This window comes from Eretmochelys imbricata, chromosome 9 (assembly GCF_965152235.1).
Source record: "Eretmochelys imbricata isolate rEreImb1 chromosome 9, rEreImb1.hap1, whole genome shotgun sequence".
NCBI classification, from domain to species: domain Eukaryota; kingdom Metazoa; phylum Chordata; order Testudines; family Cheloniidae; genus Eretmochelys; species Eretmochelys imbricata.
In genome coordinates, this window is record NC_135580.1 from 15128092 (window position 1) to 15261601 (window position 133510).

General features: G+C 40.9%; 1 protein-coding gene across 1 annotated transcript; it reads left to right on the forward strand.

Moving 5' to 3' along the window:
- The first annotated feature begins 2778 nt into the window (after positions 1–2778).
- On the forward strand, positions 2779–119894 carry SPATA16 (spermatogenesis associated 16). Its single transcript, XM_077827197.1, has 10 exons — positions 2779–3393; positions 26619–26764; positions 37538–37627; positions 55390–55474; positions 75037–75184; positions 80248–80394; positions 82306–82418; positions 91631–91795; positions 97981–98061; positions 119772–119894. The coding sequence occupies exons 1-10, from the start codon at positions 2779–2781 to the stop codon at positions 119892–119894; spliced, it is 1713 nt and encodes a 570-aa protein (XP_077683323.1).
- The last annotated feature ends 13616 nt before the right edge of the window (positions 119895–133510 follow it).

Here is a 133510-nt window from a genome sequence, read left to right on the forward strand (position 1 = left end):
ACGTCACGTTAATCAACTTGAACACATAAAAATACAATAGATGGGGAGGCTGGTGGTGTAGATCTATCTGATACATCAGGGTCATTTCAGACACCATTCAGAGTGGAAAAATCTCCCACCAGTGACTGCAAAAATATGAGTCTACATTTTACAGGAAAGGGGCATGGGCTGATTTTTTTTTGTTATGCTTAATTATTTTAAACTTTGCTCGTGAGGATGGTTCTTGATGGCATCTGTGGCCTGATCCTGCTCCCATCACAGCCACTATGAAAACTCCTATTGAACTTGGTTTTTTGAGTTTTTTGGGAATACGGCGGAGTAATTCAGTCATGTTCCATCATATCTCAGTACAGTACACACAATAAAATACTGGACACTTAAGGCAACATTTTCAAGAAAATTTGAGTGACTTAAGAGTCCTAAGTCCCATTTTCAAAAGTGACTTAGGTCTCATTGAAAGTCAGGGGCATGCACAGGAATAAAAATTTGAAGCTTCTGGAAGGGCACCTTCTGTGCTCCCTCCACTGCCCTGGGGCTGGAGGAGCTCATTCTCCATCCTCAGCCCCAAGGCCAGAGGAGCTCTGTGGTACCCCACAGCCCCGGGGCTGGAGGAGCTCACTGTCCCTGTTCTGTGGCCCCAGGGCCGGAGGAGCTTGCCTCCCCTTGTGCTTGCCCCTGTGAAAATCAATGGGACTCAAGCTCCTAAATCACTTAGAAGCTTTTGAGAATTTCACCCTTAATCTAAAATTGCAGGCAGCACTGAGCAATCACAAGTCCAGGTCATTATGCAGGTTTCTTTTTAAAAAATGGTGCATGTTATAAAACAGGCAAAATTGATGCCTATTTCAAGGGTAGCTTCCTTCAGCCGCTTGAAGCTGCCGTTCCAAAAGCTTGCTATAAATATGGTCACTTTGGCATCCAGCTGGGGTTGTGCTGAGTGTTTTCAACTCCAACTCAAGTCAATGGGAGTTGTGGGTGCTCAGTGCATCACAGCAGAGGGCCTTTGAAATCCCCTTAAATCAGGCTCTAACATATTGCTCTATAGTATTCGTAGAGGCCTGAAAATGCTTTTCTGGAGGCAGTTCTTCTAGAACAGATTTCTCAACCTGGAGGTTGGGAACCAATGTCTGCGGGTTGTGACTACCTTGCTATTCCAATACGGTGAAATGGGAGAGGGGTCCCAGTTAGATCCCAGCTAGATGAGAGGAGGCCTAGTGTGGTTAGGGGCGGGTCGCAACATGACAAAGGTTTGGAACCTCTGTTTTAGACTCTGACTGACAAAAAACATGGTCTCATGTGGCCTACAATGCCTCCACCTGTTTTCTCCGCTCTCTTCTCTCTTTTTCTTTTCCTCTCCCGCTGTCAAATGCCCATTGCCCTAAACAGTGAATCTGATGTATCACTGTGCAATGGTGTCCACAGACATACTTCCGGTGCCTGCAATAAGCCCCACAGTACTCGCTGGAGACCTTTACCAAAGGCGAAAAAATTTGCTATGTGTAATATTTTAAAATCTGGTTTTGCCAAAGAAATCATTGCATCGGTTTTGTAACTATCATTTGTGCAATCTGTACTTGTATTTAAGCACTTTAAATGTGTAGAAGATTGTTTAATGCAAGGTTAGAGGCCAAACCTTTCTGTTTAACAAGCCATTCTGAAAGACAGTCGCCATTAAACCTTTCACAATTAAGGTTCTCATAATAAATTGAAAAATGAAAAAAAAAACATTTCTTCTGTCTCCCACACTTCTAGACTGAGTTCAGAAGAGGCAGCTGTGAATGGGGGAAAAAATTGAATCTGAAGTCTATTATGCAAGCTAACAGTCAGCTTTGTAATATGGTTCAGGCCACCTGTCTCTTTCTGAGAAAAGTAATGCAGAGATGAAGATTGAGCCTGATTCTGCATTCTGTTACGCTAGGTTGATGCCTCTATAACTCCATCAAAATAGAGTAGAGAATTGGGCCCTTCAGCTTTTATGTTTTTTAACAGCAATACGTGCCTCAAAACTCAGGGTAACCTGTGGAGTCTCTATACATGAGATGGGCCTGAACCATCAGCCCAGATGTGAATGATCTCAGACTTGGCTCACATTAGGATTCATCTTGGAAATGTGCAGTTAGGACTCCCGCTTTAATGCCCTCTGCTGTCTGATTTTTGTCAAACATCCCACAGCTCTCATTACCTCAATGCCTGAAAATCAGTCAATGGTTTTCTCTTGAGATGACTTTGGGCAGTCTATGAAAGCGTGCATTGTGGGTCAATCAGCCACAGATTATTCTTTCTGAGATGAAGGGCCTGACTCTTCCATTCCTGTTGCACCAGTAGCTCCCACTGAAGGGGCTGAAGGTTAAGTCCTAGGACTCTGTATTTACTAATAACAGTTTAGGACTAGATTTTGTCATAAAGATACAGCCCTAACTGCACTCTAGTCCTTAGTATTTTTGTTTCTGTGAGCCCTAAATAAGTATCTATGAAAGCTGCAGTTTTTTGCATGTCATCTATGTAAGATACAGAGTCACTGATGTCACCATTAAAAAGATATCCTTTGCCAACAGCTACCAGACAGTATCTGACACCTTATTTATTGCCATTTGCACAGAATAACTATGCAGTCTATGATAAACTATGTGCTAACTGCTGGTGAATGTTGACTGGTAATGCTGCCAGGAGTAGATGTGCTGAATAAAACACTTACTTGCATTGTTTACTTTGCAGCAGTTTAGAATTATAAACCTTTCCACATTTTCTCATAGGACATTCTGCTTTCTTCAGTGAGTCATGGAGTCAACAAGCAACACAGGTTTTGGGAACATCATAAACAAGGGGTGCCAAAATGAAACCTCCCCAAAAGCAAACACTAGTAGGGAGCCAACCGTAGCAGCCAATAAACTGAATGATATTCCGGAAGCACTGCAAGAGGTGAAAAAAACCCCTGGGGAAACAGCAGTAGAAAATGTAATGGAGAGAATAAGAATGGCAAAGAATGGCAAAGAAAAACAAAGTAATGATTTAGACAGAGCAGGACTTAAACGGAAATTAGAAAGTGAAGAAAAGCCAGCTGTGAAAAAAGACGCAAGAATGTTAGAGCTTGATAATCAGTTAGCCACAATGCCTCGGCCTCATATTCCTCTGAAAAGTCTAATGGATGTGGAAATAAAGTTGGTCTACATTGATGAGGAGGATATTACATATGAGTTCGTTGGGTCCATGGCGTCTACCAGCACACAATCAATGTGTCGAGATGTTGAAATAGTAGACACTCTGAGTGCACCTAATTTCAGCTTTCTGCCACAGATTGACAAATGGCTTCAGGTAGCCTTAAAAGATGCCAGCACTTGCTATAGACAAAAGAAGTATGCAGTAGCAGCAGGGCAGTTCAGAACAGCACTTGAGGTATGGGATTAAAGTAGTATAGATTAATGGTAGAAAACTATGAAGTGCAAGTCTATGATTGCACTGAGTGGTTCTGACAACATCATAATGAGCAATGGTCACAAAACTCAAGTGTGTTTATGGTTTCATCAGAATCTTGAGATGTGATTTCAGGCCAAATCTGCAAACGAAGGGGTATACATAAATCCTGGGGTTTGTGAGGCATTATAATAAACGCAACAAAGCTCAAGTGATTTGTGGTGTTAACTGAACCCTAATGTACTGGAATATACTCTATGAGGGGAAAAATTCAACTGCTAGGATAAATGCATTGTTCCTCTATCATACTCCTGTATCCTACAGAGAGCAAGGATGGATTAGTGGTTAGGGCATGAGCCACTCCAAAGACTTGGGTTCAAGTCCCTACTTTGCCACAATGTGGCCTTGAGCAAGTCATTCTCTCTGTGCTTCCGTTCCCCAATTCTACAATGGGGATAATAGTACTTCCATTCTTCATAGTAGTGTTTGTGAGGACAAACACATTAAAGCTTGTAAGGTACTCAGATACTGCAGTAATAGGGATCCTATGAGTACCTAAGATTGATGTTTCTCCTTGTTTGTTGCTCTTACTACCCATCTTTAACCCCAACTTTTTCCTGTTGCCTTATGAACAGATCCGTGTTAGGCTTATCATTATTATTATGGCTATGTGAACAATAGTTATTTTGATTCAGTGGCCAAACCAAATTAAAAAATAATTATGGGTCAAACTAAACACTTTTTTCATTTTTGACTTTTTCAACTTAAAATTGAAGCAAAATTCAAAACAAAAAGTTGTTTAGAATCAAAACACTTTCTTTTGAGAATGTCAGCACAAAATGTTTTGATTTGAGGAGGAGGGAGGAGGGAATTTTTTCTTTGTTTTTCAAACAAAACAATTCAGTGAATTTGACACAAATCTGTGAAATGTTTCAGTTGACCCCAATCTGCATGTAAAGTTGTAGCTGAAAAAATTCACCCAGCTCTAACTGTTATGTCCTTCTTGTGGGGGAATGTGACATCAGAGGTAAATAAACCAATTATCATTCTCCGCTTTTTCCCTTGATGCATTTGCATCTTATTAGTTAAAAATGCATCATCATATTTTTAATGAAAAATCAAATCTTTGGATGCATATCTGAAAAAAAATATATTTTGATTCATATTCCACTCACTGTAACTGGATTAGAACTACAGAAGAAAAGTGAACCTGAATTATCTGAAATCCCCCACCTCTTATGCTCCCATTTACTGTATTCTAAAATTCTTATGTTCATCTAAATTACTTTCATGTACCCCATTGTGATATTAGATGATTCACTGTCATTTCTTGCAAATAGAAACGTGTACAGATAACAACTGAAGGCTGATGGACCACAGTGAGTGAGAAGAAAATAATTCTATATTCCCTTATACCATCCAGGACAATGGGTACAGATCTGCCTTCCAGTAGATGGAGACAGGAGTAAAGCAATATTTTTGTGATGACACTTGTCCCATAAAAGGAAAGGATCCTGCCCAGTTGTTTTCCCCTTCCAGCAGATATGCCTGTAAATAGCTCTTTCGGTGGCCAGGCAGCAGTAGACTTTATTTTTTTCACTAAAAAATTATTAAATTATTACTTTTAATCTGATGATTTCTATCCCATTCTTCCAGTCACTTATCTTCTGCTGGGATTAGACAGGCTGTAGAGTGCTTTGTAGGGAAGACTGAGTTTGTGTGAAGTTGTGTTTTGCTATTATGTTCCTTAGAGCACTCTATGAGAAGGTAACCCCTGGCTGCTATGTGTGGTCCTTTTTCTCCTCATTATCAGGGATCAATTTGCTAGACAGCAGTCCTCTGTGGATATAACCCAATTTTTCTCAGCCAGCTAAGAGACCAGAGCTTCAGATTCAGTGAGGATTGCAAAATCTCAGCTATTCCAGACACAAAAGAAGTAAGACCTTGGCTAAGATTTTCAAAATTGAGAGATGATTTTGAGTGACTAGTATTCCTAGTGGCCCAAGCACCTTAAAGGAATCTAATCTTAACAGAGGGTGGATGCTCTGCACTTTCTGAAAATCAGGCTCCCAAAATTAAAGTTTCCCAAATCCCTCATCACTTTTGAAAATCTTGGCCAAGTTTGTGAGTGAGGTACCATAGTTTCACCAATGCTATAATAATTTCCTAGATGAATGGAATAAAAGGAGGAATTCTCAGGGCTTTAATACGAATACAGTGAATTCTATTGGAAGAGAATCATAGAATATCAGGGTTGGAAGGGACGTCAGGAGATCATCTAGTCCAACCCCCTGCTCAAAACAGGACCAATCCCCAATTTTTGCCCTAGATCCCTAAATGGCCTCCTCAAGGATTGAACTCACAACCCTGGGTTTAGCAGGCCAATGCTCAAACGCTCAAACCACTGAGCTATCCCTCCCCCCAAGGAAGAGAAAAATTGTGAAATCTTTAGAAAGCCACAGCATTGCAAAGTTATGCCCAGATTTCTTTGGTGCTGCCAGTCTCAGTTAAATATATTGGAAATCCCTTGTATTATAACCATGTAATTCAAACTGTGACAGTAGAAGTCATGGTTCATAATAATCTCATAATGGGTAAGGAATTAGACGTAATCAGATTTTAGTTTCCCTGACGTGTTTCCATAATGCTGCTATAAAACCGACATAATCGCAAAAAAGCACCAGGTTTTTTTACATCTTTATCAGATTGATGTACAGTCTCTCTCTCTCTTGCTCTCTTTCTCTCTTTTAAACAATGAAAGATAACAGAAATTGGATTACAATTGCTGGGAACAGGCTATGATAAACTGTTTGCTTGTGTGCAGAATCAACCTTAATGATGTCATCAGTCTCTCTTAATCATTAGTGATTAGCCTGTTACACTTATATCATGCTGCAGCCAAAGGCTGCATCAAGAGAAGTGATATTATAGCATTTTGAAAGTAGTGTCTCCAGAAGTTCATATAGTTGCCCTATAAAGATTGAGTGATGGCCACTATCCTCACAGATAAGGCAACAGCCCAAGTTAGTCTTGCCTTTTTTTCCAATAAGTGATGCAAAATCTCACCCATAAAGGGCTATTAAGAATTTGTCAGCTAGAAGTCTTACCTAGCCTTAGGCTCCTAACTCATATTTAGACTCCGAAACAAGTGGCCTGATTTTTGAAAGTGCAAAGCATACAGCAGCCACTACCTCTCCCCACCAAACCCTTTAGCTTCACTGAGCTATCATCTTGGCCATGATCTTTTAGAATCATAGAATCATAGAATATCAGGGTTGGAAGGGACCTCAGGAAATAATCTAGTCCAACCCCCTGCTCAAAGCAGGACCAATCCCCAACTAAATCATCCCAGCCAGGGCTTTGTCAAGCCTGACCTTAAAAACTTCTAAGGAAGGAGATTCTACCACCTCCCTAGGTAACCCATTCCAGTGCTTCACCATCCTACTAGTGAAAAAAGTTTTTCCTAATATCCAACCTAAACCTCCCCCGCTGCAACTTGAGACCATTACTCCTTGTTCTGTCATCTGGTACCACTGAGAACAGTCTAGATCCATCCTCTTTGGAACCCCCTTTCAGGTAGTTGAAAGCAGCTATCAAATCCCCCCCTCATTCTTCTCTTCTTCAGACTAAATAATCTCAGTTCCCTCAGCCTCTTTATCAAAAAGTACATAGATTTCTACTATGGCTTCATGAAGGAGGACAGGAAAATGTTAATTCTACATAGAAGTCATTAAAAAAGCAAATTATTTTGAGGGTGATGCTTATTGACATCTGGCCTAGCTTTCCAGTTTCTAAGGACTAATCTCAGTGGACTGATATTTAGACCCTTATTTTAGGCACTTTACTGAGCAAATCAAGGTAATTGGAAGTTGTAGTTGTTTAACTCATCTCTTCCTGGAAATGTCCACAAAATTTCTCCATGCTTTATAATTATGTGCAAAAATATAAGTGTATCAGAATAGCCATACTGGGTCAGACCAATGGACCATCTAGCCCAGTATCCTGTCTTCAACAGTGACCAATGCCAGATGCTTCTGAGGAAATGAACAAAACAGGGCTATTATCACATGATCCATTCCCTGTTGTCCAGTCCTAGCATCTGGCAGTCAGAGGCAAAGGGAGACCAAAAGCATGGGGTTCCATCCCTGACGGTCTTGGCTAGTAGCTATTGAGAGACCTAACCTCCATAAACTTACATAATTCTTTTTTTGAACCCCATTATAGTTTTGGTCTTCATAACATCCTTTGGCAATGAGTTTCACAAGTTGACTGTGCATTGTGTGAAGAAAAGTACTTCTTTTTGTTTGTTTTAAACCTTCTCCCTATTAATTTAATTGGTTGAGCCCTGCTTCCGCTTGGAAGGACTAAATAACACTTCCTTATTTACTTTCTCCACACCATTCATGATTTTATCATATCATATCCCTCTATCATATGCCCCCTTAACTTTCTCTTTTCCAAGCTGAATGGTCCCAGTCTTTTTAAACATATGGAAGCTGTTTCATACCCTTAGTCATTTTTGTTGCCCTTCTCTGTACCTTTTCCATTTCTAATATGGCTTTTTTGAGATGGGGTTACAAGAACTACGTGCAATATTTAAGGTGTGGGTATACTATGGACTTATGTAGTGGCATTATGATATTTGCTATCTTATAATCTATACTTTTCATAATGGGTCCTAAAATTCTGTTAGCTTTTTTGACTGCTGCTGCACATTGAGTGGACGTTTTCAGATAACTATCCACATTGACTCTGTGATGGGGCACCTGCCCACACTGGGCTCTAAGTGGTTAATAGAGCTGAGGGAGGCTGCACAGGAGGCAGCCAATCAGAGAAGGGCTGAGGGGAGCAGCCAATTACGGCCCAGCAGGGCAGAGCAGCTTCAGTCACTCATAGAATCATAGAATATCAGTGTTGGAAGGGACCTCAGGAGATCATCTAGTCCAACCCCCTGCCCAGAGCAGGACCAATCCCCAACTAAATCATCCCAGCCAGGGCTTTGTCAAGCCTGACCTTAAAAACTTCTAAGGAAGGGGATTCCACCACCTCCCTAGATAACGCATTCCAGTGTTTCACCACCCTCCTAGTGAAAAAGTTTTTTCCCAATATCCGACCTAAATCTCCCCCACTGCAACTTGAGACCATTACTCCTTGTCCTGTCATCTGCCATCACTGAGAATAGTCTAGATCCATCCTCTTTGGATTCACCTTTCAGGTAGTTACAAACAGCTATCAAATCCCCCCTCATTCTTCTCTTCCGTAGACTAAACAATCCCAGTTCCCTCAGCCTCTCCTCATAAGTCATGTGTTCCAGACCCCTAATCATTTTTGTTGCCCTTCGCTGGACTCTCTCCAATTTTTCCACATCCACATCCTAGAGCTTGAAGAGGGAGATGGACTGGTTGCCTTTCAGGCTGAAGGCAGCAAGCACCCTGGATACAGGGTGCAGGCAGAGACTTGGGCAGATAAAGGCAGCTCCTGGTGGGCTGCAGGGATCTGCAGGCTGAGGCCCTGAGGTGAGGGGAAAGAGGGTGCTGGGACCACAGGGAAGTGGCCTAGGGAAATCTACCAAGGAGTTGGAGGGGGTGCAGCAAGCAGCAACCTTCTACAGAGTCTCCACCCCCCCTCGCCACTGGGAAATAGCAAGACAGACTGCAGTCGCAGCTGAGAGAAGTGGTTGGACAGGGATTGCAGAGACGGCCCCAGAAGGGGGGAGCACAGTGTGTGGCATAGCAGAGGGCTGTGTCACTGAAGAGGACACGGTGGTCCTTGGAGGGACCTCGGTCCAGGTGTAGAAGTGACAGGTGGAGCACCACCAGAGCAGGGCACACTGGCCCGTATCGGCCATGAGGAGGTGCTGGAGTGGTGAGTCGCACCCAGTTACAAACTCCAAGATCTCTTTCTTGAGTGGCAATAGGGTCTAAATTAGCTATCTCATTTTGTACGTATAGTTCAGATTATGTTTTCCAATCTGCATTACTTTGTATTTATCAACATTACATAAGAATGGCCATTCTGGGTCAAGAATGGCCATACTGGGTCAGACCAATGGTTCATCTAACCCTGTATCCTGTCTTCCAACAGTGGCCAATGCCAGGTGCTTCAGAGGGAATGAACGGAACAGGTAATCATCAAGTGATTCATCCCCTGTTGCCCATTCCCAGCTTCTGGCAACAGAGGCTAGGGACACTTCAGAGCATGATTTTGCATCCCTGCCCATCCTGGCTAATAGCCATTGATGGACCTATCCTCCATGAACTTATCCAGTTCTTTTCTGAACCCTATTTTAACCTTGGCCTAACAACATCCTCTGGCAAGGAGTTCTGCAGGTTGACTGTGCATTGTGTGAAGAAATACTTCCTTTTGTTTGTTTTAAACTTGCTGCCTATTAATTTCATTTGGTGCCCCTAGTTCTTGTGTTATGAGAAGGAATAAATTACACTTCCTTATTTACTTTCTCCATTATTTGATAGACCCTTGTCATATCTCCCCTTAGTCGTCTCTTTTACAATCTGAAAAGTCCCAGTCCTAATAATCTCTCCTCAGACGGAAGCAGTTCCATACCCCTAATCATTTTTGTTGCCCTTTGAATTCCATCTGCCATTTTTTGCTCAGGCACCCAGTCATTCAAGATCCCTTTGTAACTCTTTGCAATCTGTGTTGGACTTAACTATCTTGCATAAGTCTGTATCATCTATAAATTTGCCATATCACTGTTTACCCCTTTTTCCAGATCATTTAGCAATATGTTGAACAGCACTGACCCCAGTACAGACCCCTGGGGGACTCCACTACTTACCTCTCTCCATTCTGAAAACTGACCATACATTCCTACTCTTTGTTTCCTGTCTTTTAACCAGTTACCAATCCATGAGAGGACCTTCCCTCTTATCCCATGACAGCTTACTTTGAATAAGAGCCTTTCCTGAGGGACCTTGTCAAAAGCTTTCTGAAAGTCCAAGTACACTATATCCACTTATCACCCTTGTTCACAAGTTTGTTGACCGCCCCCTTAAAAAATTCTAATAGAGTTGTGAGGCATGATTTCCCTTTACAAAAGCCATGTGGACTCTTCCACAACAAATTGTGTTCATCTATGTGTCTGGTAATTCTGTTCTTCACTATAGTTTCAACCAGTTTGCCTCATACTGAAGGTAGACTTACTGGTCTCTAATTGCCAGAATCATATCTGGAGCCTTTTTTAAAAAATGGATGTCACATTAGCTATCCTCCAGTCATCTGGTACAGAAGCTGATTTAAGCAATAGGTTACATACCACAATTAGTAGGTCTGCAATTTCATATTTGAGTTCCTTCAGAACTCTTGGGTGAATACCATCTGGTCCCAGTGACTTATTACTATTTAATTTATCAATTTGTTCCAAAACCACCTCTATTGACACCTGAATCCGGGACACTTCCTCAGATTTGTCATCTAAAAAACTGACTCAGGTGTGGGAATCTCCCTCATATCCTCTGCAGTGAAGAATGTAAAGAATTCATTTAGCTTATCTACAATGGCCTTGTCTTCCTTGAGTGCTGCTTTAGCACCGCGATTGTCCCATGGCCCCACTGATTGTTTGGCAGGCTTCCTGCTTCTGATGTACTTTAAAAAAAATGCTGTTAGTTTCTGTGTCTTTTGCTCATTACTCTTCACATTCTTTTTTGGCCCGCCTAATTATAGTTTTATACTTGATTGCCGATAAGTTAATGAATATTATGGTTAAGAGTTTTCATGCACGTGGGCCAAGAAATTTAATCTTATGGTTCCCAAAGCAATTGTAAGTAAGACACTTGGCATCTCAAGTGAGTCTCCAACTTTGAAACAATCACAGATACTATTCAGATTTAAGGAAATAAATTATTGTTTTATCCTGACATTTGTTTATTTTGAGTCTGAGGCACTAATCCAGAAAAGTATACGCCAAGCTTTAAGTGCATGAGCAGTTCCATTGGAATCAAGTGCTACCATAACACAAACAATAAATAACAATAATAGCAGTTATTTTGTTTAAAATATCCTTTGCACACCTACCTATTTGTTTGTACAGCATCAACACTCTTCTGTCCCTGTTTTAGACGCGCCAGCACTATCCTGGTATTTCTCAGAGAATGTCCTATGTACTAACCTGATAATATATTTGCACATGTAAATGTTGATTTTGAAAATCTAAGATGTCACATTTCATCAATCAAGGAAAAATATTAGGAGAAGAGGAAAATTGAATTTCTTGTCTCATTCAGAGACTCTTGTATATTAGACAGCATGCTATTGATCACCACAGATGTAATAAAAGTGCTGTTATCAAGAGAAGAATAAGTTGCTTTTCACCATTTCTGTACTATTTATCAGCCATTAAAATAACCAGAAAGGATTTTTTGCTGCATTACACTTGATCTGGGGTAGGACAAAATAATGCTTCCATGGAGAACTCTCATCAATAGAGCTTAAGAATTAAGTGGTTTCTGCCACTAGCAAGGAGAACACCTGAAGAAATTGGGGCACTACTCCCTGTATCTTGGCAATATAGTATGTGGAGAGGAAAGTGCTGTAAATTCACTGAAGTTTTTAGAGTGGTAGCCGTGTTAGTCTGTATCACCAAAAACAACGAGGAGTCCTTGTGGCACTTTAGAACTAACAAATTTATTTGGGCATAAACTTTCGTGGGCTAAAACCCACTTCATCAGATGTATGAGTGGAACATACAATAAGGAGGTATAAATACACAGCATATGAAAAGATGGGAGTTGCCTTACCAAGTGGGGAGTCAGTGCTAAGGAGCCAATTCAATTTAAGTTAGAAGTAGGCAATTCTCAACAGTTGACGAGAAGGAGTGGAAGTCACTTTTGTAGTGTTAATGAGGCCAATGTAAACAAGGTGGCCCATTTCATACAGTTGACATGAAGGTGTGAGTATTTAGCAAGGGGAAATTAGTTTTTGTAAAAACAACGAGGACTACTTGTGGCACCTTAGAGACTAACAAATTGATTTATTTATACCTCCCTACTGTATGTTCCACTCCATGCACCTGATGAAGTGGGTTTTAGCCCACGAAAGCTTATGCCCAAATAAATTTGTTAGTCTCTAAAGTGCCACAAGGACTCCTTGTTGTTTTTACTTCAGTTTTTGGCGTCCATCTGTTGGAACAGAAGGAAACATCTGGATTGCTATGAGAAATAACTCTTCCGCTTCAGCAAGTGTAACACTGACAGATTCCGGTCATTGGCAGGCGGGATTGACCCTGAGATCTCTGGAGCTTAGTGCATGAGCCTCTACCGTATGAGCTAAAGGCCAACTGGCTCTTAGCACGCGCACACAGACTCTCTCTCTCTCTCTCTCTCTCTCTCTCTCTCTCTCTCTCTCTCTCTCCACCTCACCCCCCCGCCAGCCAGCCAGCCACTAGATGGTACAGAACACCACACCCAGGAGACATGTGGGTTACACAAGCTCTACAAAACCCAGACTTACATATGTCAAAAAATATTGTTGTAGACATTTGTTAATAACTTTGCAAGAAACATGGTACGGAGGCGGGGGGGCAGGAGGGGAAGGGGCGGGAAATGGGTCAAAAGATCTGATCTTAAATTAATCTTCCCAGCATCAGAAAGTGTAAAAATACTTCATAAACATCATGCTGTGTCATACATCTTTTAAAATTTTACACATTACACTCTGTTGTCCTGAAAATATTTTTCGCCTAGTCATTAAACCAAGAAATGAAAGAAGCTAAGAACGACTCCGTTACTTAATAGCATAGAAAGAATCCCACAGTATCACAGTACAGACAATATCCAGAGAAGCGTGTGTCTCTGGGATATGAAATTCATCCCACGAGTGAGGTGAAGACCTCAAATAAAGTGTGATTAATTCACAAGAGTGCGATAGTGGTCTTTTTCATGAGCTGGAATATTTCCATATTCCACAGATGGCCATTATGGGCTCTGCGTCTATGACACTGAAACAAGCATTAGTGTCTTTTTTTTTTTTTAAGTGAACTTTCTGATTTTAGATTAACCCTCTGTGTGACTTGCTGTTGCCTTGTGAAACAAGCGTTTGGCAGGGACACCCTTTCCACCTTCTCGACAACACCATCCTTGAAGGCCAGACATTTGGGGAGAGAAAATTAAGGTGGTAGGGTACAGTGGACATAATTACAATTAGGCAATAAGATCGAACATCGCCCTCCATCATGTGGCTTATTACATACCTTCTATGCAAAATGAGGCAGGAAGCAAAGATGAGTATTTCCTAAGCAGCTGCAACACCTACACAAAACAGAAGGTTAATCTGAAATAGCATGGTCAGAGAATGCCTGCTAGGCACATCTGGCCCTCATGGAGACCATGTAGACCCCCTCTGCTGCAGTGGGTACTTTGGGAGGCATTGAGCACAGTGTCTGCTAGAGCTCTTAGGGCGTGCAGCCACTGCACCATGCTTGGAGATATATTGGATATATTCTTTTCCTCAGACAGTAAACTTTTACTAGATGCTTTGGAGGGATAGGAGGCACCCATTTACTGCCTTCTCCATGTTCCTTCCTGTGCCTTTTGGCATGTCTTGTGTCCCAGGGAGTACGCAGGGGACTGCAATTGTAGCTGATTCATGCACAGGCATGAAAGAGAAGAGAGGGCATCTCCATGTTATTTCCCCCAACCCCTCCTCATTGTGCCCTTGAACAAGCCAGCCACAGTCTGACCCCTATGAATTGAAAAATCCCATGGGCTGAAGCTGGAAATTCAGCCTCTGTAATGTTTTGCTTTTCAGAGCTGAATCAGACCCCTAAGTTATTTTATTATCATCATCATTAAGGCAGCCAGTAGGAACCCCATCCAAGGATCAAGGCCACATTGTGCTAAGCGCTGCAGAGACAAAGATAGTCCTTGCCCCCAGAGTGCTTAGAATCAAGATGCTGAGCTTATACTCCAGTCGTAAAGTTTTCATCCTCCACTAACACAGCTATTCCTTAAATGTACACATTGAATTTAACTTTCTTGAAGAAAGGCCTCATAATCAGCAGTTTTTCTCTCCCTATAGTACAATCATTATATTTTTAGGCCTCAAAGCCAAGAAATTGATTTTTTTTTCACTGCCGCTTATTGTCTTTTATTGCTGTAGAAGATTTTGATCAGGGATGTGAAACTTACCGATGGATCAAATCTGGTTAGTGGAATGGAGTGGGATTCTGTGATAATGATCCATTTGGGCATACCCTTACCTTTTCATCACTGAATTTGAATCTTTCTGTCTTCCAGGCATTTCTAGAGTGGCTATCACCATGGTAGAGCTAAAATCTGCACAACTATTTGTCCACAAGGGATCTCACTCTGCCCTTCTCCTTGTTTGAGCTGATGTTACTTCTTTGGCTTACACAGTGCTTTTCCTCAAAGAATACTCTGTGTGAATCCATAAAAGAATGTGCTTCCCCAGCCAGACTTGTACAGAAGCAAAATCCCTATCACAGAAGGGACAGAGCATATTTTGCTATCATTTCAGGGCCAAAGCAGATCAGTCAATTTATAATTAGTTCTAACTGGCATCTTTACATGCTATTAAATTATTTACCTGGAGGTGTCAGGCATTCAAAAGCACAAACTATTTTCCTATTTCCTTGGAAACATTAATAAACAAAATAATAACAATTGTACAAAAAGTCACCCTTACCCGTCACTTACAGCTGAAACTTCCACTGCCCTGTATGACTGACGGGTAAATGTATCACTACCAGTGAGAAACTAAGATGTGGTACATATAGTGGACCCTCAGTAGGCATCATACAGAAAAGGAAGGATGGTCCAGTGCTTAGGGTACTAGCCAGAGATATGGGTTCAATTCCTTGTTGCCACAAGGTTCCTGTGTGACCTGGGGCAAGTCTCTTAAAGTTTCTGGCCTCCTGGAAATCAAAATGGGGTACTTGTACTTCCCTGTCTCACAGGAGTGTTGTGAGGATGAATATATTAAAGATTCTGAGGTGCTCAGATACTACAGTAATGGCAGACAGAGAAGTACCATATGCCAAGCTTATGATACGATAGCAGGTAGTTGAGTTTGAATAGACAGCTTAGAGATCTTGCATGTTGAGGAGCTTCTTTCCTACTTAGTAAGCTGGAACCACAGCTAAACTTTCCTGATTGTTGCACAGAAATGCAGTGGGTGGATCCAACAATAAGGAGGACCCAGATATGGCTTGTGACTAATCTATTTTAACTAATATTTTATTACCTGCATTTATAAGCCATGCAACCCACTTCTGAGCGTGTTTTCAATATGTTCAAAAACACCACTTAGTAGTGATTCACCAACAATTACGAACTGGCAGGCAATTGCTAGATTAGTCACAATCACCTCAGTAATGTGAAAGGAACCCCAAAACACCAACCCCACCTAATTCTATAGGCCTGAGTTACTGTCTGCCTAAGCCATTGCACAGAGGCCAGGGTCAGTGTGTGAGCCTTGCACTATGTTAAGTACTTTTATGGCTCTATCAATATATTATCTGAGCGCCTCACAGATACTAAGGCAAGTACCTTCACTATACCCCTATGAGACAGGGAAACGTAATTGTCCCTACAGTTACAGATGGGGATGTGAAGAGAGAGATTAAGTGACTTGCCCAGGTTCACACAGGAAGTCATTGACACAGCCAGGAGATGAAGCCAGCTCTGCTTTGGCTCAGTTCAGTGGCTCAAGCATGAGTCCATGCTTCTTCCTAGAATCAAGGTGCTTCCATAGAAAAGCTCCCCGTCACCAGTGTCTGGGAATTTACATGCTGGGACAATTAATTAGAGCACCTGGGCTGGTGGCTACTGTCTGGAAGGTGCATAATAGGATTACACAGGGCACGAGGATTATTGTTTAATTTGTGACTGTGGCATCTCATGACTGGAAGCAACACTGATTGAAAACATGGTGACATTCAGCTTAATTTGTAGGGAGAACTCCTATCTGGGCAAGTATGCAGAAAGTCCAGACATCAACAGCACAGATTAAATAGCACAGGCAGGTGGTGGTAATGGTAGGGATGTTATGTGAAAGCATTTTTTACCTGAAGAGTCTTTAAATCAAATCGCTGTATACTTATACAGGCTCCTCTGAGAAGAGAGCTGAAGATGCAGGCTGAAGTGGGCACTCTGAGTTGGCAAGTGTTCATGGACTGATTGGAAGGTAACTTTATCTGTGCGGACAGTTTGGAGAAAATGTGTTATTAAAGTACTTTATTTCCATTTAGAGATTCACACCAGCACACCCAGACAGCAGACAGTGACAGCTCTTACCAGACCCATTTGTTATTTTACACTCTCAAAGGCTGAACAGGAGTAGGATGAATATAAGAGCTGAAAAACTGTATACCCATGAAGCAGACAATGAAAGGCATAGGTGGGCGTAATCAGATTCTGGATGCTTTTGGGGAGGGCTTTGGTTTTGCTTGTTGATAATGAACGTGAGATTGCCAGGTTTCTAATACCTCATGCTGACTGCAGCATTCAGAGCAAGACTCTCTTTGGAGTTTACCCCACCACACGTTACTGGAATTGTGGAAGTAAGAGGCTGGCTGTGCAGCTAACTTTAGCTTGATATGCTGAATACTGCTTGAAAATAACTTCCGTAAATGGTTGCTTTTCACCAGTTCTGGCGAGTTGGCCATCCAAGTGAAACAATTACTTCTGTTTCTCACCGATGTTGCCTTAGGACTGGGTTTGGTGCACTGAGATGTGTGAACATTTGTGTATAGTGGTAGAGTTAAATGCCATTGTGTCTTTGGGTGGGATTTGAATGAAGAGAAGGTGGGGATTGGTGTAGTGAGAGTGGGATTTGGCTGAGGGCAAAATGGTCAGATTAACAGGAAAGGAGTATAAATTGAGGGGCTGCATTTGGCTGGACTGAAAGTGTGGGATTACGTATCCAGAGACCAGAAGAAAGGAGGCTGCAGGAATCAAGAGAGGAGAGAGAAAAGCTGAAGAGGACCCCTGGGTTACAAGCGTGGTTGACAGGATAATGATGTAGCCAGCAGTAACAGAGAACAGAGAAATTTGCATTTCCTTGCACTAGTAGGGTGAATCTGTCCCTTATCTGGACTAACATATTAACCTCTCATGCTGTGGATATGTGATACTAGATATGGTAGATCAGAAAGTGCCATGAGACATTTGCAAGACAAGATGCTCTATAAATGAGATTTGATTGTACTGCTCGGACCGCAGTAGCTCCTCTGGAACCATCATGGTATATTGATTCAATAATATATTTTTAATTGCAGAGCTTGTGGGTTTTTGCTTCCCTGACCACACCTTTCACCTTGGCAATATTCGCATCTGGAGCATATTGTGAAATAATTATTCCTAATGAGGGTCACAGTTTTATAGTACTGCACACAGGTTAATATGATGGGGGATTCATTTCTGTAAAATGGATGACGTTTTCTGAAAACTTAGTGTCCTGATTTAACACTTCTGATGTAAATAATTTATGGTGACAGCACCAGCTGTATGTTACAAGTAGGATAGAATTTTGGATTGAAATTAGGAGAATAGACAAGCATGACTAAGGGGTGGGACTGCTGCAGGAACTGTATGCTTAGCTATTGTAGATGAGAATGTTTCATGCCAAGTTTATATATATCTATAATATAGTGTAGCAAATGACCACTGTCTTTTAACAACCAACTTGAAATGAACACAACCTGAAATGTGAGATCTAAGCATCCCCTGTGTTTTGTGGGCATTTGAAATCTGAATTTTGAAATGGCCCCCATCTTCATAGGAGACTGAACCAAAGACCCACATTCACATACCCTCAAATTTTGGGGAGCTAGAAATCTGGAGCTGAATTTTTTACTTTCAGGCCCACCCCGTAATCAATCCATTCACATAGTGAGACACACTAAAAGTTGTTATACAGTCTAGCTGAGAAAAGCACTTACACATGTGCTTCAGGGCCCTTCCGGAATAGTGATGCTTTCCTGAATGAGGGCTGTAAGTATAATAGAGAATCTTCCAGAGTTTTGCATGTCACAGGTGCACCTAGCTCATGGCTAGCACTATCTAAATAATAGACAATCATATCTCCATCTATACACTATACAAAACATCCATGGCAGAACAGCTTGTGCAATGCCTGGTGAATTTAGCTCTTCTTGTGTGACAGCTGCATACAGGATTAATAATGAATTAAAATTATATGACCCTTTCAATTCATTGTGCAAAAAGTTTTTTACACAAATATCATTAACAACAAAGGCAGAATTTTTGCATAGAATTCCTGCTCAGTTGACTGAAGCGATAACCCAAGATGTTGATATATTGTTGACCCGAAGAAGGAAAGTTGGGTTTTGAGCAATGATATCACTAAGAGCCAATCCTTTCCACTTTTTTTTTCATCCACGCTGATTGTTACGGGTTATACTATGCCACTGTTAATTAGTTCTTTATTATACTGATTTCCTATCATTTTGCTTGGAAAGTGAGGCTGAACAGAATATACTAATAGGTTTAAGACACTGTATTTATTTATTTATTTAGACAAAGAAATCTTGTTTATATGAAGGTTGTGGTGGTCAAGCCATAAACAGCAGTGGGTGCTGCCAAGTTTTGAAAGCTATTCCTGGAAGTAGCCTTCCTTAAGAGGCAATTCTTGGGACAAAATTGCAGTGTTAGAAGTGTTGGCTGATGGACATGCAGTATGATTTGGTGTTGTTGTAGGCCTCTTGGTCCCAGGATATCAGAAAGACAAGGTGGGTACGGTAATATCTTTCATTGGACCAACTTCTGTTGGGGAGAAAGGCAAGGTTTTGAGCTTACACCGAGCTCTTCTCCAACCAGCGGACCAAATTCAGTGGTGAATCCTGGTCACATGCCACCTGAGGCATGTTGCACATACACTAAAAGAAGTAATTCTCATCCTCAAAGGAAACCTGCACCACACTTTCAAAAGACGAGCCTGGGAGCTTAAATCATAACCTTGCTGGATACTAAAAATCATGGACTAGTGGCTTTATTATGTCGGTGTAGCAAGAGAGTTAAATCAGCTGGAAGAGCATTGCAGTGTGCACACCTCCACTGTTTTGATGGCACTCTTGAACACAGTACTTAGTGATGATAGTCTTGTGGTTAAGGCATTGGATTAGGATTTAGGAGATATGAGTTTGATTTCTTCCTGTCACAAACTTCTTCTGTGACCTTAGCCAAATCTCTTTATTTGTATTCCTGTAGCACCTAGGGGCCTCAGTCAATATGTGCTAGCCTCTATACATCCAATACATACAGTAAGAAACAGTCTTTGCACTGAAGAGTATATAATATAATTAATCTCTGTCTGTTTCCCGGCTCTAAAATAGAGATACTTCTTTTCTCCCAGCCTTTGTCTTCTCCATTTACATAGTAAACTCTTTGGCACACACACTGTCTCTTATTATGTGTATGTATTGTTCTGCAGCTATTCAGACACGGAGCATTATTGCTGGAAGTACTCTCCCTTCAGTGTACCCTGGGTAAGTATTCTTAGGTAATCTGAGACTATCTCAGTTTAAAAGTAAACCTTCTGAAAGTAAAAATACTGTCTATCATATGTGAAGGACATAAAATGATATGTTTCAGCTTTTTATTTTTTAATCCCAGAACGGCTCTAAAACTTCAACTGTTTAAATTGTTTTCTTCAACTTTATAGCACCTATAAAAATTCTAGACACACAAAGATTTCCACAGACCCAAAATGGTACAAAAATCTTTTGTAAAGAATACCTCAAAATTTCCCAGTTCAGCATTAAAAACAAATTGTGCTCTGTAACATAACTGGAAAACAATCTATGCAAAAGCTAAGAACCTTTCCAAGACTTCCTCCATCTTTTGAATGGTTTTCAAAAGGCCACATGCTTGCTGCAGTGAGTTGGGGTGGATTACCCAACACAAGTTTCTTCCAGCCTTGTTTGTATTAACACAAAAAAGTCTTCCTTACAATGATGGTAATAGCTATTAGCTTATTTAATTTACTGTTCATCTCACTAATGTCAGGTACTCTAAACATTTCAAATATTCAAACCACTCTGTTGTGCATAGACTTTTACTTTTGAAAATAGAGAATATTCTAATTGCAACACTGTACTTGGGACATTACAGTAGCATGTAGAGGCCCAAATCAAGATCAGGATCCCATTGTGTTAGCCACTATATAAACGCTTAGGGGACAGTCCCTGCCTTGAAGAACTTACTACATAAATAGACAAGACAGACAAAGTATTGTTACTCGCATTTTGTAAATGGGGAACTGGGGACCAAACTGATTAAAGGAGAGATTGTCATTTACATCCTTGAAAAATCTCCCCCTAAGGATATATGGCAAGTATATGGTACAGGTAGGAATTGAACCCTTGTGTCCTAGCCCAGTGCCTTAATGACAAAGCCATCCTTCTTGTCTATGTCAAAGCTTGTCTGGCAAATCCTTGTCTTTTTTTAAAGTAGTTTGACAAGGCTCATGCCTTCAAAGACTTTAGAAGGATTATAACATTGAACATGGTTTTTCAAATCAGCAATAAAATGAAACCTTGAGAAAGACACTGAATTGAAGAATTTCAGTGTTTGGATCCTGAATGATTCCCTCCTTCTCACTATCCTTCAAGAACCTGCAGTCTAGGGAGTAGCCTCAATTCTCCAATTCCCATAAATTTAACAGAGGTCACAGGATGACCTATTCAGCTGAGAAGCATTACCACTGAGAACCCCTATGATACCTTTACACTCACTTATGTGTGAACATAATTCTCTGAATCTTTTATCCACACATAGTGTGTCTTACCCATAGAAAGACTTCAGCAGATGTATACGGCACCAGGAGTAAAGTTACAAGTGATGAATTCTCTGATTTATAACTCTTCCTGGTAGCAAGATAATAGAAAATTGTAAGCTTATGGGTGTTGCAGAGTACACAACTTCTTCCAGCAGAGGCAAGAAGGGAAAGAGAAGATATTCATCACCCCTAAACTAAGGGGACGCTTGGTTGTATGACCCCTGTTGTCTGTAAAAAATATGGAGCTGGTCTCAAAACAATCACAGAAAATGAATTTTAAAGACCGTGGTAGCCTTGTAAGTGTTAAATTTCAGTGATGGTACATGAACCTTCCTGTTTCTAGTGTGTGTAGGTGCAAAATAAGATGAGACTATGGAGACACTTGCTTACAGTGCCACCTTTGTTATTTAAAGAGATGTCTTGGCCTGTTAATGTGGCTTAGCACATTCTATAAACAATTGAGTATTGCATCTAAAACAGATATTAGCTGGTCACAAATTTTGGCGGGGAGGGGATGGACAGAGAAGAAACCGAAATATGCCCAGTCCCACATTCTAAGGTTCTTGATCACAGTAATGTGCACAGTAGGCAGTCCAGAGTTGTCAAATCTGAACTCAGGTGGGCAAGGCCTCGGTGTACCATGATCCAGGCAGAAGTTACTCTTCTGAGACAGAACTTGCTTGTGGGTTAGTGCTCTCTTCGGGTCCTATAGATCATTTTCAGTGAGATCTTAGAGTTTAAAGGCACATCTCTGGCAAATCCGAAACCCTAACTCAGTATTGCCAAGCTCATGAAATCAAAACTCGAGAGTTGGACCCTCAAGAAGCATGAGATTGGCCCAAAAAAATCATGAGAACCTTTTCGCATAAAGATGGGACTTCATTTTTTCAGTCTGCCTTTTGATTTTTTTTTATCTCCCCCTGCCCATCCCCTGTGCGTCTTTCTCTCTCACACACTGTTGCCCACTCTCCCAAATCTATTGGGCAAGGTGTTTTTGGCCTCTGCTTCAGGAGCTGTCCATCCTCTGTCCCCCAGCGCCCCAGTCAGTTCAACCTCCACCCCTCCTGTTCTGTTGCCCCAGCCTCACTTCTGCTTTTTCTAGGGCCCTTCACCACCCTCCCCCAGGCCTGATGGGCTGCAGTGGGTCCCCTATCCCCCCCTCCAAGGGCTCTTCACACCCACTACCCCTGCTCAGACCAGATGCTGCAGAGGTAAGAGGGAGGAGCAGAGGTGTCATCCTGCTCATATTTCTCACAGGAAGGGAGTGGGGATTAAGCAGCAGAGCCACATTGGGCTGTTGGATCTCTTAGGGCACATCTACACTGCAATTAAAAACCTGTGGAACGGAGTCTCTGAGCCTGGGTCAGCTAACTTGGGATCACGGGGCTTGGGCTGCAGGGCTGAAAATTGCCCGGAGGCAGGTCTCAGAGGCCGTGCTCCAGCCTGCCCCCAAACATCTACACTGCAATTTTCAGCCCTGCAGCCCAAGCCCTTTGAGCCTGAGTCAGCTGACCCAGGCCAGCCACAGCCATGCTACAGGTCTTTTATCACCCTGTAGATGTACCCTGTGTTCCCTCCTCCCCCTGTGAGAAGGATGAGTGGAGGGGAGAGACTGTCAGCTTCTGGCAGGGCTGAACTTCATGAGGGGGTGGAGTTTCTCGCATCATCGCCAGATGAGCTCCAGCACCCTCTGAAATACCATCACTCATGAAAACATCATGAGAGTTTAAAGCTCGGTTGCAGTGATGTTGCTAAGCTACCACGAAAGCCGTCATTTGTTGTCCTCCCCCCGCAATTGCTTGGGACCAGGGTCTGGTAGCTTCTCCCCTTAGGCTGAGGGGAGGGGGTCTTTAGCTGTGGGTGGGCTTGTGCCCACCAATCCCCAATTCCCAATAGGTACCACTAAAGCTATCCTCTTAAAGAGATCTGTTCTGGCCAAGAGGACTGGCATATTACAATTACACTTCTGTTAAATTATTTTCTCTAAAGACATTGTTTTTCTACTGGATCCACAGTGTGTTTGTGATTTAATTTCAGTGCTCCCGTCCTAGGAATGGTCAACTAATTTATCCTAATTTCCATTTCCCTTTTTATGTGACACTAGAAAGTTATTCCATTGTCATGGTAACACCCTGTTAAATAGGAGGACTTGATGACTCTACTCCCGTAGATTGTCTCTGTAAACAAAAGCTAACTTTTGTAACGATTGTTTTGTTTCTGATATTTACGTGGCAAGGATTTGTAAACTTGATAATTTTTCCTAAATAAATAAAAAAGAGAGTTTATTACATTGTCTGTAGCTAAGGCAGTTTAGTACCAGCCCATCAGAGAGCTTGAAACGCAGTTATATCCAAATCAACTTCTTGTTCTTAAATTCTACCCATGGGTCTGAGTACCCTTGCTAAGCACTATTCAGTCCTAGGGTATGTCTATCCTGCAGGCAGAAACTGGCAGGGGTAAGTCTAAGAGCAGGTGCCTACAGCCTCTGGCTTGCAGGACTCATGCTACAGCCCTAACAATAGCTGTGTAGATGTTCAGAGTTAGACTCCAGATCCCGAGGTCCAGCCTCGGGAGCATGGTGGGCTTCAGACACAGGCTCTGAGACTCGCTACCACAGGTTTCCTCTTGCAGTGCAGATGTGCCCTTAATGAGCCGGTAGGCAGACCTACACCTCAGCGGCAGCCTATAGCTGGAAACTGGAAACTCAATGTGACTTTGTGGTTAACAAGCAGAATTCACTAGTTCAGTAATGGTCAGATTCAAATCTTACTCTTTCCTCCCCCATCCCAGGCACTCTGAGTCTTACCATCTTAGCTATACTATTATTATTATTTGTATTACCGTAGTGCGTAGGAACCCTAGTCAGGGACCAGAACTCCACTGTGCTAGGTGCTATACAAACACAGAACAGAATGATGATCCCTGCTTACAATCTAAATACAGGACAAGGGACAACAGATGGATGCAGACAGATTGGGCAATACTAGGAAACAATGAGACAATATTGGTCAAATATGATAGCCTGTGGTCTCAGCACACCAGCAGCCTAATTGTCAAGTTTTTGTAGGTATCATGGAGAAGAAGGATTCTGAGGGAGGATAATGAGTTAGTTTTGTGGATGTTTATGGTGAACTCCTCCCAAGTGTGAGGGGCAGCCTAGGAGAAAGCACGATGGTGCTTGTTTGAAAATATAACAAGTGGACAATGGAGTCTGGCATCATGGGCTGACCAGAGGCGGGAGTCAACAGCTTGATAGTGAATGAGAAATTATAGGCCTTGAAAGCTACAGTTTTTCCTTTCTCTTCCCTTTCTCATGCTTTTCTCTGTAAGCCTTCCCCTCATATAAGGCTCTTGCTCTTTAGGGCAATTCCACTGAAATCAATTTAAAACTCCTTCATTCTGTAGAGCACTCACTATAAATGTTAATGCTTCTACAAACAACCTTACAGAAAAGGACCATTTATACACCGTGTATAAACTGCTAAAGGATGAACTAGTCTGGCAGAAAATCTAGATCCCTCAAATTATTTAGTCAGCTGGCCTTGAGGTTCCAAAGCATTAGAGACCTTGTCTGAGGATTCTTGGAGGATATGACAAGATAAATGTCATCTTTATCTCCAATAGGCTGCAGACGTATGAGCTTCAAGGCCAGGTGAAGAGCTATGAAATATCAGCTGTAAATCTTAACAGTTGGCAAAGAAAGCTCCCTCAATGGAAAAATGTGTATAACCTGCAATGGGGGATGGAGCAGGATAGCAGGAAACAGATCATAAAGGAAGACCAGGTTATCCTCATCCCCTAAAAGCATAAGGATCTTTATAAAACATTTTTACTTGCAAAGTAGGTATTGAGGTTATCTGTTAACAAGGGAAAGTTAGTGTTAGTGCGATATATTCCCACTTCTCTGCTATTCCTGGCTGTTCTTGTAAGGGGCAGGGAGAAATCTTGAGAGGAAGTTTTCTCTGTAAGCCAAATGACCTGTGTATCCTCAAGTATAGTATACAGTTGCAGGTATATTTCAACTTGAGGACTGTAACTTTCTGTGATGAACTATACCATGATTTTCCTAACACGTCTGAGGATGGCAGCTCTTTTTCATAGTCTATTTGCATGTCTGGTGAGATGTGAGACCCTTGAACCTTATTGACAAGTTATTTTACCGGTCTTACGGTCACCACATATCTAGCACTCTGGATTTTCATTAACAGATTCTACTGTTACCACAGCCTATCTATTTAACACAGCTGGACTCATCTCCCATAGGACCAGATTCTAACATCCTTATTAATGTCGAATAGCACCTTAATCCATTTATAAACCCATTAAAATGAATGGGGCTATATGCTGAGGAAGGTGCTATCCAAGTTGAACATGGGATCAGAATCAGGCATAGAGAGATTTCCTTGGCACACAAAGAACAGTCATCGTCTTGATCTCTGTTGGTTCAATAATCCTTCTGTGCTTCCCCTAAAGATCTCAAAGTGCTTTGGAAATATTAATAAATTAACCCTTACAGACCCCAGATAGGTAGGTACATCTCATTATCGCCATTTTACAAACAGGGAAAGTGAAGCACAGAGTGTCCATGAGTGAGTTGCCCAAGGTCAAAAAGTGAATCTGCTGGAAGCAGAACCAAGACCTGCAATTCCCAGTCCTACAGCCTAACCACTACCCTTATAGAAAGGTCCTTTAAACTTTATTATAAAATGATTCCCTTTCATAGGCCTTTAAAAAAGCTCATATAATTGAATAGAGAAATATATTTGTGCTTCAGAATTCTGCATAGGAGATTACTCACTATTAAATTCTATACAATTTTAGAGTAATAGAATAAAACCAAGACTAATGGCTTCATCCCTATTATATTCTATGCGACTTTTCCATTAAGGCAAATAATCCTGCCCATTACCTGGGAACCGGGAGAGACAATTGCCTCCTTATTTCCCTTTGGTTTCCTTCTATTATGTCCTGGGATTTCTTAACTGTAAGACTGACTAAGACAGCCTAGTAGTCTAACATCTCCTCTCTTTTGGTACGTAGACATTCATAAATGCTTTCTGAAATTACCCTTGCTTAGGTGCCTGATCCAGAGACTCCCAGTGAATTCAAAGAGCTTGGGAGCAGGTTCTTACTTTGTGAATGGGGGAAACATGGTTATCTTTTCTAATAGTGCTTGGTTAGCTTTTAATTTATTATATGTTGTCTGGAATATCCCTTCTATAGAGTACTGCACAATGAAAGGTGACAGTATATTTTATACTAAATTCATAGATAAAGTGTGTATTGATTGTTATTATATTAATATGAATATTTAAGGTCAGAGTATGTTTCACTTAGAAGTCAACTTTATTCATTCTTCAGCTAACAAATGCATTTCTGCGTAACAGAAGTATATTGCAAATGAGTAAACAATGTTTTTATTTCTTGGATAGCTCTGCAGTAAAGGTGCAGCTTTAGGGAAACCCTTTGATGCATCCCCCGAGGATATTTCAAGTATTGCCAGTTTTATTGAAATGAAGCTTGTAACTTGCTACCTAAGGATGAGGAAGCCTGACCTGGCTCTGAATCATTCTCACAGGTAAAAATGAATATTGATTAATGTGTTACTAGGGCTTGAAGCAGGGAAAAGAAAAACAAGTATACATTTTGGACTGGAAGGATTTGCAGCAGTTAATTATCCAATCCTATGACAAGAAAAGGGGAATCAATAATTCACCTTCAAAAAAATCCCGCTTGGAATAGGCTAAGAGGAATGCTGGGAATTTGGTTATTAAGGCAGAGTGATGCTAGAAGGCTCAAATAATTGGAAATGAGATATAATCCCTTTCTGCTCGTTATCAGTTCAATGTCAGGCCAGAGGTGATTTACAATTCTTTCCATCAGATGGTTCTTTGGTGGTTGCAGCCACTATCCACATTTCAGAGAGCAGCACCACAGTTGCAGTCTCGGCAGAGAAACCAGAAATCAAAAAGGCATGAAAATCAAATGCTCCCTTTGACTCTTTGGAGTCAAGATTTTGCCTGGATTCTCCAATCAGTGTTCAGGCACATTAGCAGAAGCTTACACTGCCATTCTCCATCCTGCACCTGTTCTGTAAACAAAGGATTTCACTCTGTGGCCTGCCAGTCCACCACTTTTCATTATCATTAAGTATATCTGAATAAATATTACAGTTAACACAAGTTGGGTTTTTCTTACAATTGTTTTAAGTGAATGTAAATGAAGGAAAACTATTGTGAAAGAGACAACTTGATTATATCTAAAAAGAAAGGTATGTTTGTGCCTAATACACTAGAGAAATTGGTGACAGACAATTCATCAGTATAAAAATATGATCCCTGTCATGGTGCTAAGCTAGTAATTTGCTACATTAAGGGCAAGTGATGTCAGGGGGAGTTCTGCATGCAGATCTACAGTGATTTATGGCACTAGGTGTTTGTGCCCCCTGAACAACTCTGCTCTGTAAATGACACACCACCTTTCTTAAAAGATTGTGCAAAGAAAAATACCTAAAGTTTGCTTATTTGCCTACTTTTGAAAACATGATAATGGAGCTCCCTGCCTCATTCTAACCACCATCCCCAAGATGCACACCATAGTAAAATGGGAGGCTGACAAATGTATATAAAATGAATGGGCAAACCTTTTTTTGCATGTTTTAAAAATACTAGGATTGCAAAATATGGCCCTGATTCTGTAGTGAGCTCCATGCTGGGGAACCCCAGTGCCTGTTGCACAGACAGATGGTGGGGCCTTTCTGTATTCTGTGGAACTCTGCCCATACGGAGTCATAGCAGGAGATAGGGGCCACAGACAGAATAAATGAAGTTGGATTAGGATCTCTGGGTTACTGAAGGAATAAAAGATCTGGTGTCGGGTTGGGGTGTTTTCTGTTCCTTTTTTTCTTGCATCTGATTTTAACAAACATTCTAACTTGCTTTCCTTTTAATTAGTATAAAGGAGAAATGAAAATCAATAATGACTGAATCCTCAATTTAATTCAATTAATAATGCAGATTATGAAATAAATCTACACACTGTGCTTGTCAGACTGTGGAGCTGCAGGAGCAGATACAGACAGTACTCCAATATGAAAATATTCTGAGATACTATTAACATAAATACCAAAAATGAAGCATAATCAATATCTGTTTCTCAAAAAGAATAAATAAATAAATTACTCTGAGTACGCATACTATAAATAGCTCTTAGCCATCAGTTATCCAGTGCATGCAGAATTTTGCTTCCTACTGAGTTTTTATGTCATCATTGTGTTGCAATGGTTAGGTTGTAATCATGAATCAAAATTAAAATATTCATTTCTGCATTTATTTGCATGTGCTAGACTATCTTTATTTAATTTCATGTAAATCTCACAGTTCCTGCATACACTTTAGAAGCCTTATTAACTAAAAATCCTCACGCATCTTTGTGTGTGTACGCTTTCACTCTGACCCAAAGATGCAAAGCTGTTCTTCAAATGTCTGCTCTTGCATGCTGTTCTTAACTAGGGTCTGGTCTACACTACAGACATATATTGGTATCACTGTGTTGCTCAGGAGTGATGTAGTTATGGCGACCTTAATCCCCTGTGTATGTCAGTAAGAGAGCTTCTCCTGCCAACATAGCAAATGCCTCTTGAGGAGGTGGATTAACTACACCAACAGGAGAGCTCTCTCCTGTTAGGTTAGAGTGTCTTCATTAAAGTGCTACACCAGTGCAGCTGCACCAATGCAGCGTTTTAAGTGTAGACATGCCCCTAAATATACGAGTTTTGTCAGTTGTGACACTTCCTTCCAAGCATGTTATATAATAAGTATATAATATGCTTAAAAGAAGCTTGCACAATGTTACAACTGACCAAACTCCAGTGTCTAGGTTAAGAGGAGTATGCTGGTTCGGAGAACAGCTTCCCCACTAACTGAATGAAAGAGAGACATTTCCATTGTCCTTGGCTTTTGAGCATGTATCGGAGGTAAAGATGGGCTCTTCCTTACAACGGGAAATAAATCGGCTGGTTATTATTCTCAGGACTTGAGGCTGCCTTTCTGCACTGTTGGTAACATGAGAGAGAGGACATCCATTGGATTTTGACCATTTGGCAGGCTGACATAAAAGATGCACGCTGGGTGATAAAAGGCTATTAGAAACACTCCTAATTCATCACCAGTGTGAATAAATGCATCTGAGTTGACCTAGCCAAACAGTCACCACAGTAACTTATTTGACCACTAGCCTAATCATTAGGTAGCTAACACCCAGTCTAAACTGGTAAAAATACACTATTCCAATAAATACTGAATCATACAGCGTTTACATCCCCTGCAGTCCTCTTGGCCCAGGCGTTATGGCATATACCAGGGTTTAATTATCCTAATAACCCCATATGGCTTGCCGAGAAATTAGATTTTTCCCCTTTGTTGCAGAAGGCAATTTTCAATTACACCAGATGGCAAAACAGTGAAGGTCTAAATTTTACGTCAAGAAACTGACTGGAACCTCAGAATTGTGTTGAGACCTTATGTTGCTCAACCTGATCTCCAAGGTTGATTTTTATTTTATTTATTTATTTATTTAGGCTCCAACTGAAAGCCATTTTGAAACAGAACACAATGTTTCAGTTCATCAGTCTACTCTATTGAGCCTGTCCTTTTGCTTAAAGAGTCTGGCCCAACAGAGAAATACAGGAAGCTGCATTCATGTGAGGAAACACAAGCAGCCGTGCAATGGCATGCATGACTATGTAACCAAGAGGAGCTACTATGATTTGGTTTTCTCTGTGCACCTTTAACATTGAAGAGGGTGGAGATGCGCTGTGATTCAAGGTGGAGGATCTGGCAAAGTGAGACAGAAATTCTGCTTTTTCAAGGAGACTTCAGATTTGTGCCTAGCTTTGCTGGTATTTCCCCCCGCTCCCCCCACTCCAATGAAAACTAACTGACCCCTGACCCCACTGACTCCACACTGACCCCACGTGCTTCACAGCTGGTGTGTGGGGGAAAATAGCACAGTATCTTTGTATTTTCAAGAAGGCACACCCTCCCCACCCCCTGCACACACATTTTCTCAGAGATGCTGGTTCCTGAGAATTCTCATCAACCTGGAAGATTGCAGGAGTACAGAATGAGAAATTCCAGGGCAGATATGTTGTTGGAATTCTTGTAAATGGAATTTTCCTCAAGTGCTGGAGGGGTGCAAGTGTTAGGAAACAAAAAGGAGCTTTGGCCTCATCCTCACATCTCAGATAACTACACAAAGGCCAACAGAAGTTGTTTTGTTCCCTGCGCTGTTTTGTCTTATGACTGTAATCTATCCAGCACCACTATGGTTGTGGAGTCCATAAAAGTGCAGATTAGAAATCCAGGACATTGCCTGACTCCTTCAGAAGTTCAGGTAGGATAATTTAGCGATAAAATGTAACTATCCAACCTGGTCAACTAGCAGGACTTCACACCCAATGTTATTTCAATGAAAAGATAGTAAGTTTTCTGATGTTGTAGCAGAGGTACAGAGATGGCCAATCCTTTGGCAAGCAATGGGCATATGCTCCCCTCCATTGAGCATTGGAAAATAAAAAGCACAGAAATGCTGGGTGGAAAAATTAGGTATGTTATGGAGGACCATCTGGAATGAAAAGTTTACTATGCTCTTCTTACCAAAAAACCGCTGGCATCCCCTCAACATATGTCCTTCAAGAAAAGGAATGTGTCAAGCAGGAGACAATGAAGAGTCAGGGGAAAACCACCCTTTGTGGCATGTTTCCCTCTCTGAATGGTGTAAATTATGCCTGACAAAGCCAGAATTACTTCTGACTTGATGAGGGTTGCTGTGGACGGTCTGAGAACTGTGGGGTTTAACCCAGGTTTCTCTTCAAACCTCACACTTTCTGCAGGTATTGCCACCTGCTAATTCTGCATCTCCCTTCCAAAAATGGAATGCATGGAGGACTTCACCCTCAGCAAACTCATGTCCCTTTTCTACTAAGGCTGCTTCTTCTGTGCCTTTTTATGTGTTCAGTGGAGGATATGGCCCTTTGTAACACCACTTGCACAATGTATGGAGAGGCATATTGCTAATGTAATTGTTATGTGATAACTAATTGATAATAAATAGCCTGGTGACAGCTTAAGGTAATGCAGTTAGTGGAATCAAAGGGAGGAAAAAATAACTATAGATGGGAAGAGAGGTTTGCTGATAAAACTGGAAAAGGGAGAGGAATTGAGACCAATGCTGATGATTTTTGGAAGGGAAAGGCCCTAAGATATCGTATACATCCCTCCAACCCCATGCCCTCACTAACACCCCCTCCCTGCCCAAAAGAAAAGAATATACAAACTTTCTGGAGAATCCAAATGAGTGGCTTCTAATAACCTTTAGCAAATATACGGGGTACATTGCAATTTACATAATTGATAAGCAATTATTTAATACAAGGCTATTCACTTGAGATGTTCTGAGACATCATAAGCTAGATGAGCTTTAAAAAAAACCTAGCATCCCACAATAGAATTCCCTTCTCTTATGCTGCATTTTGAATATTTCTTTGTAATACAACTGCTTTATGAAAAACATTTTCAGTTAACATTCCCCACCTTTGAACTACATTTTATTTCCAGGGCCAATTACGTATTTGTTATCCAATAGGGTTGATCCTGCCCCACACACTCCCATTGACTTTGAGGGTGACTAATGCCCATAGTGTGTACTATTTTGTAGGATTCATTCAAAAAGAAGCACCTAAAACAGCTTTTTTTTCTCCTTAGGAGAAACACAGTTCATGACAGAAAAGATTAAAGCAAAGTCCAACAGGTTTTATGCAGGCTGAGATAAATATCCTCATCCTAAAAATGACAGCAGTTGTAAAGATGTTAGTGAAATTTGGTAGTCAAGAAATTAGTACGTGTACAGTTGGGAAATCAGTCAGCAGCGGATTACATGAATAAGACAGGAGAAAGCAGAATCTGTCCACCCGTATTAGAAATAGCTCAGGCTCCTAAACTGGATGCTTTGAAACAAGGCCTTTCCAAATATCCTTTCATTTAGCAAGTAAGGAGAATGTTCTCCTTGTTCTTCTCCTTCATAGCTAATGAATTGAGAGCTGGCGGGCAGATTTATCTCTTGGTTTGCAATTCAAAGTGATTCACCACTGAATCCTATGTGCAAGAAGAGAAATGTTTAGCATGGAAGATGCATTCTCCTTTCCTGTCAGAAAAAAAGATACTATGTATATGAGAAAGCCTTGGTGTAAAAACCCCTTCATTATGTTTAGACATGAAAGCAGCTTCATGATATTTTTTGGTCTGTGTGCTAAAAATGTCCTCAGCTGTCACAGACACTATATTCATAGCTAATTCTGTTAGGCTGTACTAAAAAAATCTGATTACACAAAACCAAGTTGTGTCTCACACAGGGAGAGGGAGAAACAGTTGTCTCACCAACAATGCTGTGATCCAAACCCCATCAAAGTCAGTGGGAGTCCTTCCATTGATATCAGCAGTTGTTGGATCAGCTGTAGTGAAGATTAAATTTGAAAAGTTTTCAAACTAATTTTCAGGTTACCATAGAAGACATCTTAGGTTGTCTTCTGGGCAGGCATTCTCCAGCATGCACATAGCACCATTCACAGATGCAGCCAGTGGGGAGGTAATAGGGTATATGTCCTCCGGCTTTTTAGCTCCAGATTTTTATTGTCCTGTTGATATCCCTCTCAGGGGGGCTGCAGGTGTCATGAATTTCTTTAAATGGTCCTTTCCTCCCCACAATATTTTTTTTTGTGGTGACACCTATACCACCATGTTCTCAGCATCATAGAGAGATTGCTAATGACAAGTGAGCTCACACTCTTTCTACCCTCCAGAAGATAGAAGCAAAATTAACGCAGCCTCTGCTGAAGAAGGTATGTGCAAATAGACCATTACTAGGACAGTGTGAAACAAAAGGTCAGATTACTTGCAGCAGTTTTCATACATTTTATTATGAACTCAAACTTGGGCCCATTTTTCCCTGTGCTGTTCCTCCCAAATTGCCACATTTCATGGGGAAAATATTGCCAGTTTTGCACAGTTCTAGTCATTTTATGGGCCTACCCAAACATTCCAGATAGCTTATTCGCTGGCTGTATATGAAAGCTTTCAAAAACCATTGACACAAATTTTGAGAAGAACTCCAAGTCTTGTATGCTGGGAGACACTGCTCCCTATCTTCAAAACAGCACCCACAAGGAAACTTGTTCAGCACATTAAGATGGGTGTGAGGAAATGCACCACCGTATTGTTTCCCCGCAAATGAAATTGCTAGAATCACCATGTAGCTAAAAACATAAAATTCCAGACAATATGATGGGGTCTAGTCCTCGGCTGGTGTAAGGTTGAGTAGCTTCATTGCTTTTAACAGATACGCTGATTTACACCAGCTGAGGATCCAGCCAGTGGGACTGTCATTTTGTGGGGCAGGAACTGTCTTTTTGTTCTGTATTTACAAAGCACCCACCAGAACAGGGCTGTAGTATGATTAAGGTTCCTAGGTGCTACTGAGAGACAAATAATAATTATAATTATTGTAAGAGAGACTATATCATGGTGGATTCAAACAGTTCTAAGACTAGTGTGGTGAGTACTGGACTTTAGATAATGAGCTACCTGGAACATACAGGAAAGAAAGAAAAACAGTCCCAAGTTAAAACTAAATTGTATAATAATCAGAACTTGTCAGTCTCACCTATATACTGAATGTATAACTACGGAAAACAATGGGGCCATGCCATTTTACATCAGCTGAGGATCTGGTCCACTCTGTATAATATTATCTGGTACATTACTGCACATAAATTGTGTATCACAAAATGTTACACATAATGTCCAGTGACTTTATTTGTATAATTATTGTATATCAGTGATGTGTGTTCCTACTAGTGTATAACATTGCTGCATATTACACCTATCTATACATCTCCTTGTGTAGGTGATGTCATACCAGCCATACCTATCTGACTGTATAAATCAACATTGCATCCAACATTTACTTTCGTACACCTGGGCAATTACCTGTAAATACCTCTATCAATTAACAATGTTAAAGCAAATGTTTGTGCAATAAGCTAGGAGTGCATTACATGCAGATGTAGACACCACATATGTCAGCTGGGAGAAATCCTGCAACTTCAACCACGAAAGCACAACCCCAAGCCACTTCAGTTAAAGAAATCACTATGTTCTCTTCTAGGAAGTAGCCAGCTTTTAGCTTTTCTGTGCCTAGCCACCAGAGAGGGACATGATCACAAGCACTAAGCCAGTGAAATACATTTGTTTACTTGTCTCTTTCATCTATAGAGACATCGCCTTAACTTTTTTTCTACAAAGGCTAACTAAACACAATGTGCTGGTAGGTAGCTAAGATGTTCCTCTTAATGTTAATCAGATTTTTAGAGCTAAATCCCCATTGCAGTTGGGAAAAGCTGCAATAAAAAGATGTGCATCTCTGGAGAAAAGGAAGAGTGAGGCTGATGTTTTCCAGAGATCAATTTTTATACAGCAACTTGCCTTTCTTGCTGCATCTGGTGTTTTTGGAGTTCAGAAGTCAGGTTGAAGGAGAACTAAAGGTAGAAAACTATGGTCAAATACGTACACCTTTAATTCATATGCCCTGATAGCTCTGGTGGGAGAAAACTGATGTCTGGTTTTCTTTTTTTTTTTCCCTTAGAACTTGAAGAAAAGATAATAGGACAAACCCTGTATTATTTTTAAGGGAAGATGTCAAGATGAAAAAATGAAAATGTCAAAAAACAGGTTGATATACTGTATTACTTAAAAACTGTTTTGTTGAGAAAAACTGACCAAATGATTTAGGAAAGGCATTTACTGGACAGTCTTTGGATTACACTGCAGATGAAAAATAAATGAAAATCTATTTCATGTTTACTTTAGTCTAGTCACTTTAAGGGTGGGGGGAAGAGGTCAGGGGAAAGTCTGGCAAGAACACAAGATTTAATCTTCAGACATACGTTTTTTATTTACAACGTTTCCAATTAAAACTTCTTTTGCATGTAAATTGAGAAATAGTTGTTTCAAAAAATTTTATTAAAATTCCTTTCTCCTTATGATGTTCCCCCAAAAAGCACATCAGTAAAATTTCAGTGGAAGCTTTGCACCCAGTGGTGAGTGATACTTCTCCACATGATACACACATAGCTCTTCATGATCCTCTAGTACATCCACTAGGCCCATCTCCTTCACTGCTGGACCTTCCCCCTTCATTTTTCTTTCAGCACCTGTCATTGTACAGAGTCCTTCTAAATCTTTGGGTAGCTGGCCTGGTGTCGTGTACAGTCCATGGCTGGTTTCAGAGTAACAGCCGTGTTAGTCTGTATTCGCAAAAAGAAAAGGAGTACTTGTGGCACCTTAGAGACTAACCAATTTATTTGAGCATGAGCTTGAGATGGATATTGGAGCAGAGACTTGTTCTCAGTTTTCACAGCCTCGCAGATTCCCACGTAGTTGGATGGACCTCCAGTCTGCTCTCATTTTAGGGATGGGCTTCCTGGATTGTTGCTTTTCTTCTTGATCTCTATTTGTATCATTCATTTTCTTTTACATGACCCCCCTCTCACTCCTGACTTTGCTTTTTTTTACCAAAAGTGGCTTCTCAGATCTGGAGATAGTATTACCCAGGTCATGGGCCAGCTTTACCCATTTTTAGGTTCATCACATGACACGAATGATAATTATTCTACAAAAAAGCTGCTAAACCGTAGTGGTATTACTGTGTCAAACAGCTGTTCTATGTAAATCCACAGAACTGGGCATGCCTGGGAGTGTACGCATCTCTGAAGATATAACAGCATTCAGCTGAAATATCAAATAATCAAAGGTAGTTTTTAGGTCTCCGCTTATAGCAAGTGAGTTAGATATTTGTCGTAGGTTTTAGAGAACACTATCATATTTTTTCAGTATAGAGTTTATAGATAGAAAGAAGGAGTTGATCTTCTTAAGATTAGGAATGAATCAGGATGAAAAAGGAGAGCTGAAATCTAATTCTTTGAGATTCTGCTACAATTCTGTATTTATTATAAACCTATCAGAGTACATCCTGCTCTAAGACTTGTAGAAAACGTGTTGCTAACTACCAGGAAATTATTGATTTTTTTCATTGCTGTTGCTTAGCTGTGGTAGAGCCGATAACTTGAAAAAAAAATCGATGTTGCTATTATCAAGTGTTGACTACAGTTTATAACTGCAATAATCTCCTTTAAAATCTCTTCCTGCAGCACCAGTTATCATTCAGTTTGTTAAAGTGTTAATGCCTTAGGCATACTGATCATTAAATGTCAAAAATATTTGAAGTCCTTTGGGATTGCTTTCTTGCTAAACTCGTTTTTGGTGTGCCTCAGAGTCTTTTGAACTTCCAAGTTCTCCAGCATTTGGTTGAAAAAATATAGTATCTGACACAATATCGTCTATCGTTGGTAACAGTGGTCAACCTTTTAAAACGATGGTCGCTCACTACAGCTAAATTATAATTAACATTTCAAATGACTGAGGGGGGGTTGGGTGCTGTATTCTAGATAAATCCTTGTACCGCCCTTATGACTGTAGTATCTAAGTCCTTTCTAGTAGTGAAATTGTGATGTCAGCAAAGCAGAAGTAGGATCCAGATTCATCCTGAATCTCGGTCCCCTGCTTACACCAAAAGACATACTGCCTGTCTATTCTAATAGTATAGTGTATACTAGTTTTCCTTACACCTCTTATTGATGTAGGCCCCACTTCTGCAATTGGATCCATGTGTGAGGATACCCGCAGTCAGTGAAATCAGTGAGGCTGAGAAAGGTACAAGGATTCATCCCTACAAATCCAACCTGCATGGGACTATCCTTTGTTACAATTTTGGAAACACTCTCACTGGCTTTTAGGATTTTTTTAATTAGTTATGTATGAATAATTCCTTTAAGATAATAATGTAAGATTCTCATCAAACCCAGAAATATAGATGACAGATAACAAAGGAAGTTCTACAATAATATGTGGTATCTTTGCTGATGTTATATGCTAGCTAAGTGCAGTATAACATGCGCACACCAGGAATTTAATAGCTGTTTCTATAACAATAGGCAAAGCTATAAATGAAATTGCATTTATGACACAACTTTAATAGACATTTTAATAATGCCTGTTCATCCATCTTAGCTGTCAAGGGAGAAAAAGTGATAACGCATTATTGGGGTTTGGGAGAAAGATTTTGAATTGTGTATAGAGAGTGTGTACAGCATGTGCCTTATTCAGATTTTGATATTAATGATCTTTTAATCGTGTAACAATTTGAGGTTTACCTTGAGCATCTCTTTTATATTTCAAAGGAGCATTATTTTGAACCCAGCCTATTTCCTGAACCATCTTCGTCAAGCTGCTGTATTTAGATGGTTGGAACGATATTCTGAAGCCGCAAGGTATGGTTGGCATTTGTGGATTTTCTACAACTAAAGATTTCCCTACAGCTCCTTCATTCCAGCTGTCAGTACTACAGACAACTGGGGAAATTATTTCCTAAAGCTCATCCATACTAGGGACATCATCATGTGTCCATGCTTCATTCTAGGGGTCCATGACTTTGTCAGAATCCCTTGGTAGAATCAAAACTATATAATACTTAGAGATTGCTCCTCCTTTCTATAGTCAAGTGCTACTAGAGGCCCTGACACTGCACCATGAAAGTCCATGGCAACTTTGGTTTCAGCGAGCATAGGATCAAACCTATAGGAGAGATCTGATCCTGCTGCCCTTATTCACATGAGTAGTCTCACTGAAGTCAATGGGACTGTTCACGTGAATAAGAACTGCTGGCAGGGGTAAAGTCTTGCAAGATTGAGCTTTACTTGTGTGTTCATACGGGGAAAAAGCGTAGGTGTTGTGCAGCAATGGTGCAGCGCACTGGCACTACCAAATGGTGGAAACCGTAGTGTCGGCAGGGAGCAAATATTATTACCACCTGACAGGTTTACATGAAAGACGTTACCTTCCAGGAAGTGAGTGATGTTGCCTGGTGTAATGCAAGAGATAGCTATGTACCTATGTTACTGCTTCTACTCAGCACTTATATAGAACCTTTCATTTGAGGAGCATAAAGCGTTTTACAAACCATTAGTGAATTAAGACAGAACAGGTATGAATTAAGTAAGAGATATAGAACAGTCACTTCACTCACTGCTGAAATCAGCCACCTGTGGCATAGAACATGGCAGCTGTTTAACAATGAATGGCAACCCTTACACAAACAGTTTAGTATGGGAAGGGAAGAATACTTTATCCAATCAAAACTTCAGAGAGAATTTAGGGAGACCACTTGTAATTATCTCTGGTGAACTTTGCCCAGGAGCTGTGATTAACACCCTGTAAACCTTGTCATGGGATCTTGGATCACAAGTGATCTGTATCTTGGTTTTACATCTCATTCTAAAGAAAGTACCTCCAACAACACAATGCTCTCTAACATCTTGCTGGGGTATTGGGTCAGTATTGATTCAGAGAAAATTGCCACCTATTGAATCACCAACACTCAAGGTTCAGTGATCTTACACAGTTTTAAAGGTTATAGCAGGAGACAGCATTATTCCATGACTGGCAAGGAAGCCTGATTAAAGCGTGTATTTTCAGATCCGTTAATTCTCTGTTATCCCACCAATGGGCAAGAGGGTTTTACTTGAAACCAGGTAGAAGAATGTATTTTTCACTTCCAGGAGTTGATCTTTTCTAGAAAGTAATGCATAGAAAATGAAAGTATCTGAGAGCATAATGTGATCCAAGGAGAAAATGAGGTGCTCCGATATCTAGTAACAAAAAAACGGTGGTTGGTGTTGCTGCAGATAAGTAATCATTCAACAGGAGTACTGCATCAGCAAGCAGGAAGGAAATGCGTCAGCCTTTTTTCATGTCAGGAAGCTTTCATGGAACTAGTTGTTTTTAAATGAGATTATTATGTATTTTGCAAAGGAGGAGAACATTCTGACAGATGGAGACCAAGTGGATCCAAATAAGTGACAGTAGTATTGTGAGTTTAGCTTAGTTTAACGTAGTATTGTAATAACTGTGTGGAGTTTTTGTTCCAGCCTTGTGTTAAACTAAGCTAAGCAGCAGCATCTCTTTTGAGTCAGTGGTACCAGTCTGACCCTGTTAACAGTGTAGAATGCAATCTGTCTGTTACAAATAGACTGCAGTATGCAGGTTTTAGCTGCAGTTTCTAAAAGTCTAAATATGCTTTTGTTAGCATGAGCTGTCATTTATCTTTGCCTGCACTATATATGTGAATGAGGTTAGTGTGTTTCCTTGTGTGATTTTTTCTCTCTTAGTTATTATTATACATACCCAGAACATTGTTATAGGCTATGAACAATTGTTTTTGGTGGAGGTAGCATATATGTATACAGCAAATGGGCAGGAATAACTCAGGCCACCTGGCAGATTGTGGGTGCCCAAGATAGAGAACTATTGACCTCTTTGAGGATATAGCAGGCTAAATTCCCTGAAGGAAATTCTGTTCTCTGTTCCAAACTGAGAGATGATGCAGTCAACTGATGTACGTTAGACCCCACTGCGTTCAGTTCGACTCCTTCATACTTACTTACAGCTATTCTCTCCATATGTAAGAAGACTGGACTGGTATGAGTTACACGCTGACAGGGCCAGCTCTAGCTTTTTTGTCGCCCCAAGCAGCGAAGGAAAAAAAATACCCCAAGCCTGGCTGAGCTGCGGCCGAAGTGCCGCTGAATACCCGGACGTGCCGCCCGGGTAATGCACGGAGTGCCACCTCTTTCTATTGCCCGCCCCAGGCACCTGCTTCCTTCGCTGGTGCCTGGAGCCGGCCCTGCACACTGAATAGCTAGAGGTACAAGTTAAAGTAGGGTGAGAGGTCTTGTAATTTTTACTACCTTCTGGCTCCTCAGCGTAACTGACACCAGCTCAGGCTGCCTCAGACATTGGTAGAATGGATATAAGTATGAATGTGGCACCCTGAATGCCAGGGAGTCTAAATCAGTGTGAGCAGTTGAATGTGTATCACTGCCTGAATTTGGCTCCATGTGTCTAAATGACTCCTGTATGTGACTCTAATAGGGTTGCCAATTTTGGTTTGATGTATTCCTGGAGGCATCATCACATGACATAATCTTTACTTAAAGATTAATCTCTAATTCCTAGAGACACCAGGACAACCCTGCAGGGTTGGCAACCCAAGACTCTAACAGGCTGCACTTCATGCAGTGTGCGGTGTTGTATAGTAATCCCAAAGGCACTGCTTGAGGGATCAGAGCTTTGAAAAATGAGCAGTTCTAGGAGGTGGTAGCCACTGACTCTAAGACGTACAGTACCAAATATTTTAGTAAAAATGTTTCTCCTCCAAAGTCATCTCTGAAATTTGGAGAAATGGATTAGAGGGTGGGAAGGAACTTGGAGTCTGACAGGAAACTTGCTGTATTGCCTGTAAGTAAGAGAGAGCATCTAGGGAAGTTAATGAGGGCAGTACAAAGAGAGTTGTCATTAAAACTCTCCCACTGAGGGATGTGGTAAGGCAGTAGTCAGAGAGAATGCATTTCCTGCAGAAATAAATGGGCAAACCAGGGGGCGTAGATATGAAAGCTATCATTCTTCCCTACCTTGCTAATATATGTTACGTATGATCTAACCTCTTCAGCTGGAGCAGGCTTGAGCCTGAGTAATACAAAGTGAAAATTTGCAATGCATAAAAACAGTTAGGCTCCATATTGAGTTTGAAACCTGAAGTTCAAAGTCCAGAAGCGTATTTTTCCTTCTTACAATAAAACCATTTCACTGCCATCTTTTTGCTGCTCAGAATGCTGTACTGCCTAGTTTAACTGCATCATCTTCTGTGAGGCACTTACGATAGTACTTTTTGTAACCAGCTAGAACACTAGCGACTTGGAACTAGCTGTATAAAAGCAGAGGAAAGTGGATCAAAGCACAGACTCATTCTCCCTATGCCAGAACAGCTCATATTCACCCGTGACTCCATCCAGGATAGTGCTAAGCAGTGCTGAAGGAAGAAGAAGGTTTAGGATCTTAATAGCCACAGTATGGATGACTCAGCTGTTTACTGCTTCCTTTTTAAAATGGCATTAGATAGTCCCATCAGCTCTATAGCAAACCAGACTTGATAGTTCTGAAACTCAGCATTTTGTCTATTACAGGATCTCTCTCTCTCTCTCTCTCTCTCTCTCTCTCTCTGCATGAATCTAGTTCCTGGTCCCATTTTATCCAAACCCTCCAAATTTGTACAGTGTGGTAGGGGTGGATAAATAGTTCTGATTTATCACTTAAACGGCATGTGTTTGAACAGTTTAGTGTTCCTAAGAAGTTTAGTCATTCAGAAGTTTAGTCATTCTGTTCTTAGGAACAGTATAACTTTAAATTTCACTAAGGTGCTATCACATAAATATCGATCCTATATTCTTCTCCCAAAGCCATTAATTGGCTTCCCTCTACACTTACCTGTTTCATGGGCTACTTCCTGTTAAAAAAAAATCTACACGCTGTTTTTTGCTTTTCAAAAAATGGAGGACGGTCTATTTATCTCTCTACTGATTTTCTTTCAGTTTACAAAAAACAAAGTAAAAACCATTTCTATAAAAATCTGTTGTCATGGAAACCAACTTTGTTCTGGTTACACTAATGAAATTCCCGTTGGGGCTGCATGATTTGCGCAATGTTAACAGATCTTGTAGCGAAGGTTATTTTTATACTAGTATCTCAGCCCCTGTGAATTTCTTGGGGGTCAAGATAGAATGAACTTAAGGTAGTATCCTGTGCAGTGCTTCTTAGTATGCCGGAAAATCATTGCAGCAGAGGAAGACGTAGCCAGTGAAAGAATCTTGATATCAGCTACCCAGATACATCCAGTGAAGCAAGAATCCTTATGTTGGGCTGGCTCAACAATGAAGTCTTTTGGGGTGCCATTTACTACTGCTGATTTCAGGAACGAAGTGCTCAGAGACAAGGGAACTATTTTGCATTTGCTATTCATGATGGCATAAATGCCAGTGCCAACTCTACTGTAAGCAGCATGCATGTGTGATGGCTGCCCTTCTGGATGACACACTGGGGATTGAATCTGGGACTTCCAGAACTAAAAGCACAAACTATTACAGCTTGAGCTAAAAAGCCAAGGCTGTGTAACTAGGGGCTGTTTCAAGTCCTGTCCTCTGTAGACTGGCACAGAGAAGGGACCTTAACCCATGTTTACCAGTGGGTTACATAAGGATGGTGCACAAGGCATGCAAGTATCATTTAGAAGTTTTAATGTATGGACTAGGCAAAGAACACACCTAGTGAAGGACACTCATGACTATTCTATGCACGCATTATCTTTGCATTTCTGCCCAGTGGAAGTGCTTGCCATATTTTGGACCAGCCACATCCCTTTTGACTGAAATCACATACTCTGCTGCCTTAATAATGTCTTGTTGTCTTAGAAACTCATACCTAATAGCATGCTCTTGTGCATGGGTAGGATCTCATTTGAATGCCCATATTGCATGCCGACTTTGCCCTCCTTGCTACATCCTTGCATAGATAAAATAAAGGAAGAGTCTAACCCACCCTATCCCACATTATTTTGCTTATTTTCCTTCCTCCTTGTTTCCCTCCTCGTTTCTTACTGTAGTGCAGCCTGATGAAAGCATTTCTTGTTAGTTACAGTCACTGACTTCCTTCCCAGAACCAGGAGGCAGGGAGACCTCTGCTGGCGAGAATGACAATTTGTGATGTCAGATTTTTCAGTATTGAAGGAAGAAAATGAATCTGGGGGGTTTTCTGCAAACAAGGAACGGAGATTTTCCACTATGCATGTGCTATTTCCCCAGAGAAATATTACAAAGGAGCACTTCATAAATTGCAGCTAAGAAAGAGGCTTTGACATTTAACAGGATCAGTCAAAGCCCAACGGAAAGTCCATGCAGCTTATTATTTAATTTGACACCAATATATGTTGTCAGTCTGTATCCAAAAAAACCTAGCTGTTATTTCTATGCTCTACTCATTATTCTTTTATCACTCTCAAATGTTTGAGTGTCAAACAATAATTCATTCAGCTGAAGCAGTGTCAAAGACAGAAGGCAGCTTTAGTTACTAATATTTTTCACTAAAAGTAAACAGCATTATTGATAGTACAGGATTTGTCTTTATAGAGGGGACATTGAGTGTATCAGAAAAGGGAATACAGCCAAACTGAGGAAGTATCAGTTATGACTTACAGTGAGTATAGATATTGTTATTCTAAAAGTTGTATCAGCGACCTGTTTTTAAGCCATTCATCCCAGTTACTCCATTTTTTCTCAAACAGTTCAGCTGTTAACCTAAACACGCAGTATGGGTTTCCATGCCTCTTGAGATTTGCATGACACGGATCTATGCAAGCCACTACTTGTTTGATATTGTGTCACAGAGCATCTGAGATCTTGCTGTGCTTAATGACCTGTTTTCCGAAGTGCTTCCTGTCATTTCTTTCCTTTAAATTTTGTCCTTTCCAAGTACATCTTCTCTGGTTTTTACTCTACATTTGCAAGGTCTTTGTTTCCTTACATAGTAGTTGCCATTTAAAAAGGTAGCATTTTTGTAACTAATTATATTAATCTCAATACAACACAGGAAAATATTGCTACTTACTACCAAAAGACAGGTTCTTTTAAAAAGGCAACCACTGCACAAGAAGAACTACTGACCTGGTGGTTAACACTCCTTTATTGCCCCGCTGGAGACTTATTTTTGTTTCCTAGTAATGGTCTCTCACTGCCTAAGCCATCTGGGACTCAGAGTACAACAGAACAGCACTCTCAGCCCTTGAGTGCTTTGTGTTGCTTCTCCATATGATAAAGGTTCACTGTTGGCAGGTTTCCTGGGAGTTCTATTCACTCCTCTGCAGCCAGTAAGATGTTAGCTACGTCATGAGCCACAGGGCTCCTTTTACTGCATTTGGTAGCTATTGCCATATCCGTGTATACACAGTCATCAAACCCTGATTGTGCTAATTTCACACCTCTCTCCTGTATTCAAAATTCTGTAGAAACCAAATTTTGTTTATCTGAAACTCTGATTATCTGGTGGTTTCAGATATCTCCAGAGACCTTAAAATAATCAGAGTTTCCCTTTATTCATGACCTGGGACAGATGTTTAAACCTGAACTATTATTTCTTTGTTCATGCTCCAAGTTAGCTAATTAGGTAAAAAAGGAACTGCCTCCAACCCTATTCCAATTTTTTTTTATATATATATATATATAATCTTCTTTCTGTTTAGAACCTCCAGAAAATGTAAGCGTACCATACCAGAAGAGGATAGTGGTTCACCTAGTCTGATACCTTGCCTCTGAGGGGCGGTATCAGGATTTTGGAAAGGAAGGTTATGAAATCAGAATAACATTAACACCAGAAAGACATAGGTTTGTGTATTAGAGACAATCTTGTAGGGCTATTAAAACTGCAAAAGAAGTATAACTAAATTTTCCATTTGAAGATTGAGACCCAGCTAACTGACAGTACAATGGGGCCCTGATTTGGATCTTTAGACACTATTATAGAATCATTCAAACCATAGAAATATGGAACTGGAAAGGACCTTGATAGGTCATTTAGTCCAGTCCCCTGCACTGAGGCAGGACTCAGTATTATCTAGACCATCCCTGCCAAATGTTTGTCTAACCTGTTCTTAAAAATCTCCAATGAGAGAGATTCCACAACCTCCCTAGGTAATTTGTTCCAGTGTTTAACTACCCTTACAATTACGAAGTTTTTCCTAATGTCTAACCTAAATCTCCCTTGCTGTAATTTAAGTCCATTGCTTCTTGTCCTGTTGTCAGTGGTTAAGGAGAACAATTTATCACTGTCCTCTTTATAACAACTTGTTACATTCTTAAAGACTATTCTCATGTTTCCCCTCAGTTTCCTCGTCTCCCCACTAAACACGTTGTTTTCAGTCTTTTCTTATAGGTCATGTTTTCTAGACCTTTAATAATTTTTGTTGCTCTCCTCTGGACTTTCTCCAATTGGGCCACATCTTTCCCAAAGTGTGGTGCCCAGACCTGCACACAACAATACTCCAGTTGAGGCCTTATCAGTGCTGAGGAGAGTGGAAGAATTACTTCTTGTGCCTCACTTACAACCCTCTTGCTAATACAGCCCACAATGATGTTTACTTTTTTTCGCAATAGTATTACCTTTTTGACTCATATTTAGTTTGTGATCCACTCTAACCCCCAGATCCTTTTCTGCAGTATTTGTTCCTAGGCAGTCATTTCCCATTTTGCATTTGTGCAATTAGTCATTCCTTCCTAAGTGGAGTACTTGCATTTGTCCTTATTGAATTTCATCCTATTTATTTCAGACAGTTTGTCAAGATGATTTTGAATTCTAATCCTATTCTCCAAAGCTCTTGCAACTCCTCCTAGCTTGGTATCATCCACAAACTTTATAAGTGTACTCTTTATGCCATTATCCAAGTCATTTATTAAGGTATTGAATAGAACCAGATCTAGGACAGATCCTTGCCAGGCCTCACTCGATATATCATTCCAGCTTGGTTGTGAACCATTTATAACTACTCTCTTAGTGTGCTTTACCAACCAGTTGGGCACCCACCTTATAGTAGGTTCCTCAAAGCTATATTTCCCTAGTTTGTTTATGAGAAGGTCATGCGAGACAGTATCAAAAGCCTTACTAATGTCAAGATATATCAAATCTACTGCTTCCTCCCTATCCACTAGGTTTGCTACCCTGTCAAAGAAGGATAGTAGGTTGATTTGACATGATTTGTTCTTGACTGTTATTTATTACCTTATTTTCTTCTAGGTGCTTACAAATTGTTTGTTTGATTATTTGATCCATTATCTATCCAGGTTCCAAAGTTAAATTGACTGGTCTATAATTCCCAGGGTTGTCCTTATTTCCCTTTTCATAGATAGGTACTACATTTGCCATTTTCCAATTCTCTGGGAAATTTTCCCATACTCTGTGAGTTCTCAGAGATAATCACTAATGGCTCAGAGATCTCTTCAGCCAGTTCCTTACGTATTCTGGGATGTATTTCATTAGGTCCAACCTTGAAGACATCTAACTTGTCTGAGTAATTCTTAACTTGTTCTTTTCATATTTTAGTCTCAGATTCTAACTCATTTATACTGATGTTCACTATGTTAGTCATCTAATCGCTGCTAACTTTTTTGATGGAAATTGGAACAAAAAGGGCATTTAACACTTCAGCTGTTGCTGCGTTTTCTGTTATTGTCATTGAGTAGTGGACTTACCCTATCCTTGATCTTTCTCTTGCTTCTCAAGGACTTGTAAAATGTTTTCTTGTTACCTTTAATGTCCGTAGCTCATTTAATCTTGCTTTTTGCCTTGGTCTTTCTAATTTGATCCCTATATGCTTGCGTTATTTTTTTGTATATATTCATCCTTTGTAATTTGACCTCGTTGCCACTTTTTGTATGACTCTTTTTTGAGTTTCAGGTTGTCAAAGATCTCCTGGTTAAGGCAAGGTTGTCTCTTACCATACATCTTATCTTTTATATGCATTGGGATATTTGCTCTTGTGCCCCATTAATGATTTTTTTTTAAACTGCAAACTTTCTTGAACTCTTTTTTCCCTTAGACTCGCTTCCCATGAGATCTTGCCTATCAGTTCTCTGAGCTTGTTAAAGTCTGCCTTCTTGAAGTACATTGTCTTTCTTCTGTTGTTTTCCCTCCTACCATTCCTTAGAAGCATTAACTCTATAATTTCATGATCACTTTCACCCAAGCTGCCTTCCACTTTCAAATTCTCAACCAGTTCCTCCCTGTTTGTTAGAATCAAATCTAGCACAGCATCTCCCCTAGTTGCTTTCTCCACCTTCTGTAATAAAATGTTGTCTCTGATGCATTCCAAGAACTTGTTGGATAATCTGTGCCCTGCTGTGTTATTTTCCCAATGGATGCCTGGGCAGTTGAAATACAACATCACTACCAAGTCCTTTGATTTGGATGGTTTTGTTAGTTGTTCAAAAAATCATCATCCACTTCTTCTTCCTGGTTAGATGGTCTATAGGAGACACCTACCATGATATCACCCTTGTTTTTTTACCCCTTTTATCCATACCTAGAGACTTTCAACAGGTCTGCGTCCCACTTCTATCTCAACCTCAGTGCAAGTGTATACATCTTTGATATACAAAGCAACACCTCCTCCCTTTTTTCCCTGCCTGTCCTTCCTTAGTAAACTGTACCTTCTATGCCAATAATCCAGTCCTGTGAATTATCCCACCAAGTTTTGTTGATGCCAATTATGTTGTAATTGTGATTATGCACTAATATTTCTAGTTTTTCCTGCTAATTCCTCATACTTATTGCATTAGTATACAGACATCTAAGATGTTCATTAGATTTCCCCTCTATATTCCCGCTTGTCTCTCCTTTGTCCCTGATGTGATTGCCCATATTTCCCGCAGATTCTGACCTGTCATCTAGCTCTCCATGTTTTAGATTTACCTTTGAGTTTTATCTCCTGCCTCTGTTGAACTTCATTTAAAGACCACCTCACTGGGTCAGTCAGTCTGTATCTGAAGATACTCTGCCCCTTCCTTGATAGGTGGACCCCATCTCTGCTCAGCAGTTCTTCTTGGAACAGCATCCCTTGGTGGAGGAAGCTAAAGCCCTCCTGGTGACATCATCCCCATAGCCATGCATTCACCTCCAAGATGTGTCTGTCTCTGCTTGGGCCTACCCTTGACCAGAAGGATCATGAGAACACCACCTGAGCCCCCAACTCCTTCATCTTCACTCCCAGGGCACTGTAATCACTTCTGATCTGCTTGCAGTATCATTAGTCCCCACATGGATGAGCAGCATGGGGTAATAGAGGGTCAGATGATCCTAGGCAATCTTTTTGTAATCTCTCATATATGGGCCCCTAGCAGGCAGCACACCTCCTGGGATACCAGGTCAGGCCAGCAGATGGATGCCTCCTTCTCCCTTAGAAGGGAGTCACCAACCACCACCACCTGTCATTTCCTCTTGGGAGTGGTGGCAGCGATCCTTCCAGCCTTGGGGAGTCAGGAGCAGCGAAAGCTTCCTAAATGTGGGGGGCTTCCCGCTCCCCCCATGCCACTCCTTTCCCCCCGAACTCCTGCTCTCACACCGCTCCTTCTCCCCAAGCCCCCACCCTCACAGCACCCCTTTTCCCTGAGGCCACGCCCCCACGCTGCCCCTTGCCCCAAGCCCCCCATCCCCTGCTCACTCTTCTATGCCCCCTCCTCCCTGTCGCTTGCCCTTACAGCCAGTAAAAAGTGGTGGAGCCATGGTCCCCTGGCTCCCCCTGTTCCAGCGCACCTGTTGGGGGTACATGCCCTCTCCTCCTCCACCCTTGGGGAAGATTCCTCATCCTATTTCTCACGTTATTGTAATAGTACTAGTAATAATAGATGCTCTGGGCCAGTGGAGATCACTGAGTACACCTCAGGTGGGGAGCAAAACTTACTTTCTGCCACTTATCTGCCTTCTACACCTTCTCTCAATCCTGGCAGTTCAGGCCAGTTCAACACCTAGCACAATTTAGAATAGCCTGAGGGCTGCTCTAACTTGCACAGAGTTGTGATGGCCTCCTGTGGCCTTTTGCACCAACAAGGCCACGCTCCCTGCTGCTCCTGACATTTCTCTACATTAGAGGACCATAGGGGATGGTACAGAGGTGTCCACATCTCAAGAGGAGAATCCCGCCGCACCTGGGAAATCCTCATCTGATCTTTAAGGCATCCTTAAGTCCTCTCTTAGTTACCAAAGTGGCACCAAGAGGACTTTAGCAGGTCTGAAGATCTGACTGTGTGTCTTACTATTGCCAGAATTTATGAAGGGAAATGATTTTCCAGTAATAATGGTAGGGTTTTTTGTCCTTTTCAGAAATCTAACACTTTGGTGCATTCCATACAATTGTGCATGTTTATCATAATTACACCTTCCAGTTCTCATCACAGACCCTTCATGCTGTTCTGGCCATATGCTTTCTATTAGAATCAGCAGTACTCATGTATCTACAACTTTCTTTGATTCTTTTAATATGTATCCTTTAAGATTAAGACAGACTTCAGGATCTGTTGTGGTGTTCTTCAGTTCTATATAAATATCTTGTTGTTTTACAGCACCGAGTGGCCAGATTGAGCAGATATAGCAAGCATTTTTGAATCTAGCCTTACTACCTTAACACAAGCTGGGTTTGGCTTTGTTGTGGTGGCCCTTAATAGGGCACAGGTGTTTAACTAGTGACTGCTTTCAAAACTTCATTTGGATATAACAAAAGACTTCTCGTTTTGGAAGAGCCATTTTAAATGTCAAGCAGATCCTTGAACAATTGCCTGTGCAATGTCCCACTCTTCGATGCATGTGCCATTAGCACTTTAACCATCCTGAAAGCAGTGACCATTGGGGTTGTGTGCATGCCCCCTTGTGGTGGTGCTCAAAGTGCAAGTACATGAGAAGCTGCAACCTCAGTAGCTCTCATTTCCTTTACTGTTCACGTGAGGGGCTTCAGAACCAGCAGCTCCTTTCCCTATTCTCGGTCAGGCTTTAGGTGAGTTGTCAGGGGTTTGTGGAGTTGGTTGTAGGTTTTGGTAAGCAGTGCTTAGTTCAGTCCAAGCTTGACACCAGTACAGACTTCAGACTGGATGGCAAAGGGTAGCACTACATCAGAGCAGATCGCGGCAAGGATAGGAAAAAGCTATGTGCCACCATGCCAATCGACATGGCCTCCGAATTGTTCCTTTCTTTGTGGGCAAATAGCTGAAGGAAGAATTTGTGACGCATTTCTCATTGTGGCAACAGAAGAAATTCTCAAGAGAGAGTGAGGGAAAAGACTAATTTCTAATGGGTAAAAAAGGGTAGTCTCTGTGGTCCATTGCTAAAAATAGAGGGTAAGAATGGAAACTGCCTGACAACGTCTTGGTGGTCATTGCTGGTCCTGCTATTAAACTTAGTACCTTCCATCTGAGTTCTCAAACATTTTGGCTATTAATGAATTAAGCCCCCAGTACTCCTATAACACAAGAAGTGTTATTTAATTTACAGGTGAAGAAGCAAAGACAGAGACTAAGGCCAATGTTTTCAAATGCAGCCACTAACTTTGGGTTTGTCAGGTTTGGGAATGATATTTCAGTGGTGCTAAGCCCGTGGTACTGCCTCTGACTTCAGCTGGAGTTGTGGATGTGCAGCTCCTCTGAAATTCAGGCCATATTTAAGGTGTCTCAAGCTGAGCACCACGCTTTTGCCATTTGGGTCTGATTTACTCAGTGTCATCCAAGGAAACTATGGCAGAGCTGGGAACAGAACCCAGATCCTAATCCCAGTCCCGTTGCTTTAACCAGAAAACCTAAAAAAAAAAAAAACTTTGAAGACAAGAGGTCGCTTTCCATGTAGGATGGTTCACTGGTAAAGCCTATTTATTTGAACTGGCTTCCTAATAAACTGCCAGCAACTACTTGTTCTCTTTCAGTCCAGATTATCCATGCACATTTGGTGCCACCTGAGCAATATGAGTAATGAGGAGTGTATTGATAGCCTTAGAAATTACAAGTTTGTACAGGTCTGTATTTTATACAATGATGCCATGTCACTGAAGGTGTCAGAAACAAGGAGATGATGACATGAACTGGAGTCATATTACACAGTATTGTCTTGAAAACACTGTTTATCTGACCATAGTTATAAAGCTAGAATTTGTCCTGTCCCTGCATAGCTGCTTTAAGGGAGGAAGTGTGCCAAAAGGAGCTTTCTCCCCTTCTTGTGTCTCTCTCTGCCTTCCCCCTCCCCCGCCCCCATGTAGGGACAGAGGACAAGTACATTCTTTGTGCTCAGGGGAGTGTAGGGACAGGTTAGGCACCTAATTCCCATTGACATCCAGGGGAATTAGTCACTTAACTCACTTTGACACTTTTGAAAACCTATCAACATCTATCAGCATCTTTAGGCACCTAAATACCCTTGAAAATCTAGCCCTTGGAAGCCTAAGTCCCACTGGCTTTAGATAACAGGTAGGCTTCTAAGAACCAAGGGCTTTTTTGAAAATGGGACTCAGGCTCATAAATCACTGAGGCACTTTTGAAAATGTTACTTCAGATCCTCTGCTGGTGACCCATATTCATTTCCTTCTCTTTTTGGCTCCTTCATTAGAGCTATAACTTTATTTCTGCAGATGACTCATGATTCCATATGCTTTGCTCTGATTTCTTTCTTCATTGCTTTATGTTTGAAAGGATTTTAGCAAAGAGGACAATGCTGTCTTCAAATCTAAGGCAATTTGGGAAGCTGTCTGTCAGTCGGGTGGCCTTCTTCTTCCTTTTATAATAAACAAACAAATGACTGATAATACTTTACACAGTTATAAAGGGCTTTCCTTCTGAAAATCTCAGAGAGCATTTCAAACATTAATGAATTAATACAACACCTTTGGGAAGAAGGTGTCCCCATTTTGGAAACAAAGATGTTAAAGTGATTTTCCCAAGGTCATAAAGGAATTCTGATGACCTGGGAAACAGAACCTGGATTTCCTAACTGTGAGGCTTTTGGTATAACCACAAGATTGTCCTTTCTCTCATTTATAATTTCTGAAAACCTTCTCCAGGCAACAGTTAAAAGCATTTAGATGAAATAGAGTTTCTTATGAGTAAATCCATGTTTCAGCTTGATCTTCTAATTTTCCATAATTGGTTCTTGTATAGTGTGTGTCTACTATCACCTCTTCTTCTAGTGCTTCCAATTTTCCATCCTTTTCTACCTTTGCAAAATCTACGATGTGCATTAGGCTATTAAAAAAATAACCCAAGTTATTAACATTTAGAAATTAGCTACAGGTCAAGCAGAGTATCTTTTATATTGTATATTGAATGGGATGGACCAAACGGCAGGTTGATATAATACTAAATATGGATTAACACCAGAGACAGTAAAGACTCTAAGGGAGCCATAGCTTGTGAGTTAGTCAATTTTACACTTAAAATTAGAGAGAGAATAAAATGTACACAACTCTACATTATACTGAAACATTGTATTTTTATTAAGGGCTGATGATGACAATACATGTCATGAGAGTGGAACTCAATGGCTTTATAAATGTCACCTGAACTCCCAAGATAAACAGAGCGCTATAACACGCACACCAGATTATGGGGTATCATTTATTTTCCATTTCCATCTGGGTTTTGGGAAGAGCAGAAAGTACAGGCCCCTTGAAATAGAGGTCCCTTGTGTATAGTAATTGACATTCATTTAAAGCAGAGTGAGACACCGTCTTCTGTATTGCTACCGTGATTTGTATTACAGTAACACCAGAACTGAGATTGCGGTGCTGTAAAACCACAGAGTAAGAGCAAGTTCCTTCTGCAAAGAGCTTACATGCTAGAGTTAGGATAGGTAACAGGTAGGAGAAAGGAAGAATTATTATATCCATTTTGCTGATGGGGAACTGAGGCACAGAGAGACTAAGGGCCAGATTTGTAAAGGTATTTCGGTGCTGAAAGGTGTAGATACGTTCCTAGTGGGATTTACGAAAGTGCTTAAGAAGGGGCAGAAATTTAGCAAGAACTGGAACAGATGCTATAAACTAAACATGGAGACATCAAATGTGTACATGGTTAGAACCCTATTCATAAAAATGAGAACAAAATAATGGGGAAGAATAATAGGGAAAGGGTATCATCTGAAGTACAATGGTGTCTCAAGCACTGTACAAAGATTTAGTAAGAAATGGTCCTTGTTGTCTTACAAACTAAACAGGCAAGACAGTCAAGTATTATTGTTCCTACTTTACAGACAGAAAGCTGGGTCACAGAGAGATGAGGTGGCTTGTCTAAGGTCACACAGAAAGTCTGTGTCATGTACGAATCCACATCTGAGTCCCAGTACAGTGCTTGAACTACAAAACTACCCCGAAAACTGTTTGAAGCTGAGGCTGTCCATGTCATAGAAATGATAGGTGGATTTGGGGTTACATTTTCAACAGGATAGAGTCATCTGGATGATAGGCTCAGCGAGTGTTGCCTGGAGTGAGGATGGGGAAACAAACTCCTGGCATATGCCAACCGACCCATCTGGTCATATTTGGCCCATGGCAGAGCTGCTTGGCATCCCCACAGTGACACATTCATACTGCAGTGGACAGAATGAGGCCATGATGAGCATGACATTTTGGAGTAAGGATCTGCAAAATTTAATCTTTAAAATTGTAGCAGTTGTTGAGTAATAGGTCCAGATGCAATACCAGCTAGCAAATGTCTGCTTATTTCTGCATTCACCTAACATAAAGCCAGCTGAATGGATTATGGATCCTATCCGTGCACCTTCCCATTTCAGCAAAGCTTAGAAAATGGAAACATGTCAAACCTGGATAGATAACATTTCTTGGTATTGGAAAGAATCCATAGCTGCAGATAGCAGGCACAGTTCTTAAATAAATCTCTCCTCATCACACACATGCCTGGTGAGCTGGAACTAGAACTAAAGACTTTTAGCTCCTCTGGCCTTCTTCAGGCCTCGCCACTTTACTTGAAGAAGAACTGCTTTAGTTCATAATAAAAGTATCTTGTCTTTCTTTTGGGCTAGATGCTAGAGGGCAGCATCACTCACACACACACACACAATACATTTCAATACTAACTATTGCCTTTACCAGAGCAGGTGGAAATATTACAGACCACCCTGCATATAAATTGTGAACAACAATACAAAATCGTTCTACAAATCTAGGCAAAATCCTTTCAGATCTCTTGCAGGGTTCTTATGTAGCTTCTCCCTTCCTCCTCAGCTATATGCTGGGGGTGAAATCCTGGCCCCACTAAAGTTAATGAGGGTTTTGCCATTGACTTCACGGTGGCCATGATTTCACCCTTTGTATCTACTGTTTCAGGGTTGTGAGAGTACTAAATGTGCTCAGTTAGATGCTGTTCTTTGTCCTACTGAAGTCACTGGGACTTGTGCCAGTGACTTGAATGAGGACTAGATATAGAGCCTTAGAGCTAAATCCAGCCCTCAGATGCATATCCATGGCTTCTACTGAAGTCATCTCTCCCACTGAAGTCAATGGAAGCTGCATGCATACAACTGAGCACAGATTTCGTTCCTAGGTCTATAAGACAGAATCACAATATGCAGCCCCCTAATACCAGGCCTGCTTTGAAATGTTTATTATTAAATCCTTGTAATTTTTGGTCAGATCTTGTTAAGAACATGATACTGTCTTAGAAAACAATCTGAAAGGGTATTACAACAGGATTGGGATTACTCGTTGCAATACACTTAACTGGGGGGAGATTTCAAATTCAATTTACAGTAATGTCAAAGTACAATTAATATATAGGCAATGATAAGGGAAACATGCAGACGTACACATTGATAGCACTACTTCAACAAATAAACTTTTGGTGCTAGTAATTAGGTACACAAGATTATTATATGTTTAATTGACTAAAGTGACAATTTGGAATTACATCTAGTAACATTTAATTGGATTTGGAATCTCCAGAGGATAGGAAATGGAGAGCAGTGTGGAGAAGCAGCAATAAAAGCAAACTGATTTTCTAAAGTAGGTGAAAACAAAGCATTAATATCTGCTTTACAATAGTTTTTAATATCCCCCCAGTCTAATAAGAGTAATGCAATGGTTGTAACAAACAGTCTGGATACTAAAGCGTATTCAATTAGATACAAAGATTGCTGATTGGTTTGGGGTTTTTTTATAGCATAATTTAATCAAAGGTGAACTATGTTTGACTTTGCTGTAGACTGAGATATTCTCAGACTCACAGTACATCCCAGTGCTGTTCTGGAAGAAATTTAGACTGTATTTAATGTATTTTAGTCCATAAATGCTTTAAAGCATAATAAGCAGCAGCCAGAATAAAATATTTTTGAGCAGCTATTAAATATCTGAGCACAATATAAATAGAAAAACCATAAAAGGAAAAAATGTAAGGTTGTTTTCTTGCGTATAGTTTAGCTACCTAATAAAAATACTTGCTGTATTCCCAAAATATGTTTTACTGTTGAACAATGACTGATAGTTCTGTATAACTGTGTGCCCTTTTTATATAAACTTCATATTATATTCATTTTATATTATCTGCTTTAAAGGCTTGGTACTTTTATCTCAGCCCCCTCCCCAATATTCACGTCTTTATTCTGCTCTTGTCATTAGGAGTGCCATGACTGCTGACTACATGTACTGGCTGTCAGGAGGCAGTGAGCAGCATATAAGCAAGCTCATCAAACTGTATTGGCAGGTAAAAATTGATGGTCTAACTAGCAAGGAGGAGCCCATCTCACTATTAGAACCAAAATGAAGGATTAGTGCTTAAAAGACTGCCGACAAAGATAGCTCTGGGGCATATCAGTCAGCAGGACACTGTATAGTGCTAACGTATTTATAATTAAGCAGATTTTCTGGGTCTAATTTTAAGGGCAAAATTCAAGGTTGTTGTTGACCCTTGGCTCACACTTCAATTTTATGGAGTGCTATAAAATTTAATTCCAGATATTGACCCTTTTTTTAAAAAGTTTGGCTGAGACTGTTTTTCTAATAACTTTTCCTACACTTTGAAATGGAAGGAAAAATGACCTAACCAGTGGTCTCAGGGAAACAGAGTACAATAAGAAAGACAACTAGTAAGACCCCAATTCTGCAAAGATTAATCACTGCATGTAGTCCTATCAGCTTTGACGACCCTCATCGCTCGAGCAATTATTACTGTCTTGAGTAAGGTTTTGTAGGATCAGGGCTCTGATCTAACAAAGCACTCAAGCACATGTTTAACTTTAAGCACATGTGTAGCCCCATGGACTGTAATGGGAGTACTGGTGTTCTTGGAAGTAATCAAGTAAGCATTTGCTGGATTGGGGCCTAGAGGCTTAGTGCTAGGTCACTGGTGTTAGAGAGCTTATTCCTTCACTCTCCCACTTCCCTGGTCCTTCTCGCATGAACAGAGAGCAACAATACCCGAAGTCCGAAGGTGCAAACAATTCGATGTTTATTGGGGTGAACTTCCAGCAAGCTTAAATACAAGTTCCTTTTTCCTTATTTTCGAATCCCAACTTACTTCCTGTTTGCCCCTAATTTATATAGTAATATTCTTGGCTATACCTTAGCCAATCATTCTACTGAAATTTAACTAACCAATCCTAACATATTGTAACATGATTAGCTAACCAATTATATCCCACCACCTTAATTAGTTTACACCCAGCAAAATTAATTATACAGCAGACAGAAACAATCACAGAACCAGACAGAGACCATGCCAATAAACAATAGCAAAGTGGGAACTATAATGACAAAACAATACAGAAGTGAGGATTTCACAACTACATCTATAAAGACATAAGAGTTTCCCAGCTGTGTCTATTGATAAGTGAGTTCTTACCAGACAAAAAACTATCAACCTCAATTTCCTTTTACATCTTCTAGGCACTTCCCTTTCTCTGGAGGTGATAGGCACTATCAGGACAGGATTGTATTCCTAACAGCCCAATAGCACCTTCTTTCAATGTGACTAGTTTGGAATGTGAGGATGTGACCGGTCGCTTCCCAGCTTATGGCTGCCTCTGTCGCTTAGTCAAAGGCCTTAGCCTAAGAACAGGGCCTCAGACTGTCACAGTAAGAGAAGGACCTTACACTGGCAGACTGTGATTTTGATTCTTTCTTTTATACCTCTAACTAGCCAATTGATAAGAATACACCTAAATTCTTAAAGTACAGGCCTTTACAGACAGGTCTGAATGTCTATATCCTAACAACTGGTATTGGTTACATCTCTAACCTCAGTCTTAAACACACCCACAAACCCACGTGTATACACACACATACATGTGTGTGCTCCTGAAACTCTACTCACTCCAGTAACTGCTTGAGAGTGTCTCCTCCTTCCTGTCTCTTTATTTTTAGGATTGGATTAAGGGGCTAATAGAAGGATCTCCTTATTTTTCAGAAACAACAAGAAGTCCGGTGGCACCTTAAAGACTAACAGATTTATTTGGGCATAAGCTTTTGTGGGCTAGAACCCACTTCATCGGATGCATCGTGGTCTAGAACCCACTTCATCGGATGCATGGACTACTTATGACCAAATGGAGTAAGCTTATGCCCAAATAAATCTGTTATTCTTTAAGGTGCCACGGGACTCCTTGTTGTTTTTGTGGATACAGACTAACACGGCTACCCCCTGATACTTATTTTTCAGTTGCTTCTTCCCATCCACTCTCTGGGCATTAGTTCCCTACTTCTCCCCTTCCTGTTTGTGCCTTCCCTCCTGATTGCCCAAGCTGGCCCTAAGCACAACCATAACATGGTTCAAAGACTGTGTGGCAGCTGGGGTTCCAGCTTTTGAGGGACCCACCTCCCAATTTGCAGATGGGGCCCATTCCATTCTTCTGGCAGTGAGACCCAACAAGAAGTTCATCCCCTACCATCGGAGAGTAATTCATGGGTTGTCCCTCCACTCTCCAGCACTTAGGACCAAAGGCAAAGGTGACCCCTCTATCAGTTATAAAACTAATTCTTTCCACTCCCTGATTGATATTTGCCCCAGCTGTACCTCCCTATCTGCATGTCCCATTGTCCAAACAAGTGCTTCGTGGCCTGATTCCCAGGATGAGATGAAAGATGTTTTATGTCAAGCTACTTTGTCACTGGTTAAATGGTTAATACAAATCCATACAATCTACAATGGTTTCATATATTATGCATAAACTTTACCTTCTGATAAAATATCAGGATCTGATTCTGATCCCACTTACACTGGTGTACACCATATCATAGTTACTCTTTGTTGTATGAAGACCAAAAGAAAAAACACTTCTAATTAACCCCAGTGGAATGAAGATCAGAATCAGGCCCTTTATGTTCCAGCATCACTCCTGGAGGTCTGCAGGATGAATCTTCCCTTTCCTAGGGTGACCAGATAGCAACTGTGAAAAAACGAGACAGGGGGTGGAGGGTAATAGGCGCCTATATAAGAAAAAGTCCCAAAAAATTGGACTGTCCCTTTAAAAACAGGACATCTGGTCACCCTACCCTTTCCTAAATTGTTAGCTGCATCCTCTGACTTCTTATTTATACACACGAATACATCTCACCCTAGGAGCCATCGTCTTTCAGAACTGTTGTGAGTGCAAAGCATGTCTAGTTTACTGAGCTAGAATTTGCTGTGCCTGTGAACTTTCAAATGTGAATCGACCAAAGGACCTGTGTATTAACCTCTACCTCAGCCCAGGTTCCAGCTCCACTCCCATTCTGTGGGCTTGATTCATGGGCTGGACACTGGGAAGGGTATTTTCCCCCTACATGCTTACTGCATGTGCATCAGGAGATCCAGTAAAGTCCCAACTCCCCAAGACCTCACTGGTGGGAACATGCAGTCTTTGCCATCTCTGTTCCTATTTCTTTTCTGCCTGTCCTTGGAGCTGGAATTGCTCATCTCCTTTGTTTGCAGAAGCTGTGAAGTGTCAACAAAGATCTTCCCATTTGTTTGATCTTTCCAGGTGCTTGATTTTCACTCTGAGGCAGACTTTGCTTCACTGGACAAAGTCACTGGCTTTCAATTTTGTGTTTTTAGCATGGGATAAGGACTCAATAACATCTAAGAGTGTTCACATACAGGCAGCTAGGGCCCAATATTGTGCCCACTGAAATCAGTAGAAATACTGGGGCCTAAGAAAGCACTGTATGTTGAAGATGCATGAACAACAACCTTACCTTTCTGAGTTGCTGAATTCTGTGCATTCAGCATTAAGGGTCACTTCAGTGTTAACAGTGCCCATAGCAATGATTACCCAGTATTTTGTGGGGCATGACACCATTGAGACCTATCACCAGAGGGTGACCGGGGAGCATTAACAAGTACTGATCTTTATGTTAATGTTCTCTCTTTATCTCTGATTAAACTGAAAATAACTTGTCACGACTGTACATGCTTATGTGCCTTTGTAACCAAAGCAACAGCTATTGATGCACGCTCCTTTTCTTGTTAACCATTCTCCTCCTCCGGAATTCTGCAAGGCAGTCTCACGATTTTGAGGGAAAGTAGAGAAGAGGACATACCCAGGATGGAGATCTTGGTGGAGATCATTAAGGCTCTTTACTTTGGTAAAGATTGATTTTTATGCGGGGGGAAAACTATCACACTTTACTTTTGATCCAATGGCCTGACACAAGGTTTTCAGGATTCTGCTGGCTATCTTCGTATCTTCACTTAGTGATTTTGCTTTGGAATAAGACTCATCTTCTGCCTCTTCCATGGCTTCGAATGTGTCACCCTTCTTGAATCTTTCCACTGGCTAGCTTCCTCTTACTGCATAAAACTGAGGCTCTTTATCCATATAGACAAAGCTTTTTATTATCATCTTGCCTCCATCAATATCTCACCCTTTTTTCCTTCCTCTGTTCCTTATGATCACATTGATCCTTTCATCTTATTTCTCCCTTCATCCCTCTCTCTAGTTTTTGGTTGCCCCTATCCCTGGCAACATCTGCCAAAAACCCTCTTCCTCCTTCAAATCCCTCCTTAAAACATACCTGTTTAAACAGCCCTTTCTATCATAGTAATCCCTAGACTTTTTTTCTTCTCCACTGATGGCCTATGTCTTCTCTTGTGTTTGTTTGCCTTTAGATATATATATAAACCCAGTAATTCCTGTATCAATCCCAATCATTTGTGGTTGAACTAAAGAATATCTTTTAGAAAGACATCCCATCCTGATTTAGACATTTCAGTGATGGAGAATTCACCTCGTCCTTTGGAAAGATAATCTATTGGTTAATTACTCTGTGTTAAAAATGCACACCTTATTTCCACCTTGACTTTGGCTAGTTTTAACTTTCAGCCATTGGATATTACTATGCCGTTGTCTCTACTAGAGAAAAGAGCCCTTTACTGACAGATATCTTCTCCCTACTTACGAACTTATAAACTGTGATCAAGGCCCTCTTAAGTTTCTCTTCATAAACTAAATAGATTGAGCTCCTTAAATCTCTCACTCTAAGGCAGGTCTTTCATTCACTATACTTCTGTGAAATGATGTGTAATATGACATACAATATTAGTTCTGAAAAATAATCTTTTCTGTCTAGTCCATTATGAGATGGAAGTATAATTAGAGCTCAGTGGGGAATGGTTTTCCCATCCCAAATAAGGATGAAAAATCAAAATCTCAAGTTCTCTCAAACTGAAACTCTGAAGAAAACAAATTGAATTGGGTCAGTCGACATATTTTATTCACATAATTTCTGTTTCATTTTTATTTCAACCTTTTTCTACATTTTTAATAACTGAAAAGTCATTTCAAACTGACAAAATGAATTTTTTGTTTCAAAAATCTTGAAATGGGATATTTTGACAATTTCAACACTTTTTTCCGAAAAAAATTTGAAATTGGAACTTGATCAATATTGAAACTTTCCTGTGACCAATTTTGGTTTTAACAAATTGGGTTTTTCGGATGAAAACACATTTTGTCAAAACAATTCCTATGTATAATGCTGCATAGCACTGAGCTAATAATTCACTGAATAATAATATCCATTTCAAATTAAGCCTTTTGTTCTGCTCATAGAATATCTTTTCAAAAGTTTTACCCCACGGGGGGATAACAAATATGTAAAATTAGCAATGTCTGTCTTAGTTGCGATTGGTCATATAAGTCACAAGGTATTTTTTTCTGTTCCTGGATTATTGGGCAAGTGTAACCCCCTGGTGAGTATGTGTTACAGGTCCCTCTCTGTGCTGATCCATGAGGATCTGTCTGTTACAACACCAGCTAGAGAACCTTCAGGATCTGTGGCTGTTTGTGCCTGGGCCTTTTGGACTTGGCTTTCTACAAACATTTATGTCAGTTCAAGTGTATTGCTCAAACATTTACAGAAAAGAAGGGGGACACTAGTGGTAGAAGCAAATTCTTTAAATATTTAAATGGAATTTGTTTTGCTCTGTTTATGCAATGTTCATTGAGACCTCAGCCCTTCCCATGTCAAAAATCTATGGTGCATAAACACAAAATAATTCATTTACAGTGTGATGAAGCAACTAGACCCCAATCCTACATGGTCTGAGTACTTCTTGAGTAGTGATCAGTACCTTCAATTCCCATAGAGGTCAACTTCAGGATCATGACCCAAGAGAGCAAGGTTAATAGCAAGAAAACTCAGACTATAACCAAAATACCATCAGCAATCTTCATTTGGTTATGGGGGCTACCAGCAGCATTATATACTGGTTCTATAGATGTGTCCCATAATCAGCACTTCATGGCATGTCAGGTTTTCAGCTTGGCAACAGGGAAAATGTTTTGTAATCCTTCTAATGGAATGTTTCACGTGAATTGATAGTTTAGTTGCTTTGGATCGCTGGGGTGTCATCTTAGTGAGAAAATGTATTTCTCGTCAATTCTTCAGGGCACCATATATTTTGTGGCTAAGCTTGTTGTCATATTTCACTTCAGAAGTGCCCTGTCTGGCAATCCATGTTCATAGAAAGTCCATTGGCTTCAGCTGGTATTTTGTAAGTGTCAGTACTTCAGGATAGGGCCCATATTTTTGAAACAATGTAGTTAGAGGCAAATATCCAAGTTACATATACCCTAGTAGAATGTATTTTTGCCCTAAGAAGTATTTTTTAACTTTTCTCACTGTGGGAAAGGGTAATGTGTTTCTTTTCATCTTCTCTCATCGCTCTTGCCAATAAAATCTGTAGGCCTATCCAAATTGTATATATGAGACATGGATATTTTAAAGGATTAATCCCTTTGTGCTTTTAATTTTCCAGTTGAAGTTTGGAGTGAAATCATCTTGCATTTCCGGGCCCACCCTCTACTCCGGGTCCCAGCCCAGAGGCCCTAGGGATAGCGGTAAACCGCTTGAACAAGTGGTTCCTTCCCCTGGGCTACTTCCCTGTCCTGCCCTTCAGCTTGTGGGGCTTCCTGCCCTCCCTCTGCACAAACCAGGTGTCCCTTTATCTAGGGTCTTGGCCTTCTTAGCCCACCGCAGCACTTCTCCAAACTCTCCTCTGCTTCCCTCCAAACTGCTCTCTGCTCCAACACCAATCCACTCTACTTCAACTCCTCCAAACTGCTCTCTACTTCAACATCAATCCACTCTGCTTCAACTAGCTCAGTGGTTTGAGCATTGGCCTGCTAAACCCAGCGTTGTGAGTTCAATCCTTAAGGGGGCCATTTAGGGATCTGGGGCCAAAATTGGGGATTGGCCCTGCTTTGAGCAGGGGGTTGGACTAGATGACCTTCTGAGGTCCCTTCCAACTCTGATATTCTATGATTCTATGAACTCCTCCAAACTGCTCTCTGCTCCAACACCAATCCACTGGGCTTCAACTCCTTCCCTTGTCTGACTGAAGCAGGGGGTGGTTATCAGGCTTCAGGTGCTCTAATTGGCTTCAGGTGCTTTAATTAATCTATAGCAAACTTTCTTCCCTCTACAGGGAATAAGGCTTCCTTCTAACACTCTCCTGCTGCCCTCTGGCCAGGCTGTATCACAACACAAAAGAAGGATAGTCTTCTTCTTAAGACACTGGACTGTAACTTAGGAGATCTGGCTGCAATTCCTCACTCTGCATTGACTTCCTGTATCATCTTGAGCAAGTCACTTAAGATCTGATCTAAAGCCAATTAAAGTTATTTCTTCTTTGTCATACTTATTTGGATTATAAGCTTTTTAGGGCAGGAACTCTCCTATTAGTAGGTGCTTCCATCATAACAGTATTTGAGCACCTCCCAACCGTTAATATATTTTTCTTTCCAATACATGTATGAGGTAAGGAATTTCTAATATTCCCATTTTGCAGATGGGGAAACTGAGTCAGAGAGAGACCAAGTGCCTTGTGCAAGATCACACAGGGTAGTTATGGCAAAGCAGGAACTGAAACTAGGTCTCCCTCAGCCTAGGCTACTGCACTAACCACTTGACTGTCCTTCCTCACTGAGGAAGTGTTTGTACAACCCCATTGCCATCAGAATCCTAATCACAGTTGGAGTTTCTTGTCCCTTTGCTTATGAGATTGCACCAATCACTTGTTCTTGAATTTTTCACTGCTCCATAAAATAGCAGCGAGTTAATATCATATCTGATACTATTTTAAAGGCTTTTTGTTGCTGTAGTTGTTATTAGTAACTTCATCGAGGCAGCCTAATGCATGTATCTAGCCAGGTTATTTTTAAATTATTTTTTCCACACAGTCGTTTCCCTTTATTAATTTTCCTCCCTTCCACATGATTTCTACTTAGTAATATTTTTTTAATATCAGATAATTAATGGCAGGGTCATTGCCGGTTGAATCATACCAATTTTTTCATACATTGAGAAGTTAACACTTTGAATGTCGCTCTTATTAAAACAAATGGTTTAATTATCTCTAATTTCAGAAGAGATGGATTTATTTAACGAATATTTCAGTTTAAAGTAATAGACAATACATATCTTGGTCATAGTCAGTAGCTATTGAAATCCCAATATAAAGCACAATACAAAACCCAATAAAAGTTTTAACCATTAATGAAGACCCATAAATCATGTTGTCAAAATGAGGTGTAAAAAGAGAGCAATCTGATTGGCTAACAAAAGGTCCATACCATTTTGAAAAATGCAGGAGGGAACAAAAATAATATGAAAATGCCAGGAGTGGAATTCTGAACTTATACACTGCTTAGGGGACGGGTTTACTAGACCGCAGAGGGTAGAGAGCTTGAAGATTCATGGGGTAATCTAGACCCATTCAGGAGCATGCCAAGGAAACATTAAGGAAAACCCAGCCTCACCTCCCTCCTAGGCTACAGGTCTTCTTCAGGAGTTATGCATCCATTATCCGTTTCCCCCCATCACTGCATACCACCTCCTCTCTGAAAGGAGATGAAGGAATACCTGTGCAACTCCTAGAAGTATTAACTGCCACATGAGTTTCCACTTGGACATCTACTCTTAGTCTAGGGGGATACCACACAGAGCTTTAGATGAAGTCTCTTAGAAGGAAGTAAACAGTCAGCAGTTTTCAAAAACATGCCTGAATTCTACATATAGTCAAGTTGCCCTGCCACTAGATCAGCAGCCCTTCACTTACATAAAATGTGGTTTGCCATTGCACTGGCCCAGTCATGTTAGTTGATGCATCTCTGAAACCCAGTAACGTCATCCTGTTTGTAGGCAGACCATGTCTGTCTCAGTCTGTTGCTGACTGATTAAGCTTCTCATGTTTGGGACTGGTTCCCAAAGGGCATGGAACTGTGTGCTGGGAAGGAGGACTGATGTCTCCTTCAGTTAGCTTTAGCTTTTTGCATTGCTTTCGTGTCAGCTTCTATTTTTCCTGCTAAGGCCACTGGAAAGTTCCAGAAATAAGCGTTCCATGTCCCCTTCAAGGGGTATTTCTACTCAGTGTCGCTTCTCATTCCCCTGTGTTTTGAGACTGGAGGACAAGTGCTACAAATAATACTAGGGTCCAGATTTTCCTGGATGCAATAGCTGACAGATTTCTTCACTAAATACTCTCCAAATCTACAAGAGGTGATGCCATTTTAGATTTCGTACTGCTGAGGAGCTCAGAGAAGAACTGGTTGTAAGGGGACAACCTTGGTTTGAATGATCATAGCTAATTCAGTTTAAACTAAATTGAAGGATAAACAAAAATAGATCTGCAACTAGGATCCTTGATTTCAAAGGGGCAAACTTTAAAAAATTAAGGGAATTAGTCAGGGAAATGGACTGGACTGAAGAACTCCAGGGTCTGAATATGGAAGAAACTTGGAATTACTTTAAGCCAAAATTGCAGAAACTATCTGAAGCCTGCATCTCAAGTAAGGGGAAAATTTCATCAGAAGGGTTTCAGGCCAAGCTGGATCAGCAAGCATCTCAGACACGTGATTATGAGAAAGTAGAAAGCCTACAAGAAACGGAAGATGGTATGGATCAGCAAGGAAAGCTACCTCTTGGAGATCAGAAAGTGTAGGGGAAAAATGAGAACTGCCAAAAGCCAAACAGAATTGGACCTTGCAAGAGAAATTAAAACCAATAGTCAATTATTCTATCACCATATAAATAAAAAGAAAACAAGGAAAGAAGAAGGGGGACTGCTAAATACCGAGGATGAGGTGTAGATCAAAGATAATTTAGGCATGGCCCAACACCTAAACAAATACTTTGCCTCAGTTTTTAAAATAAGGGTAATTCGGAGTTTGGCTAATGGAAATGAGTATATGGAAGTAGAAATTACCACATCTGAGGTGGACGTCAAACTCAAACAGTTTAATGGGACTAAATCAGAGGGCCTAGATAATCTCCATTCAAGAATATTAAAGGAACTGGCACATGAAATTGCAAGTCCAATAGCAAGGATTTTTAATAAACCCGTAAACTCAGGAGTTGAACTATGACTGGAGGATTGCCAATGTAGTACCTATTTTTAAGAAAAGGGGGAAAAAGTGATTTGGGAAACCACCGGGCTGTTAATTTAATCTCAGTTGTACAACTGAACAAATTTTGAAGAGAATGTAGTTAAGGACATAGAGGTAAACAGTAATTGGGATAAAATACAACATTGTTTAAAAAAGATAGATCATGCCAGACCAGCCTAATCTCTTTCTTTGAGAAAATAGCTGATTCTTTAGACAAAGGAAATGCAAATATAATCTAACTGGATTTCAGTAAGGAATTTGCTAGAGTTCCACATGGGAAATTATTAGTTAAATTTGAGAATAAGGGACTAAGATGAAAACTGAAAGGTGGATAAGGAACTGGTTAGGTTAGGAGGAGGCCAGGTCATACAGGTCACCCTGAAAGATGAACTATCATGCTGGAGGGAGATTACTAGTGTAGTTCCTCAGGGATTAGTCTCAGGACCAATCTTCTTTAACATTTTTATTAATGACCTTGCCACAAAAAGTGTGTGTGCATTAATAAAATTTGCAGCTGACACAAAGTTGGGAGGTATTGCCACTACAAAGGAGGACCGGAATATCATATAAGAAGATCTGGATGACCTTGAAATTGGAGTAATAGAAATGAGATGAAATTGAACAGTGCAAGGTCATGCACTTAGGGACTAACAACAAGAATTTTTGTTACAAGCTAGGGACGGATCAGTTGGAAGTGACAGTGGAGGAAAAAGACCTGGATGTATTGGTTGATTACAAGATGACTATCATCCGCCAATGTGATGTGGTCATGAAAAACAGTAATGTGATCCTAGGATGCTTCAGGCGAGGTATTTCCAGTCGAGCTAGGGAAGTGTAAGTGCCATTATACAAGGCACTTGTGAGACCTCATCTGGAATACTGTGTCCCATGTTTAAGAAAGATAAATTCAAACTGGAACAGGTGCATAGAAGGGATACTAGGATGATCAGAGGAATGGAAAACCTACCTTATGGGTGGAGACTCAAAGAGCTTGGCTTGGGTAGCCGAACCAAACAAAGGGTGAAGGGTGATATGATTGCTCTCTGTAAATAAATCAGAGGGATAAATACCAGGGCGGGAGAGGAGTTATTTAAGTTAAGCACCAATGTTGACACAAGAACAAATGAATATAGACGAGCCATCAACAAGTTTAGGCTTGAAATTAGACAAAGGTTTCTAACCAACAGAGGAGTGAAGTTCTGGAACAGCCTTCCAAGGGGAGACGTGAGGGTTAAAAACCTAATTGGCTTCAAGACGGAGCTTGATAAATTTATGGAGGGAATAGTATGATGAGACTGCCTACAATGGCAAGTAGCTCATCTGCGACTGCTAGCAGCAAATATCTCCAATATCTGCTAACGGGACACTAGATGGGGAGGGCTCTCAGTTACTACAGAGAATTATTTCCCTGGTGTCTGGCTGTTGGGTCTTGCAGAAATGGTTATGGTCCAATTTGGGATCAGGAAGGAATTTCCCCTCAGGTCAGATCGGCAGAGACCCTGGGGCTTTTTTTTCTTCTCTGCAGCATAGGGCACAGGTTGCTTGCAGGTTTAAACTAGTGTAAGTTGTGGATTCTCTGTAACTTGAAGTCTTTAAATCATGATTTGAGGATAACTCACCCAGAGGTTATGGGTCTATTGTAGGAGTGGGTGGGTGAGGTTCTGTTCCCTGCAATGTGCAGGAGGTCAGACTAGATGATCATGATGGTCGCTTCTGACCTTAAAATCTAAGAGTTGATGAAACATTGAGGAGTCAGTTGGTGGCTTCAGACTCCTTTGTGTAGATTTTAGCCTCTGGGCGTGATTGTACAAGTGCTGAATGATGCTGAGACTTTTGTTCTGCCCATGTGGTGTGAGACTGTCCTCTCTTTCTGAGACCAAGCTCTTTAAAAGTTCTGCAGTTTATAATTCCTTTCCTATATTACTGGAGAAACCTAACAATGGGCAGAGCATTCAAATATCAGTCACCTTCCCAAAGTACTGGCAGCAACAAAGGTCCACATCCGTAGGCCTTTTTTAGTAGATGCTAGAAGTAAACCTGGTTGTGCAGGGACAAAATCACATTAAATTCTCCTTTTCAGCTACTGGAATTCTACAACTGCTCATTATCAAAACAATCTCTTTGTTTGTTTATAAAGAAAAGGTAGACATTTAGCAATGTTGGTTAAAAGCTCTTTGGGCCAACTTCATTATTCCCCACAAATATGTGGGGGCACCAATTCTGTTATTAAAGAGACAATGTAAGATTGTTTTGGCTAAAATTTAGATTTCATTACAAGGTCTATGAAACTGCATATTCGTAGACATGATATAGGGTGTCTCTGATATATTTCCACAGAAGTTGGGTGGTCAGAGATAAACAGGATATGTGGTGTTCCTCCTGTTAAAGGACTATGTATTTAAACCCTTGGCTCTGTCTAGACAGAACTATTTGTTTGGGAATGTTTTTAGTTTAATTTGTGTTTAATTGTCATGATAGTAATGTAATCTTAAACATTCCTTTGATAAACCATGGAAATGTTGAACATAAGAATGGCCATACTGGGTCAGATCAAAGGTCCATCTAGCCCAGTATCCTGTCTACTGACAGTAGCCAATGCCAGGTGCTTCAGAGGGAATGAACAGAACAGGTAACCCTCAAGTGATCCATCCCCTGTCACGCATTCCCAGCTTCTGGCAAACAGAGTCTAGGGGCACCATCCTTGCCCATCTTGGCTAGCAGCCATTGATGGACCTATCCTCCATGAATTTATCTAGTTCTTTTTTGAACCCTGTTATCGTCTTGGCCTTCACAACTTCCTCTGGCAAGGAGTTCCACAAGCTGACTGTGTGTAGTGTGAAAAAATACTTCCTTCTGTTTGTTTTAAACTGCTGCCTATTAATTTCATTTGGTGACCCCTAGTTTTTGTGTAATGAGAAGGAGTAAATAACACTTCCTTATTTACTTTCTCCACATCAGTCATGATTTTATAGACTTCTATCATATCCCCCCTTAGTTGTCTCTTTTCCAACCTGAACAGTCCCAGTCTTACTAATCTCTCCTCATACGGCAGCCATTCCATACCCCTATGGGTATTTTTATTTCAGATGAAAATGAATCAGTGATTCAATATCTGAGGTTGAAAATTTAAATACTCTGCTGCCTAATAATTACTCTACAGACTCTGTGATTTCACACAGTTCCAAAACAAGAGTTTTGGAAAAGATATAAACTCTCATTCTTCAGGGCATGTCAACCACGGATTATAGGAGGAAGATATTCCTGTGGGTGAGTTTTTTCATAACTTCCTATTAAAGAGTTTCTTGTACCTTCTCTGAAGCAATGGGCACTGGCCAAGGTTCCCTCTAAGCTGTGCATGTGTGCGTGTGCACACAGATCCGAAACCCCGCGCACATGGCGAAACACTGCGCGCACAACAATTTGCACAGAAGCACAAAAATTTGCACAGAAGAAATTTTTTGTGCACAGAGCCTGTCAAAAATTAGAGGGAACATTGGTACTGGCCACTGTTGGAGGCATGATACCAGATTGGAGGAACTGGTCTGATCCAGTATAGCAATTCCTATGTTTCAATGCACTGCCGAAGAGGGTACTTTTGATTCTTTGCAATGCTCAACACAGGCCTGATTCAATGCCCACTGAGTGGGAGTCTTTCCATTGACTTCAATGAGCACTACATCAAGCCCTGAATGAGAGAGAATGGAAGCTCTGTTAGCTTGACTTGCCCCAAATCTGGGAGGTCTAGGGAGGAGAATGTTTGAAAATGTTTCACATTTTTATAAAGAAAAAAAATTGCATTCAAATTCATTGTGAGTATATTCTAACTCTAGGTATACCCTGGCCATTTTATATATGTTTAGACATATATATAGCAAGCCTGGACCAAAGGCCAAGAGATCCCACACTCCTTCCTCTCTCCTTTTAAAAAAAAAAAGAGGCGTACTTGTGGCACCTTAGAGACTAACAAATTTATTTGGGCATAAGCTTTCATGGGCTAAAACCCACTTCATCAGGTGCATGGAGTGGAAAATACAGTAGGAAGATATATATATACAGAGAACATGAAAAGATGGGGGTTGCCATACCAACTCTAATGAGACAAATCAATTAAGGTGGGCTATTATCAGCAGGAGAAAAAAACTTTTGTAGTGATAATCAGGATGGCCCATTTCGAACAGTTGACAAGAAGGTGTGAGTAACACTAGGGGGGGAAATTAGCATGGGGAAATAATTTTTATTTTGTGTAATGACCCATCCACTCCCAGTCTTTATTCAAACCTAATTTGATTGTGTCCAGTTTGCAAATTAATTCCATTTCTTCAGTTTCTCATTGGAGTCCAGGCATCTGATGAAGTGGGTTTTAGCCCTCGAAAGCTTATGCCCAAATAAATAGTCACTAAGGTGCCACAAGTACTTCTCGTTCTTTTTGCTGATACAGACTAACACGGCTACCACTCTGAAACCTGTCTCCTTTTTAACGGAAGTGGGAGCCCACCTGTCTTTCTGGGGCACATGCTATGCTGCTGTCACCTCCCTCATCCCAATGCATTGTACATGGTAGGACAACATTAGTCCCAAGCGACTGGAATCCAGTGTGACCTGTGGGGAAGATGTTTATCATGGTGTTCACAGAAGTCCCAGATTTCACATTCTTCCATCTTTTTCTCTGAATTCCTTGGTGTTCTTTCCCCTCACCCACTTTTCTAATCCTACTGGGGTCAAAGAAGTACCAATGCCATCATTGAGATGTCACTACAAATCGCTTGTGTCAGGCATGTGTGAAAATTCAGCCACAGCCTTATATAGTGCATAGGGAGATGTTTCTGCCTACCTAGAGGTAATGTCCAACTCCATCCTTATGCGGGGTGTGACGATATTGCCACGAGTGGGGTAGATCAGCATCATCCTCTCCCTGCTACCTCTCTGCAGAGCACATCAAGAGGCATGAAGGCGGGAAACAGAATGACTTTCCCAATCCTGTTCTCCAGGGACCCAACCCAAAGTCCAGTGAAATAAATGGAAGTCTTTCCACTAACTTGAATGGGCACTGAATGGGCTCTAGGTGCACACGGGAAGAGGAATAACAATTGCTAGCATCTCATTCTCAGTGACTAGACATGCCTGTAGATTTCTGTGCTGAAGTCTCCCTGAGCATATGGACTTCAGTGCATAAAGACTTCAGCAGAGAAATCTTTAGGGACCCCACTGCATAAAGTTTTCTGTTCCAAAGTTTTTATGTGCTGAAGTTTTTATGTTCTTAAAGATTTTAGCCCATAAAAATCCAAGGGGATAATGAAACAAATAGCAGCTACATGAAGGCTCAGGAGCTGGAGGAAAAAATTGCTCTTGGATAATAATAGGACCTTCAGTAGTAGTACTGACCAAAATCTAAGGAACTGTTTTTTCCCCTTTGAGTGATATTTTACCATATTGCACTCTGACCCAGTCCCTATTTGCATACTGCAAGGACTGTTTATGGGTACATGGTGGTGTAAAGGTTTTATTGCCATGATTTTGAATTGTTCTCAAGGCTGGTGAAGCCAAAAGTGAGTTATGCAAGTAAGTTCCACTAAAACCTCTACACCGCAGCATGCCACCATGCATTCCATTTAGACTACAAATTAGAAAATTGCTTTCTATAGCTTTATGGTTAAATGCTAATAATGGGTGTCCAATATCAGCACAAAAATGCCAACCCCATTGAGTACTTGTATTAGAACTGTAAGTTGTGTTGATTGTGCGTGTGCGAATAGCTGGGCCTCTGCTTTTTAAAAAATGTGTCTCTTGAAGACTTTATTGGTCCTATTTTTCATATTTCTTCATCTCTAAAGCCAGGTTTTGCAAATCCTAGAGTGACAGAAAAATTAGAGTTCATAAAACTAACGTACAACATCTGAAAGAGCTTTCCTATAAATCATGGCATTGCTATTTTAAGGTCTACTATTTTTCAGCTTGCCAGAACTAGCCATGGCTACTGTAGATATATATCATGTAAATGTTATTATCCCATCTCACTAGAAGGAAACAGTCAGGGTACATCTACGCTGCAAAAAAACCAAACCCTTTGCAGCGAGTCTCAGAGCCCTGGTAAACTGGCCTGGGCTCGCACTATGGAGCTAAACGTTACAGTGTAAACATTAGGGCTCAGGCTGAAGCTTGGGCTCCAAGACCCTCCCCATCCCCCCTGCTGAACTTCAGAGTCTGGGCTCTAGGCCAAACATGAATATATACCTGCTCCTTTTTAGCTCCATTGTGCAAGCCCTTCAAACCCGAGTCATTTGACCCAGGCTCTGAGACTCACCACCACTTTCTTTGCTGTGTAGACATATCCTTAGTGTCCGTACATCTGGTGTCTCATAGTAAAACAGATATTTTAAACCTGTCACTGGTCCAAGACTGAATATTGCCCATTCTGGACTGCAAAGCAGGGTAATTTTCAATCCTGGCTTTTCCCTACTCCGTATTTAGGGTGAAAAGAAGGCAGGGTTTTGTTTTCTTTTCCATGTCTCAGGGGTTTGGAATGTTAGATGGATGAGTGGGCAGAGTGCAGATGAGTAGGCTAACAGGACTTTATGAGCCCCAAATGCTACCCTAAATACCCAGCCTGTGTATTTTGGCAGGGCCCTGGAGAACTCCTCCAGGGCAAAAGGGAGAGGAACAATCTATATGGCCCTTACACGCACAAACTGGGAGAAACAGACCAGAAGGTCCATTCAGCTGCAGCTCCTTGACACTGTGTCTTACCTACCAAGAGTTGTCAGCATGATTGCATAGGCTGGTTCTATGGCTTTGGGCCCCACATTGCATAGGGGTTACCATTCCCTGCATAATGACAGGTTTCAGAGTAGCAGCCGTGTTAGTCTGTATCCGTAAAAAGAAAAGGAGGACTTGTGGCACCTTAGAGACGAACAAATTTATTAGAGCATAAGCTTTAGTGAGCTACAGCTTGCTTTATCGGATGCATACAGTGGAAAATATAGTGGGGAGATTTTATATACACAGAGAACATGAAACAATGGGTGTTACCATACACACTGTAACAAGAGTGACCAGGAAAGGTGAAAAAAAAACGAGTACTAGTAGCACCTTAGAGACTAACCAATTTATCTGAGCATAAGCTTTCGTGAGCTACAGCTCACTTCATCAGAAGGTGAGCTATTACCAGCAGGAAAGCGGGCGGGGGGGAAAGGGGGACCTTTTGTAGTGATAATCAAGGTGGGCCATTTCCAGCACTTTACAAGGACAGTAGGAGGGGAAATAAACAAGGGGAAATAGTCTTACTTTGTGTAATGACCCATCCACTCCCAGGCTTTATTCAAGCCTAAGTTAATTGTATCCAGTTTACAAATTAATTCCAATTCAGCAGTCTCTCGCTGGAGTCTGTTTTTGAAGTTTTTTTGTTGAAGAATTGCCACTTTTAGGTCTGTAATCGAGTGACCAAAGAAAGTGAAGTGTTCTCCGACTGGTTTTTGAATGTTATAATTCTTGACGTCTGATTTGTGTCCATTTATTCTTTTATGTGGAGACTGTCCGGTTTGGCCAATGTACATAGCAGAGGGGCATTGCTGGCACATGATGGCATATATCACAGGTGAACGAGCCTCTGATAGTGTGGCTGATGTGATTAGGCCCTATGATGGTGTCCCCTGAATAGATATGTGGACAGAGTTGGCAACGGGCTTTGTTGCAAGGATAGGTTCCTGGGTTAGTGTTTTTGTTGTGTGGTATTCCTGGCATCCTGTCTGACTCCATGCAGAGTAAAACTGCTCCATTTCTGCTGCTGTGAGGGCTGTCCATGTCAGCAAAGGAAATGGAAGGATTTGGGCGTAAGTGCAGTTAATTTCCTGGTTCCACATTATATTCCACATTATATTCTGTGGTTGTATCAATTTATTTATGCAATGGGTATCATGACCATGTATATGGTATTGTCGTGCAATTGAGAGCATGTGTTTTCTCTGTATAAAGTAGCCTATTTCTGAATTTTGCCTCCTTTTGAAAATGTTTATGAAGGGCAGACCCTCTGACTCTTAACCACATCCACAAACAAGTCATTTGCGAGAGAGACACTTTGTACAAAGGGAATAGATCTTTTCACTGGATCCAGTATTCTGTTACTGGAAGTAAATTGGTACAATGACCTGCTTAAGGCCATTACAGAAAAGGACACGGATACTTAGCTTGTCTCTTATTGCAATCTTCCATTCCAGCATATCTCTCATATATGCTCATTATTTCCTGGGCAATTTTATATCACTGAGGAATGACTTCAACAACTGAAGTAAGGCCCATTTGGTCTGTCAGTAAAACAGCTCAGTTCAAAACTCAGTTCAAAAACTCAGATTTTCAGTGATTCACTTCAATATGGAGTGTGATGTGAGGGCTATTTCCTGTTAGAATATGCAAATCAGTCTCTTTATGCTTTTTCTTTATGATTGTCTTCACTAACCTTGTGTTGGGTGAACGATTACACATAAACAAAGTTACACTGAAGAAATGTTTCAGTGTTCCAAATTTTATTGAAGCTTTGTCGACACTAGGGAAAAGGCAACATATGTCTGTAAGGATGCAGCTGAATCAGTGTTGAACATGATTTAACAGGACGTGCAAATCAGAATGAACTGTCTGTGTTCAATGCTGTTTCAGAAACTGGTTAAATCTTGCCTATGCAGGGGCAGTAATAATGCTGAGCAAGATTAGTTCTGATCAATGTTGGCAGTTCACCCCAGCTGAGGACCAGTTAAACAGTGGGGTGATCTCATTTTACTCTGGTAGTCCATTCAGGGTGAAATTCACCTCTGTCCAGGAAGCCAACATAATGAACCATTTAGCCCTATTTTAAGGGTTTACATGATGCATACACCTTGTGCTGGCCCTCTGCACAAGCATGAATTTCACTCTTTCTGCAAACTATGTATAGATTTAATATTTTAAGGCTAACGTTCCATACAGCCCCAGTACTTGATTCATGCCAACCCAAGGGATAACGTAAATGTACAGTATTGCTTAACCAGCTCCCAAATAATGAATAAAATTTCAGGTGAAGGATGTGACCTTCAGAGAACATGAAATCAATTTGGTCTTTTTCACTTGAAGATAATTTATCTGATACTTTTCTCCCCACTGAAGACTCACGAAACTAAATATTGTTTAAAAATGCTTTTTTTTTACACTAAATTGAGTTTCTGAGCATGAGATAGGCAATGTTTTCTGGAACTAATTTGAATTCCTCTCTAATTAATATTCAAGACCAAAATATGTTATCTTTGCATGACTGTGCAATTATTAAAGGGAAAAATATCAGCTGCGATGGCAATTATTTTTCTTTCTCTCTCATATTTTTTTTAATGGTAGCTCACTTTTTACCAGCACAGTATGTGTCATTTCTCCCCCTTTATTTTAGGCTATGATCGAAGAGGCCATCACCAGGGAGGAATCTTTTTCAGTTATGTACACACCATTTGCAACAAAAGCAAAGGCTGACAAAATAGACAAGATGAAGGAAGCTTTTGCTAAAAAGCACCCTGATTATGTGGCGTACATCTACACAGGTAAGAGTGGATTTCACATCTTCAAGCGGCACTGGACCTCATTGGATTGTGTGGATTGTGTGTCTGTAGCTGACATTGAGTTTGATTTGTGGGTGGTTGGGGCCGGATCCCGCAAATTCTTACTCTCACATGGGGTGAAATTCACCCCTGAGCGGAGGGCCAACATATGACCTATGTAGCACTTAAGTCCTCAAACACAATGTATGTAGCTTTGTTCTGACACCCTGCACAAGGGTGAATTGTACCCATGATGCCTCGAAGCATCGTTCTTTAACTTCCATTATTGCAGCAAAGCTTTTGTTGTACATTGGGCTTTGCAGTGTGCTCTGAAGATTGTCAGACTTGGGCTCACCCTAACCTCAGGTAGGAAGTTCCACTGTCAAGAGCCCCTTTGCTGCAGATGCTCTGCAGCTGCTTCTTACTGGTCTCCCCCACCAGGGGCAATAACGATTGATCATTCCCAGTGGTCATGAATGGGTAGCCCAGCCTCATTCAGAACCAGGACCTTGAGTAAGACCTAGAAGTGAATGGGGATCCAGTGGAGGGCATCGAGTTTTGGTGTGAACAGGGGAATCTTTTCTGTGACCCCCATTGTACGCTGCTGGTGGAGCAAGTTAAAGTAGCCTTTTCCTGAGTTGATAAGCACTTAGATCACAGTGAGTAGGTCCTAATCCCAGAAGGAAAGTGGATGATGGGCTAAGGCATCTCTTGTTATCATTGCTAACCGAGTTACTTGGAGCAGTGATGACTATGAGAAGACCCTAAGGCATCACACTGTGTTGATGACTGAGGATCAGACAGAGGGAGAGGTAAGTTTCTCACTATGTCGAATTGCTTGAGGACATTTGCTCCCATTACAAGAACCCACACTATAGCTTTGTGGGCAGTTCTAGCAGAATGCTCCAGAAGACTGAAATGCTCTTTAATTCCTAGAGGTATTGCCCTGGGTCAGAGCTGAGACTTATTGATTGGGCTATATGACTATGCCACTTTCTGTGAAATACCAGCTCTGTGAATAATGACTTCATCCTTCAGGGCAATCAATATGGAACCTTTCAGGAGCACTAAAAACTTCCTTGATAAAAAAACAAATAGAGACTAGTAAGTCCAAGCACTGACAACAAAGTCATGCAAGTATTGTACACAACGAAGTACATTTATTTTGTTCATTTTATGTCTTGTTTTAAAAATGTCACTGTAAAGACAGATCACCTTGATTTTACAAGTTGAAGAACATTCCTACGTGTGTGGTGGTATTTTTTTTAAATAGAGAAAATAGGGACTTGTTATTTGTTATGGAGGTTATAAAGTAGCTGTCTTCTGTTTACTTGCTGATGTGAATTTGTGGAGAACTTCTAGGGAACAAAAGTATTGGCATTAAGAGGAGTATAATATAAAACTCCCTGAACCTGATTGAAAAGGAGACAAACTCATACCTCACAGAATCCCGTCTCCCCCAAACAATACAGAGAGAGGGTGGGATTTTCCAAAGTATGTACGTGATCTAGGAGGACAAGTTGCTTGGAAAGTCAATAGGATTTGTGTGCCTAAATCACATAGGCATTCTGAAAATGTCACCCTTAATTTTTAATTTCTTTCACTACTACACCCAAGGAAAGAAAAAAAGATAAAGGGGAGGGGAAAGGGAGAGCTCCTGGTTATAGACCATTTTAATCAATTATTTTGCTTATAAATAAAGCTAATGGACCCAGTTCTGGCCTCAGATGCATGGTTATATCACCCATTAGACTTCAGTGGAGTTACTTCTGTTTGACACTGGTGTAACTGAGAGCAGAATTTGGCTCACTGACTTTTCTGGGAATTGTCCTGTGTATCTGAGGTCATAATTCGGTCCGCTGTATGCAACTTTCTGTGTAATACAAGTTAAAGATTTAGCATGGCTTGTTTTATTTTGTTTGCTTTTGTGACTGCAATGATGGTGAAGGATGCTGAACTTACAGCTCTGGAGTTTGCAGCCCTCATATGTTCACAGAACAGGTAAAGCACAGGAAGTGCAAGCTTCTCCACCAATATGCCCCGTTTCTGACCTGCAGGGAGCACCTTCTAAGGCTGAGAACTTAGGACAAGGATGGAAAAATTAATTGTCACTAGATGCTCTGCTGGGGCAGCTGACAAGGGTAACAGCTAGTGCCAGTGTTGTTTGTGACTTTTCTATTCAGAACTGGACTGAGACCCCTCAAGCCATTTCACTTAGTTCATCAAAGCGCTTTCAGCTAGTGCCTGTCATAGTGCAAGGCAATTGCACCTTGTGGACCAGCAAGGACACCCACTCTAGGCTCCTGGCTCTTCAGCCGTCACCTCTCTGAGGTGGAGACTGGCATCTCTCTCTCTCCTGACCAGGGGGTTTCCAGACAGCATAGTGCCCTGTCTACACTCTGAGTTCCCCAACAAGCCAGGTGGCCTATACAGCCAGTATCTGCAGGTTGCTTTCTCTCTGGGGAAATTGCCCACTGTTGTAAGTTTCCACAAAGCCCTTTCTGAGTAGCACAGTTATTCTTAAGGTGAGAGCATAACAGAGAAAAATGTATTAAAAAGAAAAAAAGAAGAACCTACACACATGGTAATCTTACCAGAGATCACCCCCAACTTCAACAAAGGCTCTGGTAGGTGATCAGTCCTTAAACCTCACCCAGGGGTTTCTCTGTGGTTACAAGTTCATAACAGCTTTTCCTCAGAACAAAAACATAAGTTAGCCTTTCCTTTATACAGACTGGAACTTTGATATTCAGGGACTGGGAACAGGTGATCGGTCAGATACAATGGTTCTCTGCTCAGGGTGTATCTTCGAAAGATTGCGTCCAAAAGTGAGAATTTGCATTTATCTCCCCCCAGGTATTTCCTAGGAGACCCATTTAACTTTGTTAGTCCCGAGTGTTCCTTCTTGTCTGGCACATTGTTTAAAATAGTCTGTTGAAGCAAATAAAATTTCCCAGAGTTTGGATTGTCCATGTCTCTCCCCTAAAGAAGTTACATACAATCCCACAATAATACATAAACTTTGAATTTGTAATACACTTGACTGCAAAGCTATTTAAACTTAATTCAATAAGATCTCCCAAAGATATTGCAGGAAATTGCCATATCTATCACAGTGACGATTTTCAAAAAGAAAAGGAGTACTTGTGGCACCTTAGAGACTAACCAATTTATTTGAGCATGAGCTTTCGTGATCTACAGCTCACTTCATCGGATGCATACCGTGGAAACTGCAGCAGACTTTATATATACACAGAGACTATGAAACAATACCTCCTCCCACCCCACTGTCCTGCTGGTAATAGCTTATCTAAAGTGATCATCAGGTTAGGCCATTTCCAGCACAAATCCAGGTTTTCTCACCCTCCACCCCCCCACACAAATTCACTCTCCTGCTGGTGATAGCCCATCCAAAGTGACAACTCTTTACACAATGTGCATGATAATCAAGTTGGGCCATTTCCTGCACAAATCCAGGTTCTCTCACTCCCTCACCCCCCTCCAAAAACCCACCCCCATACACACACAAACTCACTCTCCTGCTGGTAATAGCTCATCCAAACTGACCACTCTCCAAGTTTAAATCCAAGTTAAACGAGAACATCTGGGGGGGGGGGGGGTAGGAAAAAACAAGAGGAAATAGGCTACCTTGCATAATGACTTAGCCACTCCCAGTCTCTATTTAAGCCTAAATTAATAGTATCCAATTTGCAAATGAATTCCAATTCAGCAGTTTCTCGCTGGAGTCTGGATTTGAAGTTTTTTTGTTTTAAGATAGCGACCTTTTCTATCACTGCCAGATTGGCACAGGTCTGGACTTATGACCTGCAGGTGAGAGGCTCCATACCCCTCATCTCTGGGATTTAAAATGTGAACTAAACCACTTCTGTGAAAATACAGTTTGAAATACTTGCTCTATTATTAACTTGTTAGTTAAAATAACCTTAATCATGAATTTCAGTAACATTCATTCGTCCAAATCTTGGTTCAAGTTTTGACTTATTGTAAGGATGTATTATACTGAATTTCTCTACAAGTTTTCCTTTGATCCATGGAAGAAAAGGAGGTATATTTTTAAATTCAAATGCACAATGCAGTCTATTTTAAATTTTTGAATCCATCAGAGGCAGAAAGCTTTTAGAATATAGGTAGGGCTTTTAAGAGCAACAATTGCAAGCCCCTAGCATCCTATTAAAAGCTACATAGAACTTCAGCAGGTAGGGTTTTATAATTTCTGGCTGTTAACCACCTGCTAAGTAAACTCTGTATATACAAATGAGATAAAAAGAATGGACTGGTAGAGCACAAAATTAGATCATTTAAAATATTTGTACACATCCAGAATGTGCATACATTCAGAGTACAGTGTATGAGTAAAACAACGACTCTACCAAATAGAACACATTCTGAGTCACCTCAGTGGAACTCAGTAGTTACTCTAGCAAAGTTAATGGAGATCTATTGGCAAAATACTTGGGGAAGAGGAATATCTTGCTCACTGTATTTTATTTTTGTGCTGGCAAGCCCAGTGAGCAGTGAATGGGATTCTCTGTCATTCTCTGACTATATTAGTGGGCATCTTAAAAGTAGAGCTGGTTGAAAACAGGATAACATTTTTGTGAATATTGTCACTAAAATTTCATCCTGCTTTTTGTGCAGGATGGTGGTGTTTGAGGTTTTTGTTTTTGTTTTGTTAAAATTAAAAATGTCAACAACAAATGTTGAAATATTAAATTTAGGATTTTTTGATGAGCTAGTCAAAAAATGAGACAAAATTTTCATAAACATTTTTACCATTTTTTCTGTGAAATTTTAAATTTCTACCAAAAAAATTCATCAACATTCAGAATTTCAAAAACTACTTACACCTATGCCTTGGCACTGAACGTGTTTAAGGGGTTTCTCTGGTCACTTGTTTTGGTGGGTGTTTTATGTTAAATTCAATAGACTGCAGTACTCTTTTAGCCCTTTTCTTTTTCAAGCGAGGAGGCTAAAATTTGAAAGGCACTAATGTAAGCCCTCAAGAAAAAGCAAGGGTGCAAAATGCTATCACTGTCCTGTTCCAGATCCTCATGGACTTCACATCTTACCACAGACAGCGGACTGGGCTTCTTTGCCTCCCCAACAATATTTGTTGACGCTGGGTTTCAAAAACAAAGACGTTGGGAAATTCTTGGAAAAGATGTCAAGTAAAAAGCTGCCATCCTTTTCAGGTATGCATTGCTGATTTGCTCAGTAGTTTGAATGCAATGGGGTTTGTCACTTGCAAGGGCAGAGGACTGGTTGGGGCACAGATCAAGGGACTATGCTAAAGCACAGGCCACAGTGGGCATGTCTACTCCATCATGCAAGCAAACAACCATTCACCTCCTCCCCAGCCTGTATTTGTAGGCACTTGTCGCTCCTCCCCACTGTCCACTCACTTCCCTCCCCCTCCCCCCACCCTATCTATGTAGATATTTGTCACTGTGTTTGCCAATTGCCAGTGCAGGCAGATATTCACTTTAAATGGTTCACTTGGCTGTAGAGAGGAAGGAGATCTTGTGGTTATGGTGTTACGCTATGACTTAGGAGATGTGAGTTCAATTCCCTGCTCTCGCCAAACTTCCTTAGGCAAGTCACTTAATTTCTGTGTGCCACAGTTCCCTGTGTGTTATTAGCACTGCTCTACCTCACAGAGGTGTAGTGAGGATAAATGCAGTAAAGACTGTGGGATGCTCAGATACTCTTAGAAAACTTTAGGTGTCCTGAAAGCACTTGTGTTACAGTAATCTTTGGAGACCAGTCATCTCATCTATCTGTGAGGCTAAAAATCACTCACCTCACAGAGGTGTTGTGAGGCCCACTTAATTAATATTTCAAATGGAAAACACTGTAGGAGTGCAAAGTTGTATTAAATTTATTATTATTATTATTTATTTGATTATGGTGGTACCTAGAGACTCCAGCCAAGAATGGGGCCCCATTGTGGTAGGCACTGTACAAATGTAGAGTAAGAAACAGTCCCTGCCCCAAAGAGTTTAACAATCTAATTAGATAAGACAGACAAAAGGGTGGGAGGAACAATGTGATGGTTGGCAAATGTCACATCAGTGCCATGATTTTTTGTGTCTGGTTGATTTATTTCTATCTTTTAATTTTTTTGGAAGGAAGGTTTTGTTGGAAGGGGATTAGCTAAAGAGAAACAAAGGAAGGTAGAGAGAACATTGAAGGGAGGGTATAGTGTATAGAAACTGTGGCTTGTGAGTGCATGTGGCTCTTTTACAGTTAAAGTGTGGCTCGCGGTGCCCCCCCCACACTGCCCATTCTCCGCCTACCAGACTGGATGGGTGGGAGCTCGGGGCTTCTGCCCTGCAGCAGGGTGGTGGGACCAGGGGCTTCTGCCCTGCAGGGAGCAGGACCTACGGCATTTAGCCCCTCACCCCAGTGGGTGCCACCCCACAGGGCAGGTTGTGCATGTCTTGCAGCTCTCAAACTTTTTAGAATTATAGTAAGCGGCTCAGCGGGTCAGTAAATTTGGCCACTCCTGGTGTATAGGAATAGGGTAGTATTCCATTAAATAGTTTGTAATCCCTGAGTGGTGCTCACATATTTTTAGAAGCACGAGAAACCAGCCAGAGCAGCAGTATGTATGTAGGTAGGCCTTGCATGTTTGTATTTATTGAGCAAATGCAGTTATTTGGGACCCAACAGTGCCCCAGTGGTTCTGTCATATTATTGTTGTGCAAAGAGCAAAAGATTCAGCAGTGGAGGGGAGTAAGGAAAAAGGAGGGAAGAAAGGGAGCATGAAAGGCAGGGGGAGTGAGGCTGAAGTATAGACAGGGTGAAGGAAGGGGGTGGTAGTGAACATCCAACCAGCACAGGCGGGAGAATGACCAGATTAAAAACTGGAATAAAATAAAGCAACCAGGCTCTGGTGACATCATCAGCTTCCAGAGGTCCCTCCTGTAGCTTACTTTCTCTGCTCCTGCCAGCTGAGTGTCTGGGTGGCTTTTCCTAGCAAGGTGACACTTCCCCGAGCCCACATGGTTTGCTAAATCCCCGACAGAATACCTTGTATGAAAGGTGCACTGTGCACTGGTATGATCAAAAACAATATCAAGGTTTACTATTTCATTTCTTAGAACACAGAGCTCCTTTTAGTCCTCTTACAAGAGAAGAATCAGTAAGACACTTGGAGACCATAGGGAAAAAGATCTTGCCAATAATGGATTTTATCAGAGGCACCAAATTAACTGTGGGTATAGATTCTACTTTATAAAATGCAGTGAATGCAGTAATAGAGGTTTGTGTATATGTGATGATTAAGATGTGTTTTGTTGATGTCTTTTATTCTGTTGTTTCAGACAGATATTTAAATGAATCTGTAATTTCAGAAACAGGAAAATATTTTTAGTTCGTGGTTCTTTGATGTGTGGCAAACTATGCACGTATGTCTGCAAAGCACTCAGCTGACTTCAACAGAACCCTGAGCCGGGACATCTACATTGCAATTTTATAGCCCCGCAGCCCAAGTCCTGCAAGTCTGAGCCAGCTGATATGGGCCAGCCATGAGTGTTTTATTGTAGTGTAGACATACCCTTAGATTCAATTCCAACCTAGCCTCTACATAGGGAAGTATGTGAAATTACTTTCAAATCTGAGACAGACATATTGTAGAGATATTAGCATATTCCACACCATACTTTTTACTGTAATGTACACAGCTTTTTATCACTTTGGCTTTTGATTAGCACAAAAGGTCAAAAATGAAATTTGCATGTAGACTAGACTATTTTAATGCAATTCTTAAATTGTTCTCCAGAAAATAAGTGGAAGAACCTCTCCTCAACAGACTGCAAATGCTAATGTTAACATTTTTTCCCTAGCAATAACAGTTTTCTAGTTATCTGTGTCTTGGAAAAATCAGAGGCATTTCCTCATCAGGTGTTTTAGCAAATGACAGAATTAATATTCTTACTGTCTGACAGTAGGTAGGAGGTGGACAGAACTGCTACTTAGCAACCTCTATCAAGTGAAAAACATTAGCTAAAATCTTCGAGAAATTATATCTTCTTCACTCTGACAGTAATAAGTAAACAGACAATAAAGGACAGAACTCACAAACTCAGTGGGAGGTGAAGGTGCTCAGCACCTTACAGAAATGGACCCTAATAAAACATTTGCTTCTTAGCTCAGTATGAGGAAGGTGAAGGAGTCTCATGGCACAGATCCCAAAGGAAATGTATCTTTTTTGTTTTCAGTGTTAGCATGCCTCTTTGAATTCATCTGTCCTTGATCATTCTCTGACTGACCCAAATCCCCTTCTAAATGGTGTGGAGGCTGATTTGAAATGGCACCACTTTGAGAAAGTACATTATGTGTTACTGATGTGCTTGTGCATCTTTAGCATAAAAAAATCCTGAAGTCTATTTAGACAACTTTGATGCTTCCAAGGATGGAATCTTGGCCCCTTTGAAGTTAATGGCAAAATTCCTATTGACTTCAGTGGGAGCAGGATTTCATCCCAAGTTTTAGAACATATGAATGGCCATACTGGGTCAGACCAATGGTCCATCTAGTCCAGTATCCTGTCTACCAGCAATGGTCAATGCCAGATGCTTCCAAGGGAATGAACAGAGCAGGGCAATCAAGTGATCCATCCTCTGTCATACAGTCGCAGTTTCTTCCAGTCAGAGGCTTAGGACACCCAGAGCATGGGGTTGCATCCATGATCATCTTGGCTATTGATGGGCTTATCCTTCATTAATTTATCTAATTCTTTTTTTAACCCAGTTATACTTTTGCCCTTCACAGCATTCCCTGGTAATGAGTTCCATGGGTTTACTGCACATCATGTGAAGTACTTCCTTGTGTTTGTTTTAAATGTGCTGCCTATTAATTTCATTGGATAACCCCTGGTTCCAGTTCTAATATATTTTTTTTGAGATGGGGTGACCAGAACTGCATGCAGTATTAAAGGTCTGAGTATACCATGGATTTATGCAGTGGTACTATATTTTCTGTCTTATTATCTAGCCCTTTTGCAATGGTTCCTAACATTCTGTTTGCTTTTTTGACTGCCACTGCACACGGAGGGGATGTTTTCAGAGAACTATATCTGAAGTATGTAATGTTACCACTTCTTCTCTAAGACCTTCATATAAAACCTTATGGAAACATATCTGGGTCCAAAACAAGCCATTCTTTTTAGGTAACAAATCTTAGGAACTGTCCCAGAATAAATTGTCAGCAGAGGAGGCTTTGGAACAAATTGATAAATCAAACAATAATAAGTCCCTAGAACCAGATGATATTCACCCAAGAGTTGTGGTGGAACTCAAATATAAAATTGCAGAATTACTAACTATAGTATGTAACCTATTGCTTAAATCAGCCTCTGTACCAGATGACTGGAGGGTAGCTAATTTGAAGTCAGTTTTTAAAAAAGGCTCCAGATGTGATCCTGGCAATTACAGGCCAGTAAGCCTAACTTCAGTACCAGGGAAATATGTTTCTCCATTTCTAATCTATCCTGGAAATGAATTTGTGGAAACAAGGCTAGATGGTCTCAATAGAAAAGTTTCACGTTTGAGATCTTGGTATAGGGGATGCAAGAGAAAAGATGCACTCAACCAATGTAAGTGGTTTGAGCATTGGCCTACTAAACCCAGGGTTGCGAGTTCAATCCCTGAGGGGGCCATTTAGGGATCTGGGGCAAAAATTGGGGATTGGTCCTGCTTTGAGCAGGGGGTTGGACTAGATGACGTCCTGAGGTCCCTTCCCTGATATTCTATGATTCCATGATTCTAAGAGACAGGATCAGTAGAAAATGTGGTAGGGTTACTGAGTTTATGAGCCAGATACTCAGCTGGTGTGAACTGGCATAGCTCCATAGACTTCAATAGAGCAATGCCAATTTACAACAGCTATGGATCTAGCCCTGTGATTTTAAAATGACTGTTCTTGCTGAGACGGATACCAGCTGAGAAACCCCAAAATAGATGTGGTGATCTCCTGCCCCTATTGAAATCAGGGGCAAAACTTCAATTCACTTCAGCAAGACCAGGATTTCACCCATGAAGTTTTGATCAGACCTCCCTGAATGCAAGTTAACTTTACAAGAAGCAGAATTTTAAGTGGACTTAGTAAGACATATTCATATAGATTCTAAACCAGCAGCCACTTTAGCAGGAGGTCATAAGTAGGGGCTTTGCTAGAAGAGAGAAAAACCTGACACAAAACTAATTATCATTGATTTAGAACCAGCAGCTGCCAATCTTGCACAAAAATATAAAGATGCAGGCATATATTATTGTGGGAGGGACTGTTTTCCTTCCCTTCAGTCTTCTTAATGCAGAATGATCCTGACAACGTAGCACCCCTGACCAAAAAATCAGATTACAAAGCAAGCTAGACCTAACAGTACAGAGCAAGGTCTATTCTGCTAGCCCTGATTAAAGCCTCATTCAAGGCAATGCAAAAACTGGACACTTCAGTTTTCTTGAAACTTCCAAGTTTTTCTTGAAGCCTGTTATTTATTTCTCACAAACTATATACAAAGTAGTCCCAACAAGAATATATTTTGTAGACCACTCCACTTCAATTACTGATGTTAGTTGCACAAGCTTCTCCTGAGTTAAAAGAAAACAAGGTCATTTATGGGGGGGAAACAAAAACAAAAAAGCTGTGCTTAAATTGAAAAGCCAGAGCTACCCAAAATGCAACCCAAAATTCTTCTGCAACCCAAAATTCTGTGCAACCCAAAATTCTTCTCCTAGTCATTTTAATAATATTCCTTGGTGGAAACATCTTAGTGCTAAAGCAGAGCTAATTAAACAATAACAGCTGTCCTAAATATAAATCAATTCCACCACTTCAGACATGCAGCACAGTAACTTGGAGTTAATTATACAATTAATTCAAACTTTGCTGTTCGTAAGTCAGGGAGTTAATGATAAATATACGCCGAACATACATTGTGCTCCCAGTTGTGATACTCTTACTTTAATTAAATAGTAGTACCTTGCTACCCACAGGGCCCTACTAAAATCACTGAGACTGTTTGCATAGTCAAGTAAGACTGAGAATGAATAAGGAAGGATACCACATTCTAGTAGTAACTTCATCTGATGGTAAAAATTCTTTAAATCTAATCTTCCAGACATTTACACCAGGCTCACCTCTTTGGTATCTAAGTGTCTCCCACTTCCTGCTCCCATGGAAGTCTTTCTTACTGAGACAATGGGAGCAGAAGCAGACTTTTACTCTAGGGCCAGATTATGAAGCCCTTGGTAAGCAGGTACTCAACTAAATAGTCCCACGGGCCAGACTCTGCTACTGTTGTCTGTGTTGAGTAGAACTTTGCTCCTGGAGCCGTCCCATATGTATGGGACAGGGTGCTACATAACATGACCAAAGGGGGCCCTTAGGTATATAATCCCCTTAATGGGTTCCACAGGAAGACATACAGAAATAAAACACACTTAGGGAACAAATTGCTTTGCTGTCTGTTTTCAGTTCTGTAACAGTGTTTATTATAAGCAGATTCCAGGGTATGTTATCTCGAGAATTCTGAGGGCATTGAAGAACTGTGATGACAGATTTCCAGACTGTTCCAGCTCACCATTGGCTTGTTCGCAAGGCACAGCATCATTCACATGCTAAGCTGATAAAATGGAGATACCATAAAAATGAGGGACAACAGCTGTAGGGGACTGGATTGCAGAAGTTTGCAAAATTCTGTTCCGCAAGGCTGGATGGTTAGACACACCACTTGCATTTGATGTCAGAGTTCCAGCTTTAAATCTAAGATGAACAATCACTTAGTTTCTCTTATTCTCTAGGACTCCACAATCAAAATTTATTAATGAATAGAGGGGACACAGATATTAGTTCTTAAATAGTATCTAGAAAAACAAGAGGGGGAATACCATCTCTCTGATTTATCTCAGTGTCATGTGGGACCAGTAATATGCAACCTGAAAAGTTCTTAAGGACACTTAAGGTGCCCTGTATGTTACCGACTCTCCAGCTTCTTTTGCAATAAGACAACAGTCTTGCTTTGCTTTAGGTTTTGTGCTTCAGAGGCCCCTCTCACTGCCCAGTAATTGTGTCAAGCAAACTCCACCTGGAGTAGACTGGTTTGCTGTTGGGTTGGTCTTCTCCATTAGCAATGTCCTTTCAAGGATTTACAGAGGGATCCCAGAGCTGGTGTTTAGCTCATGAAAGCTTATGCTCAAATAAATTTGTTAGTCTCTAAGGTGCCACAAGTACTCCTTTTCTTTTTGTGAATACAGACTAACACGGCTGCTACTCTGAAACACATCCTTAGATGTTCCTGTCCTTCCAGCAGATCCCCCAAGATTCCACTACTTTTTCTGTGGACTGGCAAACCCCACCTGTCTAAATTCAGGGGGAACTCTTGTGAGATTTCTCTTTTAGCTGCGGGTTTTCTTTGGGGCGGGGGCAATCTGGCCTAGGAGTAACTTTGGCCCTTCACTTCAATCAGACGATACATGTGAGTGAGGGCTGCAGGATAAGGCCCAACAATTATTAATTTTACTTTTCATTTATTCTGTGTGAGACCTGGATGATGTATGTCTGTGCGCATCTGGAAGGAAAAGCATTGTGATTTGTCTGCCAATTAATGTTTTAGTCCCGTATTGCATTCCTATTGAAGACAGATTTTCAACCTTTCTGATGAATTTGTTGGTTACATCACAGTCCTATTTCTTAGACATTTAACTCTTCCCTCTATTAAATAGGCCAATTCTTTCCCCCCTAAAGCCTCCATTTAAGATTGCTATTTACTTAACCTTCATTGTACCTGTAGAGGCAGTTTCAGCTTCATCCGTGGCCACTTTATTATATTTTTACTGCAGCTTAGTAGCCTCTTGAACTCCACTCTAGTTCATGTAATTCTCATCATGTGGTTCATATCCCTGTGAACTCTTTTTCGTGCCAGAAGCGCTTATTTACGCTCTCTTTCTTCATTTTTCATTGTCACTGAAACACAACCCCTGACAATGTTCAACCTGTTATAATTCCTTTAAAAATATCCTGCTGTCTGCTATTTATTTATTTACTTCTGTCCTACTGTAAATGTCAATAACATCGCTAGGGCCATAAACCACGAGCTGGCTCAGGCACCAAATCTGTTTTCTTTAGCTCCATGATGTGTTCCCCTATTTTTCTGGCAAATCAAGATGACAAAGAGGGATTTCCTTTCCTCCCCCCCGCCTTTCCTTTTATAAAAATTGGAGAAGCATGCTTATTCCTCCCCCCCACCCCAAGACAGCATGGTTCAGCCAAATGAAGAAGCATTTTTAACCTCTTCCTCAGCTGATGAGTCAATACTGCCGAATGGCTAGGCAGCAGTTCTGAGGAAAAGGACTTAGGGGTGACAGTGGACGAGAAGCTGGATATGAGTCAGCAGTGTGCCCTTGTTGCCAAGAAGGCCAATGGCATTTTGGGATGTATAAGTAGGGGCATAGCGAGCAGATCGAGGGACGTGATCGTCCCCCTCTATTCGGCATTGGTAAGGCCTCATCTGGAGTACTGTGGCCAATTTTGGGCCCCACACTACAAGAAGGATGTGGATAAATTGGAGAGAGTCCAGCGAAGGGCAACAAAAATGATTAGGGGTCTGGAACACATGACTTATGAGGAGAGGCTGAGGGAACTGGGATTGTTTAGTCTGCAGAAGAGAAGAATGAGGGAGGATTTGATAGCTGCTTTCAACTACCTGAGAGGTGGTTCCAGAGAGGATGGTTCTAGACTATTCTCAGTGGTAGAAGAGGACAGGACAAGGAGTAATGGTCTCAAGTTGCAGTGAGGGAGGTTTAGGTTGGATATTAGGAAAAACTTTTTCACTAGGAGGGTGGTGAAACACTGGAATGCGTTACCTAGGGAGGTGGTAGAATCTCCTTCCTTAGAAGTTTTTAAGGTCAGGCTTGACAAAGCCCTGGCTGGGATGACTTAATTGGGGATTGGTCCTGCTTTGAGCAGGGGGTTGGACTAGATGACCTCCTGAGGTCCCTTCCAACCCTGATATTCTATGATTCTATGATTCTATGAATACACTCATTTCTTATCATTTATATGGGGGTGGGAGATCAGAAGTCCAGAAAACAACTTTCTGCTGCAACCAAAAATGTTATTTGACTTGTTTTCAATTGTTACATGTTGATAAATTCTCTCTCTCATTCTCATTAATTAATGGCTCTTCTTTATTTGAATGAATATATATATCTATATTGCTGCAATGATACAAACCTTTTCCTTGACTTTGCATTCTAATTATTCTAATTCATATCTTGGGGACATGGAAAGCCTGTAGAATAGGGCTTTTCTCACTGCAAAAATGATGACGGGGCTGAGGGGTGGAATCTCCCCTACCTCCCATAAGAATCTGATTTAAAGTTCATTGAAGCCAATGGGACTTAAGCACCTTCCTGAAGTTAAGCAGATGCTTAAGTGGTTTACTGAATAGGGATGGACTTCAGTACATGCTTAAATGTTTTGCTAAGCTGGAGCCTAAATGAGCATGCTATCTGTGCATGGGGAGAAGTAATAAACATGGCTTGCTACATCCCCTATACAGGGATTTGGTTCAGTGAGCCCACATAATAGATGCACCCACAGGATGTACACCTGTTTCTGCTACAGTCTTTCTATCTACCAGGGGCTGTGTTGACCTGCTGGGGTTACCTTTTTTGTGGTGCATAGAGGACAGAATCGTTTCTCTTGCATAGGATCTCCGGTGGTTTCTTCTGTAGCGCTGTCGTTTTACGAGTAGGAGTTTAGGAAGTGACTTCCCTGGAGAGATGAAGGGATTATTTACTTGTACTTATATAACTTCTCATCTTTCTTTTATGGTTAGGCTTGAAGACCCTGATTTCTGACTGGGATGCCATTCCTTCCCCCATAGCAGAGGTCCAAAATTATAGGCAAAATTAATTACATCCACAATTGCTCACTTTTAGGAGCCTAGTTATTAGAACTGGTCAAAAATAGAAAAAAAAAACATTGAAAGTTTCAAAGTTGTTTCCATTTCACAGATTTTTGAAAAGGGACCCTTTTTTATTTTTTTCAAAAACTTTTGTGAAATTTTGTAAGAACATTTTTATCAAAAACTGTAACAAAATCGTTATCAGGATTCTTATCAAAATCTTTCATTTACTGAAAATACAAGTTTTTGATAACAATTGCAATAACCGTTTGATGACTTCTTTAATTAAAATGTCAGTTAAAAAATGTCTCAAACTTTTGTGAAAAACCAAGAGTTAAAAGTCAAGATTTTTGCCAAAGAAACCTCATTTCATTCAAAAAATGTCAACCAGCCCAAAGAAACCTCATTTCATTCAAAAAATGTCAACCAGCCCATTAACTGATTGGACCCATAAATCACAAAGCTAGGTATCTAGGTGGATGCAACCGCACTTGCTGTTTTGCAACTATATGTGATTGTGGGAACAAAGATCTGCCAAAACTATTAGAAGCTGTCTTGAAAATCTAGTCCAACATTTTGAATTTCAGGCTCTTAAATAAGTGGGCTGATTTTCAGGGATGCTGAGCGCACACAGCTCCCGCTGAACTTGTATATCTTTCTAATCACTAATAGTTTGCTTTCGTAACACCTGTTAAGGAGTTTTCAGTGAGAGAGCTGTGTACGCTTCAAAAAAGAGGGTAATGAAGATATTAGCTCCCCTTTCTCCTGTCCCACCTTCCTCAAGAAAATACGTGAATATGCTCTAAAGATCTGATTTTCAAATAAATATTAGGCATGTGGGGTGATTTTCAAAAGAACTGAAGTAGATTAGGTGCCGTGGGAGTTAGGCATCTTTTGAAAATCCCACTAGGCACCTGTGTAGATCTTTAGGCACTTTTTAAGACCCTAATTCTGCAACTCCTTGGGGATGTGCTTAAATATAAGCACATGACTAGGCTCCTCATGTGCTGAAAGGTAGCCCTTGCCTAAGTGCCTGCAGGATCAGACTCCGATTCTGCAGCTTTCTGGTGTTTAAGATCAGGTTTGAAAGCTGTGGATTTTCTTTGCCTGTGAACATGTGGTAGATTTATGCATTACATGGTTTCCTCAACCTCTTCGCTGAAACATGAAAAGCATAAAAGCCAAACCATATTTTAACAAAGAGGATTATGGAAAAGCCTTTTCTAAGTGATGACAATAAAAATTACATTAATATCGGATATCTGCAGTCTCCCCCTTCCTATCTGTTTTAAGCTATGTATTTATTTTTCTATTACTACTAGAGAGATTGTGTAAAGGATGATTTTTTTTTCTATATAAGATTTTAGAAAGCATTATCTTAAAGGTGCTGTACACCTCTTTGGTTCCAGTATTGCCAGCGTGAATATATATGATGATAAGCCCTGACATAAGTCTCAAGAGAGAAGTAGATTTTCTGTGGCTCTCTTCTAACCCATTTGCTTTTGCTGAGAGGATAGGAGAGTTTCTCTGCATGTTCAGGTGTGATAGAGAAGTTGCAGTATGCCAGCCTCCTCAGTCGGTTGCAGCGAGTCAAGGAACAGTCTCAAGTGATTAATCAAGCGATGGCTGAGCTAGCAACCATTCCCTATCTACAGGACATCAGTCAGCAGGATGCTGAATTGGTGAGTATTTATTTTTAATCCTTGTTTTGGCTTTTGTAGCCGGGGGGAAAAAAACATTGCAGTGCTATTTGTAGTGGAAGTCAATTTTTAATGTGCAGAGAACTTGGAATAGTTTTGAAAACCTCACTGCAGAGGAGGAGCTAAGCACCTGCAAGAATAACTTCTATGCAACCCGTCTGAATCATTTACACTTGCGTTTTTAAAATGTTTTTCCTTCCTCTCATCCTCAGAAAATAATCTTAGAAAACGCAGTTATTTAGATTGTGATGTATTTAAAACATCTAGCACTGTGGCTGAATGAAACAAAAGAGGCAGAATGGTCGAGTGGTTAGAGCACCAGAGTGGGATTCAAAAGTTTTCTATCCCTGGCGCTGTCACAGAATTGCTGTGTGACTTTGGGCAAGTCACTTTTGCTCTTCTGTGCTTCAGTTTCTTTGTGTGCAAAATGAGGATATTAACACTCAGAGGGGTGTTGTGAAGCAGAATTCATTAACGTTTTTAACTGACTTCAATCTCCATAAATGGCAAGTGTTATAGAAGCACAAGCGTTGTCAGTATCGTATAGGATAAAGGTTGTTTTATTAAGCCACCTGCATGTGTTAAATATTTAAGGCCTCTTATTCAAGCAAAACAAATCTCTCTCATGATTTGCCTGAATGAGGATTACATGATCCTCACTCCCTCCATTTATTTGGTCAGACTTTGATGATCCAAATCCTGGTTTACCGAAGCTCTTGGATTTCCTAAAGCCAATCCCCGAGGTTTGACTGCAATCCTGCAAAGCTCCTAAGCTCTGCAGCACGGAAGCTTCTCAGAGTAGCTTGCCATAGAGAAGCTGACCAAGTGCCTATGGCTGAGGGAGGTAGTCGCTGGATTTTGAAGACTGTATTCAAGATAAGGGGAAACCACATTACAGAGCAAATAGTTTATTAAAAGTCACCATCCTTTTGGCAAGGGTTTTCTGGTATTAGAACCCTATGTCCCCATGTTGTAAGGCTGACTAGAGGAATATCTTGAGTTACTGATACATTTGTCAGCACAGACTTTCTCCAGGGTACTATATTTTTTATTATATCACAGCTAAGAAACATACTGTTAAAATGTTGCCTAAATCTACTTACAACAGCTTTTCTCCAGCTGCAAGCTTGACCTTCCTGGGAACTTTTTTTGAAGCTAAGTTCCAGGAAGCCTCAGGAAAACAAGGACAAGGAAAAACTATTCTTTTCTTTTTTGCTTAGGACTTGGCAGAACCAGAGCCCATTACTGAATATTCAATCATGAATGTTAAACATTCAATAGGAAATTCCTTGTTTGCCAAGCTCGAAGTACAGATGATTTAAAAGGAGAGAAAAATTAACAAGCTGTCCTGTCCACAGTATTAAAATGTACTTATGATTTTCTTCATTTCCCAGTGGTTCTTTGCCCTCTCATCTTCTCCAGGACTCTGTCTGACTGCATTCTTTAAACTGTTTACATTAAAGGAGACGCAAATTCCTTAGGGCTGGAATGTTATAGCAAAGTTTGGGTATCTCTCAGTTAGGGCACAATTCTGCAGTTACTCCTGCTGAGTCTCCCAGTTATTTCAATGGGAAGCTACCTGGGAGAGACTGTACATGCAGGAGTAACTGTTTGCAGGATTGGGCTCTCAGAGCCTGATACAGTATCCATTCAAGTTAATAGGAAAATTCCCACTGATTTCAGTGGGCACTGGATAGTAGCCTTAATGAGTGCACACTCTGGTGGTTTTGCTTAGTCCTTAATTCCCATTTATAGCTGTATGACTAGATTGTTGATATCTTTCCATCAAGAATATAACAGGCCAGATCCTGTTCTCATTTGCACCTGTGTAAGTCAGTGGAGATACTCTAGATTTACACTGGTGCAAATGAAATTAGACTTCAGCCCATGTAAGGCTAGTTTCAGATTTACTCGTAGGAAAATGCTAAACCTGCCATATGTTTATTATTATGTACAGTTTAAGCAGTAAAAAGAAAAAAACCCTCTAGAATTACAGCAGTATGCCATTTCCACTGATACAGCAAAGGGCCTCCGGAGGCATTTCAGATATAAACTCCTTTCTGTAACTACTAAACCATATAAATTCACAGAGTCCTAAAATATGGCAGAGAGAACCTCAGCTCAGGATTTTTTAAATTACTGTTAATTCATAAAATCTGTTGGGGCAGAGGAGACTTCAGTTAATTTGATCTGTCAATGCAAACAACAATCAATAAAGACCTTCCAGAGGTTTTGTGGTTTCACATTTACATTCCCATAAATCAAAGACCAAAGCTGTCTGAAAAATGGAATTCCATTCTCATGAAAAACTTTGCTTTTTTGAAAAACTGTCCATTTTAAATGGGATAAAAGATCAAAAATATGAAATTTTTCATGAGAATGAATTTCCAGAAAACTTTTGTTTCTGGAGAACCAAAACAGAATTTTTCAGCTTCCTGACTGCCTTCCTGGAAGGCTCCTGTCAATTTCACTTTCTCCAAAAAGGCAGAAAGAGAAAGTGATAGGAGCCTTCCTGAGAGATAGCCAAGAAGCATTGTTTGAATTTTTCCTGATGCAAAATTAAAATTTTTCAGCAAAAATGAAATTTTTCTGCAGAAAACTTACATTTTGCAAAAAGGACATTTTCTATCAGAAAACTATTCCAACAGAAAATTCCCAAACAGGTCTATCAAAGACTTTCACTCTGCTCCTGTTAAAGCCAATGGCAGAACTTGTGTTTTTTGTTTTCCACAAATACTTATGCAAAAGACTGACATTTGTTTTCTGCAAATATTTGGACCAATAAGACTCTGTCCAATGGATACTTGTAGAAAATTAACACAAAAGGGGGGAGTGAATGTAACCAAAGCAAACTCATTTAGAGATTTAAGTGCGTATTCATGGAGATGATTTTGCATTATTTCTCTAGCACTGCAGCATGGGGAAGTAATTTTAACTGAAAAAACTTGAATGTTGATACTTTTTTCCATAAAATTAGGAATTATAGAACTACTGCTCAGATTACAAAAAGAAAAGGAGTACTTGTGGCACCTTAGAGACTAACAAATTTATTTGAGCATAAGCTTCAGCTCTCTTCATCGGATGCATTCAGTGGAAAATACAGTGGGGAGATTTATATACACAGAGAACATGAAACAATGGGTGTTATCATACACTCTGTAAGGAGAGTGATCACTTAAGATGAGCTAATACCAGCAGGAGGGAAGAAAACCTTTTGTAGTGATAATCAAGGTGGGCCATTTCCAGCAGTTGACAAGAACGTCTGAGGAACAGTGTGGGGGGGAGGAATAAACATGGGGAAATAGTTTTATTTTGTGTAATGTCACGGCAAACCTGGTGGCTGAACTTTGTGACTTTGTCCTCACCCATAACTGTTTCACATTTGGAGACAATGTATACCTTCAAACCAGTGGCACTGCTATGGGTACCTGCATGGCCCCACAGTATGCCAACATTTTTATGGCTGACTTAGAAAAACGCTTCCTCAGCTCTCGTCCCCTAATGCCCCTACTCTACTTGCGCTATATTGATGACATCCTCATCATCTGGACCCATGGAAAAGAAGCCCTTGAGGAATTCCACCATGATTTCAACAATTTCCATCCCACCATCAACCTCAGCCTGGACCAGTCCACACAAGAGATCCACTTCCTGGACACTACGGTGCTAATAAGCGATGGTCACATAAACACCACCCGATACCGGAAACCTACTGACCGCTATTCCTACCTTCATGCCTCCAGCTTTCACCCAGATTACACCATACGATCCATTGTCTACAACCAAGCTCTACAATACAACCGCATTTGCTCCAACCCCTCAGACAGAGACAAACACCTACAAGATCTCTATCAAGCATTCTTACAACTACAATACCCACCTGCTGAAGTGAAGAAACAGATTGACAGAGCCAGAAGAGTAGCCAGAAGTTACCTACTCCAGGACAGGCCCAACAAAGAAAATAACAGAACGCCACTAGCCGTCACCTTCAGCCCCCAACTAAAACCCCTCCAACGCATCATCAAGGATCTACAACCTATCCTGAAGGACTACCCATCCCTCTCACAGATCTTGGGAGACAGGCCAGTCCTTGCTTACAGACAGCCCCCCAACCTGAAGCAAATACTCACCAGCAACCACATACCACACAACAGAACCACTAACCCAGGAACCTATCCTTGCAACAAAGCTCATTGCCAACTGTGTCCACATATCTATTCAGGGGACACCATCATAGGGCCTAATCACATCAGCCACACCATCAGAGTCTCGTTCACCTGCACATCTACCAATGTGATATATGCCATCATGTGCCAGCAATGCCCCTCTGCCATGTACATTGGTCAAACTGGACAGTCTCTATGTAAAAGAATCAATGGACACAAATCAGATGTCAAGAATTATAACATTCATAAACGAGTCGGAGAACACTTCAATCTCTTTGGTCACTCAATTACAGACCTAAAAGTCACAATATTACAACAAAAAGACTTCAGAAACAGACTCCAATGAGAGACTGCTGAATTGGAATTAATTTGCAAAGTGGATACAATTAACTTAGGCTTGAATAGAGACTGGGAGTGGATGGGTCATTACACAAAGTAAAACTATTTCCCCATGTTTATTTCCCCTCCCCCCCCACACTGTTCCTCAGACGTTCTTGTCAACGGCTGGAAATGGCCCACCTTCATTATCACTACAAAAGGTTTTCTTCCCTCCTCCCCCCCTGCTTGTAATAGCTCATCTTAAGTGATCACTCTCCTTACAGTGTGTATGATAACACCCATTGTTTCATGTTCTCTGTGTATATAAATCTCCCCACTGTATTTTCCACTGAATGCATCTGATGCAGTGAGCTGTAGCACACGAAAACTTATGCTCAAATAAATTTGTTAGTCTCTAAGGTGCCACAAGTACTCCTTTTTTTTTTTTGTGCGAATACAGACTAACACGGCTGCTACTCTGAAACCTGCTCAGATTACAAGTCAGCTGTCCCTTACCTTGCTCTATTGAGCCTAAATGTCAGTGATCCTATATGTCATCAGAACATGTACTCATATTAAGGTCCTGCACTACCTAGGTACAGAAAGGTAAGTAATTGGCAATGTTCACCACCTGAATCTTCTGAATCTTAATTCTGAATTCCCTTATATATGTGTTCTTTTATACCAAACCCTTGAGGAGATTGGACGTTTATGTGATTTCCAGAGTTATAATAGGTAATGCTAACAAACTTTGGAAGAAATATTAAACCTCATGTTTCAGGCCTTAAGCTGATCACTAACTAAAGGGTTTAGGAGGAGACCTAATCGGGAGGGGGCAGTTATTCCACATCTGCTTAATGTGAGGTTTCTTGCACCTTCCTCTGAAGCATCTGGTGCTGGCCACTGCTGGAGACAGAAACCAGGACTGGATGAAGTAGGTGTCTGATTCAGTCTGGCAATTCCTATATTATTATGCTATTTAAATGCAGTTGAAAATGTATTTCTGAAAATGTTTGAGAGGAGGACCCCAAATGAGGCAATGCCATAACCACACTGAATTTTGGGCCTCGCCTCTAGCACTGAATACTGGTTATCAAGCATTTATCAATACATACTTCTTATAGTTACAGTAGAAATAGTCTGCCTTGTTCTTTATGCTCTGTTATGCTGAATGATGGGAAGGCTCTGTCAAAGAAAATGATATTAAAAAAGGTAAATGAGCTACATGCTTTGAGATACAGTAAAAACATCTCAGCTTTAGCATTGTCCTCTAGTGGTTTTACATGCTGTCTTAAATTATGATACATTAGCCTTGGAAGAAAACACATACAAAAATTCTTGTAATACATAGAATATCTTGGAGAATTAAATAATGAAATATGGAACCTTTGTTCTTTACAACCCAAAAGTGGCTTTAAAAATATAAACATTTACTGCATTAAAATCTATAGTCTTAAGTACAAATTTTCCAGTGGAATTTTCCCCATTGTTTAGTATTTTATATCCACAATAATACAGGGTAATGGTTGAAGCAAAGATGAGGTGGTGGTGCTCATTGTGTGAAAGATGAGTAATAAAATCATCAGTGTACAAATGAATTTTTAATTAGGTTTTAATCTGTGTATTTAGAGAAGTTATTTCTGTGTGAATTCCACACTGATAATTTTTATCTTGGTGCCGCAGCTGCAGTCGCTAATGGCAGATGCCATGGACACCCTTGAAGGAAGAAGTGATAAAGAACGTGTGTGGAATAAAATTCAGAAGGTAAAACTTGCAGCTGAAGACAGCAGAATACTCTGCTTCTCAGGGAGTGAATGTCCTCTTGGCTCTCATTTGTTCCAGTGGTGAAAACGAAAGTTGGTGCTATTGTGAGCCACACCCTTTGTCTTGGCGCTTGTTAGTGCACAGACGGTTAGCCCCAAATAAGTATTTGTTTTTGACTTAATACTCTCATATGTTCAACCTTTGACAGCGTTAACAGTTTCACATGGTCGTTGTCTGGGGAAACAGTTTGATCGCTTCGTTTTATTCATTAGTATACTTACCTTCATTCTCCCCCATTTGGGGTATTGTTTTAACTGTTTTTCAATACAAGTAAAATTCAGCACAGATCAGAGAACACACACAAGACTCTGTGCGCTATTTACACCTCACTTAAACCCCACTGAAAAGCTTAAGTGAGGCTTAGGTGGTGTGAGGCTTACCAGGTGTGTAGTGCCTTTCTTGGGACCTCTGCATTTGGTCAATATCACCCTTAAGGGACGTAAGAAGGGCTTAAATGGTACCTCAACTCTTGTGCGGACTGTCAGCACTGGGATGAATTTGATTCTATGTAATAAATAGTGGCCTGCCTGTGAAGAAATAAGGATATCGTATATTGACACAAAGCCTTTCACCCCAAAGCACTTTACAATTGTGCACATACAGCACTGGTTAAATACAACCACCTCTGAGAAAGGGGATGACAGCACAGGCAAGGGGAAATTTTGCTCGAGGTTCAGAGCATTGCTCTGTTACAGATTGTCATGGGATCTTCAGTGTCCCAGCTGGACAGATGGGACTTCAGTTTTAAAGATCCCATCTAAATACCCATGCATAGCAAATGGCATCTCTCTTGGAAAAATGAAGGGCAGATTACTTGAATTTGAATCCTGCCAGGACCTGAACTTGTGGTTCCAGGGAGCTGAGGAGCTAGATTCAGGTCTCAGTCACATCACTGCAAACTCTAACCCTAAATCCATTGACTCATGGTAACTCAGTAGCATGTACTCCAGAGTTACACAGGAGTAATTGAGACAAGAACATGTCCCTCATTATTTCAGAATACTAATGTGCTTCTACATCTATGCAAAGAATGCAGAGGAATTTGGGCACTGAGCGTTCCATGCTCTCTCAAACCAGCAGAGCGATAGTGGTTTGTGATATCACCAGAATCCCCCAATAGCCTCCATTCCATTTGTTTATTTCCTTATATTCCAGTGATCTGGGTTTGTTTTTGAAATTTCAAAACTTTTAAACAAACAAAAATATTTCTAACTAACCAAATATGACAGAGATATTCAAAACTGTTCAAATAGAAGCTGCCAGAGGAACGTAGAGGGATTTAGTCACTTTCAGAACCAGTGATTACAACTGAAGCCAACTGAGTTAAAATTCCCAGAATATGTTGTGTCTGAATGCAGTTTTAACAAGAAATAATTCATTGTCTAGATGTCAGATCAGTGGCTTATGATGACCTTTTCAAAGTTCAGGATTGTTGCAAAAGGCAATCATTGGGGTTTTTTCAAATATTTTTCAAAAATACCTAGAGTAATAAGGAGATGTCTTTTTGTCATATTTTATTAGAAATATGAAGAGATTAAATAAATGCTATAATGTTCACAAAATTTCTGCTCTGCAATTGGTATATCTTCTGATTATCTCACATCTGCCCACAGATCCCATGAGATGAGATTTTTAATGCTTATAATATTTCCTTCATAAATAATAACTAGACATTGATATAAAATTTAAAAAGAAATACAAACAGCTAGTTGAATGTCCACGAAGACCAACTGCCTTATGCCTCATTTACAATTACCCCTCCTCCTTAGTTAAAAGGGTCACTTTCTAGCCTCAGATACAACTCCCATGGACAGCAGTGTGAGAGGTGTGCTCATTTCTGCTAACGGAATTTGGTGCTTTGAGGTGATCTCTTCATATAATTAGGTGTCTCCCAAAGAGTTACAATTTGAGCCATAGGAGGGCAGAATGGTTCTGTCCTAGGTATACAGAACTCCAAATCTGTGTTAAACAAATATTATGTTTGCAACATCAAACATTCAAAGGTAGGAAATACCAAAAATAAGGTTGATTGGGCAACTTTATTATTAGTATTATGACACTGTCTTTAATTACATGATCACACACACACTGGCACCCAGTCCCAGTCTTGCCCCCAGGCTCTTCATTCCAATCTACTCCCTCTGACCCCTCTCCCTTCCACCCTCACTCCCTCCCTGCCCCATTGGTCCAGCTCTTCTCTGTGAAGTCATTTGTCTTTCTCCTTTTCTTCCATGCTGCCAGCATGCCACCAGAGGGACCACTGAGAGCACAGGAGAAACGGTCTCCCCCCACTCTTGATTTTGGTGCCCAGTGTGACCATCTCAGTGACCTGTAGCAACCAGGAACAGCAACTGCAAACAATTGCATTATATGACCATCCAATCAACATTAAGCAGTATTCAGAGTAGCAGCCGTGTTAGTCTGTATTCGCAAAAAGAAAAGAAGTACTTGTGACACCTTAGAGACTAACCAATTTATGTGAGCATAAGCTTTCGTGAGCTACAGCTCACTTCATCGGATGCAGTGAGCTGTAGCTCACAAAAGCTCATGCTCAAATAAATTTGTTAGTCTCTAAGGTGCCACAAGTCCTCCTTTTCTTATTAAGCAGTATGTCTTTCATACAATAGGCAAGTGCAAGCTTCAGTTTACATAATTTTTGCTGTCCATTCTATTTCTGTGTTGTTATATCTCTCTTCTAATTGGTTTATTATCACTGATCACACACTGATCATGCATGCTGACCAGGCCTTTCACCCCTTGCTTGGTGTAGGGACTCTCATGTTTTTTCACAATGTAGGAAGTTTTTGGTAGTACATTTTGTGCGCTCATTGTGCTGATAACTTCCTCTTATCTATCAAGTCAGTACATTCCATGAACAAAACATCACCCTTTGTCCTATACAACACTATTAACATAAGGACATATTAGCAAGGCAAACACTCATGTCAAAGACTAGGCCATAGCCAGCAAGCTTAGTGTAAGTATTACCCTGGCCTGTTCAACCTCATTCACTATACGTATCCCATGCTTATGACATTTCCAACAAGCTATGAGGGGACGGTGGGTGCTCAGTGCAGATGAACTCTTTGGAGAATATAGCTGCCAAAGTCTTAACAAGTCTCTACTGAGCATGTGAGAACTAAGATTTTTCAAAGGCTTATCACAGCCAAATATTCATGAGCATGGCAAAAGGCACATCCCTGACATAAAGGGCATCTCCTGCTAAATTTCAAGTCCCTGCTCCAAAACATGGGTGCAGCAGACCTTCGCAATGAAACAATTATATGAATTTTGTTAACATGGGCAAAACTACATATTTTTTCCTAATCTAATTCTCAGAAACAGCTAAACTATTTTCACTGAAACTTTCCAGATAAATTCAGTCAGGAGCAGCCACCCAGCATAGAAAACTTCTGCCTGAATAGTTAAAGTTTGGCTAAGTTATAAGCAACTGAAAAAAAGTCTTATAGTGAAAAGTGTTAATGCTGTCTATATGTGTTTGCCCATCAGCTCTGCCTATAATACAGAGGCACCATATAAATGTATTCCAGAACAGTGACATTTGAAAAAAAACAAAATGTAGGAGACAGTTTTTTTCAGAAATGGACACCTAAAGTAAGGAGTCTAATCCGTATTTGGGCACCTGGTTAAATAAACTGATTATCAAAAGTGTGGAGCAACCCCACAGCTCACAATGACTTCAGCAGAAGCTGCTGGGTTCTCAGCAGTCTTGAAAATCAGGCCACTTATCTAGGCACCTAAATATTGACTTAAGGCCTAATCGAATGCCCACTGAAATTAATGGAAGGATTCCCAGACACTTCAATAAGCGCTGGATCATGCTTTATGTATCCTAACTTCAGACATGCATTTTTGAAAATCTTGACCAGGGTATTTTTCTCCCTTTTATTGTAAACTGAACATGAACCAGTTCAACAGTTAAAACTGAATAGAATATTCTATGGTTGGGAATAGAGCTGTCCGAAATTCAGAATTTCCATTCTGTGGGACATTCCAACACTTCAGAATTTGTTTTTGTTCTGAATTTGTAACAAAACCAAACAAAATTAGAAATTTCCTACAAAACAGAATTTTTGAAAACGCTTCTTTTCCAGTCAATCAAACTGTTTCTTTTTTATATGATTGAAACATTTTGTTCTGATTTTGACTTGTATTTTATAGTCGATTATAATTTAACAGAAAATCGAATAAAGTTCTAAACAAAAGATCAAAATGTTCCATTCATATAAAGTTGAAATGTTCTGTTTTGATTTTATCAAAACACATTTTATTTGATTTTTTTCCCGTAATAAAATGTCATTAAAATCAACATGTTCACATGGAAAGTGTTAATTTCAATGAAACAGCATTTTCTGACAGAAAAATCATTCTGTTGGGAACTTTTCAACCACCTTTAGTTAGGAATGTTAAACAGCCCTAATACATAGTTGAGGAGAAGGATTACCTCAGACGATGAAGAGCTGGTGGATGTTGGTTGTACATAGAATACAGTTTGTAACCCATATATGCTAAGACTTTTTGGAGAAGTTCAAATTTCTCAAAGGGCTATAAATTGCTCAGCCATCACATGACTGATTATGTGGCTGTATTCATACAGCTGTTTATGGGTTTATGCGGTTACAAGTTAGTTAGTTGCCTTTATTGCCATTGAATTACTTTACATATTCTGGAACAAGCAGGAGACCACAGTGGAGCTTATGCAATCAGTTATAAATGCAAAGCTCTTACAAAATCTGCTATCCAGATTGCCACCACTGAAGTTTGGGTTTTTGCAATAGAAGCAGCAGTTGCATCTTACCAAAACACTCAAAATTTTCCTCTGAAGCAGCAGAATTATAGCTGTGCTCATTTTCCAAATGGTTAAAGGGTCTGCCAGAATTCCCTGTGCAAATCACTATTTTCAGGATTTTATACTTTAAGTCAACCATAAAAATTCATTCAGGCTGAAACTTGATATACAAGGACCCTCCGAACACATTTCTTTGCTTCCTGCAATAGTAGAGAGAGCTTATCAAATTAGTTTCAAATTATTCTGGCCATTTTTAAACGGTGAGAGTGACAAAAACATTAGACTTTGGGGGAGGCAGATGTTTTATGGGATTCTGCTCTCATCATTGATGGCTTTGCCTTTTTTCATTAAATGTTGTGATCGAATTTATCATTCGGGTTGTTATTTTAAAGTATTAAAAACAAAGAAAAAAGGGCTGAGTAATTTTACTGGTAAAAGCAAATGGCAATGTAAAGAGTCTGTCTTTTTCAGTATTAATGGGACATGAAGACTTTCACCTGTAGGTCCCTGCACAAAATTTGGCCAGCGCCCCAAGTTGTTGAAATTATTGCTATCCGACAGCTGTTTGAGTTGGAGGCAATCTCAGTCCATTTCCTGGTGAACAGGTGTCCGACCACAGAATGCTCACTAATCACTGACACCCCAACTGGTATTCTCAGCAGACAGGCCAAGAAATTAGATACACAGGAGCTGAAATTCACCTCCCTTCACCCTCAACCCAAAGCCCAAGTACCTGTGATTTGTGCAGGGAAGCTAATGCTGCAAGTGGCATGTAATCATCCATGTAATCAAAGACCCACTGGACATGCTTCTGTCCAGTCCCAGCCCAGTTGTCATGGTCCCATGTGGGGCTGACACAGAGCCTAGTTCCACCATGTGTAGAAGGTATAGAGTTCTCCTGCATCCCCACTATGCTGCCGTTCACCCCCCATGCAGTGAATCCATGGCACTGGCAGTATATGGCAGAGGACTTTCTATGCCATATATTGCTAGATACATTTAACCCACTTAGACCTACCTTTCCTCTAACTCATCAGGGTAATCCCTCCACGTCCGCATTCAAACACATTTACTGAGCAGTGTTGAAGAACTTGCACTGTCACTGTCTGCTCTGCGCCTATATTTAAAAATGATCTTCTATCTACATGCCAGGACCTTGTGTCAGGGTACTGTATCTCGTGCAGTCCCTAGTCTGCTGTAGATGTTAGTGATGTCATTAAATATTGCAAGGAAACACAGACTCGTGGACTCAGGACCTTTCGGGTAATTGAAGGAGGAATTGATTTTCAGTCATTTCAATATAAGACCAAGTACATTAATAAAATATCTTTGACTTCCATCCCTCTTTTCTACAGTTTTAAGACATTCCCATCTTAAACTTGCCAGAGCCTACAAATCATAACTTTTGGGGTTACAACAGCAAAGTTTTGTCTTGTGTTCAAGGCGCTAGGCCAGGACGGTAGCCTGATCTATGGATTATGTATTCATTATATTGATTGCTTAATACCCAGTTATCACTTTGAGGTTTGACAGGTTCTTATCCCAAGATCAGGTCCAGTATTATCAAAATTACTGTTCAGTTGGGAACGCCAATGTGCATGGTTGCAGCACTCACAATTTGGGAACCCTTCTATAGTTACAATAGTTTGTTAATACATTTAGCAAAGTCAAAAGTAGCATAGCTAGGCGGAGAGCGGGGGGAGCGGCTGTTCCCCCACTGAGCACACGTGGTGCCTTTTTAATTTTTTGGCTCCTTTTTAAATTTTTACTCACCCGGCGGAACTCCGGGTCTTCGGCGGCGGGTCCGGCACTTCAGCGGTGGGGGCCTTCACTCGCTCCGAGTCCTCGGCGGCATTTTGGCGACGAGGGCCTTCAATGCTGCCGAGGACCCGGAGCGCCACCCGGTGAGTACAAGCGGGTGGCACCTTTCTTTATGTCCACTCCCCCTGTTTGCTCCACCTAGCTACGCCACTGCTCACTCTAACCCACAAGGTAGATAGAGATAATACCGTCTCTACATTTGAACAGCCATATATTCACACCATCCCTAGCAGAACAACCTGAAATGTTAGACATTATCTTCCTGATCACCATCACCTTCCTCATCATCACCAGTAAAAAGAAAAGGAGTACTTGTGGCACCTTAGAGACTAACCAATTTATTTGAGCATAAGCTTTCTTGAGCTACAGCTCACTTCATCGGATGCATACTGTGGAAAGGTGTAGAAGATCTTTTTATACACACAAAGCATGAAAAAATACCTCCCCCCACCCCACTCTCCTGCTGGTAATAGCTTATCTAAAGTGATCACTCTCCTTACAATAAGAAAAGGAGTACTTGTGGCACCTTAGAGACTAACGAATTTATTTGAGCATGAGCTTTCGTGAGCTACAGCTCATTTCATCAGATGCATACCGTGGAAACTGCAGCAGACTTTATATATACACAGAGAATATGAAACAATACCTCCTCCCACCCCACTGTCCTGCTGGTAATAGCTTATCTAAAAGCCATTTCCAGCACAAATCCAGGTTTTCTCACCCTCCACCCCCCCACACAAATTCACTCTCCTGCTGGTGATAGCCCATCCAAAGTGACAACTCTTTACACAATGTGCATGATAATGAAGTTAGGCCATTTCCTGCACAAATCCAGGTTCTCTCACTCCCTCACCCCCCTCCAAAAAAGTTTTTGGAGGGGGGTGAGGGAGTGAGAGAACCTGGATTTGTGCAGGAAATGGCCTAACTTCATTATCATGCACATTGTGTAAAGAGTTGTCACTTTGGATGGGCTATCACCAGCAGGAGAGTGAATTTGTGTGGGGGGTGGAGGGTGAGAAAACCTGGATTTGTGCTGGAAATGGCTTTTAGATAAGCTATTACCAGCAGGACAGTGGGGTGGGAGGAGGTATTGTTTCATATTCTCTGTGTATATATAAAGTCTGCTGCAGTTTCCACGGTATGCATCTGATGAAGTGAGCTGTAGCTCACGAAAGCTCATGCTCAAATAAATTCGTTAGTCTCTAAGGTGCCACAAGTACTCCTTTTCTTTTTGCGAATACAGACTAACACGGCTGTTACTCTGAAACCTCTCCTTACAATGTGTATGATAACCAAGGTGGGCCATTTCCAGCACAAATCCAGGGTTTAACAAGAACGTCGGGCGGGGGGGGGAGGAAAAAACAGGTTACCTATTTCCCCTTGTTTTCTTCCCCCCCCCCCCTCAGAAGTTCTTGTTAAACTTGGATTTGTGCTGGAAATGGCCCACCTTGATTATCATACACATTGTAAGGAGAGTGGTCACTTTAGATAAGCTATTACCAACAGGAGAGTGGGTTTGTGTGTGTGTTGGGGGGGAGGTGACGGGGGAGAGAAAACCTGGATTTGTGCTGGAAATGGCCAAACTTGATTATCATAAACATTGTAAGGAGAGTGATCACTTTAGATAAGCTATTACCAGCAGGAGAGTGGGGTGGGGGGAGGTATTTTTTCGTGCTTTGTGTGCATAAAAAGATCTTCTACACTTTCCACAGCATGCACTTTCCACAGTATGCATCCGATGAAGTGAGCTGTAGCTCACGAAAGCTTATGCTCAAATAAATTGGTTAGTCCCTAAGGTGCCACAAGTACTCCTTTTCTTTTTGCGAATACAGACTAACACAGCCATTACTCTGAAACCTATCACCAGTGGTCATCATCCTGGCACCTCCCAAGGGCTACATGTCTCTCTCTCTCTTCTCCTGCTCAGAGGCTGGGAATCCAACTTTTATAATATGTTACGCTGACATCACTATGCCTAATGCATATTCGGTAGGGGTGTCTCTCCTCTTCCTTGTTTGTATGTCCTCACCCTACTAATGTTGGGGTGCCCTTCTCCTGTAGGTTAGTATATTAATGAACTCAACTTATTATCATATACCTCACCTTGTTGCCATGGCACTCTTGTGGTCAGACATCTGCAGATGTTCCTATCCTAAAATATCCAAAAGCTGGTATTAGCTCATATTCCTGTGGTTGCCTGGTGTCAGTAAATACAAACTTCCCTATTAAACACTCTATTCCCAATTCCCCAAAACTTAAGGGTGACCATTGGGCCATTTATCTGGGCCAAACTTCATAGGCCTCAAGCTTTATGCTAACTGCTGAAGCCAATGTCTTACAGGAGACAGGCCTGTAGAGGTTCCTTGCGTTACTGCTAAATAAAATAAATGCTAAAGCTAGCTCTGTGGGCTACAAGACTCAGGAGTTTTATAATCAATTTTCCACTCTGCCACAGCTATCCTGTGCAATATTGGTTGAGTCACTTAATTGCTTTGTGCCTTAGTTCCGCTCTGCTGTACAATAAATACATAAATAAATAAATAAATGACATAGCAATACTTACTTCCCTTGTGAGAATAAATTCATTAATATTTGTGAGGTACCCAGATACTAGAGTAACTGGGGTGCACATAAGTGGATAAGCAGACCTATTAGAACCTACCAACTGGTAGCTTCCACATCAAAAGGAAGTTACAATAATGCAGCAGGGCCCAATACAGATCTTTTTACTCTTCATATGTAATAATGCAAATCTTTCCCACTCCTCCCTTCAGTTCCCTTGGAATTCAGACAGCGTGTGGTTTAATAGGGTCCTTTTAACATCTTTTGAACAACTGAACAATAGACATAAGTTGACAAATAGACTTCTCTGAACTGCCACATGTGAGATACTTCATAAAACCTTCACATCTGAGTTTACCTCAAGGGCATCCCGTATTTTGCAGTGTAGCTAAGTTATGACCGCCGTGTGCTGAGCTCAGTGGAATGACTATTTCATAAATCTGACAGCAGAGCAAACACATAAGAATGAATAAAAGAACAGCTGTAACTAACAAAAGGATAAATGTATGGGAAAAGCTGTACTAATGTATATGAATATGAAACAGAGTAAAATTAGGCTATATTTTTGCCAGGCAAACAGACTGCTGGATAGCTGATCTTTGCTTCCAATGCCTATGCCTTTTTCAGCAGCAACAGGCCGCTGTTTGATGAACTGCTCTATTTAATTGACATTCCCTTTTAATTGAAAAGTAAACAATGGAAAGGCAGAATAGTCTAGACAATCTTCAGATCAAGAGTAGGAAACAATCAGGGACACTCTTGATGGGAGAAAGCACATGTTGAATAGTACTGGATTCTGGATACTACTATACTTACTTGGTATAGAGGATGTTGGAAAGTAGAGGTGGGGGAAAAAATCTATGGTAATCTAATCCACTGGGCATTGTACTATACTGTTCACATGCAAATTTGGCCTGTTTCGTTATGCATGATACAGGAAGAGACTGTTCAGGGGAAGAATTTTAAATAATGGTGAAAAATATAGCAATATAGTAGTCCTTGAAACCTTAAAAAACTCAGCTGATTGTGGTCACCAGTTCAGTTCCTTTTCCAGTAGGTCACAGGGCACAAGGCATTAAATATTGGAACTGGGCAAAAAATTTTGACCAAAATATTTTTCAGTGAAAATTGCTGATTTGAGTTGAGTTACACATTTTGTAAATTCATGTTGAATTCACCAAATTGTTTTGGTTGGAAAAAAATTACAAAAAAACCCCTGAAAAGAATCAAAACCTTTCATTCTGACATTTTCAAAACAACATTTCATTTTTCTATTTGAAATAACTTTTCATTTTGAAATTTCCTTCAATTATTAAAAAAAAATTAAAAAAAAAAAATCAAAATGAAACATTTCATTCAAGCCAAAATGTTATTTTCCCTGACTTCTCGGTTCATTGAAAATGTAATTTTTTTGTTTGTTCATGTCAAGTCTATCTGAAATGAATTTTCTTTTCCAGTTTTTCAGAACTGTCAGCAAACAGTCAAATCAGTTATTTTCACAGCTCTGCTGAAGATCCCACTTCACATTTCCTATAACTAGGGATTGGCACTGGTTATTGTTGGCTCACGTTTCCTCAGTGCTTGCTGTCATGAAGAGCCCTGTGCATAAATTCCATGCTTAGCTGCTGCCCTCCAAAACAGAGGTGGCATCCTTTGCCCAGTCAGGTATGCATATGGAACCCAATCCTGCAAACTCTTACTACCAAGCATTATGCTTATAACTATAAGAAATACCATGAGTCATCAAGACTACTTGTAATAGTAAGCACTATACTTGATCGGGAGTGTTTGCAGGATAGTTTGTGAAGCTGTCAGGCGCTTAGTAAATGTAATCTATCATTATTAGTATTCACACTCTCATTGCTAACCCTCTTCCCCCACCTACTTTTAGCACCAAATTAATGCTAACATGCCAACCGCCCTGTTTCCTATTGGTGCATACTGAATTGTTTTTCAGTGATTCACTAATTCAGTCCTTTAAGAAGGAAATGTGTGACAGAGCTGTCTGTCATTAACATGCCTGTTTCATTAAAGAATGGCAATGCAGATGAACTGGATGTGTGCAAAATACGAAAGAGAAACATTGTATTTATCTTCTGCATCAGCATCCAAAATTGTGACCATCCAAAATTGTGACCTCTTCTGGAAGTAGGTCCAAGGCAAGAATTGCACAACCTTTTAGACGAAGTTGTCAACCAATTGTAGGCAAGTGCTTTGGATCCGGACACAGTAGTTATGAGTATTGGGTATGTCACAGTTCAGGGCAACTGCACCTGTATTCCCCCTAAGTGGTCAGCAAGGCACCTATATTTAGGCTCCTGGTGCTTCAGCCATCACTGCTCTGGGGCTTTTCTGCCTGCGCTGTGAGTTCCTCAGCAAGTCAGACTGCCTAAGCAGGCCTGCTTTGCTTTCTTCTCATAAGAACATAACATAAGAACATAAGAATGGCCACACTGGGTCAGACCAAAGGTACATCTAGCCCAGTATCCTGTCTTCTGACAGTGGCCAATGCCAGGTGCGCCAAGTGATCCATCCTCTGTCTCCCATTTCCAGCTTCTGGCATTGATGGACTTATCCTCCATGAATTTATCTAGTTCTTTTTTGAACCCTGTTATAGTGTTGGCCTTCACAACATCCTCTAGTAAGGCATCCCGTCAGAGGCTATAAATAAACTACCATACAGCTTTTTCCTAAGCAAGCACAGTAATTGTTAAGGTAACAGCATTACAGAGAAAACATATCTAAAACACACATGCTAATAAGCTCACCAGAGATCACCCCAACTCCAACAAGGGTTTTTCTAGAAGTCAGTCCTTGTAATTACACCACGGGGGCTTTCTGTGGTTACAGGTTCATACCACCTTTTGCCCAGAACAAGAATATCATGAATCTATAACTCACTCCTTTATACAGTTTGGACCTCTGATCTTGTCCTCGCATAACAGGTGACCAGCAGACACAGGTCCCCTCCTCAGGTGAATCTTCAAAAAGCTGAGTTCTTGCATAACCGGAGAAGTACATTTGCATTCACTTCCCCTTAGAGATTTCCTGGGAAACCCACTTAACTTTAAAAGTTAATTCTTGTCTGGCACATTGTTTCAAATAGTTCTGTGATGCTCATAGCACTCCCAGGGTTTACATTAGTCATGTCACCCCACCTAGAGTCATTACATACAATCCAACAGTGATACATAAACATTTGTATTTTAATACAATGAACTCCTAAGATACTTACATTTAATTCAGTAAGGTTTAATTTAATTCAGTAAGGTTTGTCCAGGACATGGCAGGAAATGGCCATATCTGTCACGATGTGTTACTGTGCAAGCCCCCAAAAAGAGCATTCTTGTAGCAGCTGTGCTTCTCAAACATGCACGGCCAGATGTACTAACAGCAAGGAAAATCATGCATTTCTATGGCCAGAGTTTCCCCAGGTAAAGAGCACCCTCTGCTCGCAGAACCTGTGCAAACCAGATCACTTACTTTTTAAATTAAATCTGTGAAGATTTCTGCTCATCACTTTTACTGGATAATCCTTTCAGCTCTTACTCCTGTGCTTCATATATATACCTCACTAGCTTCTCTCTAGGATCCCTTTCTATAGAGTTTTACTGTCTACCTTCATTACACTGAGGTACTATAGAAGCTGGATAAGCCTGAATGTAAAATAAAGGTATGAAGGAGGAACATGCTGAGATGATTCAAGATGTTTAAAACAGCATATTGCCTCCTAATACCAAAAGTTCCTAACTAATAGAAATAAATACACGTTTTAGGATTTATTTTGCCAATACATGTAATTTATAGCTCTTAGATAAGATTTTCAAGAGTAACTGTATCACTTAGGGCTAGATTTCTAAAGGTATTTAAGCACCTAGAGATGCAGATAGGTATCTAGTGCAATTTTCAAAAGCACCAAGAAATCTAAGTCCCATTGATATCAATGAGAGCTAGGCCCTTTGAGGTACTTTTGAAAATGCCAATAGGCATCTAGATATCTTTAAAGATCTGGCCCCAGCACGGGTTTAATTCCCATTGATTTTTTCAATGGGATTTAGGCACCTTGGAAACTAGGACATAGGCCCCTGAGTGACTTAGGTACTTTTGAAAACTTTACCATGTATCATATCCTCCAGAGATGAAAATAAATTGGTTTGTTACATATCTATCTAATTTTTCTCCAAATAAAGTAGATACTTTTCCTCTGTTGGTTTGTCCCCATGGAATATTGCCTCCTGCGTCTTCTGTTTTTGCAAAGCCTTTGATCTGTTTTAGCAGCTAGCATGGTGGATGTTGGGTATTCCTGCTCAGATCTGTGAAGTTATCATGCTGCCCTTTTAAAAGATATGTGTGCATTCTGGCAATTTTTTAACCAGAACTGCTTTCCTGAGTACTGCATAAATCAACATCTTCCTGGTGATTGTTTGGAAATCACAGAATCATAGGGTTAGAAGGGACCACAAGGCTCAGCTAGTCTAACCCCCTGCCAAGATGAAGGATTCGTTGAGTCTAAACCATCCAAGACAGATGGCTATCCAGCCTCCTTTTGTACACCTCCAGTGAAGGAGCTTCCATAACCTCCTTAGGCAGTCTGCTCCATTGTCCTCCTGTTCTTACAGTGAAGTCGTTTTTTCTGAGATTTAACCTAAATCTGCTATAATGTAGTTTGAACCCATGGCCTCTTGTCCTGTCCTCTCTGGCAAGCGAGAACAACTTTTCTCTATCTTTTTTTTAGGGCAGCCTTTCAAGTATTTGAAGACAGCTATCATGTCCCCCCTTGATCTCCTCTTTTCCAAACTAAACATACCCAGTTCCTTCAACCTTTGCTCATATGGCTTGCATTCCATCCATTTGATCTTTGTCACTCACCTGTGGATCCTTTCCAGTTTTGCTGCATCCTTTCTATGCATTGGTGACCAGAACTGGACACAGCTGAGGCCTAACCAGCACTGAGTAGAGCGGTACTAGCAGCTCCTGTGAATTGCATGCTATGCCTCTCTTAATGCAATCTAAAATTGCATTTGCTTTTTTTGCAGTAGCATCACATGTTGAGGTTGTGATCCACCACAACTCCCAGATCCTGCTCAGCAATGCTGCTGCCAAGCCAGTTATCCCCCATTCTGTATTTGTGCATTTGGTTTTTCTTCACTACATGTAGAACCTTACATTTGTCTTTGTTGAATTTCCTTGTGTAGTCTATTGCCCCGTTCTCCAATTTAGCAAGATCCCATCCTCCACAGTGTTTGCAACCCCTCCCCTAGCTTTATGTCATATGCAAATTTCATCCGTATACTCTCTATTCCTACATCCATGTCATTAATAAAGATGTTAAATAACACCAGACCCAGAACAGATCAATATGGAACCCCCACTTGAGACCGCCTTCCAATCTAACATCATTCCATTAATAGCTACTCTTTGCTTGTGGTTAACCAATTATGTATTCACTTAATGGTAGTTCCACCGAGCCAGTATTTCTCCAGCTTACTTATCAGACTGTCATGTGGGACTGTGTCAAAAGCTTTGCCCAAGTCCAGGTATATTATGTCTACTGCATTCTCCCATCCACCAAAAAAGTTACCCTGTCAAAGAAGAAAATCTCTGATCATTGATGTCTGTGCCTCAGTGCAAGCCCTCTGCAGCAATTATATATAACAATGACAAGTTTAATGACATCTGTAACTCATCAGGACTTGGATGAAAACATCCTGGACTATGGCTAATAGCTATATAATTCATCTTGGGCCCTATCTTCCTGTTTCGTGCATGTTGTGTGTTCAAGGATGACTATGCAAAGTGCCCTTGTCCCAGTGAAGAATACACTGAGTGCGCAAAAAGTCAATGCAGTTGGGCTGTCTTTGAGAGTACTAGTAATATATATGTGAAGCAAGTGCCACCAGAAGAGGAGGAAGTAGTCTTTCAAAAAGAAATATGGCCAGGCTGAAAGAGCCTGTGTCACATGCTGTCCCTTTCCCTGCTCCAGTGAAGTTGCATATCAAAAGCACACGAGAGACTCAGAAAGTCTCTGGCACCTCCACACCCAGTTACTGTGTGCTTATGGGACTGTGGAGTTAAAAGGATGAGTGGGTACTGAGTGTAGGCAGCCACGTGAGACACCAGGAGAGTCTGGCAGTAGTAATAAGGGCACCATGGCCAAAGAGATGCAACCTGATTCTGATCCCTCATATGGTCCCCCAGATAAGTCAGCATAATAACTGGAATGTTCACGATCCATCTGCTAATAGTATTCAAGACACAGGGAGTGACTGTAACAGGGACTATACAGATCTCTCATATATATGAGGGAGACCTGTATAGTGACCATCGGTGGCTAGGTGTAGATATCCAAAACTAGCCATCTGGCCATCACAAGCAATTACAAGGTACAAGTAAGAAGGGCACAGCTGGCCCATATGCAGCAGTAATTGAGATACATCCAATTACATCCACCTCTCCCTAAGCAAACAGGATGTCCCCCAGCGAATAGACTTGAACCAGGGAACAGCAGAGTGAGGTGCCTAGGATCCATGACAACTCCCTACGGAGGGCACTTTCCCAGCTGATGAGCAACATTGACAGTCGTGTCCTGCATTTCCATTCACTGTCACTGACCCATCTTACCCCTCCCTGCTGGCGAGCCTCAGGATATTTGCAGGATATTATTGGTAAAATAGGTAGGGTCAGGACTGAAAATATCTTTATTCACTTCAAACAAGCATATATTGTTCCTTATCTTTGTATGGAGTTCTATTTAATGTCGCTTTCAAGATTGCAATAAAATGTTTCTGAATCAAACTCCCAGTTAAAGTAAAAACCATATATTCTTCTTGACTGACAAGAAATTCTGCAGTTCAGTCTTCAAATGAATCGTATTCTGTTATCAAAGTACCCCATATTGGCACTGCAGCCTGGCATTAACTATATTACATAAATGTGCTGAAAGTATTTAACCATTTACAATTTCTGCACACTTTTGTAGAATAATAGAACAACATTTTAGTTAAATATGAGCTGTTTGCCTTTGTGGTTAAATGAACCATAGACCAGCTCCTTTTCTACTGTGAATTCAGAATTAACATATAGTGCAGATTAATTGACTTGTAGCCCATCCAGTCATTTAGAGTGCATTAATTATACCTTTCATCTTTTTCAAGATGTGGGAGAATGGAAGTGCCTTTATGTGTGGCCCTGAAATAAGACAGGCATAGACCTTCCATCATTCCATTTATGTTCTTCTTTTTTTTTCTTTCTTAAAGTGAAGTGGGAAAGTGAAAAAAAAGGAACTCCTTCAGGTACACGGCTTTGTCTCAGCAAGAGTGAGAAGAGAAGGTACTTTCTAATCAGTGGAATGCCAGGCCTGTGGATTATTGGTTTGATGGCACACCTTGTCCTGTACCCAGCTTTGAAGTTTTCCCCATCCTTTTCACTGTCAGTGCCACTTAGGTGCCCCCTGCCTGGTTGTTAACAGCCCTAACCAGTTTTTGTGCTGCTTGGTTTTGTCATGTGGGACCAATGTTCACTGTAAGCTGTGTGCACACAGCTGCACAGTGATCTTGTAACTACCGTGCACATCACATGGCTGGGAATGTGGCCGGCATCCAGGTCCCACTCTGTGGGCCAGGTCCTCCACCTTCCAAAACCGGCACTGGGGACTGGGAAGCAGGACAGACTGCAGGCTTGCCAACAGGGAGAGGGTAAGAAGTAGGATGAGGACTGGGAGTGAAGGTGGCCAGTGGCTGGTTATTTCTTCTGTATCTCTTTCACCCTCTGTTCTTTGCCCAAATTATCAGTCCATCTGAATTTTCTACCTCTTTGTCTTTTCTTTTTCTCTTTCTCTTTTCCTCAGTTTGGCCTTTGTTGCTTTTCTCGATATCAGTAAATTCCCCAGGACCTTATATATTTCTGCCATTATATTTCTTCATGCAGAATTATAGACCAGCATCTGACGGTACGTCTGCAAAGCAACTAGACCCCACAACCCCCCACATCCCCCCCCGCCATGGCTGGCCCGTGCCATCCAACTCAGGCTGCAGGGCTGTTTCATTGCTGTGTTGACGTTCGGGCTCTGCCTGGAGCCAGGTTCTAGGACCCAATGAGGTGAGAGGGTCCCAGAGCTTGGTTCCTGCCCAAGCCCAGACGTCTATATAGCAATGATACAGCAACACAGCCCGAGCCTGACTCAGCTGCCACAGGCCAGACACGGGTTTTTCTTGGCTGTGTAGAAATACCCTAAGAAGAGAATTACATGTAAACCAGCAGAACTCCATTGACTTCCTTAGTAGAAACTCCTTATGGCTACAAGGAAAAACTTATATGTGTGAATCCAGCAGAAACTGATGCTTTTGTCTTCCTTAGGCTGCAAACAACATAAGTTAAATTAGTTGTGAGATGGGCATAGACTTCCCTATACTTCTCAATAGGGTATAAGCTATGAAACTTAATTAGGACAACTTACACACAACATTGTTAAGCATTTCACCCTGATCATTGTAGTAGCTAACGTGTGTATGCCAGGATCCCAAGCTGCCTCTTGTCCCTTTCTCAGTATCAGATGCCCCAGCTTTCCACTATCTAGTTACCAAGACCTCCAACTTCTACACCTGACAACTTCTCCAGTGTGTTGTCAATATAAGACTCTGAAGCACAAGAGAAAATTTATGGGCAGCATAAAATAAATTGAATTTAATATCAAGTTAAATATCACAAGGAATACACTGCATTGATATTAGTTACACATTTCGTTCCATTAAAAAAAATCTCAATTTTTATATTTAACCAGAGCTGCCACAGCACTTGCAGTCTGCCATGCCGCTGTATTGCAAAATAGAGGGACTTTGCTGCAGAATTTAGGTCTAGCTTTCTACAAAGTATATAGTCCCGTTTCTTCCATCTCACCCCTCTTTCTCTTTGTTTTCCGTTCTGCAATGTCTTTCCACATCTCCCCTGTTTCCTCTGTCTCTTGGGACCTGTCTGTAGTGACCCAGTGAGAAGAAACAGAGCCAAGTACAACCTGCAATTAGGAACTGAAGGGGAAGAGCTGCGAGTCACCTCAGCGAAAGGGCCATTCCTGTCATGGCCCAAAGAACATGAGTATAGGCTGCGTTCAGCTGCTTCTCTGCGGTTTGGAAGCTTATCCAGAGTAGAAATGGTTTCTGCTGCCACCGTATGGCTGAGAGGCAGGAAGGGTGGGAACACCTGCCTGCAGCCTGTGGAGCGGTGCAGCTCGTGGAAGCAACACAGCAAAGCACAGGTAGCAATACAAGTTGTCTGGTCGATGAATGCAAATGGGCCTCCTGGATTCCCAGGTCACTAAGCATGTGAGAATTTGCACCCTAGCACAGGGCCATCCAAGATACATTTGGATGCATAGGTTAAGTACATCTCTTGCAAATAGGGAAGGCATTAACGGACATCACTGGTTGGGCTCCCATGATGTCAAAGGCTTCTTGTATCGGATAATCCTAATGGGCCCAGTCCAGGCATTGACTCCACAGTGGAACATGGTGCATCTCTATAAAGTGGAGAGTGGGTTTTCCCCGCACTGTGGAAGCCGAAAGGCTGAGCCAATGGGCATAGGACCAGGCCTGAAATGAGTCACACAAGAATCACTAACATAATTGACTAGTGTCAGGTCTATGATCAAATCCTGCAGGTCTTGACTTCAGTGGCAGTGTTGCCTGAGTGAGGACTGAAGGACTTAGTGTTATCGCTCCAGGATTTGCCCTTGATAGTGGTAGTCTATCAGCTATTGTCATGGTTTGGCTATAAATATTTCTAACATTTTCGCTACAGCAGCCATGAAACGCCCACTCTGTGACAGTAACCTCTTTTGTGCCACCTTCTGACGATATCCCTTCAACCTGACAGCCATATGCTTCATTTACAGTGCCTCCAATTTACCTCTTGAAATGACATGTGCAAGCGAAGAACCATGAATAAGCACTACTGAAAGGTGCAGCCACCTAACAGCCATTCTAAACTAGCCCCCCCACCACCTGTCCTGTTGTCAAAGGACAGTATTTTCTTTGTGTCCGTATGCTAATTTTAAATCTTGCTCAGGCTCACGGCCGTACATTTTAATTGTAAGTCAGCTATGGTTTGAGTGCCATCACTGCTGTGCAAATAACATCATCAGCTCATCCACTATGGCAGCAATACAGCCGTTATGTAAGGCACCGTTAGCCCTCCACCCCTTGCTATGCCATTTTGGGGGTGGGGATCTTGCTTTGAGAGGTGTGTTATAAGTATAAAATGCATACAATAACAGGCGCTTTGTGATTTGATCTATGAAAATAATCCCATCCAAGGCTTTCTGGAGACATTATAAACCATGGGATCAGTGCTGCACTGGCTTATTATGTCTCAAGAACCCAGAGGAGAAAGCCCCCCCTCCACACACACACACACACTCCCCATAGCCTGTTTTGAACAAGGTTTAGGAAATGCTGGCATGCGGGGAAACAACGGGAGCCACGCCCCCAAGGTGTTTGCTTGACCGAAATAAAAGAGTGATTTTGTTAACTTCAAAGAAAAAACCGAAGTTGCCTTTTAATCTAACCTTGAGTGGGAGGATGATCTTGCAGGTAAAGCACTAGACTGTGGAAGTCAATTCCCATCTCTGCTGCACCTTCCTGTGGGACATTGGGTAGGTAATTTCATACCTAGGCACAATGGAGGAGGCACTTTTTTAAAATGGGGATAATCATGTTTCCTTTCACACACCCTTTGTCTCTTTAGACTGGACTGTCAGCTCTTCGTGGCAGAGACCATCTCGCTCTCTCTTTCAGTGGTCTTGGTGGGCGCCTGTCGATGCTACTGTGACAGAGTGCTCAGCCACATGTGGGTGAAATTCCACAACTGAATGCGAACCACGTTTCCTAGGACAGCTGGGGGGGAAATACCTGGGCAGGTGCTTCAAGTTGCTCTCTAGCAAGGTGCTGGGTATAGGTGGCCCACTGAAAATCTGTACACTGCGGGGGCGTGCCCCAAAAGTCATAGAAAGAGCGGGTGTACTGTGGGCCTTCTACAGCAGGTGCCTCAGAAGGGCAGTCTAGGAAAAACCTTGAGTCTCTGTGCACCACCCACCATGGCCCCCCACATATGCATACGCACCAGGCATAACCAGGGTGGAGTGGAGCTGCTTAGAGCCGGAGCCCAGGAGCCCAGTAACAGCCCATATTGGAGGCATGTGCAAGCAGAACCTGGCCTCAATCTGTGAGTGTAGTAGTAAGCCATGCTCGGCTTAGTTCGTAGTCGCCTGTTCTGTTATGACAAAAGCAACACTCCGCTGAATGTGTGTCAGGATGATAGATTAAGCCTTTATTTTATACATGCATCTTAAAATGCAATTGGAAGGTTGCTTCTTTAGATGCTTATAGAAATAGGGTACTAAGAAATGAGTTTGTATGTAATTAAGTGCAAACTCATCAAAATCGTGTTCACCTTATGAGAATGCTGCTCATTTCAGAGCATGGCAATGGATCTGAATAAACCTAAACTATGGGTCTGGAGAACCATATAAATATGTATGCGTCAGTATTTACAGAACACCTGTACACAGCCCCATATATGCTGTTTTAGATTGTTTTAAAGCGGTTGTTGACAAGAAAAAAGTGTGTGTATCTGAAACGTGCCATTTATTAGAATAATTTTGATTTTATTCTAGCAGGAGACTGATGGTATCGTCGAGAATTATTGTTTTGCATCCTTTAGTCTTTTACTATCCTCTGGTGAATGATATTTCATGGGGAAATGCATTTATTCAGAACTTCATTTAGCTTTAATAGAAAAATGACTCTTGCCATGGCAATGTGGACTACTCATTTTTCAACCTGTGCTGACTTTCAGCATATAAATGCCAGACGCCTCCGTTCTCTTTCGTCATTCGCTCCTTATCAGAAAAATTTGCTTGAGATTAATTTCCTCATCATGCCTTCTTTTAGAGGGACTGTTTTTCAATGCCATTAAAAGACAGGGCTGTGATAAATTCCTATTTCCAATGTGCAGAACCCAGTGAAAGAGTCTATTCCCCATCAGTAAAGGAATGCAATCCCAATGGAAAGGGACAAAACAATATTGAGATACAGGTTTCAGAGTAACAGCCGTGTTAGTCTGTATTCGCAAAAAGAAAAGGAGTACTTGTGGCACCTTAGAGACTAACCAATTTATTTGAGCATGAGCTTTCGTGAGCTACAGCTCACTTGAGCTGTAGCTCACGAAAGCTCATGCTCAAATAAATTGGTTTGTCTCTAAGGTGCCACAAGTACTCCTTTTCTTTTTATTTAGATACAGTTACCCCAACCAGTTCTTTGGGAGCACTGTTCATTCTATAAACCAATTTTCTTTATTAAAAAAAAAAGAATTTATTTTGAGAGAACAAACCTATTTGAAAAGAAGCTTTTTGTGTTTATTTGCAGGGGGAAACAGACCTTTGACATTTATTTATTTCTATTTGCAGGTTGGAATAATTGAAGACTTCTTATATCACTTAGAAGACAACTTCTTAAAGACCAAAAAGCTCAGAACGGCCAGGAGGCAGAAAATGAAAATGAAGAGGCTTCAAAGTGTACAGCAGCACTAGTCCCTGGGGAAATATGATACTATCCCCTCCTCCCCCCTCAGCCCTCCAAGACATGTTGAAGAAGGCAGCAAGGACATTAATACCATGGAAGTTTTGACAGTTGGGACAACAAAGGCCTGCCTTCAAATTAATGAGGTGTCCCCTCACGATGGCTCATCCTTAGCAAGAAGCTCCTGCACTTCATTAGTCTCAACTGGCAGGAATAAGTGTTTGCAGGAAGCTTGGCTTGAGAGTCTTATTCAAAATTGTCTTGTTTATTTAAACCTGGTGGAGAAATAGCCATTGCTGCATCTTTCCCACTCTCTCCTTGTATTAGAGAATAAAGGCGAGTGGGTTTTATCCTGCTCTAAAGATTTTTTACACACACACACACATGTTCAGACAGAATATTAGTCTGTGACTCTGTGGACTACAACTTGAGCCAGAGCCTGCTCACCTTGCCTCTGCATGAAGTCTACTTGACTTATAGGACTGTTTGAAGTAAGGCCAGCAGGCTTTACACTTACAGGCCCACATGCTACAAAAGTGGCCTAGAAATAGGGGGACCTCTTTTTTCAGGTGCCCAGCATTAGGGTCCTGACTCATAGAAGTGCTAAGCATCCAACTGAAAAATCCATTTGAAATTAATGGCTGCCATGAGCCTCAGAAAACAGACACTAGGGTGAAGATTTTTAAAGGTATTTTGGGCGTTGCTCTGCTCAGCATTACAAGGCCAGAGGCCCAAGTCCTCCTTGATTCCAGCAGGGCAGGAGTTAGGCACCTAAATACCTTTGAGGAGCTGGGCCTAAGTACCTAAGTCACTTTTGAAAATGGGACTTAGCCATCTAATGCCATGTCTACACTAGATGCGATTTATTGGCATAGCCATACCAGTATCTATTTTGGCCCAGCATTCCTAGTGCAGACAGTGCCACACGAGCAAAGGTGTGCTTTTACCAGCATAGACTATTTTATTTCACGCCTCTCTGAGGGAAACAAGTTATAATGATACGATCACAGTTTTGCCAGTATAACTGTCTACATTAGTGGCTTTTGCTGGCAGAGTGATATTGGTCAGGGCTCACACCTCTTCTCATGCCTGTCCGACATTTGCTGGAGGCTGAAGTGTAGACACAGAGTAAGTCACTTAAGGCTATACCCATGAAGCGATTTAGGTACCTAATTGCCACTTTAGTTGCCTAAGTCCAAAATTATGATCTTTGAAACCCTGCTTAGCTGCCACCTAGCCACGTAGGTGCCTACATTTCCTAAGTACCGATGTGCAGCTGGTAAAGTTCCCTAGGTGCCAAAATTTCTGCCAGTGCACATTTGCAAAGCCACCTGATGCTGCTGAGCTCCTATGTGCCTAAGCCCCATTCACAAACTAGGCCCCATTCAACTAGGTGGTCCCCTGCCTAGTTTCTTGGGGGCCCGATCCAACAGGTTTTCTCACAGCACGCCAAACTCACAAAATACACAGCTGTGGAAGAGGTGGCACTGCCCTCCCTTTGCCCAGTGGTTAGAGCGCTCACCCCCACACGCACTCTGCCTGAGCTGGCTCAGGTCACTGCCTAGATGAGTGCCCTAACCACTGGTTTATGGGGTATTCTGGGGTGGTCACTCCCTCGCTCAATCTCTCCCATTGAAACTGTTCCACCTTCTATAAAATTCTTAAATACTGATCGGGCCAGAGAGACGACAGCACCCTCACTTAGGAGGTCCAGGTTCCGGAGTCCCCATGCATTGTATAGGGTGCCTGGGTGCCTAAGTTTTGGCTGAGGATTCCATGGGGGTGGCAGGACACCATAAAAATTATGTGAGAGCGCAACATCTGAGTGCCTTTGTGAATGCTCAGGGGCCTACATACCTTTGAGGATCTGAGCCTAAGACCCTTAGATGCTTTTGAAAATTTTATCCCAAGGCTTTTCAGATGAAATCCTGGCTCCATGTAAGTCACTGGCAAAACTCCTATTGCCTTCCATGGGGGTCAATACTTCACCATTGGGTTTCATCCCTTACTGCTTTGCCATTCCCTTCAGATGCTTGTGACAGTCTTGCCCGGCCCTTGTAGAATGCATTGTCTCACAAAGAGTAGTGCGATTTACACAAACTGAAGAACCTGAGATCAAAACGCTAGTAAAGCCATGATATTCACAGCAGGAAAAATGCTTGATATATGCAACCATGAGTCAAAGAAATGGTACAGCAGAATGAAAATGTGATCAACTGCTTTCTAATAATCTGAGCTACCTAGACCTATTTTAGACTCATGGGACACAGCTAGAAAGGCTTATTGTACTATGGAGGCAGGGTTATTGTACAACAGAATAGATTTTGTCAGCTGGAATTTTATGATATATGGTGGTGGCAATCATCCATTTTTGATGAGCAGTCGTGGGGTAAAATGGAAAGCTAGCTCCTTGTAATGCTGAGGATGTGATTAGCTAGAAAGTTACAAGCTAATCACATCCTCTTTTGGCAAATTGTCAGGATGACAGGAAATTTGGTGTAAATTGGTGTAACTGATCGTTCTGTTTATTCTGCAGTATGGAATACAAACACAAATATTTCTACCTAGTATGGTGTAAAGGACAAAGTGCAATGAAAACAGATGATTACACAATATCTAAAGCTTGGGGCAAGGGAGATATGTTACTAACCCTGTTGAAAACAGTTCCCTGTCCCACATTAGAAATCTGTTTGCTCTGGAGTGGTTCCAACTACAGACCAGCTGTGAGAGACCAAGTGCGGGGTGTGTGGTGGTGGAATGGGGGAAAGGCAAGGTGTGGCAGCACACTGTCAGGAACAGATGTTTGATGTCCAGATGGGGAAGAAGTTCTGCTCTACATTTTGCACTCAGGTTGATCTGTTGATCTGTGTCATTGCTAGAGGCCATGTGTCACACCCTGCAGGATGCCTTGTGCTATAGCAATTATCACACAGGTAAAGAAGTCTGTGGGACAATTAGGGTGACCAGATGTCCTGTTTTTATAGGGACAGTCCTGTTCTTTGGAACTTTTTCTTATATAGGCACCTATTAGCCCCCACTCCCTGTCCCTGGTCACCCTAGGGACAATGCAAATAAAATGTTAAAAACGACTCAACTCAGACATGGAGAAAGAGGCAGGTGGCCCATAAAAACATTCTCATTCGTGCGTCCAAGGCTGTGTGTGAGTTATTGTTATGTGTGTAATTACTGTTGTCTTTACCCACAGTGAAATCTCTGCAGCACCAGTAGTTTGCTTATTATTTTCCCCGGTGCTTTGGAATTCCTTGAGTATAAGAGGCTCTCTACAAAACATAATCCATTCTGGGAATGTAGGATTTGCCCTAACCAGTCAGACCTATGGCCCAGTCAGTGTGGTACCCTGCCTGTCCTGTCACAATACCCAATCACTGATATTTCAGAAAACGGTGGAAAGAACCATCTAATGCACCGGAAAAATTATTCAGTGGCATACACCATGAAAATCACTTATGCCTTCAGCAGCCAACGTAGATGCTAACAGATGAGATTCAGCTGCACCTGCTTCACCATGAATAACTATAAGTGTAAATAGATAGTCAATTATATAGCCCTTTAAAAAAAATTCTAGCCACACCACTTGACGCTATCATCGCCTGTGCTGCGGCACTGCATCTGGTGATTACCTACTCAGTGACTTTCATTATTTTCAAACTTATCTGCTATTCCCGACTTCTTGTCCTCCTGTTTGGAGCCAACATTAAAAACTCTCTAGTCTGTGGCTGCAATGGGAGTGTCGGCCATGTAAGTGAGGGCACATTTGGGACTTTTCTCACAGGCTTCCAATTTTAGGTTATTTGTGTTGGAAGGGCTATTTTCTGAATGAATAATGGTTATTTTCCTACTGTATCGCTTTCTCCTGTGTCAGGAAAATGTCTGACCTATTGACAACTGGGTTCACTGGCCTCAAGCAGCTGATGTCAGTTATAACTGCTCAATGAAAAACAAAAACAATTGCACAAATTTCAAAAATTGATATGAATATCCAAGCCCTCTAACAGTGCCTGTGGTTTTTTTTCTTGCTGCTGAAGTTAGAGCCTGTACATGAAGACCAATGTTTCCACTCTAAACACTAGGCATGATTTTTTAACCCTTTCAGGTACTAGGTAAATTACTATTAACCTTAATCACAAACCAAAACTGTTGCTAGCAATACAATCTACCCATCTGTTCAACGTTAACAAAGCATTTGGCCATAGTGAACTTTTTCACATTGAGAATTTATAAAGTCTTTCCATTTGACAAGCTGCTGGGGTATTGCACAAACACTTTAAAATACAAGACAGGATCATTGCAAACAGCAGAGGAATGATAATCCAGTGGTTAAGGCACATCCCTGGGACTCAAGAAGGCTGGGATAAGTTCCTGGCTCTGCTACTGACTGACTTTGGGCAAATCATTTAATCTCTGCGCCTCAGTTTCCAATCTGTAAAATGGGCATAATAAATCCTTCATTTCGCCCACCTTTAATCTGTGATGTCTATTTAGACGGTGAAGTCTTCAGGACAAGGACAGTCTTCTACCATGTGTTTGCACAGTGGCTGGCCCTGTAGTCACAATCTCAGTTGGGACTTCTAGGTATTATTATATTACAACCATATTAACACCATAAAATAAACAGCATTTAAAGGGTTAAAAATATCAAAAAATCCACGCTGAACATGAGCTTCTAAAATGCTATAGAGAAATGAAGTGATTTTCCTGCAGCAAGTCAGTGGCAGAGACCGGAAAAGAGCGCAGCAATATACAATGATTACAAACCAATGTAACCCAGAGGTGCTGCTATATTAAGAATAGGATCTTGTGGGCCACCTAAAGCTTGGGCTGATCATATAACTTTAATTTTAAAATAGGGCAATCATAGGTTACAGTCTTACACAGTCCAATTTTAACTACAGTCATTGTCAGGAGCACACATCACATAGGGTCATTTTTTGTTCTTGTTGCAATCCATCATGATGAGATCTGAGATTCAGTTTCAGAATAGTCCATGAAAGATAATACACTGTATTACTCTGACCTTTTCAGTTTGCTTTGTAATGTGATTGGCCAGCCAGTCCTATTCTCCCCTGTTAACCACTTCATTAACCTGGGAGGAAAAGGTGAAATGGACAGACAATTAGCCTGCAGAATATTAAAAAGGTTAACATTGAATTGCACAGTCTTGGCTTGCCTCACCTGCGGTGGGTATTAACATCCTGATATCTCATTCCTCTTTCAGAGTCTGCCATGAAAATAAGAAATGACACAAGATGAACCTAACCGTATTCTCATTCCAGCTTTAAAACTGTAATAATGTAACTCTCCTCAGACGTCACACCTCGCTGATGTTAGTTTATGCAAGAATAAACTTGGTGTGATGTTTACTACTTTCCCCTTCCCCCGCTTTGATTGAATGTTCTTTGTATTAAAGCAATTTGTCTGTCCCTCCCTTGAAGTTGGTCCTTCCTGAGTAAATGCAATATTGAAGATAAAAAGCTTTTTCTATAGAGATAGCTTTTTATCTTATTCTTCTTCCTCTTCTTGACTGTTCCTGCTACTCAATAATATTGCAGTCACCAGTGAAAAGTCATTTACCACACAGCTGTACCTGAGTCATTGCAGTTATGTCCTACCCTAAATAAAGGGAGAAACTGGGGTCTCATCCATCTCACTGTGTGCTGTCAAGGGCTGATTTTTTTCACTTCACATTTTCAGCATTACTGTGAGGTTGATGAATCCTATTATCCCCATTTTTACAGATGGAGAAACTGAGGCACAGAGAGGTTGTCACAAGTCACCTAATGAAGGTAGGTGCCTAACTCCCATTTGTGCTTTTAAAAAGATCAATTTACAGCATGTCTACACTGCAGCAAGCAGTAACCCTCCCAGCTCGGTAGACAGACTCATGCGAGCAGGACTCACACTAGACCACTAAGAATACCAGTATGGATGTGGAGCATCAGCAGAGGTTCAGGATAGCCACTCCAACTCAAGTCCCCCTAACCCCATGGGTTCAGGCTCATGGGGCTAGCCCAAACATCTGTCAATGTCACAACATACACAGAGCTATTTTAGCACACTAGCTTGAGCCCCGCAAATGAAAATCTGTCAACCCCAGCTGAAAGGCTCATTCCCAGCTGCAGTTTAGGTGCACCCTATGTTTCTTGCCCAAGAAGTGCATGAGGGATAGAATGGAGAAATCACTGACTCTAACCACCAGACAATGCTTGGAAAGCCTGATTGATGGTTAGAGCAGATGACTTCACTATTTTATAGAGAGCGTTGATATGAGCATCACTGTGCATAAAGATGTTATATGCACCATATAGGCACACATTCCACCTGGCTAATGTCTATTATGATGATGTTCTTCCTTTTCTTTGTGCACATACATTGTCTTTGGCTGGTATCTTCAGGGTGATTTTGGTATTAAGTTTTAAAAGGGCTCAGAGAAAATGAGAATTAGGCTGAACTTTGCGAATAGTGGCTAATCTTTACATTAATATATTTTGAGGAGCAGAAAACCCTATTAAACCAATGGAAGGAATACTCAGGCTCTTTTTGCAGTGTTCTTTTCTAAAGTATGAGTGGTTCAAATATTACAGTGTAAACAATTGATAATGACTAGAGACAAATGCATCATAGACCTTACAGTGTCCTGTATAAATAACAAGACAGAGATAACCATTATTGATGAGGAATCATCGAGGTCATAATCTCATTTGTATTATTCTTGAAGGGTATTACACATCCAGTTAACAAATTGAAAAACAATTAAGGTGAAGATGAAATGGTCGAGTTCATGTAAATATGCAGTTCTCCACTTGGAATAAAGGGTGAGATCCTGGCCCCATTGAAGTCAATGGGCATCAGTGGGACTAAAATTTCATTCGAAGCCTGAATGAATGGCATTGGCAAATATACTGCACTGCAGAAGTTGTGCTTGTATTAGTTAAGAAACAATACAAGAAGGAATGTAAAGATGCCATATATTCCTTATTCTGGCTACTTGCCTTTAACTACCTCTGGCCACGGTCCTGCAATACAATTTGATCTGCACATGCAGAGCGCTAGGTCTGTGCAAATCCCATTCAATAAAATGTGATTCTGGTTGGGCTAAGTCCTCCACCATGGATCAGGGCCCAGGCATTGTGCCGATCACTTACTGTACCTGGTGCATAAAAGAAGATAGGGTTCTTGCCCTATACAGCGTGCACATTAAGAAGGGCAAACATAAAGCAGCGCTATAAGGTGGGATTTTTTGATGTGGCCAGGGTTGGCCTACTCTGGCAGTTTGACATAAGCATTTGCTTTTCTGATTATTATTTTTATTTAATTGAGAGTAAGCTGCGGCTGAATAATGCATTGCTGCAAACATGCAGTCATAGCTGTAATTTTGTAATGTATTAATTAAACTGTTCTGCCATGAATTTTCTTCATAGAGAAGACATAGCCCAGAGTGATTTATTTTTAATTATTTTTTTACACAAAAGCTACTTAAGGAAACAATGTGGTCTCTATTTTAAGAAAGTGATTTTTTAAAAATGTTTTTCTCTGAAAACTTTTTCCAAGTTCACTCACTGCTGAGTTGAAGGAATCACTGTGATACCATTGGTGTCCATCTCTCCAGCCATTTTATTTGTGTTCCAGGGCAGGTAGCCTCTCTTCACAGAAAGAAGAAAGCAGAACAATGTTCATTATCTCAATTGCAATGTGTGTCTGAACTGGCTAACTCAGGCCCTGATCCTAATGATACTGATCAAGTCAAAACACCCATTAACTTCAACAGGAAAAGTACTGAGTCCTTAGACTATAAGGACCAAATTGTACCATCTTTGAGCAAAAATCCTGTTGTAGTCAATGGGAGTTTTGCTTAATTAAGGAATATGGAATTTGGCTGTGAGCACTTTGGGGTATGGATTGTGTCATCCTTTGTATTAAATACAGGCCCAAATATATTGATAACACCCATAAATAATAATAAAGTGTGTGTGAGAGAGAACATGCCCAGGGCTAAATCTGTGTGAGAGATCATAGCTCCTTCCAGTGAGTGCAGCATACAAATTATACAAGGCCTAATATTAATAAATAAGCGTGCTTGGCACTCATAGGCATCATTTACTAATGTGTGTCTCTTATTCTTCATATCAAATGAAGAAACAAAGGATCTTTTCTTAAAAATCCAGTGTCAGGAAATTCGCTGCCAAAGGCTCATTCTTGTTCTCCGAGTAGTGTCCTATGGGTGCTCTACTTCAGATACACATCAACCTCTAGAGTCCTTGATCAGAGATTTTCAGTTGACCATCTCCCCTGCATGCACTCTATATCTTCTTCTGCCAGATAGCAAGGTTATATAGGGGTGCCCAGGTGAATCAATTTTTCTCCCTCCTCCTTGTAACAACCTTTTATGTACTTGAAAACTGTTATGTCCCCACTCAGTCTTCTCTTCTCCAGATTAAACAAACCCATTTTTTTTCCAATCTTCCCTCATAGATTATGTTTTCTAGACCTTTAATCATTTCTGTTGCTCTTCTCTGGACTTTCCCCAATTTGTCCATATCTCTCCTGAAATGTGGCGCGCAGAACTGGACACAATACTCCAGTTGAGGCCTAATCAGCATGGAGTAGATCTTAAGAATTACTTGTGTGTTGCCTACAACACTCCAGCTAATACATCCCAGAATGCTGTTCACTTTTTTTGCAACAGTGTTACACTGTTGACTCATATTTGCTGTGATCCACTATGACCACCAGCTCCCTTTCTGCAGTACCCCTTCTTAAGCAGTCATTTCCCATTTTGTATGTTTGCAATTGATTGTTCCTTCCTAAGTGGAGTACTTTGCATTTGTCCTTATTGAATTTCATCCTATTTATTTCAGGCCATTTCTCCAGTTTCTTCAGATCATTTTGACCTTTAATCCTATCCTCCAAAGCACTTGCAACCTCTCCCAGTTTGGTATTGTCTGCAAACTTTATAAGTGTACTCTCTATTGAACAGAACCGGACCCAGAACTAATCCTTGCGGGACCCCACTTGATGTGTCCTTCCACTTTGACTCTGAACCTCTGATAACTGCGGTCTGTGAATGGCTTTCCAACCAATTATGCACCCACCTTATAGTACCTCCATCTAGATTGTATTTCCCTAGTTTGTTTATGAGAAGGTCATGTGAGACAGCATCAAAAGCCTTACTAAAGTCAAGATATACCGCATCTTCCACTTCTCCCCTAACCACAAAGCTTGTTACCCAGCTAAAAAAAGCTATTAGGTTAGTCTGACATGATTTGTTCTTGACAAATCCATGCTGACTGTTACTTATCACCTTATTATCTTCTATGTGTCTGCAAATTGATTGTTTAAATTATTTTCCAGGTCCTGAAGGTAAACTGACTTCTCCTCCAGTACTGGTGGAGATGTTAAGTCTCTGAGCATGAAGGAGATAGACAGCTCCATAGAGCCTCAGTATCTTCTACCAGCAAGGATGGCAAGCCTAGGCACTTGGGACTCGCACCATTGAGTTCAGCCCAGCTGTCAGTACCCAGGCCTGGGGCACCCTAAGCACTGAGCAAGCAATCGCACCATCACCATCAATGTATACTTTAGTACACCCATCATTGGCAGTACTGTCATCTTCCAGGATCACGGCCTTGGCATTTGCTTTGGTACCAACCCCATTTCAGTATCACAGGAGTTCAGACATACCAAGGACCTCTCAATAACAGATGAATGGGAGTCCACACTCATCATGGGCACAGAGTATCTCTCAGTACCAAGACCCAGATTTCTAGACTACCATCCTCTGGTACCACAGGACTCTATCTGCAGCTGCTCATTCTTTGGCTGAGATGGAGGAGGATGAAGGAGACTTCCAATCGGTCTCCTCTATTTGTGTTCAGATTTCTCCCGTCAGGAACCCATTCTCTGAATCATAGAGAAGATAGGATACTACATTGTAGACCAGGCTCTTTGTTTCCATTTGCCATTCTCTGTCAATAAAGCCTTGTCAGAGCAATTTTCCAAAGGATGCACTGGTGCAACAGATGATATGTTCTATCTCCACATCAAGATTGGCAGCTACCAAGGTAAGGGAAATGCTCAACGTTTTCCAGGGGTTCACCACTGATAATCTGTGGGAGAAGGGGGGCAACTTGTGCTCAAGCAGGCTGATGAAACCCCTTAGTCTTCCCAGTGTTGAGGGAAGACTATGATCGACACCTGAGGAAAGATCTAGGATGGATTGCAAGTCAGCCTCGTTGTATGCAAGATAGCACAGTCGTCAGCACACTGAAGTCCTAGTGACCTTAGTTTTAGAATAAAAACACCACAGGTTGAAGAGCTGGTTCTCCATGTGATACTCAATCCCAATTCCAAAGGAAAGGTGGTCACAAATAAGAATCAAAATCACAGCAAGATAGATGGAAAAAAGGGTTGGGACAATAACACAGCTCTGCTTCACTCCAATATAGATGGTGACTGGATCCATCTCCAATCCATTACAGAGGACGGTGTCGGTCACCCCATCATGAAGTAGCCTAAGAACACAAATGAACTTCAATGGACAACTGAACCCAGACAGTACCTTCCATAACACTTCATGATTGATGGAATCAAAGGTCTTAGTTATACCAATAAATGACAAACAATGGCTGATGTTGTTCTCTACACTTCTCTTGAACCTCTTGTGTAACAAACATCATGTCGGTGGTGCCTTGAGATGGTATGAAACCACACTGGGAGGCGTTCAAGACTATTATTCACAAGGCATGTGCTGAATCGATTGGATACTCCACTCACTGTCATCAGGATTGGTTTATTCAGAACAATGAGGAAATCCTAGCTCTTATTCATATGAAGAGAAGTGCATTTTGTACCTGGCAAAATGAACCCTCTAACTAGCAAAAATGAGAGACTTATCATCAGCTTAAAGGTGTAGTTCAAAGGAGGTTGTGTGACATCAAGAACCACCGGTGGCAAGCAAAGGCCATAGAGATCCAGAGCTTTACTAATCAACATGACATGAGAAGCTTTTTTCAAGCAACAAAAGCCATCTACAGGCCAAGTTCAAATGGCACAACCCCTCTGCAATCCCAGGACAGCTCCACTCTTCTTAAGGACAATGTAGCCCACAAGGAAGGAGTATTTTGAGACTTTGTTGAACAGTGAATCTGAAGTCTTAGCTGCCACTATCAAGTTCATTCTTCAGCATTCAGTAATAGAACATCTTGATAACCCCCCATCTTCTGAAGAAGTTTGGCTTACCATCACTCAGCCTAGAAACTAGGTGCCAGGCCCAGATGGCATCTCCCTGGAGGTCTTCAAAGCTGGTGGCATAGTACTTGTGCAAAAGCTTCATCAACTTCTTGTTAGAATTTGGGTTAATGAGGAAATTCCACCCTACCTAAAGAATGCCAATATTGTGACCATTTTTAAGACAGGGGACAAGTCAATGCGCAAGAATAATTGAGGCATTGCCCTCCTCTCCGTTGCCGAGATCCTTGCTCGCATTCTTTTGAACCGTCTCCTCCCTCCTGATGAAGATGTTCTTTACATGCCGTGGACCAGAGTGGAGTTGCACAGCTGTAAATGAGGACTGAATCTGGACAATTGACTAAAGACAAGGTTTCACTTTTTTTTTTAAGTGATGGAGGGAGGCTGACATAAAAATGATATGGATTATTATGAAACATTGTAATAAACTTGTATGCGTTATCAGGAATATTTTGCATACAGATATTATCCATAATGTGTATAACCTACTGTGTTAATAAAATTTGAAATCTTAACCACAGGCAAAGAAATTACTTAAATGTTACTTGGAACAAATGCAACAGCTTTATTTTTACAGATAATATCCTGTTGCATTTCAAAAATAACCTGTTGCATTTAACTTCGAGGATGACCGTATGTAAATCAGATCAACCTCTTCATATTTGGCACAAGAGGCTGAACCCCATTTTATTCCATTTCATGTGCTAAAATTCTGTACTGGCCCTGGAAGTATCTTTTTGGATTAATGAAACAAATCTCTAAACTATGTCATCTGAGTCCATCTACTTTATGTTTCTCTGTAGCACTCATCATTCTCATGTTTAAACACTAAATCAGCAGTATAATTTAATTCTTACTTTGGATGAAGATGTCTCCTCTACTTACCACTGCTTAGAATCTTACATTGTAACTGGCATTGACTAAGTCCTTTTATTGTCTCAGATTAATAATAAAAATGGTCCCTGGTTTTTTAAAAGGTGAAGAACTAGATTCAGATGGAGATATTCCTGATAGTCAGGAAGTAATGATGTGTCTTATCATGCTTTATCTTTTTCTTCTAATACAGCTTGCTTGGGTTTTTTCCCTTCTTTAGGTTAACAGATTTCAACACCAAAAGTGACCATTATGATCATCTGAATGCCAAGAACTCTAACACTATACTTTTTGATAAATGCGAGCTGAAATAATGTCTTGTTCTCCTTTACCTTGGTTTTATGGCAATATCTCTTGTGGACTTCCGTGTGCATAGGTTGAGCTATTCACTATTTTGTTGACACACTCACAGAAGCGTAACAGATTAGGAAAGCACAATTTTCCTTTAGAGATGCAGTGCCAATTTTCCCCTTTAATGAACGTTTGTCTAAGTTGTTTGCAATTCTATTTTAATTACAGTTTCAATTAGTAAAACTGCTATTACTGAAGTAAGGCTTTCTGGTCTGTAACTCCTTGGATTACCTTTAGCACCCTTTTTAAAGGTAAATCCTGTAAAATTGGCTTCCCTCCAATCCTGCAGCATAATGGCCAATTTTAATGAGACCGGGTTGTGAATGTAATTCTGGAGTAATATTTTTAATATTACCAGACATTTTTTGAGAAGAGTTATAGCTATTAGTCCCCCAACTCACCATGATGCTGTCTGTTCCCATCTAACACTCGATGACAACCACCTCAAAAAGCTCCCACCTTCTGCCTCATTCTTTGTCTAGATTGCTATCATTAAAGTATGCCCCTCTGGCAGGGATCAAATTAAATTCCGAAAGCTTGTTGAATAAAACAGACAAACGGAGGGGTAAGAAAATCCATTCCTGCATATGTTCTGGTGTCTGGGGGCGACCTAGTGGGTGCCTGGGTGGTGAATGAACTGTCCCATTTTACAGATAAAGGCTGAAGATCTCATTGTTCTTCATGTTCAGTGAATGATGGATAAGGTGATCCATAAGAGATTGAGTGTGCCGGGAACCATGCTGAGTCATTATCCTGCCTTTAACCGTCTCCCTCCAAAGTCTCCTTTATAAGTGAGATGATAGATTTAGAAAATAGAATTACTATTTATCTGCCACTTACGCTAAAACTACCTTGAGAAATTTCATTTCACACAGGGATAAGAGCATCAGGTTTTACATAACTAACAAATGAGCACAGAGAAAGCTTTTTGCTAAGATCCAGAGTGTCACTTTTCTAGGGGTATAAACTGGAGGTGCAGAAAACTGAATTCTACCATTTAATTAGCAATCAGCAATGATCTGTCAGTCATAGCTACTGTAATTCATGAACTGTTAAGTCAAAGCAAAATGGCAAGTAATTAGACTGTATCCATTAGAGCTTTGCTAGCACTCACTCATACAGCTAGAGTTTTAATCTG

Coding starts and splice junctions, on each gene's coding strand:
- SPATA16 (XM_077827197.1), top strand. CDS start 2,779: ATGGAGTCAACAAGCAACACAGGTTTTGGGAACATCATAAACAAGGGG. Junction 80,395..82,305: donor AAAGCTGCCATCCTTTTCAG/GTATGCATTGCT, acceptor TTCATTTCTTAG/AACACAGAGCTCCTTTTAGT. Junction 82,419..91,630: donor TCAGAGGCACCAAATTAACT/GTGGGTATAGAT, acceptor CTGAGAGGATAG/GAGAGTTTCTCTGCATGTTC.